This window comes from Suncus etruscus, chromosome 1 (assembly GCF_024139225.1).
Source record: "Suncus etruscus isolate mSunEtr1 chromosome 1, mSunEtr1.pri.cur, whole genome shotgun sequence".
NCBI lineage: Eukaryota > Metazoa > Chordata > Mammalia > Eulipotyphla > Soricidae > Suncus > Suncus etruscus.
Genome location: NC_064848.1, coordinates 185,326,135 through 185,441,678, shown reverse-complemented (window position 1 = coordinate 185,441,678; position 115,544 = coordinate 185,326,135). Strand labels below are relative to the sequence as shown.

Genomic DNA, 115,544 nt, shown 5'->3' with positions numbered 1-115,544 from the left:
GCAAAAGCAGATAGAATGAGCATTCGTGGCCCCGTCCCTCACCTTCAGTCCTTGCCCACATTGGTCACAGTTTTGTTTTGTCTTTCTCTTCACTTACTTCTAGCCCCTCTGGATACCTGGAGAGCATAATTAATATGGAACCCTTAGACCCTCTATTCCTTTATTCTAGACTGTTTCTCAGTGCACCTATAAAAATCTTTTTTGAAAATGGCAATTCGGGGCTGAACAGATAGCACAGCAGCAGGACGTTTGCCTTGTACACAGCCAATTCAGGACAGATGGTGGTTCGAATCCTGGCATCCCATATGGTCCCCTTGTGATGTCAGGAGTGAATTTTGCACACAGAGCCAGGAGTAACCCTGAGCATCACCAGGTGTGACTCAAAAACAAACAAACAAACAAACAAAGAAACACATATGAAAAAATAATTTAGCACACATAAAAAGGTATTCTATGGTTACCTAAGTATATCAGGAGTGATCCCTGAAGAGAGAGAGAAATAATGAAAGAGAATGAAAGAAAGAGAGAAAAGAAGGAAGGAAGGAAGAAGTTAACACATCACTAAGCTGCCTCCTTTCCTTGTGAACTCAGGCTCATCCTCATCCCTCCCACTCATTCCCAGGGGACCCCTGTGAGCACCCTAGGGCCCTAAAGAAGAGACTATGACCGTCCACCTTTCATCTGATGTTTCCTCTTAGATCAGGCCTCGGGAGCCTGATTCTGGGATGGAGGGTACAAAGACACTTGCCCCCATTCAGTCCCAGCAGCCACAAATCTCTGGAGCTTAGCTTGGGCATCAATGATCTGGTAAGTTGGCGACCATCATTTTCCTCCATTGCTATTTTCTGAAAAGTCAAACTTGGGGCTCAGAGAACACCCCCGTTTCTACCCTCCTACTTTAGTTTGCTGGCCTGTCCCTCTGTGGGTCCCAGTGGCCTGCCAGTCACCACCATATCACCCACTGCCTTTTTCCTTTTAGAAAGATTCTTCCACGGAGGCCCTCCCACAGTCACGTCACCGGTCTCCTTGGCTGACTCACTGTTCCCCAGGTCCTTCTCCTGTCCCTGGACCTCAGCATGGACAATCACTTTCTCCCCTGCAGGCAGGAATGGTGGAGAGCAAGGGGCCTATTCCTGGTCCTGAGGCTGATCTACACCATGCAAATAAAGCCAGAGGGGACCTTTCTTTTATTTAAAATATTTAGATCACACTTGGGCTTACTCCTGGCTCTGTGCTCAGGGATCACTCCTGGTGTTGCTCAGGGCACCAGAATGAAGCCCGATTGTCTGTGTGCAAGACAAAATTCTGCCTGCTGTGCTATCTTTCAGGCCGGAGGGAATCTTAAGCATAACAGGGTAGTGGCCCACTTGGAGACTTTTGAGGTCCAAGTGTACATGTTGGGGCAAGTGACGAAGTTGCCTGCTGTGCACTTGGGTGCCTTGGTGGCAGCTATAGTGCACGGTGCTGTGGTGGTGAGCGTTTCTTGGAGGGCTAGCACTCTGGCGCTCAGTGGGGGAAGAGGGCCCGTGGCTGTGTGTGGGTGTGCACTCACTGCAGGCAATCCCCACTTTTCTGAGTGTGATTAGTTGATTATTATAATTAAGATAACTTTGGGGAGCTCTGTTGTTAAATGACTCAATTTGCGTTGTGAAGTTGGGAGCCATCGAACAACTTCGTTCCTCCTCAGACCCAGCCTCCAAAGCCAGTCTCCAGGCTGGGCTTCTGTATCCCCCACACTACTTAAAAGCTATGTGAGTGTTTGTGTGTGTGTGACTGTGTGTTTGTGTGTGTGTGTGTGTGTGTGTGTTTGGTATGAGTTTGGGCCCACACCAGCAGTGCCCAAGACTTATTTCTAGCTTCATGCTCAGGAATCACTGTTGGCAGGGTTTGGGGGACCTGATGAGGCACCGGGTTTCAAACCTGGGTCAGTCACATGCAAGGCAAGTGCCTTAACCACTGTACTGTCTCTCCAATGCCCAAAGCCTTTTTAGTCTCAAGACTTTTTTAGTCTCAAGACACTGTAGCTGTATTTAGAGTTGACGGGTTGCATTTTGCTTGGGGTAGATGATGACGGCTTTGTTTTCCGTTTGGCCATTTGCAGGCAGACAGACAGCTGGTTTCTGTGAAATGGATTTGAGATTGATGGGAAATGGAAGCCAGGAGGTCTGCGCACTTTGCATTTTAATACTAGCATGTTCTCCCGAAAGGTGGTGCCGGGGTATATCTGACAAACAGCAAACAAGAGGCTCTGTCTTCTTCTTCTTCTTCTTCTTCTTCTTCTTCTTCTTCTTCTTCTTCTTCTTCTTCTTCTTCTTCTTCTTCTTCTTCTTCTTCTTCTTTTTTTTTTTTGTTTTTTGTTTTTCAATCACACCTGGCAGTGCTCAAGGATTACTCCTGGCTCTACACTCAGAAATTGCTCCTGGCAGGCTTGGGGTACCATATGGGATGCTGGGATCTGAACCACCATTCTTCTGCATGCAAGGCAAACACCCTACCTCCATGCTAGCTCTCCGGCCTGAGGCTCTGTCTTCTGACAGGCTCTTGAGATAGTACCAACTAAATGCCGCTTTCCTTCCCCTTGGAGATAGTGTTATTTTGTTTGTTTTCTTGTTTTGTTTTGGTTTTTTTTGAGGGGGTCACACCCAGCAGTGCTCAGGGCTTACTCCTGACTCCATGCTCAAAAATCACTTCTCAGCTTTGCGCAGTGGCAGTATTGTAGCCAATGAGGTTTATCCGAGGTGCGATTATTGCTAATTGAAAACTTTTCCCGGGGCGGAGAGATAACATGGAGGTAAGGCATTTGCCTTTCATGCAGAGGTCATCAGTTGGAATCCTGGAGCTCCATTTGGTCCCCCGTGCCTGCCAGGAGCAATTTCTGAGCCTGGAGCCAGGAATAACTCCTGAGCACTGCCAGGTGTGACCCAAAACACACACACACACACACACACACACACACACACACACACACACACACACACACACACACACAAAAGAAAGAAAAAGAAAAGAAAACTTTTCCCAATACCCCGCCATGATGACTTGAAATATAGTCAGCATTGGCAATTAAAAAAATCATTTCTGACAGGCTCAGGGGACTATGTCTAGTGCTGGGCATTGAACCCGAGTTGGCAGCGTGCAAGGTAAGTGCCCTCTCCCTTGTATTATGACTCTGGCCCCGGAGGTGGTGTTATGACCAGAGTCTCATGCACACTTGATTTTGGTGTGTCCAGGAGTCGTGCTTACCCCCAGCATGGACAAGTGCTCACCAGGACACACTCGTGGTTTAAGTGCTCATACATTTGATGATGGGGCCCTCCGAGGCCACACGCTTCAGTCACTGGGTTTGCATACATACCACCAGTGTGCCTGAGAGAGGGCACACCGTATCATGCGAAGGCTGAAGAGAAGGCTCACTGAGTAGCACGCTCTGTTGTGACAGTATGTTCAAAATGGCAGTGCCAGGGCGGGAGTCATAGACCACTGGGCAGATGCATGCAGATGACCCTTAATTTGATGCTCATACCACAAATGGTCTCCTGAGCCCCACTAGGAGTGATCCCTGAGTTAGGAATAAGCCCTGAGGTTTGCCAAGAATGACCCAAAAACCAAAAATACCCTCCCAAATGTTTGTTTGCATTTGGGCTACACCCAGAAGTCCTCAGGATTTAATCCTGGTTTAGTGCTCAGGGGTCACTCCTGCTAGAGCTTGGGTTCATATGTAGTACCAGGGATTGAACCAGTCAGTTGAGTGCAAGGCAAATACTCTACCACTGTACTACTGCTATGGCTCCCCAAAAAAATTGTTGAGAAAGAAATAAAAGAAAATTGCTGGGGTCAAAGTTCTGGTATAATGGGTTGAATGCTTGCCATGCACAGGGCCACCTCAGTTTCAATCCCTGGCATCCCCTAGAGTCATCCAAGCATAGCCAGGAATGACTTATGAGTGCAGAGCCAGGATAAACCCCTGAGCATTGGCAGGTGTGATCCAAAACTAGAAAAAAAAAAAGAAAAGAAAAAAAATGTCAAGAAATGACTCAAAGTGCCAGAGCACATACTTTGCATGTAGGATCTTGAAGCTCCATCCCCAGCACCGCATGGCCTCTCAAGCATCCTGGGTAGTAGTACCCTGAGAGACAATCTGCATGTGGACCTCCTGTAAAAGTTGGAACTTCCAGGGGTCAGAGAGATAGTACAGTGGGGAGAGCATTTATCTTGCACAAGGCCAACTTGGCTTCGATCTCTGGCACCCCATATTGTCTGTCCCTGAGACCACCAGAAATGACCTCTCAGAGCCAGGAGTAAGCCCTGAGTTCTGCCACATGTGGCCCCAAAGAAAAGAAAACAAAAAGAAGTTGGGACCTCCGTCCTCCTCCTGTGCCTCTCCATTTCCATCACATGTGGGATAGTGCCCATGGCCTCTGGATGCCACAGCTGGAGCTGACACCAGGCTGCTCTTCGTCTGTTTCTCCAAGTGTGAAATTATCAGAGGACAGGTTTGATGTACTTCAGTTGTGCAAAGGAACTGAGGATCCTTTCTCCTCCTGTTCTGTTTGGAGAAAGCATCCTGAGCCTACCAGAGAAGCATGAGGTGGGAAAATGCTGAAAATATTCTCCTGCCCTCCGTGATCTTCTTATTTATTTATTTATTTATTTATTTATTTATTTATTTATTAGTTTTGGCCATATCTGGTGGTGCTCAGGGGTTACTTCTGGCTCTGTGCTCAGAAATCAATCCTGGTGGGCCTGGAGCAATAGCACAGTGGTAGGGTGTTCACCTTGCATGCAGCTACCCAGAACAAATCAGGGTTCAATCCCGGGCATCCCATATAGTTCCCCACCCCCACCCCCCGCCCCAGCCTGCCAGGAGCAATTTCTGAGTGCATATCCAGGAGTAACCCATGAGTGTCACCGGGTGTGGCCCAAAAACCAATACAAGAAAAAGAAAAAAAGAAATTACTCCTGGGGCCAGAGTGATATCACAGTGTTAAGGCATTTGCCTTGCATTGGCCAACATAGGACAAACCCCAGTTCAAAGCCCGGCATCCCATAAAATCTCCCGAGCCTGCCAGGAGTGACTTCTGAGCGTAGAGCCAGGAGTAGCTTCTGAGCTCCACTGGGTCTGACCCAAAAACCAAAAAAAATAAAAAAGAAAGAAAGAAAAGAAATAACTTGGGCCCGTAGAGATAGCACAGCGGCGTTTGCCTTGCAATCAGCCGATCCAGGACATAACGTGGTTGGTTCGAATTCTGGTGTCTCATATGGTCCCCCGTGCCTGCCACTAGCTATTTCTGAGTAGACAGCCATGAGTAAACCCCTGAGCACCGCCGGGTGTGCCCCCCCCCAAAAAAAAAAAAAGGAAAAAGAAATAACTCCTGAGAGTGGCAGTCTCAAGGGACCATATGGGATGCCAGAGATCAAACCCAGGTCAACTGCATGCAAGGAAAACACCCTACCCACTGTGCTCCAGTCCCATCCATGGCTTTCTTGGTCTCACCAGTTAACTACCCCTGAGCCTCTACAACCCAGCACAACTCTGGACTTGCGCACTGGGTCCTTCAGCCCACCCAATCAGAGGCTGCAACCAGCACCGAGCCTAGGAGCAGGTGAGCCAAAAAAAGAGCTTACTGACTGACCTGTCTTTGGAAATTTGTGTTTGGGGGAGGGGTGTTGAAGAAGTGATTGTGAGACCCATGGCCACTTAGAGTGATGCTCAGCTAGCTATCTCGGATGAGTCAACACTTGGGTCCAGTGGTGCCAGGGTTGGTGATGGTAGGGAAATACCAGGGCCACTCCTAGCCTCTCCTCTGTCTCAGGTTGTGCCCTTTACGCCCAAGTTCTCACCCTGTCTTTGAGATTTTTTTTTTTTTTTTGTCTGTTTTGGAGCCATACCTCGAGATGCTCAGGGCTTACTCCTGATTCTGTGCTCAGGGATCACTCCTGGCAGTTCTTGGGGATTCATAAGGGATGATGGGGATAGGTCTAGGATTAGTCACATGCAAGGCAGCACCCTCCCCTCTGTACTGTCTGGCTCCTCTTCAGGATTTTTTTTTTTTTTGGTCACACCATTGGTGCTCAGGAGTTACTCCTGGCTCTGTGCTCAGGAATTACTCCAGGCATTGCTCAGGGGACCATTTGGGATGCCAAAGATTGAACCCCAGGAAGGTAAACACCCTACCTGCTGTGCTATCACTCTGGACCCTCAGGATTTTTTTTTAAGGGGCCACTCCCAGATCCAAATTGCAGGAATAATAGTTCAGTGCTGGGGTCGATGGAAAAGCAACACAGATGGAATTCAGAGCCCCCACATACTTGACCTGTGCTCTGCCCCAAGAGTAGGGGGGACCCTCTGGAGCTTCAGAGTAGCGCTTAGAAAAGATGTACAGGTGTTGCCATCTCTGCTGAAGCTGAGTTGACTTATCCAGCAGATACTTATCCAGAAGACCCAGCACTTTCTTGCTTGGCCCCCCAAATCTGGAGACTGGAATGTGATGTGGCCCTTCCCCACTTGCACACAAAGGGGGCCCTCGGAGCACTGAGAACCACCCACATGATTCCTAGTCCTGAAACTTGTCCTCCCCAGGCCTCTGACTAAGGCAGGGAGGGGGAGGCTGGGACTCCAGTGGGGTTTTTGTGCTGCAACCCCTAGGAGCAGGGGCAGGTTAAGCGGCTAACAGTTGATGCTGGCGCTGGTGCTGATGGGATCGAATCAGTCGGTGGGGATGTGGTGAAGGCGGACATGATAGTGGTTAGTGATGGGGGGGTTGTGGGAGGGTGGAGGGGCTGATTGTAATGATGGTGCTGATGGAGGAAATGCTTGTGGCAATGGTAGATGGAGGGATGGTTGTAGTGATGATGAGGGGAAGGGGATGAGAGAGGAGATAGGGAAGTGATAGGAGAGAGGATGGGAGAAGGGATAGAAAGCTGATGAGGGAGGTAATGCGGATGGTGATGGGGAGGTGATGGAGATGGGTAATGGGGAGAGTAAAGGAGGTAATGGGGAGAGATGATGAAATGATGACTATTATAAGTGGTGATGAAAGAGGATGGTTGTGGGGTGTGTGGGTGCGTCTTTCTCTGAATCAATTTCTCCAAGGCAGTGGAAGACACTCTGGCATCCTAACCCCAACTTACTTCATTTTTTCCTGAAGCCAGGACTGGGACTTGCGATGGAAACTTCCCTATCCCCCATTAATTACTTCTCTCAAGGCCCAGAGCCTGCTGCAGGTCACCTCAAACATCAACTGGGCTGGAAGGTGGGAAAGGGAGCACTGGGCAGGTGCTTTGGCTGTGTGAGAACTGCTGAAGCTGAAGTGGCAAAGGCAGCAGGGATGGAGGTGGGAGCCCACTGGGGCTGCCTGGGGTGGGGGGGCCTGGCTGTGGCTTTGCTTTCCCCCTTGGAAACAGACTAAGGTGAGAGACAGCTATGTGTAGCTAAATGTCTAGCAGCTGACTCTAAAAGAAAAACACGGGGGAAAAAAACCAAGCCTTGTGAGCTGGGGAGCTGCTCGAAGGGCTGGAGCTCAGGCTCTTTCTGTGGGTACCTCGGGTGGGATCCCCAGCACTGATGGACCCCAGAAATGACTCGTCCCCCAGCACCATTGGGTGTGGCTCAAAAAACTCTAAAATAAAGACAATATAAATAAGGCTGGGATCCGAAAGATTGAACTGAGGTTAAGGTGTTTGCATTGCTCACAGCTGGCCCAGAGTCGATCCCCCAGAACCCCCATAGGGTCTCCCCAAACTATGCCAGGATTGATCCCTGAGCATAAGAGCAAAAAGTAAGCTCTGAGCACTGACAGGTGTGGCCCCAAAACAATGAGAACAACACCATGGTTTGTAATTTAGTTTTTTCTTTTTTCTTTTTCTTTCCTTCTTTCTTTCTCTCTTCTTTCCCTTCTTTTTCTCTTGCTCTTCCTTCCCTTCTCTTCCCTTCTTTCCTTCCCTTCCTTCCTTACTTTTTTTTTGTTTTTGGGCTACACCCGGTGATACTCATGTGTTACTTCTGCTATGTGCTCAGAAATCGCTCCTGGCTTGGGGGACCATATGGGACGCCAGGGGATTGAACTGAGGTCCATCCTGGGTCAGCCGCGTACAAGGCAAATGCTCTACTACTTCGCTATCGCTCCGGCCCCTCTTTTTCTTTCTTCCTTTCTTTCTTCCTTTCTTTCTTTCTTCCTTTCTTTATTTCTTCCTTCCTTCCTTCCTTCCTTCCTTCCTTCCTTCCTTCCTTCCTTCCTTCCTTCCTTCCTTCCTTCCTTCCTTTCTTTCTTTCTTTCTTTCTTTCTTTCTTTCTTTCTTCCTTCCTTCCTTCCTTCCTTCCTTCCTCTCTCTCTCTCTCTCTCTCTTTCTTTCTTTCTTTCTTTCTTTCTTTCTTTCTTTCTTTCTTTCTTTCTTTCTTTCTTTCTTTCTTTCTTTCTTACTTCCTTTCTTTCTCTCTTCTTTTTTTCATCTATTTGTTTTTTACCATACCCTGATGTGTTTAGGATTTACCTGGCTTAGCACTCAGGGATCACTCTGGTGGAGCTTTGGAGACCATGAAGGGTGCTGAGAATTTAACCTGAATTGGCTACATGCACAGCAATTGCTCTTCCCTCTGCCCTATTGCTCTGTCCCCTGGTGTTTGTTCTTCCTCAGTAAATAGGTTCAGCTCTGTCTATAGTATTTGTTCATCTCCCTGATGTGACTTTCCCTACAAGGGCTACCTAAGCCACCCAGGAGTGATTCGCAAAGCGTGGAGTTGGGAAGAGATGGACACTGGTTTGTCCAGTATCTACAGTTTCCACCCTGTGGACTGGAACAACCATCACATAATAAACTCAAGATAGCCATCAGTAGCAAACAAATAACCATAAGTAGCCAACACCAGTGCAGTGATGGTTTTATCTGGGGGCAAGGAGGATGTTTCTAGGAGGTGCTGGGGACCTCTCTCAGTGATCCCAGCCATCTGGGCTGCTGGTTCAATGGGAAGATTTGAGGATGTGGTGCTACTCAGGGGCCAGGAATTAACCAGTTCACCCCAGCTGTGTGGGGACCTCCAGGACTGCACCCGGTGATACTCGGGGGCCTATGTGACACTATGTGAAACCAGAACTGGCTGCACACAAGATATGTGCTTTTAACTCCTGTCTTATCTCTCCATGATGATCTTGAAAGCATTACAATCTGATGAAATGATTTCAATGCAATATGATGCATTTAATTACAAGTTTATCCAATTTAAGATTCGGGGGCAGCTGTGTTTAACAAGAGGCTGGCAAGCCTCTCTTCCCCATGGCTCTTGCAAGGACTGGCAGCCTCAGAATCTCACTGGAGATTTCTGCACAGGGCAGGCTGGTCACGGGGCTGGCCACTGATAGATGCTGCTGGTGGGTCTTTCTCCTCAGGCGGATGTTCCCATTCCTGTCATTTACTGTGGCTGGACTGGAGCCCACCAGCCACTACCGGATGTTCGTGGACGTGGTCTTGGTGGACCAGCATCACTGGCGGTATCAGAGCGGCAAGTGGGTGCAGTGTGGAAAGGCAGAGGGCAGCATGCCAGGTACATGCCCCTGGGGAGCTGTGGGCATTCTCTTTCTCCAAGACCGGGCTCCCTCTGGTGGAGTGAGGAGGAACCCCACCCCAACCCTGCCCCAGCTGCAAAAAGCAGCCGCAGTAGCCAGGGTTCAATCCTTCATCTCATGCCCTCGGCTCCCTCCATCCAGCCTCTCCCCGCCCCGCCCCGGCACCCCCTGTTCCCACCCCGCCCTGGCCTCACTTCCACTTGGTGTGTCATCTCTTTTCCACCTTGCTTTCTTGCCTTCCGCTCGGTCCCTGCCCACGCCTTCCCTTACCCTTCCGTGTCTACTGCTCCGCCACCTCCTTCTTGCTGCCCCTCCAGAACAGGCGAAGGAGCCCCACATCAGCAGCAGGGCACTGGCCCCGGGGGCTATGTGCCAAAGAGGCTCCTCGTCTGCAGGAAACCGCCTTTATGTGCACCCCGACTCCCCCAACACGGGTGCCCACTGGATGCGCCAGGAAGTGTCCTTCGGAAAATTGAAGCTCACCAACAACAAGGGGGCCTCCAACAACGTGACACAGGTGGGAAGCCACCCCCCACTTAAGGTCTGAGGCCACAGGGGTCCCCCCGGCCTCTTTCTGCTTTGTCAGAGTCACATCTGTTCCTCTCTGACTGGCTTTTCCACCGAGGGGCCACAGTGGTGGTGGTGGTGGTGGTGGTAGTTCTGTGTGGTGGTGGGAGGAAGAGGAGGCGGAGGAGGAAGGTGAAGTGGGAGGGAGGGAGGAAGCCGAGTCTCAGCAGCAGACAGACAGACAGACCTTCAGAGGGTCACATCCAGGTCATCTGGGGCCCCTGCCACCTGGGGGTGTCCTTCCTGTGCCCTCACCCTAACTGGTGCTATTCTGCCTGGAAAGTCCCACTCCCCCAATTTGCACTAAGACCTGCATCTTGGCAGGAGGCTGGAATAGGGGTGTGGGGTGCTGCAGCTTGGAGTGGGGGGGGGGGGCTGGGAGAAGAAGATTGTTGGGCAGGGCGGCACAGAATTGCCTGCTACCCGCAGATGATTGTGCTTCAGTCCCTGCACAAGTACCAACCTCGGCTGCACATCGTGGAGGTACGGGACGGCGAGCCCGAGGGCCCAGGTGGGGAGGCCAGCACGCATGTCTTCACCTTCCAGGAAACGCAGTTCATCGCTGTCACTGCCTACCAGAATGCAGAGGTGCGGAGGCTAAGCCTGGGGGGGGGGGGTGGGAAGTGTAGGAACCCAACTCCCCTCACTCCAGACTTCGCTGACCATCTTCCTCTCATATACCCCTAGATCACGCAGTTGAAAATCGATAACAACCCTTTTGCCAAAGGCTTCCGGGAGAACTTTGAGTCGTAAGTGCCCCTGGGTTCCACTCTCCTTGCTGAGGTCTCCCCATAGTTCCCTCTGAGATAATGGGGTAGGGGGTGGCTCAGAGGGTGGGGAACGTAGCAGGATTCTCAGTAATCCCATCCCATTGCCCCCTTCCAGCATGTACGCTTCTGTGGACACCAGCGTCCCCTCCCCGCCTGGACCTAACTGCCAATTTCTCGGGGGAGACCACTATTCCTCTCTGCTTCCCAACCAATATCCAGTCCCAAGAAGTTTCTACCCCGAACTTCCCGGGCAGGCCAAGGACGTAGTACCCCAGTCATACTGGCTGGGCACCCCCCGGGACCACGGCTACGAGACAGAGTTCCGAGCGGTCAGCATGAGGCCGGCACTCCTGCCCTCGGCCCCCGGGCCCCCTGTGTCCTATTACCGAGGCCAGGAGGTGCTGGCACCTGCAGCTGGCTGGCCCATGACTCCTCAGTATCCACCCAAGATGGGCCCGACCAGCTGGTTCCGCCCCATGAGGACACACTCCATGGAAGCCGGCCCTGGAGCTTCTGACGGACGGGGGCCCGAGGACCAGGGCTCCCCAGCATTGTGGACTGAGATCACCCCTCTTCGGCTTGAGTCCAGTGACTCAGGACTGGGTGAAGGAGACTGTAAGAGGAGACGCGTGTCCCCCTATCCTTCCAGCGGGGACAGTGCCTCGCCAGTGACGGCCCCCTCGCCCTTTGACAAGGAACCCGAAGGCCAGTTTTATAACTATTTTTCCAACTGAGCAGAGAATCCAGGGAAGGAACCAAAACCCTGTTCTTAGCTTGAAGGATGCCCATGAGTTGGCAGAGGCCAGGCTCAGGACTGAAACTTCCAGCTCCCTTGGCACTGCTCCTTCTGTACGTAGTTGGGGAAGATGCGGTGTCCGTCCGGCATGATTTGGGGGGTCCCATCTGAAGCCTGTCCCAGAGTATCCCCACCCTAACTGCTCACTTACCTGGTGCTGTTTCTGCAGTGGGCTCCTGACTAAGAGGAAAGAAAATAGGAGGTCACAGACACAAGCTCTGCCTCCCCTCTAGGCGAGCAGGCTGGGGTTAGGTGGGGAAGCCAGGTCCCAGGAGGCTCGTTTCTCTTCCTCTGTAGGGTAAACTTTCAGCAGTTTCGTTTGTCAGTGCTTCTCCCTGATCTAAAAATAGAGAGACACAGATTTTCGAAGTCAGCCAGCCGGGGGGCAGGGAGAACACTGGGGGACTGTGGGCAGTTGGCCTGGGCCCTGCCCGCTCCAAGGCAATGGGGTTCAAAGGCTGGGAAAGGGGTGGGTCACATGGGAAGGAGCTGAGTCTGCAGGAGGTGACTGTGCTCAGGCTCTTGTCCTTTTTCGGTTTTTGTTTTTTTGTTTTTGCATTGGGGCGGTATTTATTGTGCAGAGAGTGGTGGTGTCCAGGCTATATTTCTTTTGTCTTCATCACTTTCTGAAAATAAATGTGAAAATGTCCAGTGTGTCCTGCTTTGGGATTGGGTGGGTGATGGATTGGAGAATGGGTGGGGGCCTGTGCTTGGGGGAGGGGGGCTCAAACAGGAGTTTCTAAAACAAAGGTCTCCTGAAACCCACAGTAGCTTCAATTGGGGATACATGGAGATTCCCAGGCACATAGTGCGTGTCCCCGTCCTATCAAGGAGACCAGAGTCAAAGAACAAGGCTGTGGGCAGGTGTTGGGTGGGGGGGGCAGATGGACAGGTGGCAGCTCTATGGGGAGCAATGGTCTGGTTTCTCTTTGCATTTCTAGATCACAAGGAATTGCTGCTTTTCGTAAGTCAAGAACATTCTATAATGTCAAAAATTCTATATGGTTCAGTATAATCCATGGAATGGGCTTAGAGCCATGTTTGACACTCATGTGTAACCTATTATTATTATCTCTCTTTTTATATCCACATAAAATTGATTTTTAAATTATGGGGTTTTTTTGTTTTGTTTTGTTTTGTTTTTTTGGGGGGCCACTCCTGGCTCTGTCCTCAGAAATCACTCCTGACAGACTCAGGAGATCATGGGATGCCATGGATTGAACCCAGGTCTGTCCTGGTTGCCTGTGTGCAAGACAAATGCCCTACCACTGTGCTATCGCTCTGGCCCCTATGTGTTTTGTTTTGTTTTGTTTTGGGTTTTGGGTCACACCTGGCAGTGCTCAGAAATTACTCCTGACTCAGAAATCGCTCTTGGCAGGCATGATGTACCATATGGGATTCCGGGATTCAAAACCACCATCAGTCCTGGATCTAATGCATGCAAGTAAAACACCCCACCACTGTGCTATCTCTCTGACCCCCTCCCTATGTGTTTTTTTAAATAAGTTAAACCATGCTAAAACGTATAGAGACAGCAATAAATGATCCACAACTACCACCCCTCAATAATTACCCTTTACATCAGGTGGGAGTAATGAGCCAAAGAGTAGTGCAAGGGTGAAAGCCTTTCACGTGACCAACCCCAATTTGATCCCTGCACTGAAAGGTTCCTGGACTACCACTAAGGGTCACTAAAGTACAGAGATATGAATAAACCCTAAACACCACCAGGTGTGCCCCTTTGCCCATTCGCTTCACCCAATCATGTGAAACATTTTAATAATATTGGAGTCGTGGGGCTGAAGCTGTGGTGCAGCCAGCGGTAGGGCATTTGTCTTGGACGTGGCTGACCTAGGACAGACTGCAATTCGATCCCCAAGCCAGGAGAGATTTCTGAGTGCATAGCTGGGAGTAATCCCTGAGCCTCATTGGGTGTGGCCCAAAACCAAAATAAATAAATAAATAAATAAATAAATAAATAAATAAATAAATAAAGGAAAGAAGGACGTAGGATTCATCATTTTTGGAGCTGGAAACTCATTGGTGAAGGACATCACTCAGGCATCACTTCTGATGGAGTTTGGGGGACTATATGGGAGACCAGAGGTTGAACCCTGGTCAGCCCTGTACAAAGCAAGCACCTTACCTATGACACTATCTCTCTGCCCCCAGCTTCTCCTCTATTTTCAAGTGGTTTCTTCTGTTTGATTCATTATATTTGAGTTGAAGGGACTGTGCTAATACTTTATACATAAGTACATAATATGCTTCTATACATAAGTATTTTATATACATAAGTATTTTGTTAGTCAGCTTTTGATTTTGTTGTTGTTGTTGTTGTTATTGTTTTGGGGTCACACCCAGCAGCGCTCAGGAGTTACTCCTGGCTCTACACTCAAAAATCACTCCTGGCAGGCTCGGGGGACCATATGGGATGTCGGGATTTGAACTACAGATCTTCTGCATGCAAGGCAAACACCCTACCTCCATGTGATCTCTCTGGACCTGTTAGTCATCTTTGAACTTGATACATATTTTATGTGTGGGTGGAGTTCATATACTCTTTTTTTTTATCAAGTATTTGGGTCACATCCTGCTATGCTCAGGGCTTACTCCTGGGTCTGCAAGGCTAGCACCCTGTCTGCTGTACTCTCTCTTTAATCCCAATTCATAGGCTCTTTTCATGCACAATCTTGCTCACTATTGTTTTAATTTTGAACATTTATTTAGGTTCATATTTTAAATTTTAGATTTTAAAATCTTGGGGCTGGAAAGCATAGGCAGGAAAGCAATTGCTTTATATGAGGCTTAATCTGTCTGATAGTCCCCTGAGCACCACCAGGAGCATAGAAACAGAAGTAGCTCCTGAGCTCCTGGATCCACAACCCCCTCACAAAATCACATTTCCAAGGATTATAGATTCATATATATTAAAACAATACTTATTTGGGGAGGGGGCAGAGAGATAGCACAGTGGTAGGGGGTTTGCCTTACATGCTGCTAATTCAGGATGGATGGTGGTTTGAATCCTGGCATCCCATATGGCCCCTCGTGCCTGCCAGGAGCAATTTCTGAATGCAGAGCCAGGGGTAACCCCTGGGTGCCATCAAGTGTGACCCAAACCCCCAAAAATACTTATTTTGGGAGGCTGGAGAAATAGTACAGTGATAGGGCATTTGCCTTGCCTATGGCTGACCCTGGTTTGACCCGCAGCATCCCATATGGTCCCCTACCCTGCCAGGAGTGATTTCTGAGTGCAGCGCCAGGAGGGTGAGCATTGCTATGTGTGCCTCCCCCCAAAAAAACTAAACTTATTTGGGGGCTGAAGTCCTACACTAAGTAGGCACTTGCCTTGTCTTGCACTTGCCAATCTGGGTTCAATCCCCAGCACCCCTTATGGTCCCCTAAGCCCACCAGGAATGATCCCTGAGTACAGAGCCAGTAGTAAGCTCTGAGCATTGCTGGGAGAAAACCCAGGTTCATCCCCTTTGCTGTATTATTTCTCCAATCTCCAATCCAGGTTTGATCCCTTACATCACATATGGTCTCACAAGCCCTGCCAGGAGTAATCCCTGAGCACAGAGCCAGGAGTAAAACCCCAAGGACTGGCAGGTATGGCCAACAACCAAAAGAAGAAAATGAAAGTATTCCCCTGGCTTCTAGTTTGTAAAATATTTTGAAATCTACTGCTGCCCTAATTACCATTCTTCTGTAGGTCATTGGTCCTTTCCCTTCTGCTTTCCAGATCTTCTATTTATATTTGGTGTCCAACAAATCCACTCTACTGTGACCAGGTATGAATGTTTTATTTTTTCTCTTAACCCAAGCTTCATGCTGTGCACTTACAGTTTCCATCAATTCTGAAAGTTCTTAGTTGATTCCTCAAATAAAACTTTTCTGCTTTCTCCTCAACGTGACCCTCTAGGGCTGCCCCAGGTGGATAACAAATGTCTCATTCTTGTTTTTTGTTTTGTTTTGTTTTTAGGGCCACACCCAGCAGCACTCAGGGGTTACTCCTGGCTCTGAACTCAGAAATTACTCCTAACAGGCTTGGGGGACCATATGGGATGCTGGGAATTTAACCTGGGTCTGTCCCGGATTAGCTGCATGCAAGGCAAATGCTCTACTGCTGTGCTATCTCTTCAGCCCCTAATGTCTCATTCTGTTGTGACTGGTGTCCCAGCTCTCTATGACAAGAATCTTCAACTGCTGGTTAGCAGGGAGAGGCAGGTTGCAGAAAGCTTTTCTCTTTGCTCCATTCTGTCTGAATTTTTAGACTGTGACTTTGTTCTGTCTGAATTTTTAGACTGTGACTTTGAGTATGACTCTGCTTTTGAGAGTAAGTTATATATACTGGTCATACTATCATGGAAATTTGTTGCTGTTCTTTTGGGCCATACCTGTGGCGCTCAGGTTACTCCTGGCCCTACGCCCAGAAATCACTCTTGGTAGGCTCTGGGAACCATATGGGATGGTGGGGATTGAACCGGGGTTGGCCATGTGCAAGACAAACACCTTATCTGCTATGCTTTAATTCAGACCCCAACTATCACAAAAAAAATTTTTTTTGGGTCACACCCGGAAGCGCTCAGGGGTTACTCCTGGCTCCATGCTCAGAAATTGCCCCGGGCAGGCACGGGGAACCATATGGGATGCCGGGATTCAAACCACTGTCCTTCTGCGTGAAAGGCAAACACCTTACCTCCATGCTATCTCTGCGGTCCCCACAAAATTTCTAATCACATTATAGATTGATATTTGGAAGGGTTTGTTTTGGGGGTACAGACCTGCCAGTGCTCTGGGATCACTCCTGGCAGTGCTCAGTAGACCATGTGGGGTGCTAGAGATCAAATCTGAGCGGGCTACAAATTCTTTACCCCTGTATTATCTTTCCTGCCCAGTTTATGTCCTTTTGATACCCATTTTATATTCCTCTTTTATGTTATCTTTCAATTCATACAATCCTCATGTTTCCCTGTTCTATTTTTCCTTTAGCCATAAGTTATTCCTGTAACACTCTTTATACATCCCTTTTTTATTGTTTTCAAGTTTATCTTTATTTATTTGTTCCCCACAAATAAGTTTTTTGTTGTGTTCACATTAGTGTGGCACTCACACACACACACACATACACACACACACATACACACACACATACACAAACAGTTGGGATATGCCAACAGAACATTTTGTCATGGTTCTGGGGTTCACAAACAGCACCTGGGAGTAGTACTGGGGATTGGACTCATGAACTCGTGGACTTTCTGCCCGCAAGGGAGACTCCTCACCTCGAGCCCAATGTGACATTTTCAGCATCTGCTGTCTTTGGGGATGGTGGTGGGGGTGTGGTTTCAATAAGCTGTTTCTTCTTTCTCTCTCAGAGTAGTTTTGCCTTCTTGCGTGCTTGGTGGTCTCTGTAAGATCATATTTGAATTCTGACCATAGAAAGTCTAGAAGAATGACTCATGGCATGGTCAAAGTGATCGTGCAGCAGGGTTCTTGCCTTGCATAGAGCTGAACTGTGTTTGATCCTCGGCATCCCAGATAGTCGCTTGAGCATTGCCAGGAGTGATCCAGGAATAAGCTCTGAGCACTGCACCCCCCCAAAAAAAATACACAAGGATTTCATATGTTCTTTTTTTTTTTTTTTTTTTTTTTTGGTTTTTGGTTTTTGGTTTTTGGTTTTTGGGCCACACCCACCGGTGCTCAGGGGTTACTCCTGGCTGTCTGCTCAGAAATAGCTCCTGGCAGGCACGGGAGACCATATGGGACACCGGGATTTGAACCAACCACCTTTGGTCCTGGATCGGCTACTTGCAAGGCAAACACCGCTGTGCTATCTCTCCGGGCCCGATTTCATATGTTCTTAACTAGTTCTCTAGTTAAGTTCTCTAGTCTAATATATGCAAAACCAAGGCACAGTATCCTGCCCTCGAAAACTAACACTGGCAGTCAAGTGGAATAATCTGTTAATCATCACAAGGACTCCTGAGGTGCCCTTTGTGGCCCCTTCCTTTCCTCTAGACTCCACTCCCTCCTTGGCCCTGACAGGTTAACTGCTAATCTGTTACCAGTCAATTTTTTCTTTCACTTTGATAATATTTGTAGTCATATTCACAGGTCTTATTTGCAGTCATTTTTATCCACGTTCAATCTGGAATTGAGGTGTCAGTAATCTAGCCCTTTCTGCTCTCCCTTTCTGGGGTTTCTACTTGTATGCAATATCTTTTCCATCCTTCTTTTTCTTCTCAACCTCTTCTTTGTAAAAGCCAGTAGAGGGTCAGGAGCAATAGTACAGTGGTAGGGCACTTGCCTTGCACATGGCTGACACAGGTTCAGTTCCCAGCATCCCATATCACTGAGCATTGATGCAAAATAAATAAATGTATTATATGGGACCGGAGCAGTGGCACAATGGTAGGGCATTTGCCTTGCACATGGCTGACACAGGTTCAGTTCCCAGCATCCCATATCACTGAGCATTGATGCAAAATAAATAAATGTATTATATGGGACCGGAGCAGTGGCACAATGGTAGGGCATTTGCCTTGCACCTGCCTTACCTAGGACAGGCAGCGGTTAGATCCCCCGGCGTTCGATATGGTCCCCAAGCCAGGAATGATTTCAGAGTGCATAGCCAGAAGTAACCCCTGAGCGTCACCGGGTATGCCCTCCCCCCAAAAAGTGTTATAGATAGCATATAAATGAAGCGTATATTCAGCCAAGCTCTGGTTTAATTGGCATATTTAGAGTCTTTGAATTTAATGTAATACCCAATAAGATATAGCTTTTAATGAATTAAGAATTGTTTCTTCCCCTTCTATTTCCTGGGAAAGATTTCTAATAGCAATTTTAAACACTTGGTAAGATTCTCTAGGAAACTATCTGGGCCTAGATATTTCTTTCTTGGGAGTTTTTAAATGATAAATTCAATTTTCTTCATAGTCTCGGGGTTATCTAAACACTTGATTACATCTTGTGTGAGTGGCAGTTTGCCTTCTGGAGGAAGCTGTGCGTTGCTCTGCAATGTGAGGTTCTGGGGGTGCCAGTCAGTAGATACAGCTCAGTTACCCCCAGAGCAGAGCCAGCCAGCCCCTGTGGTCTCTTGTCACTTCTTTTTGGGGGGAAGGGGTGGTTTGGGGCCACACCCAGTTGTGGCTCAAGGCTTATTTCTGACTCTGGGCTCTGAAATAATCACTCCTGGCAGTGCTTGGGTCACCTTTTGGGATGCTGGAGATGGACCTTGGGTTGGTTGGCCACATGAAAGACAAGCCCCCTATCCACTATACTGTCTCTCTCTGGCCCCTGATTTCTGCCACTCTTGCTGCTGATTTGTCACTGTACTTCTCTTCTGAATAAAGCAGCTCTTTGTTGCATTGCTTTTCCTCACTTTTGTTCCATCTTTTTTCTTTTAAAAATGTTTTTGGGGTAGAGATTTGGGCCACACCCAGGGGTTACTCCTGGCACTTTGCTCAGAAATTACTCCTGGCAGGCTTTGAGGACCATATGGGATGCCAAAAATGGAACACGGGTCAACTGCACACAAATGTCTTACCTGCTGTGCTATCACTCCGGTTTACTTTTATTCTGTTTTTGTCTTTTTTGTTTGTTTGTTTGTTTGTTTGTTTTGTTTTTGTCTGTTTTTAATGCTTCCTTCCTTTGGCTTGATTCAGGTTTGTTCTGCCCTCACCTATGTTCTCAGGGTGGTGCTGGCAATAACTACAAGATATTCTCTCTTCTCTAGTTTCTCTGTGGCCCCAGGTGAAGCGTCTAGCCCAGGTTCTCCACATCTCTGTTCATGTACACAGGAACAGCCCACTGTGGAGATAAGAGTTCTGATCCCTGGGGCTGGAGAGATAGCATGGAAGTAGAGCGTTTGCCTTGCATGCAGAAGGATGATGGTTCGAATCCTGGCATCCCATATGGTCCCCCGCGCCTGCCAGGGGTGATTTCTGAGTGTAGAGCCAAGAGTAACCCCTGAGCACTGCCAGGTGTGACCCAAAAACCAAAAAAGAAAAAAAAAAAGAATTCTGATCCTCTTTTCAGCCTCTAGCTCTACTGGATCCCACATGTGCTCCTCTAAACCCAACCAGGAGTAACCCTCAAGCACAAATCCAAGAAAAAGCCTTGAGCTTTACCCAAAAGATGAAATTAAAATCCCACTGGGGACTAGAGAGGTTGTATAGGAGTTAAGGCACTTTCTCTGTATGCAGTCAACCCCAGTTTGATTCCTGGCATCACATATGGTCCCTTGAGCAGTGCCTAGGAACATTTCATAGTAAATAGTCAAGAATAACCTTTGTGGGCCCAGAGAGATAGCACAGCAGCGTTTGCCTTGCAAGCAGCCGATCCAGGACCAAAGGTGATTGGTTCGAATCCCTGTGTCCCATATGGTCCCCCGTGCCTGCCAGGAGCTATTTCTGAGCAGACAGCCAGGAGTAGCCCCTGAGCACCACCGGGTGTGGCCCCAAAACAAAACAAAACAAAAAAAGAATAATCTTTGTGCCACAGAATGCGGCTCACTCCCTCCCCCCCCCCCCAAAAAAAAACCCAGAATTTACTGAGGAAGTGACAAGTGTTAGGTAGCAAATATATTATTGTACTTGCTATCTTTGGTTTAATGCTACAAGATAAAAAAAAAATTTCTTCTATTAAGCAAAATTGCTGAGGCCAGAGCAGTAGCATAGGAGGTAGGGCATTTGCCTTGCACACGACAGGCCTGGATTTAATCCCCGGCATCCCATATGGTCCCCCGAGCCTGCCAGGAGCGATTTCTGAGCAGCGTAGAGCCAGGAGTAACCCCTGAGCGTTGCCGGATGTGACCCAAAAACCAAATAAATAAATAAATAAACATTTAAAAAAAAAGGAACTGGGGCCAGAGAGATAGCATGAAGGTAGCGTGTTTGCCTTGCATGCAGAAGGACGATGGTTCGAATCCTGGAATCCCATATGGTCCCCTGAGTCTGCCAGGAGCAATTTCTGAGCATAGAACCAGGAGTAACCCCTGAGCGCTGCCAGATGTGATCCAAAAACCAAAAAAAAAAAAAAGGAACTGCCAAAGGAAGTTGAATAATTAACTTTATTAGGAAAGAGCCAGGGTGTTGGAAAGACAGTAGAGAGTGCTTGTATTGCATGAGGCTGACCCAGGTTCAATCCCTGGCACTGCAAGTGGTCCCCCAATTACCACCCCAAACACAGAGCTAAGAGTAGCTCCTGAATAATACCTGGTGTGCCCCAAACTTCCTCAGCTCCCAAGTGAGAAATATCCAGCATGTTTGTAGCTAAAGGTTTAAGATCGATCACACAGAGACAATATGACAATTTGTGTATACATACTGCCAAAAGCTGATTTTCCTTCTCTTGTAAGGTTTTTTTTTTCTCCCTATTCTATGTCCTCAATGTTGGATCATTCCCATCAGAGTCCCGGTAGCCCACCTAGCTCACAGCAGCTCCTGGGGCTACAGGCTTCCTTGCTGTATGGTTCCCAGAAAGGGCAAGTGCCCAACATCAGTGGACAAAAGTGCTGTGAGTCACTGATTGTGCTGAGGCTCCCATGCCAGTGTTGACAGAGTTGGCTGGGGATGTGGGGACATGCTCATGGACACTCAATACACTTGCAGGTGGAGAGCAATTCCACTTCCCAAGTGAAGTATCTGGACTGAGAATAAGAGGGGCAAGATGGTTCCCCAAAGGAAATTCAAGAACTATGTCCAGAAAGGATGCTGCTTCCTCACACCCAGCATGCACATACCAAGAAAGAACCTTCACCTAAGACCTAGTGGAGAGAGAGGCAGAGCCTGGCCTGTTGCTAAGAGATACTTGGCCAGAGCCAGTTCTGATCAGGTTTCATGGCGGGGCAGGCGTCCTGGCACAGGGCCTTGCACATGGCACCTTACAGAGCCAAGACAGCCCATAGCCAACTGGATCTAAGGGAGCTGTGTCACCGGAGAAACCCCGAATCTGGCAAATACAGGCCCCTACAGCCTGGCTCTGGGTGATTCCACCTCTCACCCCACCCAGGAGCCGTTCTCATCAAAGGCCTCTCAGGGTGGCCATGGCAGATGGTGAGAGGAATCAGTCCAGGCACTGGCCCAAATTGGGGCCAACGAAGTGCTGAAGGACACGCACTTCCTGGCCAAGGAAGGAGGCCTTGCAGCTGCTGTGGGGTTTTCCAGTCTGCAGACCACTGCTATCATTATTCACTGTATTCTTTTTCTTTCACCTCTTTTCCTTAAAACAAACATTTATCTACTAGAACATAACACATATATTGTAAATAATAAAAATATTTCTGCTTGTTGTTATATAATTATATTTTGGGGTTATTATATAGGTGTGATATTTATATTTGGGGGACTCAGGGAAGCGGTTTAGTGGTAGGATGCCTGCAACAGGCTCTACGTAGCCCACTGTCTCCCACCACATTGCCTCCAAAGATTCCCAGCTCTGTTGATTTATCTTGGATGAAGTCGCCAAGTTTGTGCCTCATTTCACGACCTCAACAAAGGGAAAGGGAAATTATTGTTTGTTTACCCAGCACTGCAATTTGTGTTCATTAAATCACATTCAAGTGTGAACCACTGGTGGTATGTTCCGGCGACAATGTGTTATTTAGTTATTATTGATTTTTGGTTTGGGGAGGCCATACTCAGCAGTGCTCAGGGCTATTCTCAGCTCAGTGCTCCAGTGTCTCCTGATGGTGCTCTCAGGGGATATGTGGTACCAGGGATGGAATCCAGGCCTCCTGTATGAAAGTCTCTGCTGCAGCCTATTGAGCCATCTCTTGCCCAAGAGGGCAATTTCTGTTTTGCAGTGTCAGGGACTGACTCCAGAGGCTTACACATATCATCTGTCTCTCTGTCTGTATGCCTACCTGTCTCTCATATTGTTGGTCCACATACTAAGCATGTGCTCTATCACTGAACTACATCCCTGGAAACATTAATTTTTTAAATATAAAACTTGAAAGTGGGGCCAGTGAGGTGGCGCTAGAGGTAAGGTGTCTGCCTTGCAAGCGATAGCCAAGGAAGGTCCCCCCCCCTGGCATCCCATATGGTCCCCCCAAGCCAGGGGCAATTTCTGAGCGCTTAGCCAGGAGTAACCCCTGAGCATCAAACAGGTGTGGCCGGAAAAAAAAAAAAAACTTGAAAGTGCTCGGTTTTCAACACCAAACTAGAAGAATGTAAAGTGAAGCCTGTGTGTCCGCTGTTCCCTGTGCTGGTCTCCTTCCCTAGAAGGCAGGTGGATCCTAATGCTGAGTCAGGATAGACCCTGAAGGAAGGACAGACACATCAAGTATGGAGCAACTGGAGCACCCATGTTTCCTCATCAACTCGGAGGTCCTTTGCCCAGAAACTTTATTTTGTTTGTTTTGTTTTTGGGCCATACCTGGTGGTAGCCAGGGGTTACTCCTGGCTCTGCAATCAGGAATTATTCCTGGTGGTGTTCATCCATATGGGATACTGGGATTGAACCTGGGTGTGCTACAAGCAAGGTGAATGCCCTATCCGCTGTGCTATCACTCTGGCCCCCTCCAATGTCCTTTTCTTTTCTTTTGCTTTTCTTTTTGGGTCACACCCAGCAGTGCTCAGGGGTTACTCCTGGCTCTACACTCAGAAATCACTACTGGCAGGCTTGGGGGACCATATGGGATTCTGGGATTTGAACCATTGTCCTTCTGTTTGTATATGTTTGGGCCACATCTGGCTGTGCTCAGGGCTTTCTTCTGGCTCTGCACTCAAGGATCATGGGAGGAGTCTTCAGGGGACCATATCATACGGGATGCTTGGGTCAGCTGCATGCAATGTAAATGCCCTACCTCAGGGGTCTCAAACTCGAGGCCCGCGGGCCGTTTGCGGCCCTCCGTATAACATTTTGTGGCTCGCGGCCGGCTTTCAAATACTACAGTATTTGCGATTATTCGCTTACCGAATAATCGCAATAAAAATTGCATTAGTAAGAAAAAAAATCGCATTAAACATTCGCATACCCGAGCAGTTCCATTTGATATTTTGCGATTTTTTTCTTACTAATGCAATTTTATATTGCGAATATTCGGTAAGCGAAATCCCTTATGCGGCCCTGCCTCACCCCGACTTTGCCTCCTGCGGCCCCCAGGTAAATTGAGTTTCAGACCTCTGACCTACCTGCTGTTCTCTCCAGTCCAATGGCACATCTTTGTCTGTCTGTCTCTCTCTCATACTACTGGTTCACATCCAATGGCACTCAGGGTCTACTCCAGGTTAAGTGCTTGGAGGTTACTTCTGATAGTATCTAGGGGACCATCAGATACTGGGGATAAAGCCCAGGCTCCGACATGTACAGCCTCCACTTAGTCCATTGAACTCTTTTTCTGGCCCCTCAACTCTGTCTCTTTAGCCTTCCTGACAGTATCCCCCATCAAGTCAGAAAATACAAGAACAGATTTCCTGATTTAGGTTCTGCCAACACTAGGCTTTATAGTTTCTTCCGGATCCCGCAATGGGAGGCCCTGAAAGAGGCTTATGTTTCTGACTTCTCCCTTTTTCCCCACCAGTCACACATGTATTCATTATGCCTACTCCTTACTGCTGGGGTTTTAAAGAATACATGGAAACCTCTATGTCCTGGCTTCTCTTTGGATTGGTGCCTGTATGGAAATAATTTTGTGTGCGCGCTTGATTGATATTTTGGCTGGGTATAATTTCCCCTTAATATTAGGATTTAGTTGGATGTGAGTAAGAGATCCAAAATAGCTGTGGTTCTAACAAATGGAGTCTTTTTCCTTAGAAGACTAGAAGAAACTTGGTTTCTTCTGGTTTTCTGCTCCACAGATGGTCCCAACCCTCCTGGCCCAGGATGTGGCCTCCTCTTGGCTTCCCCAACAACAGTGAGGATAGAAGACAGTGCAAAGAAGGGACTGAGGTTTTCACAGGAGGCAGAGCAGTTCCCTTGCTTTTGAATGTCTCTGTGCCCAGTGGAAACCCAATCACCGTTCCCCAGAAAAGCAGGAGGTAGGGTGCAGGAGAATGGACACTAGTAGCCATCTCATTCTGACTTCAAAGTCTCATGAGGCAATGTCTGACACCAATCTGACTGTCACCTTGTAGGTGACCTGTTCCTTCTGAGCAGAACTCATATGAGAGACTCACATACCAAGACTGTGTGTGTGTGTGTGTGTGTGTGTGTGTGTGTGTGTGTGATATACTTGTAATACTTGTTCTTTTCTTTTTCTTTTCTTTTTTTTTTTTTTTGGTTTTTTGGGCCACACCCAGCGGTGCTCAGGGGTTACTCCTGGCTGTCTGCTCAGAAATAGCTCCTGGCAGGCACGGGGGACCATATGGGACACCAGGATTCGAACCAACCACCTTAGGTCCTGGATCGGCTGCTTGCAAGGCAAACGCTGCTGTGCTATCTCTCCAGACCCTTTTCTTTTCTTTCTTTTTGGAGGAAGGTAAAGCACACTCAGCAGTGCTCAGGAGTTTCTCCTTACTTTATGCTTAGGGATCACTCCTCATAAGCTCAGGAACCAAATGGGCATTATGGTTTGAACCTAGGTGGACTGTATGCAAGGCAACTGCCCTACCTGCTATACTGTCTCTCTAACTCACTAATTTTTTTTGTTTTTTGCTTTTGGGCCACATCCATCAGTGCTCAGGGGTTACTCCTGGCAGGCTCGGGAGACATCTGGGATGCCAGGATCGACCTTGGGTTGGCTGCGTACAAGACAAATACCCTACCAACTGTGCTATTTCTCCGGCCCCTCAGTACTTGGTATTTTTTTCTGGGAATCCTTCATACTTCCTCTGCATCCTTCCTCCCACTTGGCAAATAAGAATATGGGGGTTCCCTGTGAAACATCACCAACCTTCCTCTCCCTCCCCCAGGGGAACTGCAGACTCCTGTGTTCCTCATGCTGGACAGGCCCTGGCCAGTCCTGGTCCCCACTGGATACCTTGTTCTCCAGTGTTCCATACTCCTGTCCCCCTCCCCAGCCTCCTGCTGCCTTCCTTCCCTCCCTGGTTCTCATTCATCTCTCAGGCCCATGTGAGGGTTCAGTTTGGGGTTTGCTCCGGGCACCTTTCTACCTCTATCTCAGAGGCTTTCCTAGGAACCTTGGGTGTTTCTGCACCCCACTCTGCTTGTCGTGGGAGGGCTGATGACTTCACACTCGGGCTGTGTGCAACTCAACACTCAGCACTTGGTTTTCCTCAGAGTCACACTCCCCCCAGCCTCTAGACCTTCCTGAGCCCAGAAACCCAGGGGCTGCACAGATCTCTGGAAGAGGAGGAGGTTTGATGGGGAGGGTTGGTGAGGGAAGGATGATGGGAGAAGGTTGATTGTTGGGGAAAGGTTGATTGGGGAGGACTGGTGGGGGGGGGTGTTGATGGGGGCAGGTTGCAGGTGCTTCCAAGCCCAGATTTGTTAGTTGTTTCCCCTACCCCAGATCCTCCACGAGTGTCATCCTTGGCCTTCAAGATGTGACTCTAATGCAATGGCATTAGATACCCCCATCTGCTGTGTCCTCCACCTCCATGAGTAGTCTAAGCAAGTCATGGTCCAGCTCAGGGATAGGGAACCTCTGTGCTGTGGGGCAGACTGTGGTGGATAGAGGCTCAGGGTTATTTTTTTGGTTTTTGGGCCACACCTGGTGACACTCAGCAGTTATTTCTGGCTGTGCACTCAGAAATCTCTCCTGACTCAGGAGACCATATGGGATGCAGGGGATTGAACCCAGGTCTGTCTTGGATCAGCTGTATGCAAGGCAAATGCCCTACTGCTGTGCTATTGTTCTGGCCCCAGGCTGGGGTTCTACTCAGTAGATAACTGAGATGAGAACACCCAGGAAAGACAGTGTTTCTACTGACCTTCATCCCCTCCACACTCTTATCACTCACATCACACAGGAAGGTATATGCCCCACTAGATATGACCCACTAGGACTGGCCCTGAGCTATGGTCACCATCGTGAGTCTTTGTTTCCTCATCTGTAAAGAGATGACAAGGCCCCCAACTCATGTCATGGGGAGACAGAGGGGATCCTGCAGGAGATGAACTATCAGTTTGCCAACTATTGGTGGGAATCAGAAACAGTTGCTAACATGGACCTAAACAGACCTGATAAAAGACAAGAGTAAGGTAGTCGTGCTGAGCCTGGTTGAATTGAATTCTCAGCACTGTGTATGGGTGTATGGTCTCCGAACAGCACCACTAAAATATGAATATATATATTTAAAAAAATACCCCACAACCCCACAAACTTCCTAAGAGATTAGTTGGAGCAGGAACAAAGCTGGTACAGTACTTACTTTCATATGGCCAACCACAGTTCGATTCCTGGCATCCATTAGATTTCCCCCAAGTACTGCCAGAAGTGATCCTGGGTGCAGAGCCAGGAATAACCTCTGAATAATGCTGGGTGCAGCCCCCAAACCAAAAAACTCCTATTGCAGAACTGGAGGCCCACCCCCCCTTTCAATACATGGGGTTCCTGAGCCATGTATATGACTCAGTAGGAATCAACTGCAGCTCGCGCTGGCATTGATCTCGAGGTGGACATCACCCCCATTCTTTACCCACCCACCCCCGCCCAGCCTCCTCCCTCCCCAACTAGGCCCAGGCTCAGCTGCAGTACTCAGGGTGACCGCGGGGCGGAGGCCGAGAGCCGCAGATAGCAGAGCGTTAGGCCTGATTTGTGCTGGAGAGGCCCGGAGACCCGGGATCTTACAAGCTCTGTGCAAATAGATGGGGGTACCCCGGCAACCCTGGGCATTCCATGCGGTGGGCAGCCTTCTGACCCCCTCGCCTTCCGACGCTGTAGCCCCTTTGGGATGCCAGAGGGAGAGCCCCGGGGCTGGAGCCCTGGGACCTCAGTCTCCAGCTCTCTCCCTCTGCTCATATCTTGAAAATCAGCCCCCCAACATCTGCAGGTAGCCCTGAAGTACTCAGAAGTCGTGACACTTTGCCTCCAGCTTCCTTGGTGCGTAGAGGAGGGCAGGCACCCCAATCCTGGTGGCTGTCTGCTGCGTGCCCTTACTGGAGTAGAATGCGATGGAAAAGGCACCTCAGGTTCCATCAATGGAATGATGGGGGTCAACGGGGACTTGGATTAGGGAAGAGACACATTTGGAGGACAAGGCTCGGGCGTTGGGGTGGGAGGTGTTGAGCCGTAAGTCGTTTCAGGGTTCACTGATGGAGGGCTGGAGGGGCTCAGGAGCCTTTCCAAGTATTAGCGTTTATTTGATGAAATCACAGTTGTTTTCTTTCTCTGCAGATAAAGATTACAAATCCAGGAAACTGGAGAGATAGTACAATGGGTAAGGCAATGACTAGCTTGCACCTGGCAGGCTGGGGTTCAAACCCTAGCACCACACATGGCCCCTTCAGCAGCACCAGGAGAGATTCTTGAGTGAAAAGCCAGGAGTGATCCCTAAGTGTTGCTGAATGTGGCCCAAAAACATTTAAAAAAAATTACAAATCTATTTTAGAAAATAGAAATGATGGCCAGAGAGATAGCACAGTGATAGGGAATTTGCCTTGTGCGGTTGACCCAGTACGGACCTGGGTTTGATTCCCAGCATCCTATATGGTCCTCTAAGCTTGCACAGAGCGATTTCTTAGCGCAAAGCCAGGAGTAACACCTGAGCAGCGGGTGTGGCCCAAAGCCGCCCCCCCAAAAAAAAGAAAAAGAAAAGAAAATAGAAGTGTTAAAACCACCCCTACTTCCAGGTGCATGTTCACTCTCTGCCATAATGCACCCCTGTCAATATTTTATTTTATTCTCACCCTCTTTATTTTCTTCTTTGCCTTCCTCTTGTGAGGCCCTGCCAGCTTGACTGCAGGGATTTGTCAGGGTCCTGGTGCTCACACTTGACTGTGGTGCTCTCTGAGGCCTGTACATTTTTTTGTTTTGTTTTGTTTTTGTTTTTTGTTTTTTGGATCACACCCGGTGATGCTAAGGGCTTACTCCTGGCTATACACTCAGAAATTGCTCTTGGCTTGGGGGACTATATGGTATGCGGGGGGATCAAACCAAGGTTTGTCCTGGGTAAGCCACGTGCAAGGCAAACACCCTACTGCTGTGCCATCGCTCCAGCCCCTACCTGTGCATCTTTATTTGTAGGCTTGCAAGTATTCACACTCTTAGATGAGACACACAGATGATGTTGTGGCGCTGGCACCATAGACTCTAAAATTAAAACACTTGTAAATAGTTCACAGGGGTGCATGAAGAGAGCCAGGTGAAATTTCAGTTTAGAAACAGAGGGCCAGAGCACAGATCAAAAATAAATAAACAGGGGTCCATGTAGTGGCACTAGAGGTAAGGTGCCTGCCTTGCCTGTGCTAGCCTTGGACGGACCACGGTTCAATCCTCTGGCATTCCATATGGTCCCCCAAGCCAGGAGCAACTTCTGAACGCATAGCCAGGAGTAACCCCTGAGCGTCACCCGGTATGGCCCCAAACCCAAAATAAATAAATTTAAAATGGATTTACATGCAAATGGCTCAAGAATTATTGCTATGAACTGACTGTTCCTTTTTATTCTGATATATCGGAGATTTAATATTTATAAGATGAATAAATGAGGGGCCGGAAAGATAGGACAGCATTTGCCTTGCAAGTAGCCAATCCAAGACCTAAGGTGGGTTCGAATCCCAGCATCCCATATGGTTCCCTGTGCCTGCCAGGAGCTATTTCTGAGCAGATAATCAGGAGTAACCTCTGAGCACCGCCGGTGTGGCCCCCCAAAAAAGATGAATAAATGAATTAATATTATTCATATATTGAAGTTTTAACACCCAATGTAATGATTTTTTGAGGTGAGACCTTTTCAGGGTTACTAGGTTTGGGTAAAGTGAATGTCCAAGATAGAATGGGTGTTTGTATAAGGAGGTGAGGAGACTCGGGGAGCCTTCTCCCCCTCCATCTCCCTGTTTATCTGTCTCCCTGTGTGTGTTTCTCTCTCTGTCACCCCCTATACTTCTGTCTTTCTAGAAATTCCTGACAACCCTATGACAGATCTTCATTTTCTCTAACGCCTACCAAAGAAGATGCTATTTATTATCTCTGCTATGACAGATGACTTTTATTTTCTTCTTATTTGAAAACTTTTCTACAATGAACATGTTCTGATTTTATCGCCAGAAGAAGAAAAATACGTAACAAGAAATTGCCAACCTGTGGCACTTGGATCTCTTGTTCTCGCCTAGTGATTTATCATTACAAAAATAGGGAGCCATAGCCACCCCATCTTAAATTGCTCCCTAGAAGGGAAGGGACTAGTCTGAAGTTCTTGGTCATTTCAACTTAAAAACCATCCTCCTTGGGGCCGGAGAGGTGGTGCAAGTGGTGCCTAGCCCGCACTAGCCTAGGACGGACCTGGGTTCGATTCCCTGGCATCCCATATGATCCCCCAAGCTAAGGGCGATTTCTGAACGCAGAGCCAGAAGTAACCCCTGAGCGTCAATGGGTGTGGCCCCAAATAAACAAACAACAAAACAAACAAAAAAATCATCCTTCTGCCTTCAGGAATAACTGAAGTAGCAGCATATGTTGGGGGGAGTCGTGTCCTAAATGCAGTCCCCAAGGGCATGGCCAAAGGCTGGGATTCATGGCCCTAGGCCTCTCAGCATGTGGGTAGAGATGTTGGGGGGTCAGAACTGCTTGATGTGCGCGCAGACTCCGGCCACTCTTTCTTCGGATCTTCCCACCGCATCCCAGTGGCCATCTCGGCCAGCGGGTACCGGGGTCAGGACGATCGTTCACCCCAAACTTTCTATGGGAAATTGGGAGCGTGCGCACGGCTCAATGCAAAGGATCTGGAGAACCCAGCGTGCTGAGGCCTTCCCGCCCCGGGACCGCCCACCTGGCCCAGGACACGCCCCACTCCAGTATGGGACCGCCCACATCGCCCAAGACACGCCCACTCAATCCTTCCTGGGACCGCCCACTTCTCACTGCAGACGCTTACTCTCTCCCAGGATACGCCTACTCCTGCCCTTGACACGCCCACACCTCTCCGGGAACGCCCCAGGAACGCCCACTTCCCTGATGTCCGCGCTCTGGCATCTCCAGCCCTCGGGCTCCTCCCCGCGGCCATACTGAAGAACTGCAGCCAAGCTTGGGACTGCAAGTTGGGGCCAGTTCTGAGGGTCACTCATAGGATGACTTAGAGCAGTGTTTTTCGACCTTTTTGTGCAAAGGCACACTTTTTTTTATGAAAAAAAACAAAACAAAGCACGAGGCATACCACCATTAGAAAATGTTAAAAATGTTAAAAATATTTAACTCTGTGCCTACATCGACTATATATAAATTCTCTTGACTAGGAATCAAATAAGCACAAAGAAAGTATTTAATAATTACTTTATTATGAAATAATCTAATGATTGGTCTCTTTGTGAGCTGAAGCTGCATGTGATGGCACAGTGGTTGCAAAACACTGTGGATGTCAGAGGCCTATTTCTGCCCCTTCAGCCTTCACTTTCCATAGCCTGGGATTGACTGCTCTTCGAGAACATTCTGCCCCCACCCCTACCCTACCCCACCCCCTACCCCCTCTCCCCTGAGGTCCTCGTTAGTACACTGTTGAGTATCTCCTCTCTGACAGCCAAGTCGGGCTTGACCCCTGCTCTCCACCTGGTCCTCCTAGCAGTGCTCAGAGTTCTCTGTCCAGCTCTGAGCACCGCTGGGAGTGGTCTCAAAACAAAACAAAACAAGTTTTCTGATTCTCTTTATCCTGTTTTTCTGTGTGTGTGAGATGGATGGCAGGTACTCCTTAAATCCAAGGACCCCCTTTTTTGGGGGTGGGGTGGGGTTTGGGTCACATCCAGCGATGCTCCTGGCTCTGCACTCAGGAATTACTCCTGGAGGTGCCCAGGAAGCTATATGGGATACCAGATATCTCATCCAGAGCCCTGCAAAAAGAGCACTCTACCCACTGTGTTTTCACTCTGGTTCCAACCTGAAACCCCTTATTTGAAGAAAGGAATCAGGGATGTTAGAGTAGATGCTAGGATGCAGTATCCGGTGGTGAACTGGGATGGAGATGAAGCTTGAGGCATGGGAGGGGGACCCTGAACCCCATCTGGAGGAGAACAGAGCCAAGACAGACCAGGCTCTCCTAAAATAGAGCTTCTGCCTACTTTTACTTGTATGAATTTTCTTCAGTGCCACCCCCCCCCTTTCAGATATCCTTTCCAGCTCTTGAGGGGTGGAGAGTGGCGAGTGGGGATAGGAGGGTCTCTGACAGAAGCTCTCCTGGGCCATATCCTGCAGAAATACAAAGATCTGTTCCTTCACATTAAGAGCGTGCACACATATTTACAGCAACTTCGTTTGTAATCACCAGAGCCTGGAGTTGGTTCCTGACCTCAGCAGCCCATGGGAAACCAACGGAGCCCTCTAGTTACCACAGAAAACTACTGGGCCAGAAAGAAGAAATGAACTGTGGCCAAAGGCAACAGCTTGGACAACTCTGCAGGGAATTTGGCTGAGCAAAATGAGAATTTCTTCACTGGTTAAATACCGTATTATTCCGATTAGCTAATAGTTGTGAAATGACAATGTTTTGGAACTATTAGGTTAGGTGGGTGGCTGTTGGGGCTTTGCGGGTGGAGTGGGGAGGAGATGAACAGGGAGGGATGTGGTTAAAAGAAAAAAAAATAAGGGCCCGGAGAGATAGCACAGCGGTGTTTGCCTTGCAAGCAGCCGATCCAGGACCTAAGGTGGTTGGTTCGAATCCCAGTGTCCCATATGGTCCCCCGTGCCTGCCAGGAGCTATTTCTGAGCAGACAGCCAGGAGTAACCCCTGAGCACCGCCGGGTGTGCCCCCCCCCAAAAAAAAGAGCAGAGGTAACCAGAGCAATAGTACAGTAGATAGGGTATTTGCCTTGCATGTGGCTGACCTGGATTTGATCTCTGGTACCCTAACATGGTTCCCCAAGCCGACCAGGAGAGATCCTTGAGCAAAGAGCCAGGAATCAATCCTGAGCATCACTGGATATGACTCAGAAACCAAACACACACACATACACACACGTGTGAGCTATCTCAAGGCTGTTAGATAACCCTGCATGCATGACATTGTAAGTATGATCCTTGCAATCACCCACACTTCTTTGGAGGAATATCCAGCCCTGCCTGTAAGATGGTGAGTGCCCAACCTACATAGGGGACACACTATAGACAATTAGAAGCAAGTAAGACTGGGAAAATTGGGGGCCAGAGAGATAGTATGGAGGTAGCGAGTTTGCCTTGCATGCAGAAAGATGGTGATTCGAATCCTGGCATCCCATATGGTCCCCCGAGCCTGCAAGAGGTGATTTTGAGCCTAGAACCAGGAGTAACCCCTGAGCACTCCTGGGTGTGACCCAAAAACCAAACACCAAAACCAAAACCAAAACAAAACAGAACAAGATTGGAGAAATTTGGGTAATAAAGGGATTGTTCCTAAATACTCTGTATGGACCTCTGAACTCTATCAAGAGTTATTCCTGGGGCCAGGAAGGTGGCGCTAGTGGTAAGGTGTCTGCCTTGCAAGCATTAGGGTTCGATCCCCCGGCGTCCAATTTAGTCCGCCCAAGCAGGGGCAATTTCTGAGCACATAGCCAGGAGTAACCCCTGAGCGTCAAATGGGTGTGGCCCAAAAACAAAACAAAACAAAACAAAACAAAAAGAGTTATTCCTGAATGCAGAGCCAAGAGTAAAGCCTGAGCATCACTGGGTTTGGCCCCAAAATAAGAAAAAATTAAAGCGGAGATTGATTCAACATCAAAATCATGGCTATTATGTTACGTTGTAATTTCACAAAACATTACCAATGGCAGCCACTGAACCAAGTGGATTAGGAGCTTTCTGCATTTTCTTTCCAGATACAGCCCGAGTCTACAATTATCTCAATAATGGTGTGTGTTTATGATGCTGGGAATAGAGCACAGCATCTTACACATGCAAAACAAGTGCCCTACCTCTGAGGAAGGTCCTTATATCTTCAATAATTTAGAACAAAAACAACTCGGGGTGGAGAAGATAGAAGTTAGAGTGCTTGCTTTGTATTTTGTGGTTGACCCCTATTCTATCCCCCAGTACCTGATACAGTCCCTGAGCACAGCCTGGAGTGATCCCTGAGCATCCCAGCTGTGTTAAAAAAAAAAAAAAAAGAACAAAAGAACAAAAGCTCAAAGCCAGTGAGATAGCACAAAGGGCTAGCATGCATGCTATACATGGGAACCAGATTCTGTCTCCAGTGCTATATGGTTCCACAAGCACCACCAGGAATGACAACAAGCACAGAGTTGGGAGTAACCCCAGTGTTGTATTAAATAATTAACGATGGGGCTGGATGGAAGTGGATGGCATCCCAGGCCACGTGGCTCTGCAACCCCCATCCAGCCGGCGGGTCCCAGGCCCAGGTGAACGGAGGAATCAGACTCATCCAGGCATCAGGAAGCATCAACTTCATTCATCCCTATCCACCACATGTGTGGTTTCTATCATAACCTTTCAAGCATAGCCATTCTTTGCTAGCCCTGCCTCTTAACTCCTTTCAGCCATCTTCCTTTGACCTCCATCCTGGTCAAAGACCAAAAGAGGCAAAGACCCAAAAGCCTGAAAGCGCAGCAGGGCAGACAGCCTAATCCTCTCGCTCAAAGGCTTATCTATCTATTCCAAGACCCCTCCCAGGAATGGGCGGGGTCTTGCAGGTAAGGTCACACCTAATATTCAGTTCCCAAGACCCCTCCCAGAAATGGGCGGGTCTCAGATAGGTACACCTACACCCCAGAACACGATCAGGTGTGGAAACTAATTTTTGAGGGGAAAATCATACCTGACAGTACTCAGGGGTAACTCCTGGCTTTGCACTCAAGAATTCCTCCTGGAGGGGCTGGAGCGATAGTATTTGGCCAACCCGAGGACTGACCTGGTTTTGGTTCCTGGCATCCCATATGGTCCCCCGAGTCTGCCAGAATAGATTTCTGAGTGCAGAGTCAGGAGTAACCCTTGAACACTGCTGAATGTGGCCCCCAAACAAAAACAAAACAAAAAATTACTCCTCCTGGAAACATGACCATTCCTCAACAAAAAACTAGAAATTGAGCTCCATATCACCAGCAATGCCATTTCTGGGAATATAACAAAAACACAATGCAAAAAAGGCAGCTGCATTCCTATGTTTATTGTAGCACTATTCACAATAAGCAGAATCTGGAAACAACCCAAGTGTCCAAGAACAAATGAGTGGATAAAGAAACTAGAAACTCTGGTAGATCTGGGGTGGGAGTGATAGCACAGAGGATAGAGCATTTACCTTGCATAAGTAAATCCAACCCAGATTGGATGCCCAGCATCCTAAATGGTCTCCTGAATAATTTCCTGAACGGTCCAGGAATATCTTCCTAGCTCAGAGTAACCCCTACGAACTGCCAGATGTGGCCCCAAAACAAAAACAAACAAACAGGAAACTGGTACACTGACACAGTGGAATTCTACATTCTACACAGTTGTTAATAAAAATGAAGTTAAGAAGTTTGCTTATACATGAATGAATATGAAGAATGTTAAACTGAGGGGCCGGCGAGGTGGCGCTAGAGGTTAAGATGTCTGCCTTGCAAGCGCTAGCCAAGGAAGAACTGCGGTTCGATCCCCCAGCGTCCCATATGATCTCCTCAAGCCAGGGGCAATTTCTGAGCACTTAACCAGGAGTAACCCCTGAGTATCAAACGGATGTAGCCTGAAAAACTAAAAAAAAAAATAATAATAATATTATACTGAGTGAAATGAGCTAGAAAGATAGACATATAGAATGATTACACTTCTTTGCAGGGCATAAAATAAAAATATAGTCTGGTAATAATACCCAAAGAGGGTCAAGAGAATTGGTTTATGATAGGAAGTTTGACACAAAGAGGGGTAGAAGAACAATTATGGCTGAGAAGGAACCACTGTGATAATGATAGTTGGAAATGATCACACTGGAAAAGAACTGGGTGCTGAAAAGAAGTAAAGTGATATGCATGAAACCCCTTTAGTAACAATACTGCAAATCAGTATCTAAAAGGAAAAAAAATATAGAAGAGTAAGAGAAAGAGAGGAAGAGAAAAGGAAAAATGTTCTGCCAGGGAGGCAGTCGGTGGAGGTGGGCAAGGGGAAGGACAGGAGGGAAACTGGGGACATTGGATATGGAAAATGAGTACTGGTGAAGAGATGGGTGTTGGACATTGTATGTCTGAATCTCAATCACGAACAAGTTTGTAACTGTATATCTCGCAGTAATTCAATTAAAAAATTGGGGCCAGAGAGATAGCACAGCGGCGTTTGCCTTGCAAGCAGCCGACCCAGGACCTAAGGTGGTTGGTTCAAATCCCGGCGTCCCATAAGGTCCCCCGTGCCTGCCAAGGGCTATTTCTGAGCAGATAGCCAGGAGTAACCCCTGAGCATCGCTGGGTGTGGCCCAAAAACAAACAAACAAACAAAAATTTAAAAAATTTATCTTGGGATTATCTGCAGTTCTGGGGATCAAATCCAGGTTAACTACCTACTGTATGACCCCCAAAATTTTTTTGAAGGAAAAGAAACATTAAGGGGCTGGAGAGATAGTACAGTGGTTAAGGCTGACCCTTTAGGATGCCAGGGATTGAACACAGGTCAGCCTCGTGCAAGGTAAGCACCCTGCCCAATGTACTATCTTTCTCCCTCTTTCTTCTATCTCTTTATTACCCAGTAGTTTAAAGAGACAAATTGTTCGAGAAGGCTTGTTAGACAAAGCTTTAACCTCCCACAGGTCTCATTACTGGATCTTTAGCACAACACTCTCCAATTCAATTTGAAATAATTTGTTTACATAGCAGCTTATTCATTTTTCAATTTGCAACATTATTTATTTACTTTCTATCCTGGAGGCTGAGGCCTCCTCCTTGGTCCATCACCAGCGTGCTCACCCCGCCTCTTTCTCAGTGCAATTACATCAGAAATGCGACTGATGGTAGCACAGCAGCATTTGCCTTGCAAGCAGCCAATCCAGGACCAAAAGGTGGTTGGTTCGAATCCCGGTGTCCCATATGGTCCCCCGTGCCTGCCAGGAGCTATTTCTGAGCAGACAGCCAGGAGTAACCCCTGAGCACTGCTGGGTGTGACCCAAAAAACAAACAAAAAAAAAAAGAAATGCGACTGAAACCCAAAAATGACTTTAGTATTCCGCTGCCCACTAGGGGTACAACCTTATTCGTAATGGAAATACATGAAAAACTTCTGAACTTTCCCCCCTAAAGTTCATCATTTCTTCTCTTTACTTACTTTTTCCATGAATATATTACAACTTTGACCCCAAACTCTGGCAGTGGTCTAAACTTGTATTTCTCAACCTTTTCTCTGACTGTGGCTCTTCAGATTTTTGTTCCTTTCCTGAAAAACACCCCCATCCTACAGGCTGCCCCCCCAACCTCATGCTATGGTGCCCCATTTCATCATATCATGCCTCATCATATCCCATCACAACTGGTAGCCTCTATTGAGAAATGCTGGTCTGAGTTACTTCTCAATGTTTGGAGGCATCAGGTATGTGGATCTGATTTGCCCTTTGAACAATCTCCCCTACTGTACCCCCTAGGCTAAGAATTCTCCTTTTCTCTCCCCACAGCCATATGGGGATCCTTTGTTTCTCTCTTGATTGGATGGTGGATTCCTGTGTCCTCTGTCTCTCAAGGTTCCGCCCTCCTTTGGGGAGGAATATATTTATAATCTAGACAGCTTTCTGAGAAGAAATTGGCACATCTTGATTTTCTTCACTTAAGATAGTTTTCCTGGTGCTGAAGAGATAGTCCAGGGGGTAAGACTGCCTTGCACACAGCCGACCCTGGTTTGATCTCCAGCACCGTAGATGGTCGGTCCCCTAAGTCTTACCAAGAGTGACCATTGAGCCAGGAGGAAGCCCCTGAGCATAGCCAGGTGTGGCCTCGAAACCAAAAGATAAATTAAATAATTCAAAATATTAAAAGAGAGGTGGATCTTTCCTAGGTTCAAGCTGCTAAGAAATAACTATTCTGTCAGAAAAGCTCATTGTCTTTTAATGTCTCCTGCCTTTCCTTCAGAGGTGCATAATCTTTCTAATTTTGATTCTTTGTACTAAACCCTTTTTTTTTTTTCTGTTTCGGGAAGCTTGAAACATCTATTTTGGGTCTGATTATTGAAAAGTTCACAATGGTGTATTTGATGTGAGAGGTTATTGTCATTAATGTCATAAACCTCCTATCTGGAAATTCACATTTTTTCATAACTTCAAATTGTGTCTCAAATTTTTTCCTTCACATTGTTTGGTGTGCCAATGCCAGCTATGCTCAGGGGTTGCTCATAGTTTGGTTTCATGTCATTCCTGGCAGTGCTGGGGATTGAACTGAATCCTCCACATTTTGAACTATCTCTCTGGTTCTCTGTTCTTCCTGCTTGAACTCTTGTTATGCAGGAGATGAGATTTCTGGATGGTCCTGCAATTATCTTGCCTTTTTTTTTTTTCTTTCTTCTTTGGTTTTAATTTTGGGGCCACTCCTGGTGGTGTTCAGGGTTTACAACTGGTCTTCCCTCAGTGATCACTCCTGGCAATGCTCAGGGGACCTTATGGAGTGCCAGAGATTGAACCCAGTTTGGCCATATGCCAGGCAAGTGTCTAACCTGCTTCAGCCCAATTTATTTTTATTCTTTTGACCACATCTGTCTGAACATAAGATTTATTTATTTATTTTTTTGGTTTTTGGGTCACACCCGGCAGCGCTCAGGGGTTACTCCTGGCTCCACGTTAAGAAATCACTCCTGGCAGGCTCGGGGGACCATATGGGATGCCGGGATTTGAACCATCATCCTGTATGCAAGGCAAACGTTTTATCGATGTGCTATCTCTCCGGCCCCTGAACATAAAATTAACTTCTGGCTCTGCATTCAAGATTTATCCCTTGTGGGCTCAGGGGACCATATGAGATGCTGGGGATCTAACTCGGGTCAGTCAAATGCAAGGCACACACCTTACCTGCTGAGCTATCGTCCTGGCCCCAGCTCCCTGTAGGAGTTGTGACTGGGGGAGAGGAAGAGAGACAGAGACACAGAGAGAATCAGAGACAGACTTTCCAGAGTACAAGATGCTAAGAAATAACTTTCCCTCAGAAGTTATTGTTTTCTAACTCCTGAAAAAAGAATCTAGTATTTCATAATACATGGCCCCAGACTGTGTAGAAGAACCTGTGTGTGTGTATCTGAGACTGAACTAGTATCGGCCACTTGCAATTTGTACACCTTAATCCCTGTACTATCTCTTGGACCTCATCACTTTCTTGTCTTTCCTCTTTCCATCTTATTATTTCTTGAGATCCCATTTTTGTTTTTGTTTTTGGGTCACACCCGGCAGCACTCAGGGATTACTCCTGGCTCTACACTCAGAAATCGCTCCTGGCAGGTTCTGGGGACCATATGGGATGCCAGGATTCGAACCACCATTCCTCTGCATGCAAGGCAAATGTCCCATCTCCGTGCTATCTCTCCAGCCTGAGATACCCATTTTATCTTTTAACTACTGAATTTTTTAAAAGCATTTATTGAACACCGCCTATTCCTCCAGGTACAGCCTGAAATAATCTTGACTCGGTATAGCAAAAATAATAATAATGGATTTCATGAAAATGAAGAACATATGTTACTTCTAATGGCAACATTAAGGGGGAAAAAAAACCACTAAGTCACTGCACTAAAGAGAGATTTCAACTGGCTGAGCACATACTTTTCAAGCAGGAGCCAGGGTTCATTACAGGTGTTTTCTGTTCCTCCAGCCCTTCCTGGAGAGACCTCTGAGCAGAGCCAGGAGCACTCTGAGCACAATATAATCCAAACTGAGAATCTGCCCCTCCCATACCCCTTATCCTAAATCCTTTCTTAGAAAATGGCTGGTGTTCTTGACTCATGACAGGAGAATGGGAGAAAGTACAATCAATAGTGGGCCCGGGAAGGTGGCGCTACAGGTTAGGTGTCTGCCTTGCAAGCGGATGGACCGCGGTTCGGTTCGATCCCCCGGTGTCCCATATGGTCCCCCCAAGCCAAGGGTGATTTCTGAGCGCATAGCCAGGAGTAACCCCTGAGCTTCAAACGGGTGTGGCCCAAAAACAAAAAAAAAAAAAAGAAAGAAAGTACAATCAATAGCTTTCAAGATACTACAATTTGGTAAAACCAAGTCCCATGATCATAACTAACAACCACCAACCTAACCCTCACCTGCCCCGCAGTTTATTGATAATGTCCATATTTCCTTGAAAGAAATTCATCTATCTCTGCAAAGATGCAGCCCTGAGAGTGTGGAAAGACTTGAATTAGACTTTTGATGTCTCACTTGCCTCTGTTTGCTGCAGCAAGTAAACCTTTTCCCCAAAACTGCACATTGTAATTAGTTTCCAAGGGACAAGATGCTGGAGGTTAAGTATTAATGCAAATTAGAAAAAAGCAAAAAAAAGGGGGGAGGGGTAGTCAGAGAAGTGGTGCTAGAGGTAAGGCATCTGCTTTGCAAGCACTAGCCTAGGATGGACTGCGGTTCGATCCCCCGGCGTCCCATATCCCATATAGTCCCCCCCAAGCCAGGGGCGATTTCTGAGCGCATAGCCAGGAGTAAACCCTGAGAGTCAAATGGGTGTGGCCCAAAAAAACAAACAAAAAAGCACCGTGGGGCTGGAGCTGTGTTGCAAGCAGTAGAGCATTTGCCTTGTTCGTGCTAACCTAGGACAATAGGTGGTTCGATTCCCCCAGCATACCATATGGTCCCCCAAGTCAGGAGCAATTTTTTTTTTTTGGTTTATGGTTTTTGGGTCACACCCAGCAGCGCTCAGGGGTCACTCCTGGCTCTATGCTCAGAAATCACTCCTGGCAGGCTCGGGGGACCATATGGGATGCCAGGATTCAAACCACCATCCTTCTGCATGCAAGGTAAATGCTCTACCTCCATGCTATCTCTCCAGCCCCTCAGGAGCGATTTCTAAGCACATAGCCAGGAGTAACCCCTGAGTGTCACCGGGTGTGGCCCAACCCCCCCCAAATAAAGAAGAAAATAAAAAAAAAAAGCACTGTGGAGATCACCACCAGATACCACTACAGATGGATGGCAAAAGCTAAAAACAAACAACTCCTGATTATAATGAGTGTTGCTGGTGCTGTGGTTTGACTGGGGCTCATCTACACCCTCCTAGCAGGCACAAGATTCTGGCCACTTTGGGAAGTAGAATGGTGGACTGTGACAAAGTCAAGCACTGGACAATGTTTAGAAAACAAAATATACATCTAACTTAAGACTCTTCAATTCTGCCCCTTGATACTTACCCAAGGTAAAAAGTAAAACTTAAATTCACCCCCAAATCTGTACACAGAATGGCTTTCATGATAATTGCCAAGAATTGAAAATAGGGGCCAGAGTGGTGGCTTGGCAGAGTCTGCCTTGCAAGCACTAGCCTAGAACGGACCGCAGTTCGATTCCCCTGGCATCCCATATAGTCCCCCCAAGCCAGGAGCAATTTCTGAGAGCATAGCCAGGAGTAACCCCTGAGCGTCAACGGGTGTGGCCCAAAACCCTCCCCCCAAAAAGAATCGGAAATAATCCAAATGCCCTTCAGATGCTGACCAGATAAACAAATTATGACCTACCTACACAATGGAAAACCACTCAGCAATAAGAAGAAATGAATGATTGATATGCGTGACCACACGAATGGCAAATGCTTTCTGGTAAGCCAGAGGAGCCGTGTTCAGAAGTCACTTTTGTGGCATGAAGCAAATCAGCAGTGAACAGGGCCTCAGGGTGGGGTGGGAAAAGGCAGTAGGAAAGTACAAGGGAATCTGGGGACAGGGGTGTGATGGTGACGGTAGTTTTATAATGTCTGTATTTTCGAAAAACAAAGCCCCCATGAAAACCCACAAAAACCTCGAGAACTGTAGATCTTCTAAAAGGGTAAATTTTACTCTATGATAATTCTACTCCCATTAAATATTGCTAAAATAAAGCCATTTGGTTTCATTTAGTGGCATTTTGGCAGGGGGTGGGGAAATGCATGCAGAAGTGCATCGATCTGTCCTATTACTCTGAAACCTATCCCCTTAAATTTTAAAGTAGCTTTATAATTTCTAAGGTGTGATTTATTCATCCATTTATCCTTGGATGGGACATTAGGTTTCTGCTCTGTAACCAAGGCTACAGCAAATATTATATATATATAGCTACAGTAAATATCTGCTCTTTGCTTGTACTATTATTGTACGAGGAAAGTTCTAGAATTGGGATCACAGAGTCAGGGGGAACTTGTTTCCATGAGAAAAAGCAGAAAGTGATGCTTTACAGCCCATGAGGGCGGGAAGGGATGTGGGTAGTGCTCCCCACCACCAGCCGAGCTCTCCATGGCCACAACACCTCCCCAAACATGAAGAAAAATCACCTCTCTCTTTCCTTCCTTATCAGGCTCAGAAGTTTGGGTAACAGCTGACAATTGGTATGACATGACTGACATAGCTGATATGACTGCCATTAAGACGATCTTCATAAATGTTCTTTTGTTTGTTTTTGGAGGCATTGCATCCAACAGTGTTTAGGGTTTACCCCTCACTCTGCTCAGAAATTACTCCTAGAAGACTGGGAGGACCATATGGGATTACAGAGATCAAACCCAGGTTGAACACATGCAAGGCATGGACCTACTCATTATACTACCAGTCCTGCCCAGTCTTCATAGAATTTTGATCATGCTTCATGTTGCATATGTGAAATATAAGAATTTACATCTATGGCCATAGCAGTGGTGCAAGAGGTAAGGCATTTGCCTTGCACGCGCTAACCTAGGATGGATCACGGTTCGATCCCTGGTGTCCCAGATGGTCTCCCAAGCCAGGAGTGATTTCTGAGCACATAGCCAGCCACACATAGCATCACAGGGTGTGGCCCAAAAAGCAAAAAAAAAAAAAATTACATCCAGATGATCACAGAAAAGAAAAATGAATGCACTCAGTGAAAGGAAAGGAAACAAAAGATACTGCTTAGCTTTGTCTTAGAGTGTTTGTTTTCTCTTTGTGATTGTTTTTTCTTTTTTCCCTCTTCTTTCACACTATTTCTCTACATTATGAAGACCAGGTTCTTTTTTAAAGCACAGTCCCTCTGGGAGGTACCTGGGCCACTTCATCATGCAGCCTTCAAGCTGACCCCAGAGGAAATCAGGGTTTGCTGTGGGAACCTCTCAGAAGGGCACCTGATTCAGGCACCTGTGGGGATATGGGCTGTGAAGGACTTCATACATCCTCTGAGATGGTCTGGCTCCAAAGAAAAGCTGGACCTGAATCTAATCAGATGTCAGGGTTGGAGTGATAGTACAGTGGGAGGACACTTGCCTTGCATGTAGCCAACCTGGGTTCCAGCCTCAGTATCCCATATGGTTCCCCGTACACTGCCAGGAGTGATTCCTGAGTGCAACTCCTGAGCACTGCCAAGTGTAGCTGAAAAATAGACATACAAAACAACAACAACAGACTTTATTTATGTATTTATTTTGGTTTTTGGGTCACATCCGGCACATTCAGGGGTTACTCCTGGCACTACGCTCAGAAATCACTCCTGGCAGGCTCGGGAGACCATATGGAATGTCGGGATTTGAACCACCGTCCTGCATGCAAAGCAAGAGGCCTACCTCCATGCTATCTCTCTGGCCCCTTTTTTTATTAATAATTTTGTTTTTTTGTTTGTTTGTTTTTGAGTCACACCCGGCAGTGCTCAGGGGTTACTCCTGGCTTGGGCTGGTGAGATAGCATGGAGGTAAGTCATTTGCCTTGCAAGCAGAAGGATGGTGGTTCGAATCCCGGCATCCCATATGGTCCCCCGAGCCTGCCAGGAGCGATTTCTGAGTGTAGAGCCAGGAGGAACCTCTAGATGGTGGTTCAAATCCGGGCATCCCATATGGTCCCCTGAGCCTGCCAGGAACGATTTCTGAGCATAGAGCCAGGAGTAACCCCTGAACGCTGTCGGTGTGACCCAAAAATCAAAACAAAAACAAAAAAAATAATTACTGTCTCTGAAGTATGTCCACTACCCTCACCATTACCACCATCACCACCAACACCATACCATGACCATCCCCACCATCTGTCATTACCACCACCATAACCACCACACACATATTTTCCCCATTAGAATCACAGCATAGGCAAACCCCTGAGGCCTGCCCCTAATATGTAGAGGGTCCCAGGCACAGGGACTTGTATTATATACTAAATATAGGAACTGGAGCAATATCTCAATGGGCTGAGAGTATGCTTTGCATGCAGGTTATCAGAGTTCAATCCCCAGCACTGTTTGGTCCTCCATCCTCAGGGGCTTTACCCGACTTGGGGTTCAGGGGTCACTCATGGTGGTGCTCAGAAATCCATAGTGCCGGGAATTGAACTCAAGGCTTTACATGTGCAAGGCAAGTGTTCTACCACTGAGGTACATCTCTGGCCTATATTAAATATTTAAAGGGGCCAGAGCAGTGGCACAGCAGTAAGGCATCTGCCTTGCCCATGCTAGCCTAGGATGGACCACGGTTCAATTCCCTGGGATCCCATATGGTTCCCAAGCCAGGAGTGATTTCTGAGTGCATAGCTACCCTGAGCATCACCGAGTGTGGCCCCCCAAATAAAAACAAACAATATAAATAAATAAAATTAATACAATATTTTCTCTTTGATAATATGCAAGTTCATTCTGACCTGGAAGCCTGGACACTACTTTCTAGCCTAAGTTATGGACCTGGCTCCAAGCTAATGGCTGGCCCCCGGGTGTGGGATGTACAGGGAGGGGTTACATATAGGCTGGGCACAGACAACCTAATGGGGAGACCTGAGAAAGACTCTTATTCTGTGGCCCCAAAGTCATCTGGTCAAGGATTCCAAGAGCAATTCCAGTGTTGCCTGTAGAGAGTTGGTTGCCACAATCTCTGCACCCCAAAGACTCTCAACCCCTTGGGGAAGAAGATGACCAAGGGAAAACTTTGGTAGGCATTCCCCTTGGTCCCTCATTCCCCTGGGTCAAATGTGTGTGTGTGTGTGTGTGTGTGTGTGTGTGTGTGTGTGTGTGTGTGTTCCTTGTCCTACTTTCTGCTCTGCCTTTCTCTTAGGAAAGTCCAAGATTAAGATACAGGAGGAAACTGTGGTTTCTGCCTGAGTCTCAGGAGGTTACAGAAGAAGAAAATTTAGAGGAAAGTCTCTGAGGGCTGTGCATGTGGGAGTCCAGAAATAGCTGTGGGAGTTGAGGCATTATCTGGCAGGGAAAAATCACCACAAAAGTAGCCTGACCACCATCCCCCCCACCACCACCCCAAAAAAAAGTCTAGGGAACTTCTGGGAATAGGTGGGGGCTCCATAAGTGGGGATTTCTTGACTCAGTGTGTGTCTCTGAAGTTTGAAGGTGGATGGGGGAATGAGTGCCGATGAAGAGGGCCTGCCTACCTGTTGTTTCTCATTGAGTTATTGGATTCAGGCACTACCAGAGACTTGGAGGGGTACCGAGATCTCTAGAAGGAGCTCAGCCACCTATTAGGTCTTTCCTGGAGATAGGGGCGCCCTCTAAAGGCCGCTGAAAGAATCGCCCTCGAGCTCCAATTCCCCTGAGTCTCTCAAGCTTCTCTGCCCTGCCCTGCCCGCAGCACAGCTGGCCCATCATTGAGATGAGCTTATATTAAAATTTAAAACTAAAATATCACCCTTGAAAGCCAGCCTGAAATGGCCATGGCAAAAGGCCTGAGGCGACTGCCACAGTCCAGACAGGAGGGGCCGGAGGCCAGAGAGGCTGGTGGTAGAAATGACTCTGAAAGGCCAGAGCAAAAAAATACAACAGGTAGGGCTTTTGCCTGGTACCTGACTGACCCAGGTTCGATCGCCACCACCACCACCACCACCCCATGTAGTCTTCTGAGAAGCCAGGAGTAATTCCTGAATGAAGTTAGGAATACCTGGGAGCACTGCCAGGTGTGGCCCCAAACCCAAAATAAAAATAAAAGAAGTGGAAGCATACAAGGCACACAATGTCTTCTTATGAGAAAAGACTCAGTTTTCTATATTTATACCTGATCCCAGATACTCGTTAATACATATGCTTTGTTCTTTTTGTTTAAAACTTTTATTTCAAGGTGTAAGACTTCAATTCAAGCCTAGTTTCATACATGCAAGATATGTGCTCTTAACCCTGAACTATATCCCTGAACATTAGCTTTGGCTTTGTTTAGTGGAGTGACAACTGGAGGTGGTCGGGGTTGCTCAGGGACACTATGAAGTGCCAGGGAAGGAACCAGCCGTCAGCAGCCCAAGCCTGCACTCTTGTCCTTTGAGCTGCTTCCCAGGCACCTCGGGTTTTATTTATTTATTTATTCATTTATTTATTTTTGCTGTTTTTTTGGGGGTCCACACCCAGCAGCACTTAGAGGTCATTCCTGGCAGGCTCAGGGGACCATATGGGATACTAGGGATCGAACCAGGTCCACTCTGGGTCAGCTGCATGCAAGGCAAATGCCCTACCACTGTGCTATTGCTCTGGCTCGTTTTAATTTATTGGGAAAAAATGGCTTATAACATGATACAGCTTTGGGGTATAGTGTGACTATATTCATATATACATATAAATAATATTCAGCACCTGTAGATATAGAGGATATGTAAATACCCAGTCTAGTCCTCTTCTGATACCACCATTCTGATTATTTGTTTTTTGTGGGGTGGGGAGGGTGGCACACCCAATAGTGCTCAGGGCTTACTCCTGGCTCTGTATTCAGTGATCATTCATGGAAGTGCTCGGGAAACCATGAGATAGAGGAAATAGTACCTGGGTCAACTGTGTGCAAGGCAAGCACCTTATTCACTGTACTATATCTCTGGCCCATTCTTCGGTTTTGTTGGGGAGACACACTTGGTGATGCTCAGGGGTTTTCTGGCGTTGTTCAGGGGACCATATGGGATGTTAGGAAATCAAATCCAGGTCGGCCGTGTTTAAGGTAAATGCCTTACTCACTGTACACTGTACTATTGCTCTGACCCTTCTGTTTGATCTCGTTTTTGCATTTGAGCCACACCTGGTGGTGCTCAGAGGTTAGTCCTGTCTCTGCACTCAGGAATTACTCTTGGTGGTACTCAGGGGACCACATGGGATGCCCGGGACTGAGCCTACCACTAAAAGTGCTCTGCCTCCCTCCCTCACCCCTGCTGCAACTTATTTATTTATTTTTTTGGTTTGTTTTTGGGTCACACCCAGCAGCGCTCAGGGGTTACTCCTGGCTCTACGCTCAGAAATCACTCCTGGCAGGCTCACAACCATATGGGATGCCGGGATTCAAACCACAGTCCTTCTGCATGCAAGGCAAATGCCCCACCTTCATGCTATCTCTCCGGCCCACAACTTGTTATCTTTTTTTTTTTTTTTTTTTTTTGGTTTTTGGGTCACACCCAGCAGTGCTCAGGGGTTACTCCTGGCTGTCTGCTCAGAAATAGCTCCTGGCAGGCACGGGGGACCATATGGGACACCGGGATTCGAACCAACCACCTTTGGTCCTGGATTGGCTGCTTGCAAGGCAAACGCCGCTGTGCTATCTCTCTGGGCCCCAACTTGTTATCTTTTAAATGAACGGTCACAAGCCAAATTTCAGTACCATTTTTATTGGAGCTTGGAATGTCACAGCCATTCACCGTCTTCAGAGGCAGACTGCAAGAATGAGCAGCAACGTTGGGGGACGCCTAGCAGCAGGGCGTCTGGCTACATCAGGGACCCCGCTCGCCTGCGAGCAGTACACAACACACACAGGACACAGTCTCTGACACACACAACACACATGTGCTCACGCACTGGGGTGGGGACAGAGCCAGGAAGCCTTGTCTGCTCCGTCTGCTCCCACCTCTTGGAGAGGTTTTGTCAGTTCGAGGGGATCCAGTGAGCTGGGTCTGAAGGAAACCACTTGAGGACGGAGGAAGGACCTGGAAGCTGCAGGCGTTTTTGCAGTTTGGGGACTGAGCCAAGGGAACCTCATAGGGCTGGGACAGGGAAGATGCTGGAGCTGGGATCCAGGGAAGGGCCGGGAGGGCCAGAGAAACCTTTCTCCTCTCCTTCACGCATCCAACTGCAACAGTTGAGGCCGGGCTTGGGGCATAGGAAGCCTGGGGAGCGTCAAGGGGTCCCCTGTGTCCTAGGAAGGCACTGAAATGGGGAACAGGTCCTGGAGAGCCTGACGTCTCCCCTAAGTAACCGGGACGGAAGAGAAAAGGGGAAGACAGAGCAAGAAGGATCTTACATGCCGGTGGTCTGGGGCAACAAGACTGGAAGAGCAAGAATTCAGTTTTCCACCCCAAACACGGAATGGGCAATGTGCTGAGGTGTTCAGCCCCTCCGGCCAGCAGAGGGGAGAGGGCAGAGCCAGAGGTGCCCTCTGGGTCTCCTTCGGTCTTCAGGGCAGTGAGAGGGGGAACTTGGCCTCACTGTGTGTCCGAGGGGAGTGGAGGCAGGAGACAGGAAGTTGAGTCTCCTGCCCCAGAAGCCGGGGCTACCAGAGCACCGCCCCGTCAAGGTTCCCGTAGCCGGGTTCAGCCCGAAGTCGCCAGTACGTGTTGTTGGTCACCCACCACTCCTTCCCGCTGCTGTCCGTCTGCCGCCTGCGGGAAGAGGCCAGGGAGGGGAAGGTTTAGCATCTGCAGAGAAAAGCAGGAGCCCCAGGTTCGGGCGAGAGCTCGAAGGGCTAGTGTTTGTGTGTTGTATGCTGGGACCCAGGTTCCACCATCTCCCCCACCTCTGGCACCACCTGGTTCCTCAGCAGCACTGGAAGCAAAGCCAAGCACTGAGCTGGGAGTAGCTTCAGGTATGTCAGACAAAATAAAACCAAAGAAAAACAAAGCTGACCAGGCATCAGAGGAACCTGGAGGGGGAGTATAGGGCTTAGAGGGCCTGGCTTCAAAAATAAGGTCATGAAAAGCCGGAGCGATAGCGCAGTGGTAGGGCATTTGCCTTGCACGTGGCTGACCCAGGACTCAGTTCGATCTCCAGCGTCCCATATGGCCCCCCAAGCCAGGAGTGGTTTCTGAGCACATGGCCAGGAGTAACTCCTGAGAGTCACCAGGTGTGGCCCAAACACCCCCCCCCAAAAAAAAAAAGAGCTTCCTACATACATGCACGGAGCATGATCCTGTCAACTCTTCAGTTGACAAACATTTGTGATGTACTGTAGCCCGGTGTATGTAAACAACACAAAAATTTTGTATAACACCCAGATGTACAATCTCTAGTAAGTATGTGGGTACTACATGTGTTGTGGTGAGTCATGTTGGTAAAACAAAAGAAGTGCAGGTCTAGGATTTGGGGGCATTGAATACAGTCTCATGACCTGGAGGCATAAAGTCTTGGGAACAGGTAAGGGAAGAGGAACTGTGACATTCCTGCCCAGTCCTGCCGGTAACCCCAGTTACAGGTTTCCAGAGGCACTGACTACTAGGCTGGGCTCCTAGCCCAACCCACCACCATCACTGTGTGCCTCAACTGCAAGTGTGAGCCCCGTGAGCACGTGTGCAAGTGCCACCGCTAAAGAGGCACAGACCGTGATGAGCCCAGAGGCAGCAGGTGTGGAGCACCACAGAGAAATGTGTGACTTCACAGCCAGCATGGGTGCAACCTCCTGTCATCACGACAATATGCACGACAAAGCAAAGGAGAAGCAAAGAGGGAATGAGAATAAAAGACCAGGCACTCCCAACTGAAGTGATAGTCCAGCAGGTTTTGATTTAAGGTGCTTATCAGCATGTGAGACTGACCCAAGTTAGATCACTGGTGTCCTCTACAATCCCAGGAGCCCTACCAGGAATTATTCCTAGGCACAGAGCCAGAAGTAAACCCTGATCAAAGTTGGGTGTGCCCCACCCAAAAAAAGACAAAGGAACAGAGTGATAGTACAGTGGGAGGGCATTTGTCTTGCATGCAGACAACCCAGGATTGCCCCAGGTTTGATCCTCAGCATCCCATATTACCCCCTGAGCCTGCCAGGAGTGATTTCTGAGTGTAGAACCAGAAGTAATTCCTGAGCATAGCCGGGTGTGGCCCAAAAACAAACAAACAAACAAACAAAAATAAAATAAGACACAAAAATAAAACCAGGCCCCAAGACACCAGCTCCTGGTGCACTCCCCGCCCAGAGTAGAAAGTTGTCCTTGGGCAGTGCAGCAGCAGAGGGGCAAGGGCAAGAGCACCTGAAAAAGCGAGCCTGGTGGGCAATGTTGTTCTCCTCCATCACTCGGCGCCGGTCTCGCTGCAGCTGCTCAATCCTTCTCTTCTGGGCTTCAGCAGCCTGGATGTTCCCTTCTTCCAAGTACCTGAGATGTATCAGATGGTACCAAGATGGGTCAGTGGAAGTCTGCCTTTTTCCCTGGGGGGGGGGTCCTTCAATCCCAGGCCTTGATCACTTGGCTAGCTCTGCCTGCAGACAGGCAGTCAAGGCTTGCTTGCCTTGCTTGAGGCCAACTGGAGTTCAATCCCTGGAACCCCATTTGGTCTCTTGGGCCCACCAGAAGTGATCCCTAAATGGAGCCAGGAGTAAGCTCTGAGCACTGACAGGTATCATCCAAAAACCAATAGGAGAGGGCCAGATAGCATAGTGGTAAGGCGTTTGCCTTGCTCAAAGCCGATCCAGGATGGACGATGGTTTGAATCCCGGCATCTCAAATGGTCCCCCATGCCTGCTAGGTGTGATTTCTGAGCACAGAGCCAGGAGTAAACCCAGAGTGCTGCTGGGTGTGACCCAAAAAAAAAAAAGTCAATAGGAAAAAATAATAAAATAACAAGGACATACACAGTGCCACTTCTTGGAAAAGCAGAATGGGGTCAGGGAGGTGTTGGCCTGGAGGTGTAGAGGGGGCGCTTGGCACTGACCTCTGGTCTGGCCGGAGCCGAGTGTCCGTAGAAGGCAGCGACCGTTTCAGCTCCGATGTCAGCTCGTTCAGCTCCAAGGCAAACTGAGTGAAGCCGAAGTTTCGCTCGTGGTTTGGGGGCATCGAGTCTGGGGTGGGGAAAGTCAGGGCTAGGGCTGAGGGACTGTGCCAGAGCTGCCCTCACCCCGTCCAGCCCCAGTGGTCACCCCACTTACTGGGCTTCCAGATGCACTGACCACTGGCTGGGGGTCCTCGGTATAGCCCCTCGTGCCACTTCCCAAAGAGCCGATGGAGGACACGGCCACTCCGGCTGAACACGGCGCCCTGCACCTCGTGGACATTGGAGCTCCAGTACTTGGCCTTGGGGTGGGGAGCAGGGGCCTTAGGAGAACGTTCTCTCCCTTTGCCGGGCTGGGGGGGCGGCAGGGATGAAGCAAGCCCACCTTGCAGAAGGTGATTTTGCAGTGGCAGGAGTTGTCCTGGGTATTCCGGATCAGCACCTCCCCATAGTGCTCAATCCAGCGCTGGCCGCTTAGGATGTTGTGGATGCAAGATGTCACCTTGTTCCACTCAAAGTGATCCCCGAACCTGAGAGACAGAGATGGGGCAGCAGACCACCCCATATCAGTGGCACCCCCAACCTTGGCCCAGCCAGGAGGCCAGGGGCAAGAAGTTTTGGTTCCCACGGTTCGAAAGGGGGTACACTGAGTAGAACAGTAGTGGGACTGGGATGCTCAGTGTTCTGCATGTGGGAACCTCAGGTTCAGGCCCAGGCACCAGAGTCCTGGCAGCATCACACATGCTCCACCCTGTGCTGCCAGGTGCAGACTCCAAACAAAACTAACACAGAGTGGCTGGAAAGAAAGTCCCGAGCTGGGCTAGAGTGATAGCACAGCATTAGGGTGTTTGCCATGCACACAGCCAACTGAATTTAATCTCCGGTTTCCTACATGGTCTCCCAAGCTTGCCAGGGGTTACTCCTGGCTCTCTGCTCAGAAATTGCTCCTGGTAGGGTCAGGGGACCATATGAGAAGCTGGGAATTGAACTGGGGTCTGTCCGAGGTTGGCTGTTATCTCTCAAGCCCCCAGGGGTGATTTCTGAGTGCAGAGCCAGGAGTAATCCTAAGCGCCACCAGGTGTGTTCCAAAAACCAAAAAGAAAAATAAAAGAAAGTCCTCTCCCTAAAATATGTATTATTATTTTTTGTTTGTTTGTTTTGCGGTCACACCTGCAGCGCTCAGGGATTACTCCTGGCTCTATGGTCAGAAATCATTCCTGGCAGGCTCAGGGGACTATATAGAATGCCGGGATTCGAACCACCGTCCTTCTGCATTCAAGGCAAATGCACTACCTCCATACTATCTCTCCGGCTACAAAAATGTATTATTATTAGTTATGTCAACTATGTAAGGCATTTTCTTTAAATAAATAAATTTAAAAAAATAGAAAGAAAGTCCTGAGCTATAACACCTTTGCAAAAATTTCTAAAGCCTCTGAGAGCCAAACGTCTGGGACTAAGAACAGAGGGCGTAGCCGTGCCCTGCCCTTGGGTCCCAGGCACCAGGTGGCCAGGGTTGGCCTGCACTACAGCATTTCTCACTGACAGAGGCAACATTCCTTTCTGCTGCCCACAGAAAGAACTAACAGAAGTAAGACTCCCAGAGAGTAATCCCAAAGGCAGGATCACCTCCCGCATCAGAGTCTAGTTAGCTTCCGGCAACACAAGCCTCTTGTCTGTAAAAACAGCTAAAGGATGGTGTTCAATTTATCTTAAAATTGGCGCTGGAGTGACAGCATAGTGGTAGAACATTTACCTTGCATGCAGCCGACCCTGGATGGACCCAGTTTCAATCCCTAGCATCCATTGTCGTCCCTGAGCCTGCTAGAAGTGATTTCTGAGCACAGAGCCAGGAATAACCCTGGAGTGCTGCTGGGTGTGGCCCAAAATCCAAAATGAATAAATAAATGTTTAAAAAAATTTTTCCTGGGCCCGGAGAGATAGCACAGCAGCGTTTGCCTTGCAAGCAGCCGATCCAGGACCAAAGGTGGTTGGTTCGAATCCCGGTGTCCCATATGCCTGCCAGGAGCTATTTCTGAGCAGACAGCCAGGAGTAACCCCTGAGCAATGCCGGATGTGGCCCAAAAACCAAAAAAAAAATTTTTTTTCCTGAAATCAATTCAAGGTGCATGTGTGTGTCTGTGTCCCTGAGTTTGTGTACCTGTCCATGAACATGTGTGTGTATAAATTATGTGTGCATCCGCATATGGATCTGTGTGTACAAGTGTTACATGTCCTGCTGTGAGTCACGGTTGAAAGTGTGAAAGTCATCACATCAGGTGATCTCAGGGAGCCCTTCCACTCTCTACTCTTCACCTCATCACCCTTCTCACTAGCTGCTGTAAATGTAGGTGTAAATGGTACAGACACTGCGCCTTCACAGGCAGGGTCAGGCCAGCCCTCTCTACCTTGTAAACCTGGTACATGCCCACATGATGGGCCCAAAGGCTGAGCACTTGGGGACACTCACCTGGGCAGGCGTACATTGACTGTCCCCACTGGCACAATCTCGAGAGATTTGCCCCAAAACTTGTTTTTCCACTTCATGTCTGCAGTTGGGTCAGGAAGGAAAGAACAGCAGAGATCAGACCAGAGGGGGTGCCAACCATTTCCCCCTACCCCATCCATGCACCCCCTTACCTTGCCAGAAGATGAAGTTCTCAGACTCCGCATGGCACGCAGAGATGGGGGGATGGTGAGAGACCTTGATGAACAAAGGAAGAATGCCCTGGGTTTTAACCCTCCTGATCTGAAGGCCCCCAAATTCTTTGCTCTCCCTCATTTCCTGTACACCGTAAGCCTATTCCAGGTCTCTTTCCCTTCTTCCCTGACCATCTTACATATGACACCAGGAAGTCCTCGGTCTCCCTTCTTGCCAGCTCCCTACTTGCTACTGTCAATCAAGCCCACAGAGCCTCTGAAATCTAGACCTTCCACAGGATCCTCTTTCCTCACTAGCTTGCCCCTCAAAGCTCAGCAGCACTTGGGGTGGCTAGGGCCGCAGCAAGGAGTTTGCCTTGGATTGGAACCCCAGAATCTAAGCTAGTGACTCCAGTCTGTCAGTCACACCCGATTCCCTGAGAGGCCTCAAACCTGCTGGACATTCCCCCTTGGAAGCCAAGCTAGGTACCTCCCTAACTCAGCCACCTGGCCCAGATATTACCGATCTTACTATCTAGATCCCTGAGTCCCTCAAACCAGAGGCTACCCTAGACATCTCCTTCTCATTGACCATCTCCCCTTCTCCCTCTAAGAAAAACTTCCTGCTGGGGCCGGAGAGTTAGCATGGAAGTAAGGCGTTTGCCTTGCATTCAAAAGGTCGGTGGAGGTGGCTCGAATCCTGGCATCCCATATGGTCCCCTGAGCCTGCCAGGAGCAATTTCTGAGCATAAAGCCAGGAGTAACCCCTGAGCACTGCTGGGTGTGACCCAAATAAAAAAAAAAAGAAAAAGGAAAAAGAAAAACTTCCTGCTGTCCACTGAATGAGGTCAGGGATAGCTCATGAATCTGCCTTCCTCCCACTCCAGCAGGCAGAGACTAAGAGCCAGCCCAAAACTTTTAGAGGCCATGGGAATGACTGCTAATGGCCTCCTCTGACCCTTATGCACACATCACACACTCTGGCCCAGAGCCTTGATGAAGTGCATTCAGAGCTCGTCACTCCATTGCTGGAACACTCTAAGCACCCCAATGCCCTCAGGGATTATACAAAAACAATAAAAATACCCTTGAGGAAGGGAAATCGTTCAAAGGTGGGAGATCATGCTTTGCTTGCAGGAGCCTGAATTATATTCCCAGCACCATCTGGTTCCCTAAGCACTCTCACCCTCAAGCACAAAGAAGTAAATAACCTATGCTTGGGTATAGTCTTCAAACCAAAATACACTCCCCTCAAAATAATACTCTAACTCCCTGCAGGGCTCCTCAGAATCCAGCTCTGCCTTGTGTTCCAACAAGTCTTTTAACTTTTTCCAAACGTCCTTCATTAGTTCTTTGAGCCTGTCTGAAATAACTTCTCTCTGGGACAGGAATTGTTTTTTTGTTTTAAGGTTTTTTGTTGTTGTTGTTTTGGCTTTGGGGCCACACCCATTGACGCTCAGGGGTTACTACTGGCTATGTGTTCAGAAATTGTTCCTGGCTTGGGGGACCATATGGGACATGGGGGATTGAACCATGGATTTACTCCTGATGGTGCTGCAGGGGTCCATGAGTTACTAAGGATTGAACCTGAGTCTGCTGCATGTAAGGCAAATGCTCTGCTCACTATACTATCATTCCAGCCTCTGGAATTCATTCTAAGAGGTACAGTGGGCCCACTGCCAACTCAATGAGCCTAGGAGGGCCCAGCTCTAGGACTGGTCCCACAACTTCCGATTTCTGTCCCTAAGTTTCCTCTTCCAATTTTCAGTTTCCAGTCCCCACATTCAACCCAGGTTCCTTTAGCAGAGTTCTCGGCACCTTCTGAGCATACACAGATCCAGGCACAGTGCCCCCAAATTCCTCCATGCCAGGGGGGCTTCCCATTCCAAAACCTAACAAAACCAGTCCAGACACCGGCCCTTGGCCCACACCTGCTCACTGATGAAGCGGAAGCCCCGGTCAGGCCGCTCACACTCATAGGTCTCTCCTAGGACAGGGTTGAAGGGTTTGCAGCCTGCCCGGTGATAGGTGGATGAGTAGGCTGATACAGCGAAGGCGGCCACGTATACCTGCAGAGGCGAAAAGAGGCACTAAGGAGCAGGGCCAGGTACCACCACCCAAGAACAGTCAATAAAAGCAAGCACGGGGTCCCAGAGGACTCCCCGGGCTAGAACAGTTTACCATGCGCTCGCAGGGGTCAGCCAGGCGGCTGGCCTGGTCCAAAAGGCTGCTGTACTCCAGCTCTTCGCACAACCGCTGCAGCGTGTTGAGCGGCTCGTTGAGCTGCACGGGCATCGACACCTTGGACAGGTCTTTGCCGATGTTGTTTCGCAGGATGTTCCACAGGCTCACGTCAGCTCCTGGGCCGCTGGCCGCTGGCAGGCAACGGCGGCGGGGGGGGTCCGGGGGCTCTCCCTGGAACACACACCCCTGTGTCCCACAGCTGCTGCCACTCCTTCCCAAACACAGCACCTCCCGGTTACTTTTTGTTTTTTTGGTTTTTGGGCCACACCCGATGATGCTCAAGGGTTACTCCTGGCTATGCGCTCAGAAATCACTCCTGGCTTGGGGGACCAAACTGCAGTCTGTCCTAGGTCAGTTGCATGCAAGGCAAATGCCCTACCCGCTTGCTTCACTGCTCCAGCCTCAGTACCTTCCACTTTTAGAGAAAGGCCATTTCCTAGCTCTCAGCCTGACCCAAGCCTAGAACACTCCAGAGCTCACATCTTAGCTTCATCTCTTGGGGTTGTCCTTGGAATCAGCATCCAGAAACCTCAGTCTATCAGTTCTTATAGAAACCATCTTCAGGAGGATGCCTGGATCTCAGCCTGGGTCTCCCCATACCTGACCCCCTGCCCCCACTCCCAGGACCTTTCTGCCATGGCTCTGCTCCCCTGAGCTCCAGCAGCTCCTCTGACAGGCTGGTGGTGACTTCGCTGGCGCACGATTCCTCTTCCTCAGAGCCCTAGAAGGGGACAGATAAAAGGCAGGTAGAGCCAGGGAAGGGACTCTGCAGGCCTGCGCGCTAAGAAACTGTCCTGGGGCAACTGGCCATCCTCCAAGGGGAAGAGCCTGGCTGGCTTCCCCACTGGAAGCTCAAAGGCTTCAGGGTGGGGCAACCCAAAGAAATGAAAAGGGGTCCAGCGTCTGAGCTAAGGGGTGTCAAAGGAGCATTGATAAGAGGAAGTCTAGGGGAGATGGCTGGAGTGCAGTGGGGGTGGTAAGGAGGAGAAACAGGGTCCCCTGCAGAGATTTCTGAGCAGGCGACAGAACTTGGGAACCTTCTTCCAGGAATAGGGAGCCTGCCCTGCCCGTACCCCATTCTCTTCTCCCTTACCTCATTCTCAGAAGAGCTGGCGGACAAGAGGACCTCACAGGCATCAAAGAACTCTGTGTGTGAGTCGGCGAGGGACAGGACGCTGCTTTGGGAGAGCTGGGGGGTCAGCTCTCGGCCCTTCATGTACAGAGCTTCCTGCTATGGGAGCAGAAGAGGCCAAGTGGGGGGTCAGCCAGGGCTCCCCAGGGTCTGACAATAGCCTTGAGGGCAAGTAGAGATCAGATTTTTGGTGGGAGCATGAATCCTGCAGAGCAGGAGAGGCCACACAGGGAAGTAAGAGGAACCTAGACTTCCCCTCAGAGCCATTGACTCTGAGTTCCACCCCAGCCCTGAGCCTGAGCTCACTTGGGAGTCTCCACTCAGTAGATAAGGACACAGGGGCAGCGTCACAGCATCAGTGGGTACCAAATGCAAATCTACAAGGCAGTACCCCACTGTCTGCTGGGAGCCCTTGGGACCCATGGTCCAGTGGTGAGGGCCAGAGCCCATCTGCCAGCCTCCTTGAGTCTGGGTTACTCTCTGAAAATTTGCATCAGGAAGGTGAGTGAGCTCAAGTGGAAGAACATAGCTTTCATGCACCAGGCCTGAGTTCCAGCCCTGCATGGCTTGCCCCTTAGGAGATAGCCTTCAGGGGCCTGTGATACCACAGAACTCCCCAGCTGAATATCACTGGATGTGGCCCTGGTGACCCATAACACACTGTAGGAGGTGGCATTGGTATTTCCACCAGGCCCAGCTCTTCTGGTAGTGGCCCTAATTAAAGAGTCCCAATAGGACCAAGGAGAAGCAAGTAGAAGAGTCCCTGACACCACAAGATTTTCCCAATCACCAGTGAGTGACCTTAAGCATTGAGGCTGGAGTCATCCCTGTAGGCATGACTCTCTCAAATAATAAACTAAAAGAATTGGGGCTGGAGAGATAGTACAGTGAGTAAGGTGCTTGCCTTACTGGTGCCCTATTTGGATTTGTTAATGGCATCCCATATGGTCCCCTCAAGCACCACTAGAAATCTGTGAGTGCAGAGCCAGGAAAAACCCCTAAATATCACTGGATGTGACCCAAAAATTAATTAAAAATTTCTTTAACTAAATAAAAAGAATCACTGCTGGGCCAGAAAATATAGCTGGTAGGGAAGTTTGTCTTGTCCATAGCCAACCTGGGTTCGATTCCCTGGCATCCCATACGATCCTCTGAACATCACCAGGAGTGATTTCTGAGCAGAGCAAGGAATAATCCCTGAGCACTGCTGGGTGTGGCCCAGAACCACCATCACCACCACCAACACCACCAACACCAACACCAACAACAAAAACAAATCATTGCTGAGCATCGAGAAATGCTACAGAGGGCTGAGAGTAGCGGACAGTGGCAGGGCTGGGCTATAGCCCATCTTCCCTGCAGCCCCTCAATCCTCACTGGGGCAGGTAGCTCAGAGAAAGCCATCCTCAGTACCCTGCACCCTGGACCCACCTCTTCAGGGTTCAGGGAGCTGAAGGAGTCCACAGTGGTGTCCGAGGAAATGGAAAGAGAATGGAGGCGCCTCGAGCCAGTGGAGGCCTCAGAGACCTATGGAGGCGGCAGGGGAGATCGGAGTGATCTCTGTGGGTCAGTCTCAGCTCCCCAAACTGCCCTCTCTTCCCACCGACCCCCAATTCCCCAAGTCTCACCCCCAGCCTTGGCAGCTCGGAGCCTTGGTGCAGGTCCCTGAGTCGGTCCCGCTCATTGGTCAGGGCAGCCAGGACACTGCTGAGGGAGGTGTGCACTGGGGGGCGATGCAGGCTATGAGTACCCCTCCTTACCGCCCCATCTACCTCTCCCTGGCCTGTCAGTCCTACTTACCCTTCTGGGCCAGGGCCCAGAAACTACGCTGCAGGTGAGCATAGTCAGGGGGCGGAAGTCCTCGGGGACCTGAGGGGTCCCGGGACTCCAGATAACGAGACAGGTTGGGGACTGAGCCGTGGAGACGCGCGACCTGCAGAAGAGGGGAGCAGATGCAGGTGCAGCCTCCCTGGAGCCTCCCACCCAGCAGTGGCTACCTGGGGGTCCACACCCCACCTCACCCGTCCAATGGTATCATCTTTGGCAAAGCTCTGGGTGCACCACATTCGGCTCGTCCGCTTCCCCTTCTTGGGCCTCTCGGTTGTCACGGAGGCCTGACAGATCAAGGTGAGGGACTGTCAGCCTCGGGGTCAGAGTCAGAGTTAGCAGATGGTCAGAGAGGAGGGTGTGAGGGCACTGAAAGGACTAATTCCAAAGGGGCAGAGAAACTGAGGCAGCATGGACAAGTCCAGGAGGCCCACAGCAGGCCCTGGGGATTAAGAATCATGGATGGGCAAAGTGGGAAGGGAAATGCAGATCTACCTGGTGTGTGGGGATGACAGGGGCAGAGGGGATTCGATGTAGGGATTCCAGGCCCTGGAGGAGCCGGTGCAGCTCCTGGAGCTTGCCCTGGCACTCGGAGAGCTCTGTGGGGAGAAGAACCAGGCATCCCTGTACCAGCGCCAGTTCCCAGAGTTTTCCCCTCAAGTCCTGCCCTCCTCCAAAAGCTGTTCACAGTAGTCACAGAAATAGGGCCACTGTCTCCTAGTCTCCTGCAGGAGCCCCTAAATCAGGGGTCTCAAACTCGTGGCTCGCGGGCCGTTTGCGGCCCTCCGTACAACATTTTGTGGCCCGAGGCCGGCCTTCAAATATTGCAGTATTCTCGAATATTTGCTTACCGAATAATTGCAATAAAATCGCATTAGTAAGAAAAAAAATCGCATTAAACATTTGCATACCCCAAGCAGTTCCGTTCAGGGTACGCAAATGTTTAATGCAATTTTTTTTCTTACTAATGCAATGTTTTATTGCGAATATTCGGTAAGCGAATAATCGCGAATACTTTGCGCCTAGCACAGATGTCATTTCCGCTGCTCCTGCCAGCTGTCCCTTTTTTTGTGTGTGAAATCCCTTATGCGGCCCTGCCTCACCCTGACTTTGCCTCCTGTGGCCCCCAGGTAAATTGAGCTTGAGACCCCTGCCCTATTTCTAGCTTTTGGTCTGGCCAAACAAGAAGCTCAGCATCCCAGTCTCTGCTGCCTCTAGACCCCACCTGGCCTCCTGCAGACCAAAGGCCCTAGATCACTTGCTCACACTCCTCTTAGCTTATACTTCCCACTCATGGAACAAAGTGCAGCTCTCCCACTCTGGAACTGAGCCTTGAGCACCCCCGTCCCTGGTACGGTACCTCAAAACAGCCCCCAATACAGGTATGAATTTTCATGCTTTGCAGCCTAGTGTAGAGGTCCAGGGCATGAGCCCCAGCACCTTTTAAAAGATCGGGGCTCCCTGAAGCAAGGATGGAGGTCCACACCCTCTTCCTTACTGCTTACCCCACCTAGACATAACTAGGAGGACCCCATAGCCTGGGGGGGTGCTACTCACCATGGGAACAGCGATCCAGCCCATCGCTGCCCCTCAGCCAGGAGGACACCTTCTCCCGTGGCCCCAGCCCAGGGAGAGCCGCAGTGCCCCCTGCTGTTTGGGCACCAGGAACCTGTGTGAGGATCAAGGTGAAGGAGGGAAAGGATGGCACCCACGACGTGCCCACAATTCCTACTTCCTCCATTTCTGCTCCATCTTACCTTGCGGTGAGCAGTGCTGGGCAGTGAGCCTCGTGACATGTCCAGGCGCTGGGCCAGGCGGTGGGCACGCAGCTGGGCCACCCAGCTCTGGAACACATCCTGGGATTTGATCTGCAAAGAGAGGCAGAGGGGCAGATAAAGAAAGGAGAAGCTGGGCCCGGAGAGATAGCACAGTGGTGTTTGCCTTGCAAGCAGCCGATCCAGGACCAAAGGTGGTTGGTTCGAATCCCGGTGTCCCATATGGTCCCCCGTGCCTGCCAGGAGCTATTTCTGAGCAGACAGCCAGGAGTAACCCCTGAGCAGCACTGGGTGTGGCCCAAAAACCAAAAAAAAAAAAAAAAAAAAAAAAAGAAAGGAGAAGCTGCTATACAGGGGCGAGCAGAGGCCCTTTTGTGGGGGTCAGACACAGACTCCCCAGAGTTGGGCCTCCTCTCTGGCGTTGTTCCCACTACAGCGCTGCTCTGCTCTCGGCTCTCTTGGGCCTTCTTGTCACAGGTCCACTGCGCTGCACAGACCTCAGCCTTGTCCCCTCTTCTGCCCAGTGCTAAGCTGCCCCTGGCTCTGGGCTGTCACCTTGAGGTGGTAGATATTGTCTTCGGTGTCCAGGTCAATGCGTTGGGCCTTTCTGTTGATGGACATGACGGACAATCGGACATCAATGGAGCCATGGAGCTTTCCCTTGGTAACCTGGGAGAGTGAGGGGGACAGGGGCTGGTGTGAAGCTGACAAACCATCATTACCAGGAAGCTGTTCTGGATTCAAGGGATGGGACAGTGACCAAGTGACACATCCACAGAGACCCCTCAGGATCCTGCTATGCCCAGTTACATTCTAAGTCTGAGAGAGCCACAAACCCAAGAAATGCCCAAGACTGAGCAAATGCTGAGTATGTCAACCTCCCAGCCTGGGTCCCAGGGCATCCAGCAGCTAGGAAGAGAGCAAGAGTCCACCCATGACCCCACCTCATGCATGCTTATTCAGGTGGGGACTGATCCCTCAAATGGGCCCACTCTCCCTGTTTTAGAGGAAACCATGACCCTGACAAGACACTGCAGCCAGCCAAGGGTGCATTTGAGCTTCCAGAAGCCTCTGTAGCCCGCCTGCCACAGGGCCCCAACTCACATCCTGCCGGGTAGTTGCGTAGTGCAGGATTCCATCTTCCAGGACAAAGTATCTCTGTGCACGTCCCAGAGACAAGGAGAGGAAGAGGGAGGGAGAACAATCAAACACGTGGCCTTTTCTTCTCTGTACCCTGCACTTTCCCTGCCCCACCTCCACGTCCATCCGGCTCAACCCCTCCCCTGGCCCAACGCCTACCTTGTGCCAGCCCTTCAGAGGCCACTTCCTCTTCTTCAGCAGGTGACCTTCCTGTCGTTGGGGCAAGAGCCCCTCAGGCCCCAGCCTACCCCGAGGTTCCTCCACCACTTCCCACAGCTCTGAGGCCTGTGGAGGACAGAAAGACAGGGCAGCATTTCAGAATCCATGCTGGACCTACCCCTGCAGGGGACCCCCTTCTCAATTGCTGGTGCCCCTCGAACCTGATGGATGCTGCTGGGCTTTGTAGACTGGACACTCTCGGCCAGGGATGGGGGGTCCCGATCCTGGAAGTCCATGGAGAAGACACAGCTCCTCCCTGAGGTAGCTGTGGGGCAAGTTGGGCGTCACCTTGTTCTGAGGGGGCCCTAGAAGGAGAGACCTAGTGAGCAAAGCACAGCCATCACCCCTAACTCTCCAGCACCCCTTCAGGGCTCACCCACAGTTTCCGCTCACCTGCCCACCCACTCTCACAGGCAGGGCGTGTCCACTGCACCCCCAGGCAAAGGAAACCACCAAAAGTCCTCCCCGCCCCACCTTGGGCACACAGTTTCAACTCCAGGAAACACTGGGTGTTTTCTCAGGAGGCTGCCCTGTGGGGGACCGGTGTGTAGGGCAGAAGACTTCAGAGCCTGCACCCACGATGTCAACAGCCTGGCTCCCCTTCCACTGGGGACCCTGCACCTCCACCCTAGGGCTCGGACCCACCAGGGTTTCCTTCCTGCAGTGCCCACCACCACCACCCCAACCCTTCACCCAACTCCTCTCCTGGACAGAGAGGCCCAAGAAGACTGCCTCGGTCTCCCCCTTATTCTTCCCATCCAATGTCCCCCTAGGAGTCCTACCGTGGACCCTCCGTTCCTCCAGCCAAGAGCCTCACCACTCCAATCTGTGGGACCAAGCACCCACCAGCAGAACTGGGGGGCTGAGCTATTGAGGACACCTGGCGCGGGAAGCGTTAGATCCACACATGTCCCGCCACCGCCGCGGTGCGCACAGGCGCCCCGGGCCGGCACCAGCCCAGCCGGGGCCACGCTAGCTCCACCCCAAGATCAATAATGCAGGAGGCTGCGGGGGAGGGGACGGAGGGGCGAGGCTGGCCCCAGGCTGGGAAACAGCACGGCCCTTCTGAATGCTGGCAGGTACAGAGGTGCAGAAAACAAGTGGGGTCTGGGGCATGGGGTGGCAGGAACGGCCCGGAATTTGGGGGCCAAGGGGGATCCTCTGCTGCAGGGATCTGATCCAGGAAGGCAATAGGGACACACACACACACACTCCTGCATTCAGCCATTGAAAGTTCCCAAAGTCTGGCCGTGTCTGGGGAGCTGTGTGCCCTCCTCGGCCTGCTCCCCTGGGGTCCTGGCCCCTCACTGCTCTGCAGGGTGGTGGGGAGATTCTCAGGGAGAGGAGGATGTGGGGTAGAAGGTGAGGCAGGTGGGCACCCCCTGGCCACCTCCATTCCTGCTCCCAGCCCAGCAGCTCCAGGTGGGAGGCAGCTGTCTCGGGGCATGTCAGCTGATGCCGGCGCGGCCCCTTACCCCTGGGTCCATGGACGCCGGTGCTCCTTGGCCCGTGCGCCGCTCAGCCTCTGAGTCACCGTCTCCCAGGCGCCCGCTCCCTCCTCGCCGAGCTGTGAGCAGCGGCTGCCGCTGCTGCAGGAACCAGGAAGGAGACGTGGGAGCCTCCCCTCCAGCCGGATCTCCCTGCCTCCCCCTCCCCGGGCCCTCCTCCCGCCCAGCGCCTGGCCGCTCAGCTCTGCCCCCCTGCTCCCCGGAGGACTCAGGGCTGAGCCAGGCTCCTAGCGCCCGTTAGGAGCAGGGTGGCTGGGGAGTGGGGACATGGTCTGGTCCCCACTGGGCAGAGTTCCAGGCTATGATCACTGAGGACTCGTCGGGAGCTGTGGGCCTCAGGCCAGGGCTGGTTTACTCCAGCTAGCTTGGCCTTGACCTCAGTTAGCACACCAAGCCCTTTTCTCATTTGACTTCTGGAAATAGATTGCAAAATTCTCAGCCAGCAAAAAGGTATCAGGTTAGGGGAAGGGATGAACGACTCTTGGGGACCACAATAGATGGGCCAAGAGCACAAGTCAGCCAAGACTCCTGAGAGCTAGCCAGAGGCCCCCACACTTAAAGCTGTTGGGAGATGACCCCCCCCCCCAGGGAGCTGGGGTCTCACACCACCCAGGAAGATCCACACAGGAGTAGGGCAGGAGCCAATGGGAAGAAGCAGAACCGAACTCAGGGGCCCCTGCCGACTTTCTCAAGCTGAGCACTTTTGCCCAAGTGTCCAGTTCGGTTGTGCATTCTAATGAAAAATCAGTCTTCAAAAATCTATAATGCACTGGCATGAAAAGGACTGACAGTTTTCAGTAGGGTTGCTTTCTGGGAAGAAGTGGGATTTTTAGCTCTGAGGCCTCAGAGACTGCCAGGACGTGCATACAATGCAGTTTTCTTCTATTTCAGAAACTTCCCCGATCTCTCATTATCACATCCCCCAGCCCTTTGGGCTGTGGCTCACTTTTGCTCACCCTTCCTAGAGTCATATCTCAGGACCCCACTCTCTCAGAGCCCCACACCACTCTGACATCAGTCCCAGGAAGAGGGCAGTGAGCAACTAGCAACAACCTGGGAGTCAAGAGAATGCTGAGCAGGGCCAACCAGACCAGCTCTGGCATCCAGGAGTCTCAAGGGCCTTTTAAGTCAAGTCACTATCCAGTGATTGGGCATCCCTGGGTGTTGGGCACTGAGCTGGGCACTGTGGACAACTGGTCTTGGACAGGATGCTATAGGCTGTCATTGCTGTGAATGAGCTATGGGCATGGGTCCAGGCTGCAGAGGGATGTTTGATACACACAGGCCTGAATCAACCCCTTCATCAATAATCTGGTTTCCTGCAGGACTGGAGAAATAGTACTTGTCTTGCAAGTCCCTGACTTGGATTCGATCCCTGCCATCCCATATGGTCCCCCGAGCACTGCCAGGAGTAATAACTGAGTGCAGAGACAGGAGTAAGCCCTAGCATCACCAGGTATGACCCAAAAATAAATAAAACACCTGATTCCTCCTTGTTATTTTGCTCAGAAACTCCTACTGGGCAAAGTGGCAGTAGACTTTAAAATTGACACTATAGGGGCCGGGCGGTGGCGCTAAAGGTAAGGTGCCTGCCTTGCCTGTGCTAGCCTAGGACGGACTGCGGTTCGATCCCCTGGCGTCCCATATGGTCCCCCAAGCCAGGAGCGACTTCTGAGCGCATAGCCAGGAGTAACCCCTGAGCGTCACCGGGTGTGGCCCAAAAACCAAAAAAAAAAAAAAAAAAAAAAAATTGACACTATAAATGATCCCCCAAGTACCACTAGGAGTGACCCCTAAACAGAGCCAAGAATAGTCCCTAAAGAACACTGGGTGTGGGCCCGGAGAGATAGCACAGCGGCATTTGCCTTACAAGCAGCCGATCCAGGACCAAAGGTGGTTGGTTCAAATCCCGGTGTCCCATATGGTCCCCCGTACCTGCCAGGAGCTATTTCTGAGCAGACAGCCAGAAGTAACCCCTGAGCACCGCCGGGTGTGGCCCAAAAACCAAAAAAAAAAAAAAAAAAAAGAACACTGGGTGTGGTTCAACCCCAGGTCCTGCTCTTCCTAGAACATTATGTTAGGGGTGCCATTGTGGGAATAGGTTCAGGCTTAGGGACATGCAGCAAGATTTGTGCATAGTAAGAGGGGACAGAAAGGGGCCGAAGAGATAGCACAGCTGTGGGGCATTTGCCTTGCATGCAGCTGATCTGGGAGAGACCAGGTTGGATTCCCCCTGCAACCCATCTGATCCCCCAGCCTGTCAGGGACGATTTCTGAATGCTGAGCCAGGAGTAACCTGAGTGGCCCTGGTGTTGCCCAAAAACCAATCAATCAATCAAGTTAAGAAAAGAAAAAGGGACTGCAAGATTAAGTTTCAAGGTAAGAGACTTGTAGACAACCAGAGAAATCCAATGTGCTTTATTTAATCACTACGCAGGGCTCCCAACCTTCCCAAACTTGGCACAGTATGGACAGAAAACTTCCATGTGTACCTGGAACCTGAATGGTGAACTCCAGGGCACAGTCTTTGTTCAGGGTGTCCTGTCCCATCATTAACTACCTGCTCAACACAGGCAGGCATACCCTGTTGAGGTCAAGGTAAGCCACTTGACTATCCCAAAGAACAAACAGGTGGCATGCAATTAACAAGGGCAGTGCCACTGTCGGTTCTCAAACAAGGGCCAACTAGAGCACAGTGGACCCCAAAGGATGTGGGTGGGTCCACACAGAAAGGACCTAGCTCAGACACTGCTGTCTTGAGTGCTGAGCTGAAAGAGCCCTCACTCCTGGTAGGTTCCAGCTGGGCTGGGAAGGCCACGGAAAGTGAGGAAGTCTCGGCTCTGACACAGATGTGGGAGGACGGTATCTGAGGTTGCTGTCAGTGGCCAGAGTAGAGTGTCTATAGACAGGCCAGTGACGGTGGTCTGGCTAAGACTCTGGTGCAGCGCTAGGGGCTGGCTGTTCCTCAGCTGTCCCCACAGAGTCCTCCTTAGGTTGCTGCTTGACGTGCTGATCCAGCAAGGCCGTGAGCTGCAGTGGTTGGTGCTGAAGCAGGGCGTGGGTCTGAGCCATGAGGCCTGAGAGCCTGCCCACCAGCTCTCCCTGCGCCATGTCCAGAGTGGGAAGCTTGGCGTAGTTGATGAAGCCCTGCCTGCTGAGGATAGTGTCATCAATGCAGCCACCTGTGGGAACATAGTGACAGCTGGGTCCCCTGAAAAAAATTGCCTGTCTTTTTTGCTGCAATGCCAGGGATCAAACCCAGGGCCTCATACATGTGAGGTATGCATTCTGTTCCTGGGCCCTGTCCCCAGCTCATTCTTTTTTGAAAACAATGCTCCAACAGTAGGGAGTACCCTACTCACCCCAGCCTCTCTCCCAATCTGACTCCTCCTTGTACCAACCCCCAAATGTTAAACACTGAGCCCTGTCCTCCTCCCCTAACTCTCCCCTTCCAGCAATCACCTATCTGGCCTGAACCCCAACAAACCCATGTTTCCTAAATGTTCCTGAAGAATGGAAGAGGTAAGGGGGAAGCACACAACACACACCGGTTCCTGTCCCCCACCCGGAGTTCCAGGAAAGCAGATTTCCCACAGAAGCATCTCTGGGAGATAAGATGTGGGATGGGGCATGGGAATGGGACACCAGCCATGTCTGCTCATAGCTCCTTAAAGTTATTTAAGTATCTCCACCTGGATGGGTTCCTGTGCCCCATGGCTGGACTAGAGGGGTCTCAACATCCGGCCCTCAAGATCTGTCCCCGAAGACATATGGCTGACTTGGGCTCCCCAAGGCTGCTAGGGGCCCTGCTTACCAAGCAGGGGCAGGAAAGGCACCCCTTTCAGGATGCGGACCATCTCCTTGACCTTGGGTTCGTTGCTGACCAGCAGCAGGTTGTGCCCCACAAACAGGGGCAGCAGGTTGCAGTACTTGGACTGCTCCAGGAAAGGCCTCAGGACCTGGGGAGGTGAGAAGGACTTGCTGAAGTTAAGTGGAGAGATCCCCCAAGCCAGTCACAGGCCAAGAGGCTGGGAGTAGGGCTGGTGGGTATTTGAGAGGGGGCAGAGATAGAGCTGGAATTCTCAGCTCTCCGGAGATATATGGTGGGGTGCAGGGACAGACAGAGAGGGCAGAGCCCCACCTGATTGGGGTAGACCTTCATCAGGATCTTGTGTTTCCGAAGCTGGTGCCGGAGCAGTAGCTTGTCCTCAGCTGCCAGAGCCACGTTCTGGCAGACTGCGATCATGCGGTTGTCTCGGAACAGGGCTTCGATCTCCCGATTGAGAAGCCGGATGAGGCCCATCTCCTGTAGGGTGACCAAGGAGATGGAAGGTGCCCCTTTTCCTTGTACCCCTTCCTCCCTCTGGGACAAGTGGAGCCTCTAGTGACAGGCCCCCAAAAGCAAAAGATCAGGGTCTCTGCAGGATGGGTCTGGAATCTGAGACAATGACCCTCTTCACACTATAACCAAGGCTGGCTTTGTGGGCACTGCAGACTATGAATCAGTGATTCAAACCTGAGAACACTATGCCCCCAAAACGTCCAGCATCTGAGCCTGTCAGCCTTATATGACTGCAGTAGTGTCTAAGTTATTTCAATCCTCTCTGACACTTTTCTCAGGTTATTTTGACAATTAAAAATACAAGTAAATTGAGCCGGCATGATAGCGCAGTGGTAGGGTGTTTGCCTTGCACACGGCAGATCCAGGAGGGACCTGGTTTGATCCCTGGCATCCCATATGGTTCCCCTAGCCAGGAGCAATTCCTGAGCACATAGCCAGGAGTAACCCCTGAATGTCATTAAGTGTGGCCCCAAAACAAAACAAAACAAAAAATTGGGGCCAGAGTGATAGCACAGCAGTAAGGCATTTGCCTTGCTTGTGGCTGACCTGGGACAGACCTAGGTTCGGTCCCCAGCACCCCATGTGGTCCCCCCGAACCTGCCAGGAGTGATTTCTGAGCGCAGATCCAGGAATAAACCTGAGAGCCGCCGGGAGTGCCCCCCCCAAAAAAAAAAAAACTGGGACCAGAGCAGTAGCACAGTGGACAGGGTGTTTGCCTTGTACACAACCAACCCAGATTCGATCCCCTGTATCCCATATGGTCCCTCAAGTCTGCCAGGAGTAATTTCTGAGAACAGAACCAGGAATAACCCCTGAGCATAACCAAGTGTGACACAAAAACAAAACAATAAAAAACAAAGATAACTCTTCTGGGGTGTTCAATTAAGGAGGAGGTACTGAAGGAGGGAAGGTGCAGTTAGAAGGGACCACTATGACAATGACAGTTGGAAATGATCACTCTATAAAACAACTGAGTGCTGAAAGGAGGAAAAGTGATATGCATGCTATCCTTTCAGTAACAGTATTGCAAACCATGGAGTCTAAAAAAAGGAAGGGGAGGAACAAAGAAAAGTGTCTGCAGGGACCAGAGAGATAGCATGGAGGTGGGGCGTTCGCCTTGCATGCAGAATAATGGTGGTTCAAATCCCGGCATCCCATATGGTCCCCCGAGCCCGCCAGGAGCAATTTCTGAGCATTGAGCCAGGAGTAACCCCCCAGCGCTGCTGGATGTGACCCAAAAACCAAAAAAAAAAAAAAAAAAAAAAGAAAAGGAAAGTGTCTGCCATAAAAGGAGGTGAGGGTGACAGCAGGAATGTGAGAAATGAATACTGGTGAAGATGGGTGTTGGAACACTGTTGACTGAAACCCAACTATCAGCAACTTTTTAACTCCGTATCTCATAGTGATTTAATTTAAAAAAAAAAAGGGGGGGGGGCCAGGAGAGATAGCACAGCGGCGTTTGCCTTGCAAGCAGCCAACCCAGGACCAAAGGTGGTTGGTTCGAATCCCGGTGTCCCATATGGTCCCCCGTGCCTGCCAGGAGCTATTTCTGAGCAGACAGCCAGGAGTAACCCCTGAGCATAGCCGGGTGTGACCCAAAAACCAAAAAAAAAAAAGGTGGTACTTCCAAAGAACAAGGTTTCAAGGTATGTTTGTCACGCTGGGAGAGATACCTCAGTGGGATGCAGTATGGACTTAGCATAATGGAGTCCAGATTTGATCTCTAGTACCACACAGTTCCCTGAGTACTGCTAGGTATGGCCAAAACAAATAGAATATTCCTCAGTTTGGGAACTTGGAGATCTGAGAATATATCCAAGATATCCATAATGTCTAAGATATTTTAGTTTTGGAGCCACACCGGAAGTGTTTAAGGGCTCAGGGACAGTGCTTGAGGGTAACTCCTGGCAGTACTTGGAGACCACGTTAGGAACTCAGCATGCAAAGCAAGCAAACCAGTCCATTAAGCCAGCGGTTTTTTTTTTTTGTTTTTTTTTTGTGGTTTTTGGGTCACACCCGGCAGTGCTCAGGGATTATTGCTGGCTCCAGGCTCAGAAATTGTTCCTGGCAGGCACGGGGGACCATATGGGACGCCGGGATTCGAACCGATGACCTCCTGCATGAAAGGCAAACGCCTTACCTCCATGCTATCTCTCCAGCCCCAAGCCAGCGTTTTTCAACCACTGTGCTGCGGCACACTTGTGTGCCGGGAGATATTGTCTGGTATGCCGTGGGAAAAATTCCAACTTCATCCGTAACATGCGGCTTCGGCTCACAAATAGACCAATAATTACATTATTTCATAATAAAGTAATTATAAAATAATTTCTTTGTGTTTATTTGATTTCTATTCAAGAAAATTACTTTATATATAGTCAATATAGACACAGAGTTAAATTTTTTTTGACATTTTCTAATGGTGGTGTGACTTGTGATTTTTTTTTTTTTCATGAAAAAAGTGTGCCTTTGCACAAAAAGGTTGAAAAACACTACATTAAGCTATCTGCCTGGGTCATGAGACTTTTTTGTTCATTTGTTTTATTTTTTTTTGTGGGCCACACCCGGCAGCACTCAGGGGTTACTCCTGGCTCTGTGCACAGAAATCGCTCCTGGCCGGCCCGGGAGACCATATGGGATGCCAGCAATCAAACCAATGTCGGTCCTGTGTCGACCGCTTGCAAGGCAAATACCCTACCACTGTGCTATCTCTCCGGACCCTCATGAGACTTTTTTGTCATGTTTTTTGGGGCCACATACAGCAGGGCTCAGAAGCTATTTCTGGCTCTGTGTTAAAAGAAGGTACTTCTGGTGCTGCCAGAGTTTGAACCCATGTCCGTAGGACACAAGGCATTTGTTTTAACTCCTATAATTTTCTCTGGCCCCCAAAGAGATTTTTTTGTTGTTGTTATTTTTGTTTTGTTTTGTTTTGGTCACACCCGGCAGCACTCAGGTGTTACTCCTGGCTCTACACTCAGAAATCGCTTCTGGCAAGCTTGAAGTACCATATGGGATGCCAGGATTTGAACCACCATCCTTCTGCATGCAAGGCAAACGCCTTACCTCCATGCTATCTCTCCAGCCCCCAAAGAGATTTTTTTTTCCTATCACAGTAGATTCCAAACTGTGCAGAACTCCACTTTTTTTTTTTTTTTTTTTTTTGGTTTTTGGGCCACACCCTGCGGTGCTCAGGGGTTACTCCTGGCTGTCTGCTCAGAAATAGCTCCTGGCAGGCACGGGGAACCATATGGGACACCGGGATTCAAACCAACCACCTTTGGTCCTGGGTCGGCTGCTTGCAAGGCAAACACCGCTGTGCTATCTCTCCGGGCCCACAACTCCACTTAAATATATACACAATGGGGGGCTGGAGAGATAGCATGGAGGTAAAGCGTTTGCCTTTCATGCAAGAGGTCATCGGTTCGAATCCCAGCGTCCCATATGGTCCCCTGTGCCTGCCAGGAGCAATTTCTGAGCATGGAGCCAGGAGTTGTAACCCCTGAGCACTGCCGGGTGTGACCCAAAAACCACAAAAAAAAAAAATATATATATATATATACACAATGGGAGGAGCCGGAGAGATAGCATGGAGGTAAGACATTTGTCTTGCATGCAGAAGGTCAGTGGTTTGAATCCCGGCATCCCATGTGGTCCCCTGAGCCTGCCAGAAGCAATTTCTGAGCATAGAGCCAGGAGTAACCACTGAGCGCTGCCGAGTGTGACCCAAAAACCAAAACAAACAAACAAACAAAAAAGAGTTAAAAATATATATATACACAATGGGGCTGGAGAGATAGCATGGAAGTAAGGCGTTTGCCTTGCAAGCAGAAGGTCGGTGGTTTGAATCCCGACATCCCATATGGTCCCCTGAGGCTGCCAGGAGCAACCCAAAAATAAAACAAAACAAAACAAAGGGGCCGGAGAGATAGCACAGCGGTGTTTGCCTTGCAAGCAGCCAATCCAGGACCAAAGGTGGTTGGTTCGAATCCCGGTGTCCCATAAGGTCCCCCGTGCCTGCCAGGAGCTATTTCTAAGCAGACAGCCAGGAGTAACCCCTGAGCAACGCTGGGTGTGGCCCAAAAACTAAAAAAACAAAACAAAACAAAAAGTTTAAATATATACACAAGTGAATACATCACTGTATGAATATATTACTGTAAATACATTACTTATACATAGAATACATTATACATAGAATTATAATATTATTATGCTGATAGTGTAGAATACATTTCTATATGTACTAACCCATTTACTACATAAAAGTCAGTGGAAAGGAAGTTTTTTGTTTTTTTTTTTTTTTGGTTTTTCGGGCCACACCCATTTGATGCTCAGGGGTTACTCCTGGCTAAGCGCTCAGAAATTGCCCCTGGCTGGAGGGACCATATAGGACGCCGGGGGATCCTTGGCTAGCGCTTGCAAGGCAGACACCTTACATCTAGCATCACCTCTTCGGCCCTGGAAAGGAAGATTTGCTATTGTGAAAAGCTCTGTCCAGGGCCCGGAGAGATAGCACAGCGGCATTTGCCTTGCAAGCAGCCGATCCAGGACCAAAGGTGGTTGGTTCGAATCCCGGTGTCCCATATGGTCCCCCATGCCTGCCAGGAACTATTTCTGAGCAGACAGCCAGGAGTAATCCCTGAGTACCGCCGGGTGTGGCCCAAAACCAAAAAAAAAAAAAAAAGAAAAGAAAAGCTCTGTCCAAAGCAGTGGCTAGTAGCTACATATGCGACCTACATTTAATTAAAATTAAATATACTTAGTTGCATTAGCCTTACTTCCATGCTCAATAATCACATCAAAGCCGGAGAGATAGCACAGCAGTAGGGCATTTGCCTGTACATGGCCAACCAAGGAGGATGGTGGTTTGATTCCCAGCATCCCATATGGTCCCTTGAGCCTGCCAGGGGCAATTTCTGAGGATAGAGCCAGGAGTAACCCGTAGGTGTCACTGGATGTGGCCCAAAAAACAAATAAAAAAATCACATGTGGTTAACAGCTGTCATACTGAACAATCAGACCCTGCCACTAGCAGTGCTATACTACAAGATTCTGTTCTAGATGCTTTGCAACACTAGCTTAAGGAAAAAAATTTGTGGGACAGGATACCAAGTGTGAGACCCTAAGCCCCACCAGGAGTGATCCCTGTGGACAGTCAGGAGTAAGCCCTGAACATCGCCAGGCTTGGCTAAATTCTACCTCTCCCAAACTACATAAACACACATAAATGATCAATGAAAGAAATCTAGGAGGCCTGTATACTCAGGAGACAGAAGGGCAATACAGAGTCAAGAGCAAGCTATACTCTCAGATACCTAGACTGTGGATCTCTGGGTAAATCCATGTGGATGACAGTGTCCTCCTGCAGTCTCCCATCACTACAAAGGATTCACAAAGGATCACTGCCAGCCACTGTCCCAGCACCAGTTTTCTCCTTACCTCCTTAGGGGGTCTGGGAGGAGGTGGCAGACATCTTGGGTTAACAGCTGGTTTGGGGGGGATGTATTCAGTCACAGCCATCAGCTTCTGCCTCTGAAAGTGCATCACGCGTCGGTGGCGAGTGACGGCTTTGGACCCATAGCGGACAATCTGGAGGGTCGGAACCCAGCCTGGAATGAAAAGGAATGCATCAAACACAGCTTCCTAATCTAGCTGTCTTGGATGGAGTAAATAACCCCACCACTTCCTCAGCATAAATGTGAAACAAGGACTTGCCAGCTAGAAGTCTTAAACCTTCTCTTTAAATGAGAGACCTCAGATAAGTTTCTTGATTCTCTGAGGCTCCTATTTCACCCATGTTTCCTTAAAGGCAAAGATGAGAACAAAGGAAAACATTTTGTTTATTTGTTTTTGGGCCACACCCAGTGGCGCTCAGGAGTTATTCCTGGCTCTGCACTCAGAAATTGCTCCTGAAAAAATAAAAAAAAAAAGAATTTGCTCCTGGCAGGCTCAGGGGACCATACAGGATGCTGGGGATTGCTGGGTCTGTCCTGGATCGAGTGTGTACAAGGCAAATGCCCTACTGCGGTGCTATCACTCTGGTCCCAGGAAAAGATATTTTAAACATAATTCTTTTTTTTTTTTTTTTTTTTTTGGTTTTTGGGCCACACCCTGTGACGCTCAGGGGTTACTCCTGGCTATGAGCTCAGAAGTTGCTCCTGGCTTCTTGGGGGACCATATGGGACGCCGGGGGAGCCGGGGGATCGAACCGCGGTCCGTCCTAGGCTAGCGCAGGCAAGGCAGGCACCTTACCCCTAGCGCCACCGCCCGGCCCCTTAAACATAATTCTTAAAGGGGTTTCCCTTTTTTTTTTTTTTTTTGGTTTTTGGGCCACACCCGGCGGTGCTCAGGGGTTACTCCTGACTGTATGCTCAGAAATAGCTCCTGGCAGGCACGGGGGACCATATGGGACACCAGGATTCGAACCAACCACCTTTGGTCCTGGATTGGCTGCTTGCAAGGCAAACGCCGCTGTGCTATCTCTCCAGGCCCGGGTTTCCCTTTTTTCAACAAACTTTTTCTTCAACAGCCAAAGAGGAAGTTTTAAATTGGAAAAACTCATAAGCAGGAGAGATAGCACAGTGGGTACAAATCTTGCCTTGCATGCCCCAGTATCACATGTGATCCTCTGAGTACAGTTAGGAGTGAGATACCTGAGCACAGTACTGGGAGTAAGCCCTGAGCACCACTGGGTACTGCTGAATCATTAAAAAAAATTTTTCTTGGGCCGGAGAGATAGCATGGAGGTAAGGCGTTTGCCTCTCATGCAGGAGGTCATCGGTTTGAATCCCGGCGTCCCATATATGGTCCTCCTGTGCCTGCCAGGAGCAATTTCTGAGCCTGGAGCCAGGAATAACCCCTGAGCACTGCCGGGTGTGACCCAAAAACCACAAAAAAAAAAAAAAAAAAAAAAATTTTCTTAAATTATAAATATGGTAACTAGCCCTGTCAGTATTAGCTAACCTTTGTCTAATTTCTAGCTTCTTAAGCTATAAGTAGGGACTGCAAATGAGGGACACAAAACTAAATATGGGGTCACAAAAACTGACAAAAGTAAAAAGATTTTGGGGCTGATAGCAGATCAGTAGGGTGTTTGATCGAACCACAGTCTGTCCTGGGTCAGCCACTTGCAAGGCAAGTGCCCTACCACTACACTACTTCTCTGGCCCCAAAGTTAGGTTTGTTTTGAGACCAGGGAGTGGAACATAGGACTGGATTGCATACATTGCATGTACAAGTTTCTGAAGATCCCAACTACTGCCAGCTCTGAAGTATGGCATTCCCAGCATGGAATAACTGAGGTGCCACTAGGAGTGGTTCAGTGGTTCAGTCAGTGGTTCGATTCCTGGCATCCCATGTGGTCCCCTGAACCTGCCAGGAGCAATTTCTGAGCACAGAACCAGGAGTAACCCCTGGTGATGCTGGGTGTGACCCCCCCCCAAAAAAAAAAAAGTAAAATGATTTTGAACCACATAATGAATTTCAGGTGTTTCTGGCACTGCTCACTCAGGTTGCATTTCTCTGGTGAAAAGTGGTCCTGTGGGGCTGGAGTGACAGCACAGCAGTAGGGCATTTGCCTTGAACAAGGTCGACCTGGGATGAACCAGAGTTCAATCCCCAGCATCCCATATGGTCCCGAGCCTGCTAGGAGTGATTTCTGAGTGCAGAGCCAGGAGTAACCTGAATGCCGCTGGATGTGGCCTAAAAACAAATAAACACACAAAACCCAAAAGCATAAAACAAAAAAAACATAATGGGGTCCTGAGCAGAAAGGTTTAAGAAGTCTGGTTTAAGGCAATGGCTGGAAAAGTATCCCAGTCCCCACCCTAATCCAAATCAGCCACATAAGCATCACCCAGAAAAACTCATTAGAACCACACACTCGGGGCCGTTGAGGTGGCACTAGAGGCAAGGTGTCTGCCTTGCAAGTGCTAGCCAAGGAAGGACCTAGGTTCGATCCCCGGCGTCCCATATGGTCCCCCCAAGCCAGGGGCAATTTCTGAGCACTTAGCCAGGAGTAACCCCTGAGCATCAAATGAGTGTGCCCCCCCCCCCAAAAAAAAAAGAACCACACACTCGCAAGACCCATCCTGGAACACCCAAATCAGAAACTCTGGAGTGGAGCCCCACCAACTGTATTTTCATTCACTATACAGATTTGAAAATGGCTGCTCTGAAGCCTTCAGTATCATATGAAGCAAGTGAGAAAAATGTGCAGCACCCTTATAGTTCCCTCAAATAAATCTCCCTTCCCTTGCTTTTGTTTTCATGCCAAAAGGCCTGAAATACTGGAACCATGTGAAAGATAAGGAAAGGGAACCAGTTGAAAACCAAAGTTGGGGCCAGAGATAGCATGGAGGTAAGGCATTTGCCTTGATTGCAGAAGGAAGGTGGTTCGAATCCCGGCATTCCCTATGGTCCCCTGAGCCTGCCAGGAGCGATTTCTGAGCAGAGCCAGGAGTAACCCCTGAGCGCTGCTGGGTGTGAACCCCCCAAAAAAGGAAAACCAAAGTGACCTTGACACCTTCAATAAAGTATCTAGGGCAGAGGTCTCAAACTCACGGCCCGCTTTGAGGCCCTCCATACATTTTGTGGCCCTGCCCTAGAGGAATCTTTTTTTGTTTTGTTTTAGTTGTTTGGGTCACACCCCCCCAATGTTCAAGGCTTACTACTGACTTTGCACTCAAGGATCACCCCGACTTTGCCTCCTACAGCCCCCAGGTAAATTGAGTTTGAGACCTCTGATCTAGGGCTAGAGTTTCCCATTTTCAGTCATTTCCAACACTGTTATAAGAACTTATTCTCTGGTAGGCTACTCAGCAGAGTTTAGTAGCCACTCCTAGTGGCACCTCAGTTATTCCATGCTGGGGGTGCCATACTGCTCAGACCTGGCAGTACTTGGAATCTTCAGAGACGTGTACATGCAATGTATGCAATCTAGTCCTATGTTCCAGTTCCCTGGTCTCAATACAAATCTAACTTTGGGGCCAGAGCAGTAGTGTAGTGATAGGGCACTTGCCTTGCACATGGCTGACCCAGGACAGACCGTGGTTCGATCCCAGGCATCCCATATGGTCCCCCAAGCCAGGAACAATTTCTGAGCGCATAGCCAGGAGTAACCCCTGAGCGTCAGCAGATGTGGCCCCAAAATTATATATATATATATATATATATATATATATATATATATATATATATATATATATACAAGCTAGGACTCTGGAACAGATAGGAAAAAAAAATTTAGCGGGGATCGGTTTTAGTCTACACCCTTGGTTCTGTAATCAGGGCTCACTCCTGGCAGGGTCAAGGGCCTTTACGGGATGCTGTAGATAATTTCAGGATGGTCACATGCAAGGCAAGAATCCTACCTGATATACTATCGCTCCAATCTCCAGATTAAATAAAATTTTAATCTCTCTTCTGCCAGATTATCAACTCAACTGATAATAATAATATATATGAAGCATTCATTTCTGTACCTGCTATACATTCTATACTCAAAATATCTCATTAGGAGCCAGAGGAGATAGTACAGGATTAAGGCACTTGCCTTAAATGCAGCCTACCAGGTTCAACAGCCATCACTACAGGTAGTCACAAAAGCAGATCCAAGAATAAACCCTGAATGTGCCCCCCACATCTAAACTATCTTTTGCATGTTAGGCACCAGACCATCAGCTGGCAATGGCCAACGAACATTGGTTCTGCTCTTATGGATTCTAATATAGGAGATGAAAAAATAAGAATCTATAGATGTGATAGACAAAAGAATAGATTTTAAAAAAGTGCAAGATAGTTTTAACAGGGGATAGTTGTCCTGCAGAGGCAAGGGAAGGCTTGAGATGATGACCTTTAAACTGAGACCTTTAGAAAGGGGCATCATGCCAAGATAGGTTGAGGAGACTGGGGAGGTTAATTAGGGATGGGTAGAGGGTAACATTCATCGAAAGAGAGGGCACTGGGCCGTAGTAAAGAAATACGATGGTCGTCGTGGGCATTTTTATGGGGTCGCTGCTACTACAAAAAATCTGTCACGGAATCCAATGGAGGCAAACAAGCCAGAGCCCAGGGGTCATCAGGTATTGTCTAGGGTCAGAGATTATAGAAGGATCAATCAATAGTGGAGAAGGGGAGTCGAGGACTAGAGACCATTGATCACTCCGCGCCGTCAAGCCTGGGCCGCCCCTTACCCGCCAGGGGCAGGAAACCCCCTCGTAGCATCCCAGCCATGGGCGCCGCCATCACACCGGAAGAAGGGACGAGACGGGAGAAACGGAGAATTGTGGGAAATCTAAAGCCGGAAACGGTGGGCGGAGTCGCCAGGAAAGCAGCAGTGCGCATGCGCAGAGCCCGCCCCACCTGGAGTCTGGTATTTAGACAGCAACGGCAGCGTCTTGGCAACGGCTCTTGGCTCAGCACCCACATATACAATATACAAATACACTGGACACACACGCACGCACACACACACACACAGATGCACAATATTTTGATTTGCAGCAAACGAAGTCTCTCTACACCGTTCAATCTCCATCTCCAGACTCATTTTTCCTTCCATTCCACCCACAGTGGTTTGTTCTGAATCAAACCTTTTCCTAGGTCTCCCCTTCTCTCTGAGCTTCTCTAGCCTCACATCATCCTGAACTTCACCATCCCCAGGGATTGCCCAAGCTTCTGGGTTTCTCTTTGTCCCACTCCCTCTATGCCCATCAGCTTGTGATGATGCCTGGAGGTGAGTAGGTTGGTGGGGGTGATGGATAGAACAGATGGGGAGGAGGATGGAGGCACTAATAAGGAAATACAACAACTCGTCTTTTTTACAGCTAACACTTCTCAGGATCCAGAGGAACATAACGTGTTCATTACAGAAGCCCTGATCATTAAGCGTAATTTGTCCTTCCCCGAGGATGAGGATCTGTCAGAGAAGATGTGAGTCCCTGTGGGAGGAAAGGGATCCTAGAAGACTGAAACACTTAGGATGACCAGTCCCCTGCACTTTGCTTATTTGTCATCTAATTTTTGTTTCTTCACTTACTCCACACATCCAGTTAGTTGGCCATGTGCAATTGATTTACCCTTCTCAAAACTCATTCAACTTCTTCCCACCATGTCTTAGATGTAGTTCTTATCTCCTCTTAACAAATTCCCAATAAAGCTACTTGTGTTCCATCCATGCTTCTTTAGTTCTTGCTTCTGCCATCATTAGTCATAGATGTTTGGCCTGATTCACTGGTAGTGATGGAAGACATTCCTCCTTTTGCCTCTAGTATACACTTGGCAAAGGTTGTAGAGTTAACAAATAGGTGGATGGAACAAGTAATTTTTTCCCATGGACCACACCAAAGACAGGTGAGAGTGGATCTGCCTGCAAAGATGGCTTCATCTCTGTCCCAGCTCCTGACTTCATCCACATAGGCTGGTCTGCAGTAGGCTCTTGGACTCTGAATCTCTCCAGAAACCATAAGTCTGCAGTATTGGGTTTCTTCGACCAAGTACCCTTTCTTTTTCTCATGCTCACCCTTCCCAGCACATTAGACAGAGACCAGGTTTCCAAAACAACTTAGTTTCATGTTCTGAATGTTACTTCACAAGTCAAAAACTTGCTTCTGATGGGTCAAAGAGATAGTACACCGGGTAGGGTAATTCCCTTGCATGTGGCTGACCCAGATTCAATATGCAGCATCCCATTTGGTCCCCAGAGAGAGACAGGAATATTTCCTAACTTCACAGCCAGAAGCAACCTCTGAGTATCTTTGAGTGTCCCTCCAAAAAAAAAAAAAAAACGTTGTTTCTGGCATCTGATCATTTAGTCATCCACCTTTGCTATCCCCATGGCCCATATCCCCTGCTGAGAGACCACAGAAGTGGCACTCCATTACAACACCATGTGGGCCTTTTTCCCAGATCCCACAGCCTGGCTGATCTGCAGACTGTTCGCCTGGACCGGGAGAAGATTACCAATATCTCCAACCTGGAGAAGCTTCAGAATCTTCACAGCCTCTATCTGCAAGGGGTAACTTGCCTCTACCCTGCCTCACCCTTAGCTCCCCAGTGAGCCAAGTCCCTCCATTCCACAAGGAGACAGTCCAGTCCCTGGTGCCTGGGCCATGGAGCTTCATTTCACTGACTCCCAGATGGATCAGGACTCCCCTGGTTGAAAGAGCAACCCTCGGGGTCATATCACTCCTAGGAAAAGTCACCCCCAAAAATCACTGCCAGAAGTAATTTCTGAGTGCAGAGCTAGGAGTAACCCCTGAGCATCACCAGGTGTGGCCCCAAAACCAAACTAAATAAATGTTTTAAAAAAGAGACAGAGTTGGGGGCCGGAGAGATAGCATGGAAGTAAGGCGTTTGCCCTTCATGCAGGAGGTCATCGGTTCGAATCCCGGCGCCCCATATGGTCCCCCGTGTCTGCCAGGAGCAACTTCTGAGCCTGGAGCCAGGAATAACCCCTGAGCACTGCTGGGTGTGACCCAAAAACCACAAAAGAGAGAGAGAGAGAGAGAGAGAGAGAGAGAGAGAGAGAGAGAGAGAGAGAGCAACCCTCCTAAAAGGAATTCTGTGCTTACTTTGGAGCCTATTTTCTTTTTTTCTTTTTTTTTTGGGGGGGGGGTTCTGTCACACCTGATGAGGCTCAGGGGTTACTCCTGGCTATGTGCTCAGAAATCACTCCTGGCTTGGCGAACCATATGGGATGTGGGGACCGAACCACAGTCTGTCCTAGGGTAGCGTACACAAGGCAGACGCCTTACTGCTTGCACCACCACTCCGACCCCTGGAATCTCTATGTTATATCATGCACTTTACTTGGGGGTCTACCTCAGTTCCTCATGTTAAATAAATGGAACATGTTTCCTGTTTTGAATAAGAGAGAGAGAAACAAAGATAATTTCTGGAGCTACAGAGATAGCTAAATGATCCGGTGTGCTTGCTTTCCTTACATGTAGGAGCCCCAGCACTGTATGTTCCCCTAGGTGGCTACCCCACTATATTGTCCAAGTATTTCCAGGTATGACCCCCAACAAAAAATAGGATTTTTGAAAGCAGTTTGGTGGTGGTGAGCTACTAGTGCTCTTCCATCTTCCCACCCCAAGTTTAATATTCCAAGTTCCCTTAAACTTACCCACAGAAATATTATGGGTAACAATCTATAGTCATCATGGTTCCTTCTGTGAAAACAAACCACCCCCAAGGCCTGATCCCTTTTTGTGACCACTTGGCCTCCTGCTCAGAAATAGCTCCTGGCAGGTACGGGGGACCATATGGGATGCCGGGATTTGAACCAACCACCTTAGGTCCTGGGTCAGCTGCTTGCAAGGCAAACGCCATTGTGCTATCTCTCCGGCCCCTGACATGTGGAGTCTTTTAATCCAGTTGTATCGGCCTCTCAGGGGTCACTCCTGGCTCTTCACTAAGAAATTGCTCCTGGCAATTTTTTTTTCAGGGGACCTTATGGGATGCCGAGAATGGAACTTGGGCCTGTCTCAGGCCAGCAGGCAAATGCCCTACCACTGTGTTATCACTTCAGCCCCTTTTATCGACCTCTTTAAGGGTACTTCCACATTTGATCTCTTTGTGTCTTGCTGTAGAATAAGATCAAGCAAATTGAGAACTTGAGCTGCATTCCTTCCTTGCGGTAAGTGAAACTAGGGCCCTGGTGGGGAATCTGGGGTACCTCCCAAAGAATGGATTCCCACTACTCTGAACTTTTTGACACCTGAGGCCCAGCAAACGGAGCATTGTTTCCTTCACCCCCAAAAGTCATATCTCCCCAGCTGCCTTGCCAGGTTTCTTCCACCCAGTACACCCTCAGGCAATAGCAGAGTGAAGTTCATTTCCCTTCTTCCAGCTATTCTGGGATTCAGCTCTGTGTCTGCCACCTTCTTTCCCCTGCAGCTTCCTATCTCTGGCAGGAAACCTCATCAAGCGGGTTGAAAACCTTCGTGACCTCCCATACCTCCAGTTTTTGGATCTTTCTGATAATCTGATAGATACACTACAACTAGGTAGGAAAGCCCTCACCTGGCCTGGGAACGAGTTTCTGCCCGGGCACCACCTCCTTGAGGGGTTTGCGGGGCGCAGATAGGCTGTGCAGAGACTAGCTCTGAGCCAGAAGAGGTTTTGAGTATCCTAATTTTTCTGCTTGGTATATGCAGAGGAGTTCCCCCAGAGCCTGCTCATTCTTAATCTGATAGGAAACAGCTGCACCCACCAGAATGATTACAAGTAAGGAGATGCTGAAGATGGAGGGGTGGTGGCAACTGACCTCCTTGGTTCCATGGGATCCCTTTCAACACTGAAAACCTGGGGGTCATTGGGCCTGGGGAAGGCTCAACAGGCCAAGCCATAAGCTTTGTATTTGTAATGCCAGGTTTGATCCCTGTCACCATCCGGTCCCCTGAGTCTCACCAGGAACAACCCCAACCAATGCACTAGAAGTAGCCCCTGAGCACTGCTGGATGTGGCCCCAAAACAACCAAATAAAAAAAAACAGGCTGAAAAGTGATGGCTCATTAGACTGAGTCTGTCCTTTTCCTGGGAGAAAAAAAAAAAAGCAGAGCAGAGCCAGAGTGGCTCAGTAAGCCCTGAGCACACCTAAGTGTAGCCCCTAAACAAAGCCTGGGGTCCTCTGCTATGGCATCTCTTCCAACCCAGCTCCAGGCAGCCCCTTCTTCCCTCCCGCCCTACCTCCACCTGGAGCCATCCCTTAGCTCTGCAACAGGGCCCTGTGGAGCAGAGCACTGCAGGGCCAGATGCTGTGGCCAGTGTCCAGCCACCTCTGCTCACCTGCCTGGCAGAAAGCAGATGATCCAAGCCCTGCCACTGCTCCTGGACCTGGACGGTCAGCGGATCTTAGAGCGCTGGACCTCAGAAGATGAGGATGAAACCTCAGTAGAGGAGAATGATGAGGACCTGCCAGAGCTTATTGGCCCTTTCTGCACAGAACGAGGTGAGTCTGCACCATGAGGCTGGCAAACTCCTGCAGCCTGCCCTGACCTGGGGGCTTCAGGAGAGTGCCTGCGATATTTGGGGTGGGGGCCTTGAGCCCAGAGAAGTGTCTGGGTCAGAGGAGGCCAGGTCACAGGGTCATCTTTTCCTTTCCCTGCCTGCTGTAGCCCCCTCTTGTCCTCTGCAGGCTTTTTCAGGGAGCTGGAGAAGGAGCTAGCCAGGCACCAGGAGCGCAGGAAGCAGGAGGCACTGTTGGACCATCAGCTGAGGATGGACACCCACCCGGTCCTCACTGCCCTTCCACCACTGCTCCCAGGGCCCCCGGCTGGACAAAGCGATGCTGCCATCATTAAGTGGCAGGAGCAGGAGACACCCTCAGAGTCTGTCTCTGAGCCTCCAGCCACCTCCAGCCAGAGGAGCAACAGCCAGGTTCTGCCGAGTCAGCCTAGCACTGAGCAGGCCAGGAAGGAGTCCAGAGCAGCTGTGGGTCCCAAGGCCTTTCCAACAGGGATCTCCTCCAGCATTGGTAAAATGCAGGCCCGGAGCAAGAAATGAAGAGCAGCCTGACCTGCTCAGCCAGGTCACAGGGATGAGGAATAGCGGTGAGGGGATTCCCCTGCTTCCCTGAACCTTCGCCTCTGTCCCCAATAAAGTGTACCCAGGCCTTAGCATCTTCCAGGTCATTGACTAGGATTCTCAGGAAGGAATAAATACAGTTCCTCAGAAAAACTGGAAAAACTCAGAGCTGCCTGATTTTCAAGAACAAGTTCAGGGCCAGAGCACTAGTACAGTGGTAGAGTGCCTGCCTTGCATGCAGCCCCCTAGCTAAAAATTTACGGCACCCCATATGGTTCCCTACACACCACCAGGAATGACCCCTGTGCACAGAGCCAGGAATAAGCCCTGAACACTAGTAGTTTTGGCCCCCAAACTACAAAACAAGTTAAAAAAAAAAATTCAGGGCTGGAGACATAGCATGGAGGTAGGTTGTTTGCCCTGCATGCAGAGGACAGTGGTTCGAATTCTGGCATCTCATATGGTTCCCCGAGCCTGCCAGGAGCAATTTCTGAGCATAGAGCCAGGAGTAACCCCTGAGCACTGCCAGGTGTGACCCAAAAACAAAAACAAAAAACTTCAAAGGGTCCACATGCTGGCTCCCAACTCCAGCTTCCTCTTCTGGATAGTCAGTTCACTGCCCACTTTCAAACCAAACACCTGTGCTGATCATTCTCCTAGGATCACAGCCAGGGGTGTATGAAACATGACCATTCACAACATCCCCGGAGGTCACTTCCCATCATCTAAGTTAGAATCTGCTCCCCACCAAAGCAACCAGAGGTCCCTCAGCCAGCACTGGGCTGTCCTTTGCCCTCCCTCATCTGGCTCTCCCACCCCTACATACACGTTTTCCCCCTCTCCCCAGGAATCAACTCACTAAACAGGGAAATACAATATTTATTAAGATAAGATTCCATAGTACAAGCATAGCAGGTAGGGGGCATTTGCCTTGCAGGTGACCCATGACCCAGGTTAGATGGATCCCGGAATCCCATATGGTCCCCCAAACACTGCCAGGAGTGGTTCTTGAGCACAGAGCCAGGAATAAGACCTGAGCACCAAAACATGTGGCCCCAAAACAAACAAGAAAAAGGTCCAGCTGAGAAGACTAAGAGGCAGAAAGAAAGGCATAGCTGGGCTTTCACCTGCTGCCTTCCCCAGATGGTGTCTCAGGCATAAGTCTGGCGCTCTCTCTCCACAAAGGCCTGGAAGAGGCCTCCTAGCTCCTGGACAGGTGGGGGCCCCTCCCTAGCCAGCAACTTATGTGCAGCCTCCAGGCCTTCCTGTTCCAAGTCCCGCTGCTGCCGCCAGAGTCGTTGCCCTAGATCCTGGCCAGGATAAAGTAGAGAGGTGAGCCTGAAAAGGCTCACACACACACACACACACACACACACACACACACACACACACCTGGAGGTGGATTTGAGTAGCAGTTGACCTCCTGGGAGAACCAGAACTTGTCAACTCTGACAGCTCTTCCACCCCAGGTCACTCAGAGTAAATGGGGGAGAACACACACACACCAGGTCACTCAGAATAAATGGACACACACACACTCTCACTCTCTTACCTGTTCACTCTCCATAAGCACCAGCACGCACACACGCACGTACGCACACACACACACACACACACATATTCACACTCACTCTTACCTGTTCACTCTCCATAAGCTCCAGCACACGCACAAACACACACACACACACACACACACACTCTTACACTTACCTGTTCACTTTCCATAAGCCCCAGCACCACCTGGTGTCCACGGTACAGGGGGTGTCTGCGATCCACCTGCCTCTGAAATCGGGGGAAACTCCTCACAGGGTCCTGTGCTCCGAAAGTGGGAGACAGCACCTGGGGAGCTTGGGCCGCCGCCGCCCCAAAGATGAAAGGTTTGAACACTGACCTATAGGAGCATGGGAGGTGGGGTAGAAACACCATTCATGGGTCAAGGCTCTTGTTTGCATGCATCCAACTCAGGCATGATCCCCCACAAAACTGGGCATTCCGGGGAGGCACTCACAAATACAGAGTCAGGATGTGCTCCCCCCTAAAAGCTTTTCCCTTAGGAGCACAGTGAGAAGGACTGAGGTGTCCCAGTCATCCACTCATTCTTACCGGGAAGGATCAGGTGTGGCAGTGAGGAAGTGGACACAGGGCAGAGCAGGGTCCAGGGGCAGCACAGACACCATGCTGGCCGTGGTGCGGAAGCCACCAGAGTCCATGCAGATGCCGCTCTCCTTGTTCCTGAGGATGTCCATCATCACCTCAGCCGTGATGGCCCCTGCCACGAAAAGGGTGGTTGAGGAGCAAAACCTGGGGAGGACAGTGAGGCAGCCCAGCTCGCTCACTCACCCTGCTTTTGCTGCAGCAGCTCCCGTCCAGCCTGGAAGCGGGCCTTGGCAGCCTCCATGCGCACTGGCTGCTGGGCTAGTGAGAAGACCTGGGCAAAATCAAAAGTGCTCTGCCCGTCCCACCAGCCTTGAGCCTGGGCATAGGGCCGCAGCTCAGGGTGCTCGGCAGAGATGTCCATGCCAATGCTCAGTTGGTTGGAGAGGTTTCGGGCCCCCTCTGTGGAGAAAGTGGGGGTCACTCATGAACTCAACATGGTTCTATACCGTGCATGCAACAAGGTGGCACAAATGTGATGGTGATGAGAAAGATCTCCCCAGCAAGGGAGAGAGAGACAAACGGTGACAGAAATAAATGGATCCTGATATGTGGCAAGTACATACATGGGGGAGACCATCTGGGGTGCTAACCGATGGGGAGACTGGAGAGAGCTCAATGGGCTGAGTAAGTGCTTCACATGCAGGAGATCTGCGTTCCATCCCCAGTGATGCATATGGTCCCCAACCACTGCCTGGACCAATTCCTGAGCATAGACCTAAGAATAGCCCCCTGAGGTGTGGGCCCCAAATATACACAAACAGGGAGATTTTTAATCACTAGGGAGTTCAGGGAGGCTCCCCTGGGATGTCCCCAGCACCCCAGGGAAACTTCCTTGCCCCCACAATCTTCCAATTCCCTCTCCAGGCTGGTAAAAGGGGTCACCCTTCGAGAGATAAATACTCACTCTGAATCTTCTGAGCAGCCCATAGCTTCCCTGCTGTCTCTAGCACCCATGCCTCTGTCCGGTCTGCCAGCAGGAAGGTGTTATGGTAGCAGAATGGTGTGGGATCCTCCCGGCAGCTGCCACCCTGCCCATAGCGCTCCAGCAAACCAGTGATCACATCCACGGCCTCTCGGGCAGAGTAGCTCCGTTCCAAAGCTAGCCTGGCACAAAGAGGTGCAGAGACACAGTGTGAGGGCCTGGAAGCAGTTGGCAGAAGCACTAAAAGACAGATGAGGTCCAGGGAGGTTTGTGGCCTGGCTGAGGCCATACAGAGTGGCCATCATAAATGGTACAAAACACATCTGAGTCAATAGCTGTTGAACTTCACTTGGAGGGTTACAGAAAAAAAAGTTCCAGGTCCATCGTGGGGAGACCAAAGTAAGTACCCTGAGACCCTCAGTTCTACTCAATCAGGGCTGCTCTGGATTGTTGTGGTTTTTTATTCAGGACTCTTAACTCTGTGCTCAGAGTTCATGCATGGTGGGGCTTTAGGGTACAATATGGGATGCCAGGGATTGAACACAAGTCAGCTGCAATGCAAAGGAACCTACCCACTGTAGGTTTGATAAATTGGATATGATTCATGGGACTTGGGGGGTAGGGTTGGGGTCATACCTAGTGAAACTCAGGGATTACTCCTGGCTCTGCTATCAGAAATCATTCCTGGGGGCTGGAGAGAGAGAGCACAGCGGTAGGGTGTTTGCTTTGCATGTGGCTTTGCATGTGGCTGACCTGGGAAGGACCTGGTTTGATTCCTGGAATCCCATATGATCCCCCAGCCTGCCAGGGGTAATTTCTGAGTGCAAAGCCAGGAGTGACCCCTGAACTTCTCTGGGTGTGGCCCAGAAACAAATGAATCAATAAATCAATCAATAAATAAAGTTTTAAAAACATCGTTCCTGACAGGCTCAGGGGAACATATGGGATGTGGGGATCAAACCCAGGTCTGTCCCAGGTCAGCAGTGTGCCAGGCAAATGCCCTACTCCTGTGCTATCTCTCTGACCCCACTTCATGAGATTTTATTAGAAAAAATTTTCCTTTTTTTTTGAGGGGGGAACACCTGGCTGGCTCAAGGTTTACTCTTGCTTTATGCTAAGGGATCATGAGGTGCCAGGGATCAAACCCAGGTTGGCTGTGTGCAAGACCAGAGCCCTACCCTGTAGGGCTGGAGAGACCATACAGCGGTTAGGCACTTGCCTTACATGAAGCTGACCTGAAATGTCTTGAGCCTACCAGGAGTAACTCCTGAGTACCACTAAATGTGACCCAACCCACCACCAAAAAAGGAGCCCTACCCAACCCTCCATACTATTTCCCTAGAAAACATTGTACTTCTTTAGAAGATAAAATGCGGGAGCCTGATTGCACAGTGGTAGGGAATTTGCCTTGCACGTGGCTGACCCAGGATGGACCCTGATTCAATCCCTAGCGTCCCATAAGGTCCCCCAAGCCAGGAGCAATTTCTGAGCACATAGCCAGGAGTAACCCCTGAGTGTCACTGGGTGTGGCCCAAAAACCAAAAACAAACAAACAAACAAAACACAATAAAATACAGAGGTTGAGGGGCCGGCGAGGTGGTGCTAGAGGTAAGGTGTCTGCCTTGCCAGCGCTAGCCTAAGACAGGCCAAGGTTCGATCCCCGGCGTCCCATATGGTCCCCCAAGCCAGGAGTGACTTCTGAGAGAATAGCCAGGAGTAAACCCTGAGCATCACCGGATGTGGCCCAAAAAACAAACAAACAAACAAAAAAATACAGAGGTTGGAGAGATAGTATAGGGGCTAAGGCCTTTGTCTGGCATGTGGTAGACGTAGGTTAGATCTGGCATCAGATATGGTCTTCCCAGCACCACCAGGAGTGATCCCTGAGCACAGAGGTAGGACTAAACCGGGGGTCTCAAACTTAATTTACCTGGGGGCCGCAGGAAGCAAAGTCAGGGTGATCCTTGAGTGCAAAGTCAGTAGTAAGCCTTGAACATTGGGGGGTGTGACCAAAACAACTAAAACAAAACAAAACAAAAAAAGATTCCTCTAGGGCAGGGCCACAAAATGTTGTACAGAGGGCCGCAAATGGCCCGCAGGTCTTGAGTTTGAGACCCATGGACTAAAGCTCTGCCAGGGATGACCTCATACCACTCCCCTTCCTTACTGCAAAAGGCAAACAGACATAGAGACAGAAGAAGATGCAAAGCACTATTTCCTTCTAGGCTCAAGGACATCCAGTGGTCCTGAGATGGCACATTGTCCAGCAACTTGCCAGATGGAATCAAGAAGAGGGGCAAGGATGCGTTCCTGATGAGAATGTGAAAACACACTGAGCACAAAGGAGGAGCGCAGGGAACAAGTCAGATGGCCTGCATCAGTGCTGAGCCCATGTCAGGGTCCGCACCTGAGTAGATCCATGCCGAGCAGGGCTTCTCCCTCCCCGACAGGCTCCTTGGTCCATACCGCTTCGTTGCCAATGCAGACCCCATGCTCGTTGGAACCCATCTCTGCTCCCCAGAGCCAAGCTGGGCGGCTCAGGATCACAGCGTGGGTCTTCTGCACTTGCTCCACCTCTATGTAGGTGCACTGTGGGGAAAACAGGAGGGAGAACTCAGAAAAGGGGGAGCCCGTGGAAGGGAGAGCTAGTTTTGTGCCAGTTGCCTTATCTTACCTTCTGAGTACAGTTCTATTTTTTTTTTTTTTTGGCCACATCCAGTGATGCTCAGGGGTTACACCTAGCTATGTGCTCAGAAATCACTCCTGGCTTGGGGGACCATATGGGGCACCAGGGATCGAACCAAGATCCATCTTAAGTCAGCTCTGTGTAAGGCAAACACCCAACTGCTGCACTATAGCTCCGGCCCCATAAGTAGTTTTCTTATTTCCATTTTACAGGGGAGAACACTGAGGTCAAGAAGGGGGGGTTGGGAATCTTGTTTAGATCCCTGACGCCCTGTAATGGCACCCCAAGTCCTGCTAGGAGTGATCCCTGATTGAGCAGTGCCAGGAGTAAGCCATTATACCCACCCCCCAATAAAAGGTTAAGTTAGGGAAGGAGCCGGAGAGGTGGCCTAAGAGGTAGGGTGTTTGCCTTGCATATTTCTAACCTAGGACAGAAAGTGGTTCGATCCCCTGGCGTCCCATATGGTCCTCCAAGCCAGGAGCGATTTCTGAGCGCATAGCCAGGAGTAACCCCTGCGTGTCATGGGGTGTGGCACCCCCAAAAATGGTGTTAGGAGAGGTTCAATTGCTCTTTTCACTACATCTGGTGGCTTCTCAGGTGTGGTAAGCAGAGGGAAGCCTAAGAATGCCAGACACACAACCCCTCTGGACCTGCAATCCTGGAGGCCTGACCCACCTGGACCCGGCTCCCTGGGGCGTGCATGCCTGCTGGCAGAAACACCACCTCTTGGACCTCATCCCTAGGTCGGTCAGAGTTCTTGGCAAAGATCACCGCCGGGATAGCCGAGGCTGGAGGCACCGAAACAAAGCAGTCACAAGAGCATGGTGTGTCAGGGGCTGGAGATGCCATCTGTGAAGAGGTGGACATCAGTGAAGTGAATCCCTCCGGGTCACCTCTCCTACCCACCTCCCAGGGCTCAGTTGCAGGGGACCCCTCTCCCCAACACGTGCAAAGTAACTCAAGGAAAGGCACAGCCATGGGGCTCGTTCTGGGGCTCAGCACCCCACGCACACTCGACATCAGGCTTGTGCAATAAACTCAACCACTCTGTCCCCAAAGTCCAGGCTCTGGGGTCAGCACAGAGAAGGTTGCAAACTGCACGTCCTGCAGGCCTTTCTGGGCATTCGGGACACCTTCTTCCTCGCCAGCCCAGATTTCTCCAACAGAGCCACACCCATTCTCTTGCCCCCGTTCTGGATCCCCCAAGTTTACATGCCCCTCACCCTCTCTCCCTTCGGACCCCCAGCAAAGTCCCCAGAGACCAATGCTCCCCTCCAGCTCCGATACGTCCTACTGGGAGGAGGCTCCCAGGTGACCTTTGCCCGGGGCGGGGCGGGGCGGGGCTGGGGGCGGAGCCGGGACCGAGCGCCTGAAGTACCGTGCTTTTCCGCCAGGGTGCGCACCTGCACCGCTTGTGGGCACCTAGCGGCTTTACAGGTCCCCCTGGCTACCGGCGGCTCTTTCAAACCCGGTTAAGACTTACAGGTGGGACCAGAGCGGTGGCGCAGTGGTAGAGCGTTTGCCTTGCACGCGGCTGACACAGGACGGACCTGGGTTCGATCCCCGGCGTCCCATATGGTCCTCCAAGCCAGGAGCGATTTCTGAGCGCATAGCCAGGAGTAACCCCTGAGAGTCATCGGGTGTAGCCAAAAACCAAAAACCAAAGCAAGCTGGGGTGAGTTCCTCCTATGGAGTTATTGTTGGAGGTTGGAGGCAAACTTGCTTGCTCATGTCACGGTGTGACTACCAAAGGCACAGTCCCAGGCTGGCGGTCCCTGGGGAGTAAAACAATGACCACAAGTAGGTGGATTGGAGGTGACACAGAGGTGTGTGTGTGTGTGTGTGTGTGTGTGTGTGTGTGTGTGTGTGTGTGTGTGTGTGTGTCTTGGGCACTTTGGTGGTGGTGTAGTGAGATAACTAAAAAACAAACAAAAAACCACAGGGCGCTGTAAGGTGCTTGCCGCTTGCCTTGCACTCAACCAACCAAATTCCATCGCTGGCATTCCATATGGTCTCCCAAGCACCTCCAGGAGTGATTGATTGATTTATTTATTTTTGGTTTTGGTTTTTGGGTCACACCCATCAGCCATCAGCACTCAGGGGTTACTCCTGGCTCTCTGCTCAGAAATTGCTCCTGGCAAGCTCGGGGGACCATATGGGATGCTGGGATTCTAACCACTGTCCTTCTGCATGCAAGGCAAATGCCCTACCTCCATGCTATCTCTTCAGCCCCTCCAGGAGTGATTTCTGAGTGCAGAGCCAGAATCAAAAGTAACCCCTACACACTACCCCAAAATAACAATAACAACAACAACAAAGGATGGCTGAGGGGACTGGAGTAATGGTACACACTTGGCAGGGCACTTGCCTTGTGTGTGGCCAGCCAAGGCTTGATTCCTCTCACCCATATGATACCCCAAAACTGCCAGGAGTGATCCCTAAGTGCGAAGACTGGAGTTAACCTTAAGCACAGCTGGATGTGCCCCAAAATATACTCCCAAAATATCTGAGGGGCTGGAGAGATAATATAGGGCAGTGGTCGGCAACCTTTTTTTTCAACTGAGCCAAATCTCGCCAAAACCACGATTAAAATTTATTTTGAGAGCCACACAGGGCAGACACTGACAGAGGCTAGGAGCAGAGTCGTGACCCCTGGAGCGTCCGCCCGGCACACAGAAGAGCCAAATTAAAAGTGTAAAGAGCCGGGGCCCGGAGAGATAGCACAGCGGTGTTTGCCTTGCAAACAGCCGATCCAGGACCAAAGGTGGTTGGTTCAAATCCCAGTGTCCCATATGGTCCCCGTGCCTGCCAGGAGCTATTTCTGAGCAGACAGCCAGGAGACATCCCTGAGCACTGCGGGGTGTGGCCCCCAAAAAAAAAAAAAAGTGTAAAGAGCCACATGTGGCTCGAGAGCCGCAGGTTGTCAACCACCGATATAGGGGATAAGGTGTTTATCTTGCTGCAGCCAACCCTGATTTGATCCCTGGTACCACATATGGTCCCCAAACCACCAAATGTGATCACAGAAGTAAACCGAGGAGCACTGGGTGTGGCCACTCCTCAAAACAAAATAGTACAGAGGTTAAAGAGCTTTCCTTGAATTTTAATCCCTAGCACCTCATTGGTACCCAAGCACAGCTGGGAGTAACCCCAAAATACTATTGGATATAGCTCAAACCCTCTCCCCAGAAAGTATGTAAATGTATATAATTAATTTGAGTTCCCCCCAAAGACTATTTTGCCCCCTCCAGTACTCATACTTATAGGAAGTTTATAGCTATTCACACCTATAGCTTTGAGTTTGATTTATTTGTACAAGGGCCACACCTAGCAGTGCTGGTGGGAAGACAAAGGAAGCAGTGCAGTGGCTGATGACTTTATTGTGGCATAAAAAAACACAGGATTGGGGGTTGTTGTGTGGTACAGGAATCAAACATGAGTCAACACACATGGATTTTTTGCCTTGTTTATGGGCCAAGGGATAGTGGTTTTCAGGGGCTGCTCCCAGCTTGTTTCTCAGGAGTTTGCTTCCCTGGCAAGCTATGGATACTGAGGTGGTTGGGATCAAATCTCCCACATGCAAAGATAGTTCTTTGGTCTTTTCCCCAGCCCAGACATGCACTTTCTACCTCTGAGTCATATCCCCCACCCTGTTTGTCTTTGGGTCACACCCGGCAATGCTCAGGAGTTACCCTTGGCTCTGTGGCCAGGAATCTCAGGGGACCATATGAGATGACAGGGATTGAACCCAGGTCAGCCATGAGCAAGACAAATGCCTTATCCTCTATACTGTGGTTCCAATTACCACTTTGGAAGATAGCTTTGAAAGGGAGTTTGGAAATGTCTTTCATTTGGGGAAATGGTGCTCAGTGGGCTCACTGGGCCCCATTGGCAATTCTTGGACAGCCGGACCTAAAGTTCAACGCAAGGACCCAAGGATTTGGTGCTGCTCAGGCCCTGCAGTATCAGGGGTATAACCGGGCCATCTGGGATGTAGTTACAGATTTGAGTTATAGGCCCTTGAGTTTAGAAATTTTGGGGTCCAAAGTTCAGCATCTTTCCCTGGAACAGGGATGATGAACATTTTTCCTGCTAAGGTTTATTTGTATATTTATTTATTGTTTATTTATGTTTTGGGCCACACCTGGCAGTGCTCAGAGGTTACTCCTGCTATGCTCAGAAATCGCTTGCAACAGGCTCTGGGGACCATATGGGATGCCAGTGATTGAACCTGGTTCTGTCCTGGGTTGGCCTGTGTGCAAGGCAATACCCTACTGCTGTGCTATTGCTCCACCCCTTATTTGTATATTTACTGGTCATATAATATCAGCAGGCAGGCTGTGGGCAGAGAAAGCTCTGTGAGTCCTATCCTGTGTCAGATCCAGACCCTGTGACTTCCACAAATCTGTGGACCAGGGACTGGAGAGATGGCATGGAGGTAATGTGTTTGCCTTGCATGCAGGTCGGTGATTCAAATCCCAGCATCCCATATGGTCCCCCGAGCCTGCCAGGAGCGATTTCTGAGCATAGAGCCAGGAGTAACCCCTGAGCATTGCCGGGTGTGACCCCAAAACTAAAACAAAAACAAGTCTGTGGACTGGATGTTTCCCCAGGCCTACCATCAGTGAAACTGAAGCATGGAAGCCTTGGTCAAAGAGGTCTTGCACTTCTTGGATGTTTCTGATTTCCCAGCCTTTTTGTTTTGTTTTGGGGGCCACACCCAGCGGCACTTAGGGAGTTTCTCCTGGCTTTGCATTCAGAAATCACTCCTGTTATGCTTGGGGGACCATGTGAAATTTGAGAGATCAAACCTAGGCTCTGAAGCTTGCAAAGCAAATGCCCACCCCGCTGTGTTATCTTTGGAGCCCCTTTCCCAGCCTTAAAAAAAAAAAAAAAAAAAAAAAAAACCTTTCCATCTGCATAAACCTGCCTGTAAGCAAATACTTCTCACACCTTTTCATCCTGTGCCTCCAGGAGTCAGGGAGGTGACTTCTTTGGCCACAGCCCTCTCCTAAGGCTGCCGCTCTAAGCGTTGGACACGGTTTCCAAGACTGTGGGTTGGAACGGAACTAAGGCAGGGGCCACAGTTTCCCTCTGTGGGCAGGTGTTCTGGATGTTGGCCGAGATCTGTAGATGGGAAACTTGGACTCTTTCTCCAGGCTCATCTATTGCTCTGCCTTTCGCTGACCGCTAGGGGCGCGGGAGAAACGTGGGTTCGCTTTGCACTGGCCGCCGCTGGCTGCGTTCCCAGATGGTCCAACTTTCCCATTCCTGATTTCACGCATCCACCCGACTTCCCAGGAGTAGAGAGGGCTGCCCGGAGGAGAGGTTACCCAGAGGATCAGCCCAGATGCTCCAATTTCCCTAACTCCTACCTAGTCCCTTCTATTTTGTTTTTGTTTTTGGGCCACACCCGGTAACGCTCAGGGTTTACTCCTGGCTATGTGCTCAGAAGTTGCTCCTGGCTCGGGGGACCATATGGGACACCGGGGGATCGAACCGCGGTCCGTCCAAGGCTAGCGCAGGCAAGGCAGGCACCTTACCTTTAACGCCACCGCCCGGCCCCAATAAAAGCCTCTCGCCTTCCACAGACCCTTGTTTTGTTTTGTTTTGTTTGTTTTGTTTTATTTTTGGGCCACACCCATTTGACGCTGAGGGGTTACTCCTGGCTATGTGCTCAGAAATCATCCCTGGCTTGGGGGGACCATATGGGACGCCGGGGGATCGAACCACTGTCCGTCCTATGCTAGCGCTTGCAAGGCAGACACCTTACCTGTAGCGCCACCTTCCTGGCGTACCTAGTCCCTTCTAGACTGGTTCTGCCGAGGGCACCAGAGCTGAGAGCTCAGAAGTAGCCTTGGGCAACCAACCAGGTGAGGGGGGCGGTGAGGGGAGAGGCTAGCCAGGCAAGCAGCATTACTGCCAGGGCGAGCTAGGGAGGCAGCAAAGGCCCCCGCTAAGAATGCAGGTCAGCGGGAGGAGCTGTGAGGGGAGGTGGGGTGACCCGGCTCTGCCCAGACAGGCCCAGCCGGCCACACAGCTGCCCTCCTGTCCACACGGACAATTCTCCATTTTCCTGGGGTCAGAAAAGCACCCAGTGCAGGGCCAGAGTGATAGCACAGCAGGTAGGGAGTTTGCCTTGCAAGTGACAGACCCAGGTTTAATTCCTGTTGTCCCATATGGCCCTCTGAGCCTGCCAGGAATAATTTCTGAGCTCAGAGCTAGGAGTAAACACCTGTGCGCCGCCCCCCCCCCCCCCGTATTGCCCCAAAACAAAACAAAACAACAACTAAAGGCCCAAGGATCAGGACCCCCCTCCAAAAAAAAAAAAGGGGCACCAGAGAATAGGTGGGCACAAAAATGTCATAGAGGGGCAGGAGAGATGGAGGTAAGGCATTTGCCTTGCATGCCAAAGGTAGGTGCTTCGAATCCCGGCACCCCATATGGTCCCCCGAGCCTGAGTGATTTCTGAGCATAGAGCCAGGAGTAACCCCTGAGCACTGCTGGGTGTGACCCAAAACACACACACACACACACACACACACACACACACACACACACAAGAATGTCATAGAACTGATATCTGACCTTTCCCAGGCTTCCAAATCCAAGGGCAAACAGAAGCCAACAGTCCCCACTGTACCCCAAGTTTGGTTTCCTTTAACCCCTAAACCATTCTCATGGCCTTTAAATTTCGTGACAGCCCCAAACTAGTGAGGACTGGCTAAGCTTAGGCAAGAGTGAGACACAGGAAGTACTAGGGAGAATGGAGAAGATGCAGTTACAAGAACACATTCCCTTCTGCTGCCCCTAGAAGCCAAACTACAGCACCCCCACCCCTACTGGCCACCTTCCTAGCTTTGGGATGCCCCAGTCCTGGGGTTTCCCCTCTCCAGACATAAACCATGCCTGACTGCCTGGGAAAGCGGGGTGTTCGCACAGATGGGAGGGCGTCTGCCGGGCCAGCGTGGGTGCCCTGCGTGGTGCGGTTGTGTCACTGGCTGTTCCCTGGCTGCAATGGCAGTAGGAACCTTCCTCTCAGACTTTCCAGCTGGGCGGCAGCCCATCAGATAGCTTGGCTGCCTTTCATCGCCTAGTCCCTGATAAAGATCATTTTAGGTGAAGAAATTGCTGTCAGTCATCCCCACCTAGCTCCCAGCCAGAGGGACCGATTGACACGCACACACCCCCACAGGGCAGGGCTGGGGGGGGGGCAGAGGCTGGCAGGAAGAAGTTCTTGGCAGGAGAAGGCAGGGAGGAGGCTCATGTTTGGAGGAAGAAGGAACTATCTGGAACCTTATCCCCACAGGTGAAGACCAGGGCCAGTCAGCCCATTCCACATACCCCCCAGCGACCTCCTCCCTGATACACCAGACCCTTGAGGCAGAATGTGCCCTTCCATGGCTTTGTCCCCCCACAAATACCCTGAATTGAGACTGCCAGGGCAGCAGATCAAAGGGAAGTGATGGCCCAGTCTGCAACCAGCTAGGGACACTGAGTCAAGAAAACCCCACGTGCTCTGAGGGAAGACAAAGGAAGCAGTGCAGTGGCTGATGACTTTATTGTGGCATAAAAAATACAGGATGTTTCTTCCTCCTCTCCCCCCACCCCCCAAAGTGGGTTCACAGCAGTTAAAGAAAAACAAATCCTACATTTCTCCTCTAGGGGGCTGGCCCGAAGGGGGCAGATAGCCAGGCAACCTAGATCTAGAAGTGGGGGACAGAACATGGACCCCATACCCTCACCTGCACACCTTAGTGCTCTGGGCCTCTAAGGGGATAACACCCCTGTGTCTCCCCCACCACCACCAACTTCCCTTTGGATGGTCCCAGGAGAGGCTGAAGGCTGATTTGTAGTGGGAGGAAAAGCACCTCACAACCATGGTGCCTACCAGTCTGCTTACTTTCCCCCCTTCACTGCCTGCCCATCCATGACCATCCACTGCCAGGGGTTCTGTCCCCCCAACTCTAGGCAGGATAAAGGCTTGGAAGGGAAGAGGGAGCAGGGGAAAGGCCTTTACTTCTTAAAGGAGCACAGGCCCAAGGGGTGCCCAGGGAGAGCTCCTTCAAGAAGGGCTCCACCAACATATACTCCCCAGTTCCCATGGAGCTCTCCGTCCTTGGACTGGGTTCCACCATCCCCCAGGAAGAAAGAGACTGGAGGCCCAGACCTCAGGACTTTGCACAGGGTGAACAAGATGGGGGAGTCTCCCTGGATGGAGACCTCCCCAGGCTCAGTAGAGAAATACACACACACAAACACTCTACACACACAGGTCCACACCACACACACAGACATGCCCTAATATTAAATAAAATACCCTTTGCTTATAACTTAATAATCAATACACAACTAATCCTTGACTAGGGCTCTGGGAAGAGGGAGCAGGGAAGGTGTCCGGAAGGATCTTCAGGGCTCTCCCCCTTTGGGCTTGGAAAAGCCCAGGGACTCCAAGCTCCCATACTACCAGACCCGTCCCCATTCCATGATGGAAATCAGTTTGGTACTTTTAGCATCTACAGAAGGAACAGAGACAGCTTCCCGGAAAATCCCCTTCCAGTGTGAAAACAGCTCTTTCTGGAAAGGGGAGCTCCTGACCCAACGTCCGGATGGGGCAGGAAGGAGCCTCTTAATTGGCTACAACAGGGGCAAGACTTGCAGGGGTAGAGAGGGGGAGTTTACCTTTCCAGAAGCAGGAGAGGGCTGGCCAGAGAAAGTCCCCCCACTCCAAATAAGGGAGTTACTAGGGTCCCTCTGCAAAGGCCTCTGCCCCAACTTAGCCAAAGCCAAAGGTTGGGGGGGGGGGATCCCGGCAAGGGAGCTACACTAATTCTAGAGCTGGAGGTTCCGGGGACTGCCTTGAAAGTCAACCTGGGGTAACACTCAAGGAGAGGGGACTCCAGAACTTGAATTTTCCTTTAGACTTGGAGTTAAGGGCTAAATGCCTTAAGACAGGGAGGGAAGAGCTCCTTCTACTCCCTTCCCACCCCAAATAAATCCCTTTCTCCTCCAAGGGGACTTCCCTGCCCACCCCCACACCTGCCTCTCTGCTCCAGCCCACAGATTTACGGGATGCAGCCGGGACGGGCACGCCTCCCCTTCGTGGCGCCATCAGACTGGGTCTGGAAGGGTTAATAAGGAGGCGCATCAAAGGAGTTGTTGGACTGCAACAAACCTCCTCTCTGGAGGGGCGCCCTACTTCAGGACGACCCCCTGGTCTCCCTGATGCCACCCCAGCTCTGTCGCCTGAGCGCCTGCGGGAGAAGCATTGTGGGGGGGGGATGAAAGGGGCCCAGGCCACAGGGCGGCTCCTGGGGCGCTTTTATGTTGCGGGTTCCCAGGCACTAAGGACGAGTCCAGACAGCTACCCCCAGAGCCCCGGGGTTGGGTAGGGTGGGGGAGCACTCCGCTGTGCCCCAGGACTGCTGCTCCGGGGACGGACGGGACAAGCTGTCTCCTCCAATTGGCCCTCTTTGCCTACGCCCTCCAGTCCAGCTAGGGGGTTCTTTCTTCGCCCCACCTACCAGCCTGGGGTGCCAGTAACCTAGAGGAAGGGGCGTGCGGCCAGGCCTTCACCCCCCAACTAGCGACCCTCCACCAAGCTTCGTCCCCCCTCAATAAAGAACCGCCTTCTCTGCTCCAGCGGCCCTGCACCCCCATCCCCAGGACAGCAAGCTGGCTGGCAGGGTGGGTGCTCAGTTAGAGGGGGCCGCGCTGCCCTCGGCCTCCCGCTTGCCTTTACCCCCCGTGGGCTCCACCGCTCCGCCCGCCTTGCCCTCGCCCGCCACTGCTGCCGCCGCCGCCTCCTCCTTGGCGCCTTCGTGGGTTTTCATGTGCTTGGCCAGGTGGTCGCTGCGCATGAAGACCCGGCTGCAGACGGCGCAGGGGAACTTCTTGGTGCCCGTGTGGGTCTGGAGGTGACGTTGCAGCTCGTCAGAGCGCGTGAAGCGCTTGCCGCAGAAGAGCCAGTTGCACACGAAGGGACGGTCGCCGCTGTGCCAACGCAGGTGCGCCTTCAGGTGGGACGTCTTGGCATAGGCCTTCCCGCAACCGGGGATGTGGCAGTTGTGCAAATGCTTCTTCTTGCCTCCGTCGGGCCCGCACGGAGCCCCCAGTCGCTCCGCCTCCAGGCAGTTGGGGCAGCGGCAGACGGTCTGGCCAGAACTGCGGGGTACCGATCGCCGAGAACCTTTGGGCCGGGCCGCCCCGTCCAGGCCGGCATCCAGGCCCTGCGCCTCGGGGGCGGCCGCTTCCAAAGCCTTCGCGTTGTCGGGCGGCCCCAGGAGATGCTGCCCGCCCGCGGACTGGAGGAGGTGATGCGGGTGGGGATGGGGCGGCGGAGCACAGAGCTGGTGGTCTCCGACGTAGCCCCCCAAGCCAGCCTGGAGCGCCCCAGGATGGCCAGGTGAGGCGAGCGCGCTCTGAGTGTGCGGGAGGTCCATCCAGCTGGTGCCCGGGTGCAGGTCCCACCACGAGCCATCCTCGGTGCCGGGGTGAGTGGGTCGGAACCACGATTCATAATGGTGCGACATGTCCGGCTGCAGGAGCTTGGAAAAGGGTCCCGGGGCCAACGGACTGTCGCTTTCCAGGTCCTCGCAGGTTACCCGAGAGGCCCCCGGCAGCTCATAGCCCTGTGAGAAGTCCACCTCGGGGCCGAGCGGGAGGCTCTGCAGCTCTCCAGCCTGCAGCGGGGAGGGGTAGTCCCCGGCCTCCGGGCTCGTGTGGCCCTGGTACGTCTGCAGCGGCTGCAGGTCGAGGCGCGGCGGGGAGGCGTGCGGCGCGTCGGTGTGCTGGCTGCCCAGAGAGCCGCAGACAGCGGTTAGCATTGCCGGGATCCGGGGTGGGGTGGGGGACAGGGACGGTCAGGGGCACCTCAGGTGGGACCTAAAGGAAGAAACAAAGAAGTGACGTGATTTAGAGCAGCAGCGCCAGTTCCCCACCCAGACCCGCGCCCTGCCAAGCGCCAGTCTGGGACGCCTAGGTGGACAGGATGCGCCTGTAGGCGGGGTCATGGATTAAGGGAGGTGGGCGTGCTGGGGAGGTCCCCGGCCGGGAACGGAGGTCGAGGGGCGTTCACCTTCCCCTGGGTGCTCCCTCCCATAGCAAGCCGCGTTCCTGGGAGCTGGACTTTGGAGCCTGAGTCAATCAATACATGGATGGAGGAGGAAGAGGGACAGTGGGGCGGTATTAGGAGGGACAGTAGACACTGGATCCTTACACAACTGTCACTCTGAAGCTCTAGCAGCACTTCCCACTGACAGTCGTTCAGTGGCACCCCCTGCCTCAGTGGCATTCCCCCGTTTTTGGACCAGCTACCTGACAGATTTCAGCAACCCCTTCTTATTTCAGCAACCCCTTCTTAAACTCAGAGCAAGGCAGATTCTGCAGCTTAGAACTGAGGCTCAGAACTGACTTGACTGTCCAGAACTGGGGTGGGGGAGATTTTAGGGGAAAACTCTCATTTTTGGGGGGTCACATCCAGCAGCGCTCAGGGGTTACTCCCGGCTCTACGCTTAGAAATCGCTATTGGCAGGCTCGGAGGACCATATGGGATGCCGGGATTCGAACCACCGTCGTTCCGCATGCAAGGCAGACACCTTACCTCCATGCAATCTCTTCGGGCCCGAAAAAGTCTCTTTTATAGAGAAGACAGGCTGGGGCATTCCACTGCTTTCCACCATTCCCTCCACCCCGTTCCTCACTTTACAGGTTCCCATCAAACCCACTGTTTTGCTCCGCTCTCATCTTTTCCCCAAAGTGGGGGAAGTCACCTCCCTGCGCCACTGCCAGTCTTCAGGAATACTTCCCACCCCTCAAAACTGAGCCCCTTTCCCTCTCCTGACCGCTCTAGTGTCGGCCAGTTCTCTCCAATTTAGGGGAGACCCAGGTAGAGAGCGGGTCCTGCTTTCTCTGAGATCAGCCAAAGATCCCAGTGACAATGCCAGCTAATCAAGGAAAGTAGGTACATGTGCCAGCTCTTTTTGGTGGTTTGCAGAATCAAAGAGGGGGGAGAGGGAAACAAGAAAAGCTGGAACCCCATCTTCAAAGGAAGAATTATCCAAAGAGGTGATATAGATGGGGTGCAGTCGAGGCACAGACCATCTTTTCGGAGCTCCCACCCCAACCCTCATGATTCTAATATGCAGCCGAGAGTTGAATCACTGCTCTTTAAAGAGGAAACAGAGGGAAAGTTTGAAATGATTTGGAGAAGTGAGTTGGACAAAGACAATCGCATCAACAAGTGCATCAACACTGCGTGGCCTCTGAGAATGGATCTCACGCAGGGGTCTCAAACTCAATTTATCTGGGGGCCGCAGGAGGCAAAGTTGGGGTGATCCTTGAGTGCAAAGTCAGTAGTAAGCCTTGAACATTGGGGGGTGTGACCCAAACAACTAAAACAAAACAAAACAAAAAAAGATTCCTCTAGGGCAGGGCCACAAAATGTTGTACGGAGGGCCACAAACGGCCCGCGGGCCGCGAGTTTGAGACCCCTGCGGGTGACCTACCCCGTTTCTTCCATCCCTTAGCCTGAGTCTTTTCGTGGGTTTTGTGTTTGGGGGGCTCCTGGGATGGTGGGGAAGAAGGTCCTTTCTGGTTTAAAGCAGGGACCAGTCCTTCCCACCCACAGCTAGGCTTCGTCGACGCTGCCCTCTTCTGCGGCTGGGACCCGGGAGGTGGCCCAGATAGTCTGGGAGAGGGCGGGAGAGGGGGGACTGGGGCGCCTACTCAGGCTCCGGCAGCCTCACCACAAGAAAGGAGCGAAGCTGCAGGAATGGAGCCTCAGGCCCAGGCGGGGCGGCCCAGCAGGGGCTGGGCGGGAGCCGAGAGGCCAGGACCCTAATAGCTCTTGGCGCCTGGGAGCTGCCCCAGGGATTAGGGGGCGGGGAGGCGAGACCGACCGGGGCTCCGAAGTGGTCTCTTCGATGCAAGACCTGGGAGCTCCCACCTGAGATGCTGAGACCCGCCGCCAAGGTGCGCAAAGGGGAGACCACACGGCGCGTTCTCCGGGCTTCTCGCACCGGAGGTGGCCAAGGCGAGGAGAGACACAGACTCCCCCGCATCCGCGCCCCCACTTCCACGGGCGGCTTCTCTCCATCGCTGGCACTCAGGGCACCAGGACTTCCCCACGACCAGTCCTCCCGGGTCCGGGGCTCCGGTTGTCCCAGTCACTCCAGTTCCCCCAGTTTCTAGTCTCTCCTTGATCCCGCCAGCCTCTCCCGTCCGCCCACTTTCCATTCCACGGAGGTGCGTCTGGGGACCACCAGTTAGGGTCACCCTTCCTCAAGTCTTAGGAAGCAGAGGCTCGTCTGGAAGACTAATATCCCCCTTAGCGTGCACCCCTCGCCGCTCGGATGCGGACTCCTACCTTGGCTGCGGACGCGGGGGGCTGGAGGCGCTACAGACGGCCACTCATGGGCCCTGCGCGCCTGGGGGGCTCTCCAAAAGCGAGTGGCAGTGGCGGAGCGCGATCGGGGACCGCGATCGGAGCCGGCGGCGAGAGGAGAAGGAAGGGCTGGGAGAGACGGCTGCAAGGAGGGCGGGCTGGAGCCTGAATGCCAGCGACGAGCGAGCGAGCGAGGCCAGCTCCGCCCTTGACTCACCCGCGCGCTCTGCCTGCAACCTCGGCCCTGCGCCCCTTTTTCCCTAACTCGCGGCCCCGCCCACCTCACCTGTGTCCGCCTTTAACCCTTGCGGGCTCGGCCCGACGGGAGGCCGAGCTTGGACGGGCTCGCGTGGAGGGGGCGGGAGGAGGAAAGGGGAGGCGGGATTACGAACTAGGTCGCCTCCCGTCCCTCCTCCCTCTACCCTCCACTCCTTTGGGGAGTGGGGCCTGCGCCCCTCCCCGGTTGGTTTGCCAGTTTGGTTTCCACCCTCCCCTTCGGGTGGAAGACGACCCCCCCCCCTCGAGTTTGGCTCAGAATGCAGGACTCCGGGCCGAGCGGTATGCACAGCGGTAGACCGTTTGCCTTGTACGCGGCCGACCCAAGACAGACCCGGGTTCGATTCTCAGCTTTGCATATGGTCCCCAAAGCCTGCCAGGAGCGATTTCTGAGCGCAGAGCCAGGAGTAATCCCTGAACATTGCCAGGTGTGACCCCCCCCAAAAAAAAAAGAATACAGAAAAATTGGTGGGGGTGGCCTAGTGGACGCGTAACCTAGAATGCAGAACTCCCCACCTGCAAGCATGGTAGGGAGTGGGTGCCGCAAAGTCACTGTAGTAGGGTTCTCTTTTTGCCCTCGACCTACCCGCCTCCGCTGGCCTGGGCTGCCTCGTAAGAGAGAAGAGAGGCGGGGCTGGAGAGATAGCATGGAGGTAAAGCGTTTGCCTTTCATGCAAGAGGTCATCGGTTCGAATCCCAGCGTCCCATATGGTCCCCCGTGCCTGCCAGGAGCAATTTCTGAGCATGGAGCCAGGAGTAACCCCTGAGCACTGCCGGGTGTAACCCAAAAACCACAAAAAAAAAAAAAAAAAAAAAAGAGAGAAGAGAGGCTTGAGTGCCCAAGACGTGTCCTCCCTGAATCCCTCCACCCTGGCTCTTCAGTCTCCGTCCGGGAGAAAAGATTTCTTGGCTGCGCCCGCTTTCCTTATCAGAGCCCCCAGCATTTCTCCGTTCCCAGCGCAGCGCATCCGTCCCTTGGGGCTCCCTTTAGATTCTCCCTCTTGGGAGACTCAACTTGGGGGGAGGGTTATTTCTCACCGCTCCTCTTATCGTTGGTCTATCTCAGCACCCAGGTTCCCTCCGGTCTCCAACGCCAGTTCCACCGATAAACCTCCTTTCCCTGGGCCCTGAAGGGGCGCAGCCTTTGACCCGCGTGCCCAGCCCTGAAAGGCAAGTTCCTGGCCGGTCCCAGAAGGACTCAACTTCTGCGTAGAACTTCAGAAGGGCTGGAGTCGCCGCTCACTCACTCCCGCCTCACTCCCCAATTCTTTTTTTTTTGGGGGGGGGTCCACACCCGGTGACACTCGGGTTACTCCGGGTTTTGCGCTCAGAAATCGCTCCTGGGGGGCTGGAGAGATAGCATAGAGGTAAGGGCATTTGCCTTTCATTGCAGAAGGGTCCGTGGTTTAATCCCGGCATCCTATCATGATGGTCCCCTGAGCCTGCCAGGAGTGATTTCTTGAGCATAGAGCCAGGAGTAACCCCTGAGCACTGCCGGTGTGACCCCCACCCCCCCAAAAAAAAAAAAAAAGAAAAGAAATGCTCCTGGCTCGGAGGACCATCTTGGACTCCGGGAGTTCACGTGCAAGGCAAACGCCTACCGCTCTGGCCCCCCTCACATCCCCAAGTTCTATGGGGAAGGAAGCTTGGAATCCTTTGAGGAAAATGAGACATGTGCACAGAATGCAACACTGCAAAATGTCGCAGGGCATTCGCAGTCCGTATCTAAAAAAACTCTCAAGAAGCCCCGATGCGAGCGAGGCCCCCGGCTCTCCACCTCGCTGAACCCGACTAGAGCGGGATGCCGGCGACTCCTTCTCCCTGCCCGGTTCCTCCCCACCCCGACCGCCGCTTGACCTCCGACGTGCTGGCTTTCGTACCGGGCAATTGTGATCGATTCCCGCGATGTTGTTTTTATTTCCCTGGCTCTGATAGACTTTTCCTAGGCACTTTACCATCAGCTTTCTAGATTTCTAAATTTCGTTTTTTGGGTTTGGGGTGTCCCTAGACCAGCAGGCATTCTCGTTGGAGACACACAAAATACCTCTAGAGAATGATCACAATGACCCCACAAAGCCACTTGAATGAATCTCTGTGTGCAGGCATTTCTCCCCAACACACATATTCTCAGATCCAGATCCCAGATCCTATGTCTAATTCCTCGGAGGGGCCCGTTATTCTCTCATCAAAATAACCTGGGTACAAGTTGGTGGGGTTTCCTGAGACTTAAAGAAATCCATGTAGCTGTTAAACTTGTGGGACCCTTTATAATCTCACAGTCAATAGAAAGTACTGTTTGTTAATCAGCTTCAAATCATTCACTAAATCCGTTCCTAGAAAATGTTGGATTAAGATCCTTGCAATAGAGCTCATTAGATATTGACAAATCTAAATTCTCTCTTGCTAATTAAGTCCAATGTGTCTCATAGCCCTGAACCTCATTTTTCTCCCAGAGTTGAATGGGATTACGGAACCTACCCTAAGGGGTAAAGAAGGAATTTTCTTGGGAAGTTTGGAAGCACCTCCCAATAGTCAATAGTCGGGAATTGTACTTGCTGGTTACTCAGATTTCCCTTGGACGCTTTAGCCCTTCTTCCCACACGCAACACCAAAATAATAATAATAATAATAATAATAATAATAATAAAATAATAATAATAATAACTTAAAAAACACAATCCATTCTTATGGCTCTGGTTCTTTGTGATCACATCTACATGGGCAATCCTCCTCAGTATGGTTTAATCTCCCTTCACACCACTTGCAGTTCATATCACTTCACAGAAATGTCTGGAACAGACTTAGGGGATCATGTCCTGTAATTCCTCCAGTTTCTAGTTGCAGAATGTTGTGACCCCTGTGCACTCCCACCCAGGCATTTCTGTAACCTAGTCCCCACAGGTTCCCAGTTTGTTCTCTTACTGACTGTTCCCATAGTTTACAGCTCTTAAGGTGCTATCCACAGAGAACAGAGTTCTGATCCTATGAGGGACAGATTCCCTTCCAGCATATTTATATCAGATGCCAGATTGTCTTATTTTCCTGGATCCTTCTAGTGATCCTGGAAAGCAATAGGAAAATGGGTCAAAGTCCCTGGAAGGTAGACATCATGTCACATAGTCATGGGGTTGAGATTGGGGGAGATTCCCAAGAGTATAGCCCTATCAATGTACATGAAATGCAACAATAATGCAGTAGTCCCAGAAAACTTAGCCATTCTGATTATTTGCCCTGCTTAGTTTTTTAGTTTTTGCCTCTTGGCAATTTCTTCCATATCCCACCACCCTCACAATCCAGTACTGAGTTCCTCTAATTTTAGTCCTTTCATTTTCTCATTTGCTAGGTATTTCAAAAATACTGGTGTGACTATGACAGACCCAACAAGCCACTGTGGCCCCTTGTTTCTGGTCATCTTATCTCAAAACTGAACAGCATTGCACTGTCTCTCACAGAATCTGAGATCTGTCCAGAATTTAGTTTTTCTTTCTTTCTTTCTTTCTCTCTTTCTCTCTTTCTTTCTTTCTTTCTTTCTTTCTTTCTTTCTTTCTTTCTTTCTTTCTTTCTTTCTTTCTTTCTTTCTTTCTTTTTTCTTTCTTCTTTCTTTCTTTCTTTCTTTCTTTCCTCTTTCCTCCCTCTCTCTTTCTCTCTCTCTCTTTCTTTCTCTTCCTTCCTTCCTTCTTCCTTCCTCCTTCCTTCCTTCCTTCCTTCCTTCCTTTCTTTCTTTCCTTCTTTCTTTTCTTTCTTTCTTTCTTTTCTCTTCTTTCTTTCTTTCTTTCTTTCTTTCTTTCTTTCTTTCTTTCTTTCTTTCTTTCTTTCTTTTTTCACTTTCTTTTTCTGCGGAGGTTTACACCTGGCAGTGCTCAGAGTTACTCCTAACTCTGTGCTCAGAGATCACTCCTGGTAGTAGTACTCAGAAGACTAAATAGGAGATTGAGAATTAAGCCCAGGGTGGCTTCATTAAAAAAAAAAAAAAGCCCTATCCACTGTACTATCACTCCAAAACACTCAGCCATTTCTACTGCTTTCCTTTTCCCCTCTCCCGTTGGAGTATATGGGAATATTTTTGTCCATCTCCCTTTCCTGTAACTCTTCTTCTCACACCACTTTCTAACCAACATTCCAATCCATTTAATAGCTGTATGAGCTCTCTCAATCAGATTCCATTTTGGTCATAACTTTCATTTATTTACTGAGCACCTACTATGTATCTAGTGCTTCACAAATATTTCTATTTCTCACAAGGGCAGCAAAGTAGTTATTATTAGTCCCCAATTGTACAAAGGAAGCCAAAGATCAAAGAAGTTATATGACCTGCCCAAGATTACAGAGATGTTAAAGAGACAGAAAAGAAAGCTGCCTTTCAGATCATGGCAGGCTTCTAAAGCCCGTGTTGTACCTGCTATTCCATGGGGATCCAGGCAGAGAGGATGGCCTGGGAGGCCGGCTCCCCCTAGATTCTGGAGGTTGGAGAGCATAGCATTCTCTAACTAATCATTAGATCAAAAGCCATTCATGATCCTGAGTTTAATAGGACAAACTGGGTCCCATTTTGGATTGTTAAAACAAGTCACAACATCTTTGGTCCATTTCAAATTTCATCTGTCCTATCCAGGTTATACTATGAGATTATCAAACCTGGGCTATCCATAAAAATTATCTGGAGCTTATTTCCATTTTCCTAATTAGAATAGGAAGCTAAATCATTCAACCAGTCTCAAGAAGCCTGTTAGAACCAAAGTGTAAACCAGACCAGCCTTCAAGCTATTCACTCTTCTCCCTTCCCCATGCCACCTCCAAGAGATGTTTAGAAAACTCTGGAGATCAATACACTCCTCTACTCCCTTCCTCTCCATCACTCTCCCAGGGTCCTGGGATGCAGTGGGGAGGGGCATAGTTTTCATTCATTCTTTATTCACTCAGCAAACACTTAGGTTCTCACTAGAGGTCAGCCCCATCCAGGAAACAAATTCTGTCATAAATGCAAATATCATTAGCAACCATATCACTGTTAATCTGAAAGACAACCCAGCTGAGGAGAAAACCTGTGTGTAGTTTGTGTGTGTGTGTGTGTGTGTGTGTGTGTGTATCTACTATGTGTGTGCACCCACCATTCATGCTTAGTGCATGCTTTGGGCCTCGAATGTGGAATGTGGGTGCTCTCCTCTCTCCTTGCCAGCCCCTTGTTTGGTTTGCTGGGTCCCCCCCCTTGCCATGTCTCAGTTTTCTATCCCGCGTGATCTTCCATGTGGTGAGTGCTTGCCCTGTGTGTGTTGCTATTTGTCACCTTTTCTCTAGCAATGGCCCCTCCACACTGCTGAATTCACACACCCCGAAGCTCCCAGATGTCAGTCCAGACCAAAGGCCTGTGGTGGAATTCTTTTTGGTTCTCCATGCAGACCCCTCCCAGTTCTCCCTCTTTTGTCCATCTTCCCAGTTTAGATAGAAGCCAAGCTTCCCAACCCTATGCTGGGATCTCCACTTTTAAAGTGGCAACCTGACCCTCTTGTACCCTGAACTGGACCAGAAAAGGTCCTTCTTACCAGTCCATGGAGCCCAGAGCTGGTAGCAGAGGTGAGGGACAAGTAGGAGCACCCAGAGAGCTAGGCTTTATAAAGGAGGCGACAGCTGGGGGGAGGTGAAAGATGCGGGCAGGGATGCTGCCAAGTCCTCACGGCCTCGGAAGCTTTTAGGATAATCCAGGAAACAGTGGCCCCCCGGCACCCCTGGGGGAATGGTAGGGGGTGAGATCTGAGGTCTGCCAGGAAAGGGGGATTTCACTGGAACTGGCAGCTGGGGGGGGGGGCTGTGGGATCAAGGCTTCCTCCCTCCCCATATTGGTGGGCAGTGAAAGCAGGACAAAGCACTTTGGCTTCCCGGTGTGATTGAGGCACCCTGGACCCATCCCCTTCTCTTTGAGGTTTCTTTGTAGACTTGGTAAGGGATTAAAAAAAAAAAGACCATAGTTTGGACCGGAGCGGTATGGTGTTTGTGTTGCACAAGACGTGGCTGAACCAGGACAGACCTCAGGTTTGATCTCCAGCGTCCCATATGGTCCCCCAAAGCAGGAGTGATTTCTGAGTGAGCAGCCAGGAGTAATCCCTGAGCATCACTGGGTGTGGCTCAAAACCAAATATATATATATAAAAGATCATAGTTTAAGACCCCAAAAGACACTGTGTATGGGTCCCCTTCATATAGGACCCTGCTCAGAGCACCCCACTAATGCTGATGGTTTCAAGAGTCTCATTTCTTCATCTCCTTTAGCCCCTTTTCAAATCTTTCCTGTTTGGATCTGGTGTAGTCCACCTTTTGATGGGCAGCTTGGTGTACTACTGATATTCTGTCCCCAAGAGCAGAGGTAGAGCCAGGCCCAGAATGTTCAGAAAACCAGAAAGTAAAGAGGCAGGGAATGGGGCCTAGGAAGAGACAGAGAGAAGGGCTGAAGTGATAGCTCAGTGGTGGGGCATTTGCCTTGCAAGCTGAGGACCCAGGGAGGGACCCAGGTTGGATCCCCAGCTTCCCATATGGTCCCTGGAGCCCGCCAGGAGAGATTTCTGAGCGCAGAGCCAGGAATAACCCAAAGGGGGGGGGGAGAGAGAGAGAGAAGGGGCCTGGAGGTAGATAGTCAGAACCCCTACCTCCTTCTTGTTTGGGCATTGGAAGACAGGAGCAGAGAGGACAGAAGGTCAGTGTGGACACTGCAACAATCATGGAGAAAATGTGGTTCCCTGGTACTCAGATCAGTGTCTCTCCCTGCACCCCTTGGCTGGAGAAAGAGAATCACTTTTGTTTCCTGGCTCCCAGGGAATGAATTTCCTTGGCATTGAGGATGGGCAGCCCCCCACCTCCTCCCCACCCATCTTTGCACACACCACTAAGGTACCCCAGGCTCAGGAGCTAGCCTGCTGCCTCCCCCATTGAGTCTGGGCCTCTGCCCCTCCCTAGGAGTCAGGAATCAGAGCATCTTCACCCTCAACTCTTGACCTGCCCCTCCTCCCAAACCCCCAGAAGTCTCTAGCTGGGGATTCCCAGTCCCCTCATTAGCTTTTCCATAATTATTCTGTAAAGCCCCAACAGCTCCTTCCTCTCCCCATTTCAGAGATGAGAACACTGAGGCCCCTCAGAGAGCGTAATAGTTCGGCTGCAAGCAGGGATCAGGCAGGAGGAAGGGGGGCTAGGAGCAGAGCTCTACCCCCTCCTTCAATCCGGGGTTTGGGGGGGGGTAGTGGGAGGACTCAGGCGCCTCAACTCCCTGGTGTAACCCAGGCGTCAGGAGTGAAACAGGCTCCAGGGTGGGGGGGGGCTTCCCAGCCCCTCCCCATCTTCCAGCTCAAAAAAATCGGGGGGGGGGGCACAAGCTGAAAAGACCACACAGGTGGAGTAAATAATGTTAATACAGGAGCATTATCACAGGGCATTTCCTCATGGATAAATGTCTCAAATACCAAAGGATGCCTCCAAATTATAGTTAATTACAGAGTTGATTTGCATAAATTATAAGGTGAGCGTACAAATTCTTTCAATCGGTTCCATATGCTTAGGTAGCAGGTCCAGTCCAAAAGATGGGAGCATCTTGGGGTGGGGGGCATTGGGAGGAAGAACAAGATTCTACTTCCCTCAGCTTCTGAATGAAGAAGAGTGTGGAACTGGAGCAGGAGGGCTCAGCAAAAGCCAACCCCCATTTGGCAGGAGACAACCCCCCTGCCCCTACTCTCTTAGCACCCCAGAACCAGGTACTTCCCCAAAGACTGAGGCAGGAGAGAAGAGGTAGGAAAGTGATCTGGGAACAGTGGGCCCCCCAACTTCCAGTGGGGCAGACTTTCCAATGCTGACTTCAGGGGAAATTGGGGGGGACGCACTGGAAGTTGCTAAAGACCCCTGCAGGGTGGAAAGCAGATTCTCAAGTCCCTTCTCTTCTGCTCTCAGCTCCCCCTGCACCCCCACCCCCACCCCCACTCCCAGAGCCAACCCTGGATCCCAGGTTTGATGTTGCCGCTGCTGCACCTTCCAGGTGGCTCCTCAGGGGCTCAGACTCCCAGACTTTTGTCTCCAGTGCCTGGGCCCATTTCCTCTGCTCTCGCCTCCCCGTCCCCCACCTCCTCCCTCACCCACCTCTCTCTGTTAAGACTCTGCTTCCTTCTCCAGCTCTCTAATTTGTCTCTCCCTCCCTCTGGCCTAGTCCTCAGCCCAGTCTCCAGCTTGCTCCTTTCTCCAGCTCTGCCTCCTTCCCCGCCCCTCCACAGAGACCCTCAGATCTGTCTGCACACCCCTGTCAACCACCTTCTCAACCACCCAAGCATTCAGCCTGAGATCTACCCCTGCTGGCTCTTCTGCCTATGTCTTGTGGTTCCCCCAACCCTTTCTGCAAGCCATGCTGCCTCCAAGACCCTCTCTACCAGGTCCCTTACCCCACCCAGCTTTCTGCTAGCTATGCTCTTCTTTTCCCATGCATCTATTCTGAAGGCCGAGCTGTGGGATTAGCTAGGGTGAGGAGAAAGAGGCTGAGTCATGGCCCCAAGTGCCTGGCATGAATTTGTCTTTACCTTTTCTTCTAAAGGTAAGAGGAGAGAGAGAGAGAGAGAGAGAGAGAGAGAGAGAGAGAGAGAGAGAGACAGAGAGAGAGACAGAGAGAGAGAGAGAGACAGAGAGAGAGAGACAGAGACAGAGACAGAGAGACAGAGAGAGACAGAGAGAGAGACAGAGACAGAGAGAGACAGAGAGAGAGACAGAGAGAGACAGAGACAGAGAGAGACAGAGAGAGAGACAGAGACAGAGAGAGACAGAGAGAGAGACAGAGACAGAGAGACAGAGAGACAGAGACAGACAGAGAGAGACAGAGAGTGAGAGAGACAGAGAAAGAGACTGAGTTCTAAACTTGTTCCTTCGTTTCATAAACAGTAAATATGTGGTGAGTAATAAATGAGAACTGGACACAGTTTGAAAATTCTACCAAGTGCCAACTTGGTGGCAGGAATCATTTTCCTGGTCTCTGATGGCCTTGTCACCACCTCTGCATGCTCCCATCTCAGCTGACCTGAGGGCCAAGAACAGACAGATTCATCCTGCTGATGGCTGCATGTAGTGTTGCACTCTCCACCTCAAACACATCCTGTGGCTTCTCAGTACTAACTGTGACATTCAATCCTCTTAGTATTATTATTTTTTGTTTTATTGGGGGGGCATACCGCAGGGCTTGCTCCTGGCTCTGCAGCCAGGAATCACTCCTGGTGGAGCTGGGAGACCATATGGGATCTAGGATCAAATTCAAGTTGGCCACATGCAAGGCTAGAACCTACCAGCTGTACTCTATCTCTCCAGCCCCCATCTTCCTCCTTACTTATCATCTTTGTTACCTTAACTTCCATTGATCATTTTTACCCCTTTCCCATTGACTCTCTGTTGTTGTGATGGCTGCAGGGAGAGTCATCATATGCTTGGTTGTGGTGTTCACACCCTGGGTTGTGGTGATCACACCCTTGACTGTGGTGTGCCGAAGACTGAACTCTTGTTGCCATAACAGAACAAGAGCATGATGCCCACTACTACTAGACTTGCACTTATAATATATGAGCTGGTGCCAGAACTTGTCCTAGAGACTTCTCTCTTGCTTGCAAAGCAGGTTCTCTGGCACTGAGCTATCCCAGATCCTTCCATTGGTCCTTATACACACCCTCCAGCATAGCCCAATACAATGGATAATGTTCACCAAATTTATCCAGCATTCCTACCTCTGTTTTGTTTGGGTTACAATAGGTTGTGCTCAGGGCTTCCTCCTGGCACTGTGCTCAGGGATCACTCCTGGTGGGTTTCAGGGACCTTATATTATGTCAGGGATTAAACCTAAGTCAGCTGTTTACTATCTCTCCAGCCCCCAGCTTTCCTATTTTTTTTTTTTTTTTTTGTGGTTTTTGGATCACACCCGGCAGTGCTCAGGGGTTATTCCTGGCTCCAGGCTCAGAAATCGCTCCTGGCAGGCACAGGGGACCATATGGGACGCCGGGATTCGAACCGATGACCTCCTGCATGAAAGGCAAACACCTCACCTCCATGCTATCTCTCCGGCCCCAGCTTTCCTATTTTTGCACCAACTACTTCCATCCCTTCCACTTGGTTCTTCATCAGTAAATCATCTTCCAGCTCTGGACTCAAAGTTTGCTGGTTCTCTGAAGCCTTATAGGCACATCACTCATTGTCCTTCACTGCAGCCCAAATGCTGAATGTTCCATGGCCTATTTTGGTTTTCTTTCTTTTTTTTTTTTTGGGGGGGGGTTTGGGCCACACCCGGTAACGCTCAGGGGTTACTCCTGGCTATGTGCTCAGAAGTTGCTCCTGGCTTGGGGGACCATATGGGACACCGGGGGATCGAACCGCAGTCCGTCCAAGGCTAGCGCAGGCAAGGCAGGCACCTTACCTTTAGCGCCACCGCCCGGCCCCGGTTTTCTTCTTTCTTGATGGTTAATAGGCTTTGGGAAAGCAGGGGTCATGCCATTTCTTTTTCTCCTAGATAAATCCCTGTCCACAGCTTTTCCATGAAAAGTCACAGCCAAGTGAATTAGAAAAAAGGTTTGGGGCCCGGAGAGATAGCACAGCGGCGTTTGCCTTGCAAGCAGCCAATCCAGGACCAAAGATGGTTGGTTCGAATCCCGGAGTCCCATATGGTCCCCCGTGCATGCCAGGAGCTATTTCTGAGCAGACAGTCAGGAGTAACCCCTGAGCAATGCTGAGTGTGGCCCAAAAAAACAAACAAAAACAAAAAACAAAAAAGGTTTGGGGCCAGAGAGGTGGCGCTAGAGGAAAGGTGTCTGCCTTGCAAGTGCTAGCCAAGGAAGGACCTCTGTTTGATCCCCCCAAGCCAGGGCAATTTCTGAGCGCTTAGCCAGGAGTAACCCCTGAGCATCAAATGGGTGTGGCTCAAAAAACAAAAACATAAACAAAACAACAAAATAAAAGGTTTGTTTTCTGGGGCCATTACTATAATACAGTGGATGAACCATTGGTCTTGCATATGGCCAACCAGGATTCAATCCCTGTAGGTTCCTTGAGCCCGCCAGGAGTGATGCCTAAGTGCAGAACCAGAAGTAAGTCCTGAACAATGCTGGGTGTAACCCAAAACCAACAACAATGACAAAAGAGATGGGCAAGAGGACTGGAGAGATAGCACAGCGGTAGGGCATTTGCCTTGCAAGCAACCGACCCAGGACTAACAGTGGTTCGAATACCAGCATCCCATATGGTCCCCTGAGCCTGTCAGGAACAATTTCTGAGCACAGAGTCAGGAGTAACTTCTGAGCACTGCCGGGTGTGACCCAAAAACCAGAAAAAACAAAATAAAAAAAGATGGGCAAGTAATGCACTTGGTGGATCCAAGTTCAATCCCAGCACCCCACATGGCCCCCAGTGTTATGCCAGTAGTAATCCCCTTTTTAGTAGATGTACTGCCAAAGCGAGCACCAGGAGTAATCCCTGAATGCAAAAGCCAAGAGTGAACCCTGAGTGTCACTGGGTGTGGCCCAAAAACAAAAACATAAACATTTTTTTTTTGGTTTTGGGTCACACTCGGCAGTGCTCAGGGGTTACTCCTGGCTTCACACTCAGAAATCGCCCCTGGCAGGCTCGGGGGGACCATATGGGATGCTGGGATTCGAACCACCATCCTTCTGCATGAAAGGCAAATGCCCTACCTCCATGCTATCTCTCCAGCCCCACAAAAAAATTTTTAAAGAAAGGAAAGGTATTTCCATGTACCTAAAATATTACTGTGAAAGATTTGTAATCCACTTTGGTCAAAATAAAAATTATTATTAAAATAAAAGGGGCCCGGAGAGATAGCACAGTGGCGTTTGCCTTGCAAGCAGCCGATCCAGGACCAAAGGTGGTTGGTTCGAATCCCGGTGTCCCATATGATCCCCTGTGCCTGCCAGGAGCTATTTTCTGAGCAAACAGCCAGGAGTAACCCCTGAGCACTGCCGGGTGTGGCCCAAAAACCAAAAAATAAATAAATAAATAAATAAAAAATAAATAAAAGGAGGCTGTAGAGATAGCATGGAGGTAAGGCATTTGCTTTTCATGCAGAGGTCATTGGTTTGAATCCTGGCATCCCATATGGTTCCCTGAGCCTGCCAGGAGTGATTTCTGAGCATGGAGCCAGGAGTAACCCCTGAGCACTGCCAGGTGTGACCCAAAAAAAAAAAAAAGAAAGAAAGAAAAGAAAAGGAAAGGTATTTCCTAGGACAGAACCTTACAGAAATTTCTCAATGGAGAAGTTACAGTGAAGGTAGAAGGTAGATGATTCCTCTTACTGAATCAGGTTAGAAGACACAGAGGTCAAGAACACAGAGAGACCCATGGGGTCAGGGACATGATTCAGGGATTGCAAGCACCCCAATTCATATGGCCCTTTGAACGCATTATCTATAGCTTTGGTGGTCCCCAGCACCTCTGGCCCCAAGTAGTTCAATATTAGCTACTGTTCATTTAGCCAACTGGCCCCACTGGCTGACTGTCAACAGAAATGACCTCCAGTCTTCCTTGCTTGGAAGGCTCTAAATTAAGAATAAACACATAGGGGCTGGAGAGATAGCATGGAGGTAAGGCATTTGCCTTTCATGCAGAAGGTCATTGGTTTGAATCCCAGCATCCCATATAGTCCCCAGAGCCTGCCAGGAGTGATTTCTGAGCCCAGAGCCTGAAGTAATCCCTGAGTGCGGCCGGGTGTGACCCAAAAACCAACCAAACAAACAAAAAAAAGTAAACTCAGCTTCTCTGCTGTTTGATGTTATGAGGAGCCAGAAGATTTCTGGCCATGCAGTGGAGAAAGAAGCATTTTATCCTATCGGCTGGCTTGGACTGAATAAGTGGAAGGGGGAAGAAATTGAGACAAAAGGAACAAAAGATGGTGAATGGGAGCTTGGAGAATGGGCTGACTCAAAAGCCTCATTTGCTCTCCATTACCCACAGGGGAAAGCTTGTTGTTGGTATTGTTTGGTTTTGGGGTCACACCTGGCACGCTCAGGGGTTACTCCTGGCTCTGTGTTCAGAAATCGTTCCTAGCAGGCTTGGGGGACCACATATGGGATGCTGGGAACTGAATCCGGGTCTGTCTCAAGTCATTTGC

General features: G+C 50.2%; 6 protein-coding genes and 1 pseudogene across 6 annotated transcripts in view; 3 read left to right on the top strand and 4 right to left on the bottom strand.

Moving 5' to 3' along the window:
- Positions 1-11,631, top strand: part of TBX21 (T-box transcription factor 21) — a 14,125-nt gene extending 2,494 nt beyond the window's left edge. Inside the window, exons 2-6 of the mRNA XM_049779570.1 lie at positions 9,384-9,538; positions 9,956-10,077; positions 10,557-10,715; positions 10,815-10,876; positions 11,013-11,631. Of these exons, the coding sequence (XP_049635527.1) occupies positions 9,384-9,538; positions 9,956-10,077; positions 10,557-10,715; positions 10,815-10,876; positions 11,013-11,631 (1,117 nt within the window). The remainder of the gene's footprint in view (positions 1-9,383; positions 9,539-9,955; positions 10,078-10,556; positions 10,716-10,814; positions 10,877-11,012) is intronic.
- Positions 2,694-2,771, top strand: LOC125995444 (uncharacterized; annotated as a pseudogene).
- Positions 11,632-47,329: 35,698 nt separating the features above from the next.
- OSBPL7 (oxysterol binding protein like 7) lies at positions 47,330-63,220 on the bottom strand. The gene is given in 24 exon segments (XM_049779066.1): positions 47,330-48,336; positions 49,918-50,040; positions 50,597-50,723; positions 50,811-50,955; positions 51,039-51,183; positions 53,124-53,202; positions 53,294-53,357; positions 55,225-55,362; positions 55,475-55,693; positions 55,695-55,723; positions 56,165-56,258; positions 56,631-56,768; positions 58,101-58,196; positions 58,298-58,392; positions 58,470-58,602; positions 58,691-58,783; positions 58,992-59,095; positions 60,054-60,165; positions 60,254-60,364; positions 60,827-60,940; positions 61,376-61,429; positions 61,571-61,696; positions 61,792-61,935; positions 63,106-63,220. Coding segments are annotated over 23 exon segments (2,523 nt in total). The 5' UTR covers positions 61,867-61,935; positions 63,106-63,220; the 3' UTR covers positions 47,330-48,227.
- A 2,321-nt stretch (positions 63,221-65,541) lies between these two features.
- MRPL10 (mitochondrial ribosomal protein L10) lies at positions 65,542-77,735 on the bottom strand. The gene is made up of 5 exons (XM_049780990.1): positions 77,671-77,735; positions 72,917-73,086; positions 67,280-67,444; positions 66,953-67,097; positions 65,542-66,320 (listed from the first exon to the last, which is right to left on the bottom strand). The coding sequence occupies exons 1-5, from the start codon at positions 77,720-77,722 to the stop codon at positions 66,067-66,069; spliced, it is 786 nt and encodes a 261-aa protein (XP_049636947.1). The 5' UTR covers positions 77,723-77,735; the 3' UTR covers positions 65,542-66,066.
- A 198-nt stretch (positions 77,736-77,933) lies between these two features.
- On the top strand, positions 77,934-83,100 carry LRRC46 (leucine rich repeat containing 46). The gene is made up of 8 exons (XM_049781868.1): positions 77,934-78,212; positions 78,304-78,409; positions 79,385-79,493; positions 81,070-81,116; positions 81,377-81,486; positions 81,637-81,706; positions 82,279-82,430; positions 82,617-83,100. The coding sequence occupies exons 1-8, from the start codon at positions 78,200-78,202 to the stop codon at positions 82,982-82,984; spliced, it is 975 nt and encodes a 324-aa protein (XP_049637825.1). The 5' UTR covers positions 77,934-78,199; the 3' UTR covers positions 82,985-83,100.
- Positions 83,101-84,107: 1,007 nt separating this feature from the next.
- SCRN2 (secernin 2) lies at positions 84,108-90,066 on the bottom strand. The gene is made up of 8 exons (XM_049780047.1): positions 89,994-90,066; positions 89,446-89,619; positions 88,492-88,673; positions 86,067-86,266; positions 85,346-85,561; positions 85,109-85,274; positions 84,712-84,896; positions 84,108-84,308 (listed from the first exon to the last, which is right to left on the bottom strand). Exons 2-8 carry the CDS (start codon positions 89,617-89,619, stop codon positions 84,157-84,159), a joined length of 1,275 nt encoding a protein of 424 aa, XP_049636004.1. The 5' UTR covers positions 89,994-90,066; the 3' UTR covers positions 84,108-84,156.
- Positions 90,067-98,465: 8,399 nt separating this feature from the next.
- On the bottom strand, positions 98,466-99,596 carry SP6 (Sp6 transcription factor). The gene has a single exon (XM_049780525.1). The coding sequence runs from the start codon at positions 99,594-99,596 to the stop codon at positions 98,466-98,468; it is 1,131 nt and encodes a 376-aa protein (XP_049636482.1).
- Between the last annotated feature and the right edge of the window lie 15,948 nt (positions 99,597-115,544).

Coding starts and splice junctions, on each gene's coding strand:
- MRPL10 (XM_049780990.1), bottom strand. CDS start 77,722: ATGGCGGCGCCCATGGCTGGGATGCTACGAGGGGGTTTCCTGCCCCTG. Junction 67,445..72,916: donor CTCCCAGACCCCCTAAGGAG/GTAAGGAGAAAA, acceptor GTCACCCTACAG/GAGATGGGCCTCATCCGGCT. Junction 66,321..66,952: donor GCCTTTCCTGCCCCTGCTTG/GTAAGCAGGGCC, acceptor ATGTTCCCACAG/GTGGCTGCATTGATGACACT.
- LRRC46 (XM_049781868.1), top strand. Junction 81,117..81,376: donor AGCTGCATTCCTTCCTTGCG/GTAAGTGAAACT, acceptor TTTCCCCTGCAG/CTTCCTATCTCTGGCAGGAA. Junction 81,707..82,278: donor ACCCACCAGAATGATTACAA/GTAAGGAGATGC, acceptor CCTGCCTGGCAG/AAAGCAGATGATCCAAGCCC.
- SCRN2 (XM_049780047.1), bottom strand. CDS start 89,619: ATGGCATCTCCAGCCCCTGACACACCATGCTCTTGTGACTGCTTTGTT. Junction 85,275..85,345: donor GCTGCTGCAGCAAAAGCAGG/GTGAGTGAGCGA, acceptor TTTTCGTGGCAG/GGGCCATCACGGCTGAGGTG. Junction 84,897..85,108: donor GCCACACCTGATCCTTCCCG/GTAAGAATGAGT, acceptor ATGCTCCTATAG/GTCAGTGTTCAAACCTTTCA.
- SP6 (XM_049780525.1), bottom strand. CDS start 99,596: ATGCTAACCGCTGTCTGCGGCTCTCTGGGCAGCCAGCACACCGACGCG.